The sequence below is a fragment of the Sturnus vulgaris genome, chromosome 2, assembly GCF_052056855.1.
Source record: "Sturnus vulgaris isolate bStuVul1 chromosome 2, bStuVul1.hap1, whole genome shotgun sequence".
Taxonomy (NCBI): domain Eukaryota; kingdom Metazoa; phylum Chordata; class Aves; order Passeriformes; family Sturnidae; genus Sturnus; species Sturnus vulgaris.
In genome coordinates, this window is record NC_142244.1 from 93,350,185 (window position 1) to 93,471,147 (window position 120,963).

The 120,963-nt window shown below is 38.3% G+C and overlaps 4 protein-coding genes across 14 annotated transcripts in view; 2 read left to right on the plus strand and 2 right to left on the minus strand.

The window, feature by feature from the left end:
* Positions 1-4,755, plus strand: part of ATP4B (ATPase H+/K+ transporting subunit beta) — a 6,101-nt gene extending 1,346 nt beyond the window's left edge. The window contains exons 2-7 of the mRNA XM_088160131.1: positions 165-293; positions 1,448-1,561; positions 2,353-2,552; positions 3,719-3,775; positions 4,328-4,420; positions 4,594-4,755. Of these exons, the coding sequence (XP_088016257.1) occupies positions 165-293; positions 1,448-1,561; positions 2,353-2,552; positions 3,719-3,775; positions 4,328-4,420; positions 4,594-4,755 (755 nt within the window). The remainder of the gene's footprint in view (positions 1-164; positions 294-1,447; positions 1,562-2,352; positions 2,553-3,718; positions 3,776-4,327; positions 4,421-4,593) is intronic.
* A 9,530-nt stretch (positions 4,756-14,285) lies between these two features.
* TFDP1 (transcription factor Dp-1) lies at positions 14,286-54,608 on the minus strand. 9 transcript variants are annotated; one of them, XM_088160128.1, is made up of 12 exons: positions 54,477-54,608; positions 52,930-53,011; positions 40,155-40,221; positions 29,657-29,763; positions 26,858-26,979; positions 25,279-25,444; positions 24,940-25,083; positions 20,322-20,390; positions 18,844-18,995; positions 18,114-18,280; positions 17,483-17,564; positions 14,286-15,342 (listed from the first exon to the last, which is right to left on the minus strand). In XM_088160128.1, the coding sequence occupies exons 2-12, from the start codon at positions 52,939-52,941 to the stop codon at positions 15,195-15,197; spliced, it is 1,236 nt and encodes a 411-aa protein (XP_088016254.1). In that variant the 5' UTR covers positions 52,942-53,011; positions 54,477-54,608; the 3' UTR covers positions 14,286-15,194. The 9 variants fall into 9 exon arrangements, with proteins under 9 accessions (XP_088016254.1, XP_014740618.1, XP_088016253.1 ...); XM_014885132.2 differs by having other exon boundaries at positions 24,940-25,086; XM_088160127.1 differs by having other exon boundaries at positions 52,930-53,041; positions 54,477-54,597.
* A 4,706-nt stretch (positions 54,609-59,314) lies between these two features.
* SLC9D1 (solute carrier family 9 member D1) lies at positions 59,315-92,901 on the minus strand. The gene is made up of 13 exons (XM_014885121.2): positions 92,715-92,901; positions 89,643-90,186; positions 84,991-85,170; positions 83,164-83,355; positions 82,260-82,388; positions 79,298-79,390; positions 77,940-78,126; positions 76,902-77,019; positions 76,111-76,306; positions 69,828-69,978; positions 63,472-63,551; positions 62,816-62,965; positions 59,315-61,161 (listed from the first exon to the last, which is right to left on the minus strand). The coding sequence occupies exons 2-13, from the start codon at positions 90,087-90,089 to the stop codon at positions 61,048-61,050; spliced, it is 2,037 nt and encodes a 678-aa protein (XP_014740607.1). The 5' UTR covers positions 90,090-90,186; positions 92,715-92,901; the 3' UTR covers positions 59,315-61,047.
* A 144-nt stretch (positions 92,902-93,045) lies between these two features.
* On the plus strand, positions 93,046-117,859 carry DCUN1D2 (defective in cullin neddylation 1 domain containing 2). 3 transcript variants are annotated; one of them, XM_088160132.1, is made up of 7 exons: positions 93,052-93,186; positions 95,578-95,794; positions 98,846-99,014; positions 101,421-101,551; positions 112,615-112,697; positions 113,908-114,004; positions 114,658-117,859. In XM_088160132.1, the coding sequence occupies exons 1-7, from the start codon at positions 93,184-93,186 to the stop codon at positions 114,735-114,737; spliced, it is 780 nt and encodes a 259-aa protein (XP_088016258.1). In that variant the 5' UTR covers positions 93,052-93,183; the 3' UTR covers positions 114,738-117,859. The 3 variants fall into 3 exon arrangements, with proteins under 3 accessions (XP_088016259.1, XP_088016258.1, XP_014740608.1); XM_014885122.2 differs by lacking the exon at positions 93,052-93,186 and adding an exon at positions 93,306-93,634; XM_088160133.1 differs by lacking the exons at positions 112,615-112,697; positions 113,908-114,004; positions 114,658-117,859 and adding an exon at positions 110,634-112,598 and having other exon boundaries at positions 93,046-93,186.
* Positions 117,860-120,963: the final 3,104 nt, after the last annotated feature.

A 120,963-nucleotide genomic window follows, 5' to 3' on the forward strand; every position in this document is an offset into this window, starting at 1 on the left:
GTAGAGACAATGCTCCAAAGCACCTGTCCCTTTACAAGGAGAACTTCCATGGGGACAAGGGTGGAAAGGAGACAGCTGCTGCTGCCAGGATCATCATGGCTGCAGAGAGAGCACTGCACAGTCTTGCTCAAAATTTGCAATTCTGCCCTTGTTCTTTCCCACAGTGTGGATCAGCCTCTATTACCTGGCTTTCTACGTGGTGATGTCAGGGCTGTTCGCGCTCTCCATTTATTGTTTAATGAGGACAATTAATCCCTACGAGCCGGATTACCAAGACCAGCTGAAATCCCCAGGTACTGCCAGGGTCCCATAGCAGCTGCGTGGGGCTGGGCTGGGCTGAGAGGCATTGGGAGAACCCAGGGCTGAGGGGAGACCAACGTGGAATAAATCAGGTCAATTTTGCCCAGACAATCCCCGCAAAGTTTAACCTCTGAAAGTTAAACACTTTCAGGTTTAAAAAAAAATCCGGCACATTTATTTACATATTGATATATTAATATACTTTTATATCCATATATTTATGAAAATAGAATATGAACAATTAATGTATATATATATTAATTTATTTCATCTTGCTATTGGGATATCAGTGTCTGCCTGTAGCAGGTCACCTTCTCTCCCCATGGGCAGGGGTCAGTCCCTGGGAAAGTCCTAGGTTCTACTCCAAACCCCCAAGCACCACAAAGGGCTTTCGGGTGCCCAGCAAGGTGTAGAAGTGATGGGCTGAGCAGCCTGGGGTGGGTATTTCCATACTTGCCAGCACCATGGGAAGTCCCTGGTAAAGCAGGAATACCTGACCAGCAGGATGTGCTGCTCCAGTAGTCAAGGAAGTAAAAATAAGACAAAGATATGGGATTAGGAATACAGATTTGTATGAGATGCTCAGAGACCATCAGTGCACTGCTAAAACTCCACACCCCAATGGCTGCTTTCCACAGCGAGAGGGAAAAAAATAGCCCTAAAAATTATTCCATCAGATGCTTTTGTATTTTGAAGCTTCTGCTGCCAGTATTCAGCAAGTTTGGTGTTTGCTGGGAAAATAATTCCTGTGACATATTATGTGTGGCTTTTTCAAAAGCTGTTTCTTATGCTGCCATATGATCTCTTGCTTTAACCCAATGTGACTGTTACTGCTGACAAGTCCTGGGGAAATCCAGTGCAATTGCTGGGATGATTTTACAAGCTGTTCTTGTAACAGCATGGATATATGTGAAAAGAAAATAATTCAGCAGCAGCACAGGCTTTAGGGTTTTGGATGAACAGCTCATAGCTGAGGTGATTTCTGTTAACATGGTTAACGTGGTTAAATCTTCCCCAAAAAGGCTGGAGGGTCTTCTACATTTACAATGAGTCTTGATGCAGGATAATTGCTACTGTCAATTTAAATAAACAAATCTGTGCCTGGCACCTCTCCTGTGCTTTGTCTTCTCCTTTCCTCCTGGTGAAGGTGTAACCATACGACCCGATGTTTATGGGGATAGAGGACTACGAATTTATTACAATGTATCTGACAACAAGACCTGGGAAGGTTTAGTGACAACTCTTCACACTTTTCTGACAGGTAAAAATGAAATTCTTGTGTAATACTGAAAAAAGGTGCTGCCTTATCTCCCACACTAGGTCTGAGGACCTTAAGTCAGTGCTTCCATTTTACATTTGTCCTTCTCAAATCACAGATTTTGAGTGGAAAGTGCATCTTCTGAAAGGGATGAGCAAATCACCTCATGAATCTATAAATCAAACGTATGTACACATCTATAAAAATCCAGGCTCTGCTTCAGGGTTTTTACTTCCTTTAATCCTAAACATCCTTACTAAAATAGACCAATAGAAAGTCTGAAGGAAAAGGGAGGACAAAAGGTCTTCAAAATTAGTCTCATCTAAATTAATCTAATTAATTTGTCTATGACTACAAACATCAAAGTGCCATAATAAATCGCATAAAGCACGGTGTCTTCAGGGAATAAAGTCAAAGTAGGTTATGTGCTCCATTTGCCTGTTCATGTCTTAGCATATTTATATTCCTATTGAGCCCTAATATTATAATTCTTCATGTTTCTCACACACATATTGAGAAAAATTGTATTTGAAATTGACTTTATATGGAGCTATCAACACATGCTGCCAGTCTTAATTCAATCTCTTTTCTTTTGCTTTGCTTGGATATTAAAAAACCACAGCAAAACTGAACCAAACCCCTCTACAGTTTAAACTTCCCTTGTTCCATCTAATCCCAGCTTCACTTGAAGTACAGTCTCCCATGACAGAATCTCCAGCCTGATGTTGGGATGTATAATTTGCATATGAAAAGCTTCAGAGGGGATTTTTTTCTTTCTTCCTTCACACATCTAGCATATACACCAGCTGCTCAGCATCTGAACATCAACTGCACCAACAATACATACTTCATCCAGGACACCTTTGATGGCCCGAATAAAACAAAACTATCCTGCAAATTTACCTCAGACATGCTTCAAAACTGCTCTGGCATCACAGACCCAACTTTCGGATACCCAGAAGGAAAACCCTGTTTTATTATAAAAATGAACAGGGTAAGTACAAGTTCAAGGTGCTGAGCAGAAAAAAATAAGAGTAGCTTGAGTCTCCACTGGGGACCTGCTGTGTTTCTGCTGCCATGGGTTCTAAACTCTGCTTTCTACTGGGAATCAAAAATCATGTGTCAGACAGAGCTCTAGAGTTACCAGGGAAATCCTGAGACTTTCTCAGCATTCTTATGAAAGCAACATAGGGCAGTGACCTCTGAACTGACTCTCTACAGCTTAGTTTAGTTTAGTTTGTGCCTCTGTAGGGCTCTCATCCCACAAACTAGCACCAGAAGTTTCCTCCTGCAATACCACAGCCCAGTGCCTTCAGCTGAAGCACCAGGATGTGACATTAAACTGATGTGGTTTCAGAGACGTAGTATCTTATTTCTTCAGGCAGCAACGAAAATCTTCAGAAGAACCTATAAAACCAAAATTCAAACTTGGTGGATATTTTTTCTCAGGGAAAACCACCATCACATTTTTGGAGATGAATAAAGGAAATTTTCAATGTTTTAATTTTTTTTCAGGATGTAGACAAAGGCATAAACACTTTATATTTTTTGGGAGGTACAATTCTGAGCCTTCTGATTCAGTTTTGGTAGAAAGCGAAGAGCTCAAATTCCCCTCCAGTTTCTGATAACCACTGACACCACTGCATTTTTTGTTTGGCTTTCACCTTAGGCATTTCCAAAATTGAAATTTAAGCAAGAGAGGAGCTGTGCCCCTGATTCTGGCTGGTGAAACAAACTTTTTCCGAAAATACCTTCTTTAGCAAGACTGGGTGCCATCTGCAGCAGGGAAAACATGTGGATAGTGACCAGGGGGCTTCACCTCCTTTCACTGTTGCCTCTACAGGATGCAACACCAATAGTTTTGTAAGATCAAACCAACCCAAGGGTTTTTCTGCCAAAACCAAGGTCTTCGAAGAAAGATAAGATCAAAAGAAGGGGTATTCAGCTTTTCTTTACTGACACACAATTAACAACTTTAAGAGACACCTGGTAACGCCTGAATATCCAGCCACAACAGTTTTTCCCCTACAAAAAGGAGATTATTTGTTTGAGTCTTATACAAGAACATATTAAGCATCCTTTGAAGCTCAGCTCTCAATTGATTGCCCAGTTTTATCTCAAAACAATTTCCAAGATGACCAAATGTGTTTTCTTTTTCAGATTATCAAGTTTTACCCCGGCAAGGGCACTGCACCAAGGGTGAACTGCACATACGTGGTAAGGGTATGAGGCTGAGGTCTCACACATTTCAAGCACTGCAGCTTTGAGAGCAAGAAAGTGCAGTGGTGACCAGAAAAAACACCCTAGCTGAAAATCATAAAAAATCCCTTAACTGAAAATCAGATCCCAAATACTTGGAATAGTCTCAGTTCTGCGCAAGTTCTTACACCAGCTGACATGCTAAGGAAAAAATCTCCAAGTTTGCTTTATTTTAAATCACCTGAAAATTTTCATTTTCGGGCTGCAGAGAACGTTTGCTGTTTGCTTTCAGCTCCCTGCAGTGACATTCACACCTCAGTGCAGCTCCCCCAGGCTCTCAGCAGGTCTGACTCAGTGAATTCCCAGCTGCTACCAAAGGACACTTGCCTGCTTTTCTTGGCAATAGCGACAGCGGGAGATTCCCACTTTTATTTGAAAAATAAGACTGATGCTAAACAGCCTGCTGAAGTTGAGCTTTAACACACACTTAGCAGCCCTACAACGCTTGCCTCGGGCTGGTCGATGGTTTCCTCACCAACAGAGCATCTTCTTCTCTTGTTTTATAAACAGAGTGAGGAGTCTCGCCCATTGGAGGTGGACTACTACCCCGTGAATGGCACCTTCAACCTGCACTACTTCCCCTACTACGGGAAAAAGGCTCAGGTGGGTGCCTCTGTATTTCACTTTTCTTTCTCTTTATGTAAGGTGAAACATATGGAGCATCTTTGCAATCCTATGAGCACTGGAGAGGCTATTTTCAACACCTCATTTTTTAAACTGGTAGTGTAAAATTTAAATATTTTCTTTTAATTTTTTTTTTTAATTTCTCCTCCTAGCCCAGCTACAGCAATCCCTTAGTAGCTGTGAAATTTCTCAACATTACGAGGAATGTAGAACTTAAAATAGTGTGCAAAATCATTGGAGCTGGAATTACCTATGATAATGTTTATGATCCGTATGAAGGAAAAGTGGAATTTAAACTGAAAATAGAAGACTGAGCAGCAACAGAGACACTTCTGAAAAATGTATGAAGAGTAAACTTAACTATTATCACATTCATCTATATTTATTTTCTCACTATGCTTCCCATATAAATTACAGTGCAAAGAGACATTTTCTACTGCAGGCTGGCCTATAAAGCTAAAAATCAAGATCCTACTCTCAGTGTGTAAAGATGAAGATTATGTCAATGTACATAGCTTAATATTTCATGGCTACAGGATGCTGCTGCCTTCATGCAAATATTTGTACAAAACAAGTTTCCCCCAAAAGGGTGCAGCTATGCCTTCAAAGAACATAAGTACAGACTCAAATGATCATTTTCAATCATTTTTCAAACCATAATAAATAATTGATGTATGATACTGAATCTTGGTTATTGAGAAATCAGATAGCTTGAAAAGGAAATCAATCCTCTGAAACACTAGCGAGTAATTAAATTTTCAATCTCTCTTGTATAGGACGTATAAAAATGTATTAAAATTATCTCTACCCCAATGCATTGGCTTTTTGCACTAGTCGGCTGAGTTAGATTTTTTTAGTTGACAAATCAATGGCTTCAAAAGAAGTGAACTTGAAATCTGTCCTCTAGCACACAGACTTCACTGTACCACTTACCTCTATGTATATAACCTAATAAAAATGACTAGTAAGACTGTAACATCCAGTTACCTCCAGGAAACTGTTCATTTAACATGAGGCTGCAATTTGTTTGGGGTTTTTGTTTGTTTGCTGTTTTGTTGTTGTTTTGTGTTTGTTGTTTTTGTGATGGTTTTATTTGCTTTATCCAGTAGAACAGCCCCATAATGCAATGATGAGTTTTGGGTTACTTGGAGTAATCTGGAAGATGCTGAAATAACACTAAATCTTTAAGTGAATCTAAACTTTAAAAAGTCTGACTGTATCGCATATAATACAAAGAGACAGGATTGTTGTGTGTGTATAGTAAGTTTATGTTACCTGAAGTCCAGGATGTTCCAGCCAGAAAATAAACGCTGCATACAAAAAAAAGAACTTCAAGAGCAGAATAATTTTACACCTTCACTGCCTGGACATTTCAGAAAACGAGAAGATGTAACAGATCACCTCCTGTCCTACAGCAACATTCAGCCCGCCAGCTTGTAGACAGAATCCAGTTGGAGGGGAATATTTCATCTTCAAAGCCACAAATTATATTTGAGCCTTTCTTAGAAAAATTCTGCATTTCAAAAACAGTAAGAAAAAGCTTCTCATAGAAAAATTTTTTTCCCCAGGCCCTTCCTGTTTCAATTTTTACAGAGAGGCTTTGCCTTTCTTCTAAGACACAATGAAAATCAATTTTATATCCTTTTTAGAACACAAGCCTCTCCCTGTGCATCTTTCCAAAATAACATGGAAAACAATAAAATACTTTTGATAACAAAATATTAACTCGTGTTCAAGATTGTTTAAATGATGTCTACAAACAGAACATCTAAATACTTCCAAGAAAACCCAGAACTCTTCCCTTTGTGCTCTAGCAAGGGCAGACTCTCTGCTTGACTGTATTTGCTATCTCCACCTTGCACCAGGCTGGGCAATGCAGTGGCACAAGCTCACACTCCAGTCAGCCCCACAACCATAGCACAGGAATATGCTGAACAAACTCCCTATGGATTGTGTGCCTGCAAAGCTACAGATTCAGAACTACAGCCTAGACCAGCTTCACAGAAAGACCTGTGATGGGATAAAGAGAAGCATCCCTGCGTTGACCAAATGATGACGTGTTCTGACATCAAAAAAGGACCCACCAAGTCTGATTCTTTACCTACAAAGATTGCCATCCTGAAGTTAAATGTTTCTTGAACTTCTAGCCATCTGAGATTATTCTCTTTATTGAAATCAGAAATAGTAACAACAAAGAGCAAGGTTTGTGGCTAGTGTAGTTGAAGTAGAAAAGTATAGTTAATATTAGCCTGCCCAAACCCCCAATGCAAGTACACTTAAATAGCAGAATGCCCATCATGCAAATACTTTGAAATACTAATTACTGCATGGCACAGCCATGACTCTACATACAAGCATGTCATCTAGTGAGCACAGCTGCACTTCGGAGGCATACAAATGAGAAAAGTTACAAGATGCAGACCAAAATAAACACATGGGAAGGAAAACAGGCAGGGCATCTTGCCCAAGGCCCAAGAAGCATGACTGGCAAAAGCTAAGCAAGCTAAAAAGCAGCTGAGTCCAGGGCAAGGAGGCCAAGAAGCAGGAAACACCAGCAACGAGAAGGAAGAAATGAAGAGAGGTATTTCCTCTAAGAGATCTCCAGCCTCATCACATTCACCCTGGAGACCGAGAGGACCTCGGCCACCAGTGCCAGCTGTACAGCAGCAGCTGCAAGTGACTGTGTAGTCACAGCTAACTTGGAGAGACTTACAGGCATTATAGACTAACTGTTGTATACACACAGCAATAATTATTACTATGCAGGAGCTAACATTAGCACAAAGTGTGGTAAGGAATTAATTTAAAAGCCTTGTTTTCAAATTTGAAACCAGACACATTTATCAGTATTTTGAGCACTTTCACTGCAAGAGTCCAATTCCTTGAGAGAGAGATACACACACATTCAAGAACATATATAAATACATACATATGTGTATCTAGGTATATCTAATCATATACATTGATTATATATAAATTCAGCTGTAATCGTAGCAGTATTTGATTAGACGAAACAATAAAAATACCCCATCAGGCTACATGGGAAAGTGAAGCAGCAGATTTAAGAATGAATTGCAAGCAAATGCAAATTCCTGACTTTAGTTAGATGCAGATCAGCTGGATGGGGATGGTGGTTAGTCCATGCCTCTGGAGCAGCAGAGGGGCCAGGAAGGCAATATCAGACCACACAGTGGCTCTCAGTGCCAGATTCTGCCTTTTTTTCCTACCAGCTCTGCAACAGCAAGATTAGCCAGGAGAAAAGGCATGGAGAAGGCAAAATAGGCCATGAAACTTATACATTAACACCATGAATTTTTATAACCAATAAATTTTAGTTTCCAGACTCATCTGCTAAAGGTGTTAAATAAAACTATTTAAGATCAGTGCAAAGAGAACAGAAACAGCAGTAGCTCTGAGATGCACTTTCCACCTCTTTATCAATATTCATGGCAGAGGCAAATTACTGAAATGCAAAGTCCTAATGACTGTTATTAAAATAATACAATGGAAAAAACCACTGAATACAAGCACCTTGATGCTTAAAGGACTTTGTGCTATGGTATGAGACTATAGTAAGTTCAAAGCCTCCTCTACCTTTCAGAATTGCCAAGCACTAGATATTAATAATTGAGTCTTTGCTTAATGGTCTCATATGATATCATTGCTACTGCACTTGGGAATTCCTCCCACCATTTCACAGAGCTGTTTTTAATCTCCTACCTGTAATAAAAGTCAAGCAGAAATTGATTCTGCAACAAATAAAGCTGTCTAACCATGTGCTACTTTCAGTAATTGGATGTAAAGTAACAGCTACATCAATAGTGCTTGCAGAAATTATTTTCTGCTGTGCACTTAAGCTCCCTTCACAAACTTCATTTCTTTCAGGCACAAAACCTAAAGCTCAAACAAGATTATTTTGTTTAAAGTAAAATAAATATGTGCGTGAAAGAACAGGTGCCCTTTTCTTCAATTTGATTTGAAAGACTCTTCTCACTGGGGACATAGATGTTTCACTTTTCTTCCAATTATTTTTACCAGAGTGATAACAATGGATGCGCCAAATTTCTCATTATTTTAAGAGCAGAAATTGGGCTGAAAATTCTCTTTTTAGGATCCTGCTACACCTCTGAGAAAGAACTAAATTCTGGAGAAACACTTGGGATAACACCATTCATTAATGTGTATATTTATTTGCAGACCTACTATTACCAGGGTGGGAATGTCATCATTCCAGCAAAAATATGTTCCAGGGGTTTATTACTATCATCAACTAGGTAACTCTTTTCAATTACTCTGATTTCAAGTTCCAGTTCTTAAATCTTTTATCAACTTTTTCCCAGATACTGATGAGCCTGTTGAAATGGTATCTTTTGTGTGACCTGACACAAATCCACCAATTTCTCCATTTTCCTCCTTTTTATTAAACAAGCCAAAATAAGACCTCCTTAAGTCTCAAAGTAATAGATCTTGACCTTAGGAATCAAATAATTGGGGGAAGGGCTTTTTTTCTGAGGGTTTCCTTATTTTTCCAACATCCTTTTGAAATGATGATGCTAACAAGTCTGCAGCTGCTCATTACTGGTCTCACTGAATCTATCTAGATGTAACACCATTTTCCAATCCTTTATTAGTTTTTACCTACACATCCAAATTCAGATTAGCAAGTTCCTCACAAAAAAGTGTAGGAGACATATGGAGTTAAAATCTACCTTAACACCCTGGATCATTTTTAGGATCCCAAATTTCCAGCACAGTCTTTCCTCCTGTAAGTATACCTTGAATTATTTCTTCACAAGATGTGCAGTTTAACCATAACATTTTTGGACATGACCTGCTTGTCAAACAATTCACATTAAGCTCTCCTCTTCATTGTTTACTTATTTTCTAACCAGTACTACTACTGAGTACTTTTAAATTTTCTTCTGGGTTATTGAAGAAATTGTCAAACAGAAGTACAATCTTACTTGATGAACTGTTCAGTCAGTGATAATGCCATGGGATGATGGCATTCAGCAGTAAATAGTTCATAACCTCTTAGCATACAATCTGGAGATATTGTAAAACATATTTTAAATCAGAATGCAATGAAATAAAAATGGTTTAAATATGCTGAAGCATAGCCATTGTTTCCTTAAGCAGCTAAACATTTGCAATCTCCTCCCGTATTCATTTTATAAGACCTATTCTGTACTTTGTAATTAACAATTAATCTTCCAGGCTTCTAATTTTCTTCTAGCTGTTTCTTTCAACAGTTTTTCTAATGCATATTTCAGGGCTGATCTCAAGCTGTCTAGACCACAGACATTCGGACAGGGCTTCCTCACATCTTTGACACTTTCTACTTTTTCACACTTCAAAAACTGGCACTCTAGCACTATTTTAATGTGTAAGAACTAATTCTAAAGTTCATTAAAAATCAGCATCAGAAGTTGCCCAACATTAATCAATGGAGTTGCTTGTTTTAAGAATATGTGCTTCATATTCTGCTTTATTTTTAATAACTTCTCTCAAGTTTACATCAATAAAGAACAGCAATCTTGCCTGAAGTCTGCAATGCTGCTGTCTTTTTAACATGCTACAATGCAGATGCTCTGACCAGGTAAGGCTGATGAAACTTCCCTATTTATAGCAATGTACCATGATGTGTACATGGCAACATGATAAACGAAGATCAAAATTTTCAGCCTAGGTTTGGATTCCAACATGTGAAAACATCCAAAAATTTAAAAAAAAAAGTCATGGCAGAACAAAGTACTTGTAATGGCATTACATGGGTGACTTTCAATTAACACCAGCCTCTCCTCTTTATTCTCTTCCATATCAGAATATTCCGTCTTTACCACAGCTAAGCTGTTCATCAATAATCATCATGATTTTCTCCAATTGTTGTTTCACAAAATGCTGATGTTTACTGGAAGTGAGGACAGCGGGTTCCAACTGAGGGAGAGGCAGATGGTGCTAGGTCAGAATCATCATCACGCCAGACAGGAATTTCCAGTGTAACCAAATGCTTGAAGTCAGAAACACCCATGCACTGCTGCTTGTTACCCTTCTTTATCCTGCTCTTAGCATCAGTTTGCTTCTTAGAAACTTCATCTTGAAGACAGTCTTCACTTCTACCCGCTCATTTAACCACTCCTTCCATCAGTTTGGTACCTTTTGACAGCTTCTGATGATGAGCTTACCTTCCATTCATTTTCTGACGAGTCTGGCAAGCCAGATGACCTACTTGATAGTCTGTTCCCAACAATGACATCTTCTAACATGTTTTTTCTTTCCTTTCCCTCTCTTTTATGGAACCCATATGGTAATTCAAGCTGGAAGGCATCTCACGTTGTCTCCTGTCCAGTCTCTGCTCAAAGCATGCTCAGCAGTGAGGTCAGATTCTCCATTGCTTAGGGCTTTTCTCCTGTCTGGTCTTGAAAATCCTAAGGATCGAGTCAGCACAACCTCTCTTGGCAGCCTGTTCCACAGCTTGACCATCCCAAGTTGTTGCTCATATTCATCTGGAAACTCTCCCATTTCAGCCTGTGTGTGCTGTCTCTCCATCCTCTCATCACACACCACTGTGCACTGGCTCCTTCCTGCAGCACTGCAAGGCTGCCCTTAGGTCTCCTGAGACTGCTTCTTCTCCAGGCTGAACAAGTCAGCCTCTCCTCATACAGCAGCTGGCCCAGCCCACTGAGCTCTTTTGTAACCCACCAGAATCCATGGAAGCTCAAGGATAAACCAAAGGTCAGGAAAAACCCTGGAAAAGTCTTAAATCCTAAATTTAAAAAATAACGACACAAAAAGGCTGCTCTCAGTGTGCTGGCTCATTTTTGCTTTTCCTGATAAATTAATGACAATTAAGGCTTTAACAAATAGTAGCCTCATCTTTCTGGAAGTAGACAGAGCTGAGAAGTGGTGACAAGTTGTTAACTCAATGTAGTCATAAAGACAAATGGCCTACCACCCTTCTCCTAAGCAGCCAAGAGAAAGGAAATCCTTACAGTAAACAATTATCTATCTGGGAAAAACTATATGCTGTCCTTTGTACTGGTGATCATTCCAATAGTGTTATAATATGTTGGTTGGGTTAGCTTTTTTTTTTAATTAACTTTTGCCCTTTCTATATTAAAGCAGCATCCCATTTCCAGATTTCTCATTAATATGAAGATTTTACAACCTATGTATTCACTGATTAAGAAATGAGATTTGTCACACTACATCCTTTCATTAAAGATTCATCCTTTCATTCAAATAAATAAATGGGCACCGGTCAAGGGTCATTACTCTATCAGCTACATTTATTTTTTTTTCTCTGCAACACCTGCCACCTTTCATTGAAGGAAGGTAAAAAAAATTCCAAAAACTTAAGTTTCTGAAGTCGTAATTGATTCTCTTTGGTTAAGACAAATTCCTACGGGAAAAGCAACACAGATTATTTGTGAAACAGTTCAAGAAATCCTTAACTAGTTACACATGTCAAAATACAGTCTTTCAAAGCTCAGTAACACTTCAGAAAGTGAAAAAGATGCACACTGCTCCCAGGATTTATCTGCAGGACCATTTCAGAGGCATAAATACACACTTTGTGATTCTTTCTCTTTTCTTCTCATCACAAAAAAGTGCTGGCTAAGTAAAGGAATTAAAAGTACATTCCTTTCCTGCCACGTTTTACCCCAAATTGAGCCCTTATAGCAATTGTCATTCCCTTTACCATCATTTAATCTTCCTTAAACCGAATTACAGTTTTTATCTCCTTACAGTATTTTCTCCCACAGATTCCCTAAACAATTTCCTGTCACAATTTCCTGTTACGTTCTCTTTGTGCTCTTAATCTTAATTTTCCATCTGTACATGTGCAACCACTTTTTTCAGATTGGAACCATACAGTTTAAAGTTATCTTTCACTTTCCAGTTCCTTTCATGCTACGCCTGACATTATTAGATATGTATTTCTCTACCTTTCTTTTTTAAAAATAAGTTTCTTCTACTGTTCTTTTTTGTAGTCTTTGACTAGTCTCCTTTTTTCCTCATTCTTTCCAACTTACACCTTCTTCTCTTTTTATGTTCCTCTGCAAAGACCCTGCTATAATCTGTTCTTTCTTTACTGCTTCCCTCCACCTACTTCTTCACACTTCCTCTCATCTCAACCTGACCCCTCACCATTGGTCTCTATTGTCTTTTTTTTCTCCTCTTTCACCTGAATACTGTAACCAAGTGACCGCTTGAAATCAAGCAACTATTTTAAAAGTCTATAGACTTTCTTTTGTTATTGATCCCTGCCTTTACTAGAAAGCTCTCCCAAAACAAAGGTTATACAGAATCATAGAATTGTTTAGAAGAAAATCTTTTAAGATCATCAAGTTCAGCCACAAATATAATAAAGAAGAATTTCTCCAAAACCACTCCAATATTTAAATTATCAAATTCCAGTTCAGATTCATCACTAAGCGAAAGAAAAGAGAAAAATAACATCTTAAAAATATTTGTTTTGTCACATTTTCACTCCCACCGCAACCTTGTCTTGTCTAAGGACTATTCTGCCAGTAAGAACCAAAAGAAAACTGTCTGATTCTTTCAGCTTTCCTTCCCTAACATCCCTCTACTCACTCTTTGCAGGTAAATCTTGGATCACATACTGGAGAATGCAAGGGAAAACTGGAATAATAGAAGTTCCTCTGCAAACTGAACTGTCATTCAACATCAAAGACAATTTGAATCAAGCGTCTCACCCACAACAAGAGCCCTGTGTTTAGCACTAGCACTGCCGACAACAGCCTCGTCACTGAGAGGCAAACATTCCATTAGCCTCCTCTCCCCCAGATTTTTCCCCAGTCCCACACCAAGTAATTTGCCTGGCTCACTCATGTTACAAGGTCTGATACAATTTGAAAACCTTCAGTGTGTATCAGCTGTTCTACGTTTGTCACCCATATCTCCACCTTCCCACAGCTGATTTGTCTATGCATAATCCCTTCACATAAAAAAAAAAACAAACACGTTACACACTTCACATTTACAACAGGGTTTAAGTGCATCCAGGAGTCCTTACCACAGCCAGCACACTTATTAAAACTTTTCAGGGACTCCCTGGACTTTGTGGAAGTATCAAATCCTGACTGTGACAGTAGCCTGCAGTGATTGAGACAGTTCAATACGCGCTTACAGGTAAGAGCAGAGGCTGTGATTTAACAAAATGGTTTAATGAGGAAGTATAAGGGAAAAAGATTTTTTTGATGACATAGGAATATATGATAGAAAGCTAGGACTGAGGAATATGGGATGAAAAGTTAGGACATTAGGCATGGGATTTTAAACAAAAGTTAGATTGAAGTACTAAGATTGACCTGTCAAGCTGAGGAGCAACAAGGACGAAATAAGGAGGTGTGCAAGAGGAGGTATGTTATTGGCTTTTGCATTATAAGTTATCAAGAGCTCTAAGGGCAAATTACTAAATCAAAGCAAAAACTCTGGGCCCTCTGTAGCACAGATGCAGCATCCCAAGACAGCTAATTCTAGTCTTGTGACAAGAAGTGAAATGTTCTAAAATAATCCTAGAATTAGAAAAACCACAGAGCTTGTTAAAAATGCCCATGCGCGTTTTATTAATAAAAACTAACAGTGCCAAGGTTAAACAAGTCAAACAATTATAGTCTCTTTATATTTCATAAAATATTACAGAAAAGTTTATTTGTGTTTCAATAAAAAGACTACTGTCTTAGAATAGGCAGCTGACAGTATTTGTGCAGTTAATTGTTTGTGAATAAATTTAAAAAGACTACCACCTGCCCTGAAATTCTTTTTATAAAAATGAACTATTAAAAATGATTGACAAATTTTGAGTTAAAAAACTTAAAACATTCTCTATATTTAATTTCAACTTTATAATAGATTACAGGAAGATGCTTATGAAACAAATACAAACATTTGTTTCAGTACATGTCTTTATATGATAGACTTATAAGTATGTAAACAACTATATAATAAAAAGTTTCCAAAGACTGCCTGTAAGAAATCAGGCAAATTTTACCATAAGCAATAAATCATTCCAAACCTTCAAGACATTTTATATAGCTGCACCAACTGGCAGTAAACATTTGCCAAAAACTTTGTAATTCATATGTCCCAACATACAGTGAAAAGTATATAAACTTGATGGAATCATAACGTTAGCTATAATTTAAGGGAAAATAAGTTCACAACAACATTCCTGGAATTTAACATGTAAAAAAGTAGGATGTATCTTTCTTGTTTGGTTCTTTGGACACTGCATGATTAACAAAAAACACTACTACATTAGCTCACTATCCCTCAAAAAGTGGCATAATCAAAATACACTCCAAATAAATTGCCATTCAGTGTATTCATTTTCCACAGAAGGATAGTATTTTATTTCTCAATGTGTCTACATTTTCTTTAGCAAACTTTGAAAGAACATTTGGGGCAAAATTCTTTTTCCTTCAAGTAAAAAAGAAATCCCAAACAAAAAAACAACCAACAAACCAAAAACCCCTAAAACAAGAGTAAATAAAGGCTCTGCATTAACACACTGGTATCAAAAACACACATCCACACCACATTTAAAAATATCCTACATAAAACAATCCTCGCTTGCTTATCAGAGGTGCAATTTCTAAACTCAGAACTGCTTACCAATATTCTCCTTGGGGGATGGGGCAAAGTAATTTGAGACACTTCTCCCTAGAACAATTTATTCCTGAAGCCTGCTGAATTTTAACAAAAAATAGTCTACAAGCAAAGGGCATCAGTCGTCATCATCATTTTCATTAAAATCATCGTCATCATCATCGTCATCCCCAACATAAGAAACTGGTGTTTCGACTCTGGAGCCACTGTACTGAGATCCATTGGAACTTGTAGCCAACATCCCATCTCCACCATTGGAAAAGTCACTGAAAAAGGAAAAGAAAAGCCAGTTGGCACTGCTTCATGATTTCTCCCATGTCTAGTCCATTCCTTTAATGAAGCTGTCACTGCCATTTTATAAACTGTCTTTAGTGTATGTCCAAACTGTCTCCAAAATGCTGAAACAGTCTCAAGTAAATTTGAAGTGGTTCTTATTAGGTTTCTTCCTTTAGTTTTAATATAAAGTTTTAAATCTTTTCACGGGCACTTTATAAATATGCTTTTCAGGTTTCTTCTAAAGTACATTTAGTGCTAAGGCCAGAAAGCTAAGCTCTTTGGTATTTTTGGGTAGCACTGGACACCTGCAAGTGAAATCGTCTTAGAATCACTAATCTTGATTCAAAAACCTGGAAAACTGAGGAACTATTAGCTTTTCCTTAACTCCTTGGTATTACATAGTAAACTGTCATGTGCTGTATTTTTAATTTAAAACTGTTTTCTTCTCATTGTGCAGTATTTTATTTTAATAGAGCCAGAAAATTCCTGCCTCCATTATTACTTGCTGCTTTGCCAATCTATTTAATTGTTGACTTTCTAAATAGTTTGGTAAACTATTAACCTTGGCCACAAACTTGTGACAAAATTTTTTTTTTAAATCACAAAAATAGTATCTCCCTTGAAAGACATTAATAATTTAAAAATTGCTTTCAAAAATACATTTGTTAGTAATTTTCAAATGCTAATCCAGCTAATGCACGTATTCAATCATGCACATTTGTTGCTGTATGGAGCCAATTCAATGGTCTATCATCACACAGAATGAAACTGCAGGGGTACACCCTATAAGCTCACAGGAAAAACATCCAGTAAGACACTTTCAAGAATTTCTTCGGTTCTGCACACTTATTCAGCAGCAAGATACTAAGATATCTGTCTAGCTGTAGTCAGGTGACTTACAACAGGTCTGCAATAATCATCTGCAAAAGCAGTTTCAAAAGCAAAGAAAACAAAACAAAACACAAAAGAGAGATCATTCTTGTCCTTTTGTAAACTTTGAAAGTACAAACCCAAAATCCGTTCTCCCGTCTTTTTGATAAAAACGGAACTGAATTTCAGAACCTGAGTATCCTAGTAAGTAAGGCAAAGAAAGTGGGATGAAGGTATTGGTAGCAGCATCTTCAGATTTCAGCAAACTTTCTTTAGAGACCTTGTTAAATAAACATACAGCCTTTATTTGCCTTGGCAGCACAACTTGTATTGCCATGAATATTCATATATATCCTATAATTAGACATAATTTGTCACTGCCCATTTCCAAACTCCTAAGAAATGGAAATGCTAGAAGTTCTTGTACTCTCACCAAGATAATGAACCCCAGTCAGCCTCTGGTTTTCTACTGGTCTCTGGCTAACAGTGGCCTATTCAAATTCCAAAGTCTTAAAAACACATGGTGCTCTTTTTCACTACCCCATGCTCATTACCACAGAAGGAAACTTACTGAAAACAGCGATCTTAGGTACTGTTTAGCATCTCTAAAGATATTTTGGCAGAATTCTCACTCAAGCTTCAGTTCCCTTGCACAAAACATGCAGAACTTAATTCAAGCATTTGTTACGAATGTCAAACGTTTCAATGATCATAGCATCAAGTTAGAAAAGACCTCAGAATCCAATTGCTGAATATTTGACTCATTTTACAACCCTGTAAAATGAGCTCACAGAAGGACATCTTTTTGATTAATACATCAATAAGAAACTAGTGAGTAACAAAGCTGAACACTAGTTATGGTTTATCACTACCAGCTTCTGACTGCTGTTTAAAACCCAAAGATCAATTTTTTTTTTAAAGTTAGACACTAATGATCAAGGAATAATCTTTCCAATACTGTATCTTTAGAGAAGTATCTGTTTTCTTGTCACCAAGTCCAAACTAGATAAAAAACCCCAAGCAAACAAACAAAAAACACATTCAAGAATAACACCACTTTTAACACCTTTCCACTACACAGGAAAAGCTTTCCTTAATGACACTGCTAAGAAGCACAACAGAAGTGATGTCTGAGAATAAACTTAAAACACATATCCATAGCACTTTTAATCAAAACAGAACTTGTTTCATGAAGCATTTAATATCCAAATTTCTTTGATGACCACAGATGATAAAAACCAATTGAAAATTTCATCTCACCTGGCTGAAAATCTTGTGCCGTTTGATGCAGAACCTGATGAAGATGTGACATATACACTGCTGATTGATCCCTGAGCCATTTCTGTAAAACAAACAACATGCATTTCAGGAATACTTCCGAACACACTCACCTAATTCAGTGGAAACGCTTAATCCTCTGAAGTCCAGAAAAGGAGTCTTGCAGCCCAAACAACAAAACATATTTATGTACTACATCCAAAACAGCGTAATTTTAGAAAAGGCTAGTGCAAACAACAACAAAATTTCAAAATACATTTTAAAAACCCATTTGTTTTGAAGTGAGCAAGACAGACTACTTCAGTATCCATCATATGCTTGCACTTACTTCCTTTTGCCTTTCCAAGTGAATCAAGCATACATACTGTTCTCTTAAAAGAATTACACACTGCCAAGATCTCCTTGTGTGGCTTGATGCAGAATGGTTTGCAAAGAGCAACAGTCCATTCTTTATTAATCACTATATTTGGCCCCTAAGGTACACTAAAAAGCAGATAACTTTAAGAACTTCACAGAAATCTTTACCACAAACCAGTGGAAATTATCTGATCTAACGTTCATGTTTTTCCTATATTAAGGAGGAAAAAAGTCAACTCTTTTTGGAGTAACTAACCTGTCACATATGGTTCCAGAGCTTTAGGAACCAAACTCCTTGCAATTTTTAGGTCCTCTGCTGAACAGCTTCCAGATTCTAGCCCACAAGCCATTCCCATTCGTTTTAGTACTTCTATATCATCATGAATTTCAAAAGTATTGTCAAAATTAAATAGATATTCAAACCTGGAGAGGAAAAAATGTCTCAATTAACTTCAATGACTTTAACTACCTTTCAATTTTCAGGAATTGCAGCATTTCAAAAGCTTTACACAGTTAGGTGTGTTGGTGATACATCACACTAAGCAATCGAATTTTTAAAAATCGAAGATTTATGTATTTGCTCTTGACTGCTTACATTCAGTTTTTATTTAGCTGATGAAAACTACAGCTTTTTGAATCAAAAGTGGAGAACAGCAGTCCTGAAAGTGAAACCCATTTTCAATTCCGCTGGCTGCATTTCATGGTGTTAAAGCCAAAGGAAAACACTGCTTGGTTAAGTATGACATAAAATGTCAAGAGAGATGCCTAGCATCTCTAGATAGCAAGTCTTAAATAAGTTATCAAATGTGAATCAATTAGACTATTTATTAAAGGGGTATATAAAACAGCTGTCTGAAGTGCATGTTCTCAATATACAAAAGGCACAAGTAAATTAAGTTTGTATTTAATCTTCAACATATCTACATGAACGTTTATATGAACTCAGAGCTCTACCAAAAGCCAGATGGAAAACTTTGTCAGCTTACTTGTCATTTGAAATACTGCAGTCGATCACTGTCTTCTTGCTGGTGTTCACAATGATAAATGGCAAATGGATGACAGAATTGGAAGGTGGAGGTCGGTTTGCCTGCTGCTCTGCTTGACGGTTTCGCTGGACGAGGTTCTTAAAGGCAATTTGCTAGAAAAAGCAACAGCAATATCAAAGTATGAATGAAGCTTTTAGGATCATGTTAACAAAATTCCTAAGGATTCCAGCAAAGGTTGCAGCAAGCAAATGCAGAAAAGGACAGAGTGTTTACATATTCCTGCATGCTAAGATGCAAGAAGAGTCACAGATGATACTATTAAAAGAGACAACATAGTAAACCTTTACTGACAAAAAAAACCACATTCTACTAACTACAACAGGACAGATCCCAGGCAGAATGGGGAGAAAACAATGACTTGAAAAATAAATTTTCACATAACATCATATTTCCTCTCCATTTACTCTTCCCTACTAGCTACTGCACTCCAAAAAATACGCCCAAACGTTAATACTGAAATGAATTATATGCTAAAAGAGTTAATGTGTGGGATTTGAATATCTGGCATTAGGTTTCTGAATTACCCATTTAAGATTAGTGACTTTAACATCTTACCAAAATTGCTTTGGAATGCAAAATTGCAATGGAATGTTCCCATGTTAAAAAGTAGCAATTTGAATAATTAAAAGCCATAGAAACTCAAGTTATAAATCATATAGTAAGCTACTAAACAAAGAAAGTATTTTTCTGGTCTTGAAATCAAATGAAATAAACAAGAATTAAGACCAAAATCCAAAGCCACCACAGAGACTGATAAAAATCAGGCAGCTGTCCCATAGCTGTCTGTACTTTCTTTCTGCATCCCTGAGATTTTCATTACTACTGTGGAGGGAACACAAGCTGCTCAGGAATACATTCTATGGACCAGCAGCACAGTGACTTGGGAAATAGACTATTGCTTCCCCAAGTGCAGTAAGGGAAATCTGGGAAGGAGTTCAGCCACTGTTTCACAGTGGTCCAGCCACTTACACACCAGTGACAGCAAGTCTCCAGAGGCACAACGCAGGGCACTATGACAGACTTCTACAGCCACCTAATTTTATCTATGGATGCCAGCACAGAAGAAAATTCTAGATACCTGTATCTAGTTCAGTTCCTGAACTGAACTGGAAAATTCAGACGGTATAGTATGAAATACTTCTCCTGTCAGCATAAACCCTGCTTAAACATACTTGAAACTGCAAAAAAATTCATCATAACTGACTGAAGATTGATGGCATCTCCAATAGCAACGGCCAACAGCATGGTCACAGCTAAACTAGAGTGTTAAATAAAGTATTAAATAAAGCTGCATACACCTTATCCTGAAATTCACCTCTAGTCTTCCTAGAAGTTTCCCATCCCTCAGACTGGGATAAAATAAGAGGAATACAGACATAAGTTACCTTGCCCTATAGACAAGAGTACCTTGACTGTACCTGTAGAATGAGTTCTTGTAGCTGAGACTGTTTTTGCTTTATTCTTTCAATTCTTCTCTGTTTCTCCACCTTAAGACAGATAAAAAAGACTGGTCAGTTTGTTGGTTTCAAGTAGCATTTTATGCCAACATTTTCTCCCTTTAAAATAATTTCAATACAAGAGAACTGGAGGTAGAAGATACAGCAATCAACCATTAAGGTTCTACACATAATTTAGGGACTTAGCTGTCAAGACACAACAGTACTACCTATGGAAACTAACAAAAAGCAGAATTAGAACCCTGGGGAATAAAATACAACAACCTGTGAAGAAGATAAAAACATTTTTGCAAACAGAAGTCATGCCTCAAAGGGTTACTGGAATTCTCTTGAAGAGGCCAAGATAGACAAGAAGGATCTATTTGATGTGGAGTCTATTGATATTGCAGATATTGGAAAAGATCCATCAAAGATGGTTAAAGACACAAAGCTGCTACTGAGCCCAAGGTTAAGGCCTCACAGTATTTAATATGTACTAAATAATTACAAAAAAGCTAAGAGACAAAAAGCTAGAAAATACACATCTTTCTTAGTGGAAGAAGCTCCCCAGCAGATTCCCACAGGGATTAAACAGACAGACTGTTATTCCAACGATAGACAATCAGATTAAGGTGACAAGGTGACAGAATCTGCTGGCAATGCCGGGTTACCTGGCACAGTAAAAAGAGAATCTGACATAAAGCAAACTCAAAGTGTCTTGTATCATTTCGTGATTACATCACCTAAATTATTTCTGGTAAATAAAGTGTGGTATGTGTGAGAAAACAATCTAATCCATGCAGACTTTAGAAATAAAATTACATTCAGTAGAGATCTAAAATTACATCATCTGCAAAAACCATCAGCTCAGTATTCCGTGACAGCCAAAAATTGAATTATTAGGCAAGAAACAGGGTACCAAACAGGAATTACCACTACATTACTCTATGAAGCAGAAAGTTTACATCTTGAATTCTGTAGGTCTGATGGTCCTATTTCAAGACAAGCATACGAAAGAGCAATCAAAAAAGAAAAAAAGAGAAATCAGAAGAGAAAAGAAAGAGCATCAATGATACAGAACAGACTCTATGCAAGAGAATAATGAATAAATTAAGACTGTACTGAAAGGCAAATGAAATAATGGGTGAGAACATGAGAGGGCCCTATAGAACAATGAACAGGATGGAGAAAGTGAATAAGGAATGACTAGGTCACCATGACTTCCAATTAAAAAATATTCAGCGGATATCAACTAAATATAGTACATTCAAAACCAAACAAAAAATATTTCAAAAGAAGCTTCTCATGCACCTGAAACTCAATGCCACAAATGACTCAATGTTAAAAGCAAACTTTGAAAAAAAGAGTAAAAATTTGTGGAAGAAATATTGAGGGCTATTAAATAGGAAGGCATTGTATCTGCCTCAGTTATGCCTGAGCCACAAGTTACAGAAGAAAACATTACAAAATACCTTCTCTAATCACAGAACAGATAAGGTTGGAAGGGACCACTGGAGGTTATCTATTCCAACCTCCCTGCTCAGGATGTGTCCCCCAAGCACATAACTCAGGATTGTGTCCAGACGGCTTTTGAGTATCTCCAGGGAAAGAGTCTCCAGAATCTCTCTGGACAACCTACTCCAGTGCTCAGTCACTCACACATTAAAAAAGTTCTTTCTCATGTTCAGATGAACTCCCTGTGCATCAATTTCTGCCCACTGCCTCTTGTCCCGTTGCTTGGCACTGCTGAGCAGAGCCTGGCTCCATCCCCTCACACCTCCTGTCAGGTACCGATGGACAGCCATGAAATCCCTCTCAGCAATCCAGGTGTGCCTCACCGGGGCTGAGCACAGGGGCAGGACCACCCCCCTTGACCTTCTGGCAATGCTCTTTCTGATGCACACCAGGACACTATTGGCTTCTTGGCCACAAAGACACTGCTGGCTCATGGACAGACAGCTTGTTGTCCACCAGGACTCCCAGGTCCTTCTCCACAGAGCTGCTTCCCAGCAGGATGTCCCCAACCTGTACAGGTGCATGGCGTTATTCTTCCTGCATCTGCCTTTGCTGAATTTCATACATTCCTTTTCTGCCCATCTCTCCAACCTCTGCTGAGGTCCTTCTGAAGGGCTGCACAGCACTCTGGGTATCAGCCACTCTTCCCAGCTTTGTGTTGTCACTGAACTTGCTGAGGAGGCATCTGCCCCTTCAAACAAGTTAAACCATACTGGACTCAGCACTGACCCATGGGGGACACCACGATCAACCAGAATATGTTCACTGATCACCTACTAATCACAGCCCTCTGACACTGCTATTCATCCAGTTCTCAATCACCTCACCATCCACTCACCCAGGCCACACTCCCTGGGCTTGCCTATGAGGATATAGTGGGAAAGAGTGTCAAGAGCCTTGAAGTCCAGGTAGGCAACATCCACTGCTCTCCCCTCCTCTACCCAGTCTGTCGTGCCATCAAAGAAGGCCATCAGACTGCTTAAGCGCAATTTGCCTTTGATGAATCCACACTGACTATTCCTGACCACTTTCCTGTCCTCCACGTATTTTGGGAGCACCTCCCATGATAGATCACCTCATCAGATTCCCAGAGATTATGAGACTGACAGGCCTGTAGTTCCCCAGGTCTTACTCTTCCTCCTTCCTAAGTAACCACTACTGTCAGCCAAGATCCTGAATAGACAGATTGCTGATCCTGAAAAAAATTTATTTTCTTAGATCTTTAAAATGTGCAACTAGCAAAGAAATGACTCAAGTTAAAAATTCACATGAATGAAGTTTACTGTTTGGTTTTGGTGAAACCAAACAAACATTCCCAACCCCCCAAGTGTACGCAGTTGAAAAATCAGAAGACGCAAAAAGGCCTGATGTTATACTAAAAAAAAAAAAAAATTTAAAGGGTAGGATCAAGTCTTACAATTCAGCATTAGAAAGTAAGCCAAATAACTGCCTCCCTCCAAAAAATTTAAAACTCACTTGAGATATTTTTCTATCTCATACACATAAACTACACTGCCTTACTTACCTTATTAATTGCCCCACACATTGTATTTTTGCATTATCAGGCCGTATTTTACCAAATCTAACATTCTAATTTACACACAAAGGGCAAGTTCAAGAATATTTAAAACAACATGTAGTTGATGAAGAAGTCCTCAAATCCCTATGTTCCTTATAAACTCTTTGGCTTGATTTTCAATAGTGTAAGGATGAATCTAAACAGTATCAGATGGAATAGCAAAATAAACTTTATTAGATGTGACAATTTTACAAATTACACATTAGCTTTCAGAAACTCACTGTATTACACTCGTGGCTTAATTATTCAATGGTTAACAGAACTCCTTCCTCCTCTTGTGACAGTCAATTAACAAGTTCTCACTTTATTTTAATCAGAAAATACCACTGTTCTCATCTTAAATGCATGAACGTTCACCACACATTATTACATTCTAAGTAGCTTTTTTTAGCTTAAGTACTAGTATTATCCTACTCTTCTTTAGGACATTATCAGTCATCACATCAAATCCAGCTGGATGAACCACATTTCTTTTTTTTTTGCTGCAACACTGTTGGCAGTGCCATACTTCGTGAGACAGATCCAAGGAGATCTACTTTTAAAATCCCTCCAGTTAGCTGGTTCCCTGTTCAGCACACAGCACTGTCACTTGGAACCACTTCACCTTCCATACTCACCCTCTATTAATTATGCCCCAATTATCACTCTCTCAACTAGTAATTTTCACTTGGGATGATATTCAAATAAATCTCAGTCCATTATTAGACACCCTGTACTTACTTTATCTAGATAGCAATTACACTATTAAATGAAAAATAAGTTATCAGTATCGAACAAAAATTAGAATGATCCCTTGGTAAATCAGGCTCCAAAACACTTCTGTTCCATTTCACCCCTCACTCTGGCACCTTCTACACTGAATTTTTTTGTCCTGCTGAAGGAAATTTAGACATTGAGAATAAATACGTCTCATTCTGTTCTGATGAAGTGAATTTACTTCAGTAAACCTCAGTAACTTTATTTTTCTGCAAATCTCAGGATAGTAAAAAAATCCTGTCAGAACTTATGAATCTCTTTCCGTATAAAGCATTTCACTTCTTCCCCAAGACATGCAATAATAAAGTCTGACATACTCCCATAAGAGAATTGTCACATAAAGCTAAGACCTGCAGCAGTGGAGATGTATATGTACTGACCTATATGCAACATCTATCATCACAGAGCTGTTGTCTGTTTGGCATCTGGAGAAAACAAATCTTCCCTCTCTGAGTACCACTACTGCAATCTTGGACATCACATTAATTTTTTACTACCTTCCACTAAGAACCACTTCTCATGTACTGCAAAAGCAGTATTTTTGACATAGAAGAATTAAACAAAGACACATTTGAACAATCTAGAAGCTGAAGAGTGTGTGTTCAGTATGTAAGAATTAAAGAGTCAAAGGATCATACTATTCTATGTTGCTAGCTCAGAAGATTATAGGCATGTATTGCATCAGAACATATTAAAGCTGTAAACATTTACTCAAACACAAAGCCATTGTGAACTTCGAAATGCACACACCTCCAAATTCTGACATTCCTGAGCCGAGTTAGTAGGTAGACCAATCCATTTGATTTCCTTTTTCTCCTTAGAGATAATGTTCATGGCCATAAGGACATTTAAGGCATCATAGACACGTCGTCTAATATTCTTCTGGTCATAAGCCTGCTGTAGACATAGTGCATTAATCAAAAATATACCTGTATCAAAAATATTTGAAAATAAACATATTACAGCAAATGGGTTAACTCAGTTAATATCTGAACGGTTTCATTTAGCAGTAGGAAAAACAGAAAAATCTCAAAAGAAATTTCTCTTCCCCCATTCAGTTCACATGTAATTGACTTCCCATATACTTACTGATTCATTTGGTGAAATGTGATTATCAGTGGTAGTGAATTCTGCAACCAACTCGTCTGCCACCTCATTGTATGAGGTGGTTCCTTTTCTTTGTACCTTCTCACAAACCTTCATAGAGAAATGACGTAAACCCTTGCCATTCTTCTCGCCTTTTTTGTTCCGCTTCCTAAATATATGTATAATATATATTTTAAGAAGATTTAAACTTTGGAATATTTGATGTCTCTTTTTCAAATACAGGCACACTGGTGTAAAAAACCCAAGCCTTCCCTTTTCTTCTGCTTCTTATCCCTTCCCAACCTTCTCTCCTACATTTTTTTCCTTACAATTTACAATATCTATAAACAATTCTAGTCTCTTGATGCTGAAACATCAATATAAATTTATTCTTTTGCCGACTTTGCTAGCTCCAGTAGAATCACAAAATCACAGAATAGTTTGGGTTGGAAGCAATCTTTAAAGATCATCTAGTCAAATCCCCCTGCACTGAGACAGGGTATTTTCAACTCAGTGAGGTTGCCCAAAGCTCTATCCAACCTGGCCTGAAATATTTCCAGTCGCAGGCAATAAATTAACAACAGGGATATTCCTTGAAGAAGTCAATAAGAAAACCTTCCAAACTTCAAGACAAGAAGAGATACGGGGATAAATACTAAAACATGGAAACTGAATCAGAGGAGAGAATTTTTTTATCCTTTTTATTTTTAATTTTTATTTTTAATTTAAAGTAGCACATAGAGCAGTTTCGATGCAATGTGATACTGATTGAACAGACAAAGTCTGGTATTAGCTGAACTCACTAAGCATTACACTATTACTATAATACAGATTTGAAGTTATGCAGCATATAAAATTGCTATTATAACTTGAAAGTTACAAGATACAAGCAGTTTAACAAAGTTTTCTGCTTTGCAAAGTTTTTTAATAAAAACTTCCTTGTAACTAGAGAAAAAATACAAGTATCAACAAAATTAGTTTCAGCAAGGGGAAGTCTCAATTCTTACTTCTCATTTCACTGTATAATTCCAAAGCAGAAATCTATTTATGTGTTACAGGCCACTGATAATAAATTTAGTCTTAGAGCAACTGCATTTAACAAGATGCCCTTAAAAACAAGCTCGCATGGAAAAACCACACCAAAAGAATGCATTCCTTGTATTTAATACTTTTCCTCAAAAAGGACTACATTCTTATTTCAAATGACACTCTGGGATACCCTTGTTCAATCAGATATATACTGTATTTTTCTGAAAATACACCAGCATAAGAGAAATCCCAGCATCAAGTCAGAAAAATTTCTTTGTCCTTTTAGGAGCTAAATTCTCTAAACGTTAGTAATGTCAGAATATCTACCAGAGGTTACAGAAAATATTCTGCATTCTTTTACAAGAAATGAAGAGGTACTCATTATTGTGTCACTACTCCCTATTTTAGTACAACAGACTTCAGTGGTGAAGTGCCCTTGATAAAAAGGAAAATACTTTCCCACACTGCTAGCCTGAGGGAGTACATACTATCACAACATCTAAAACAAAAGTTCCAACACTTATTAATCCTTTCTAGCTTTCATTTTGCTCACCCAGCAGACCAAGGTGAAGAATCTCCAGTCTGGTTCTGTGATGCAAAATGTGTGTTAGGTGTGTGTGGACTTCCTACCAGGATAGTATTTTGCCCTGAAGGTCTCTGAGGTGTACCGATAACCTACAGTAAAGACAAAATAATTTGGAAAATAATTAGAATTCCAAGACATTTGTAAGTGACAATTCAAATGATGCATTATCCAAACACTAGTACTTTACATACTTCTTTTAGATGCATCTAATTTATAAACATTAGCATAAAAAAACTTCTGACAATAGGGTGTGCTCTAACTATATTAACTAAGTTATGAGCATTTATATTTTAACCTCCTTAAATCAGGTTTTCATGCTTGCTGGATTTCTTAACACTGTTCAACACTAACTTAGATAAGATCAAAGTAAACACATAACTCTCTCTCTCTCCCTCCAAGGAAAATGGGAGGAAACAAGGAGGAAAAAAACCCCCTACCCTACCAAATTATGTATAAGGATGCTGCAATAAATTACAGTTAAAATATCAATCTAAGAAAATCTGAAAATCAGTAAAATCAGAGAGAAAACGCATAGCTTTTGCAAGAACCCTCTCCTGGTGTCAGTCTCTTTCACTAGAATCAAAACTCTAACTGTGTTACAGGTGAAAAAGAATAAGGGCAAACTTTCCTCACCACTGCAGTGAGTGACACCAAACTAGGCAAACCCATTCCATTACAAACACGTTAAGAGCACACACTTGGCTAAGCACAGTCTTCCAGCCTCCATGTAACTGTCCTGAAGATGTGTTAATTTAATCGTAAATAATAATAATATATACATTAGGACATAGAACTGTGCCCTGCTACCTCTGAGACTAGCTAAATAAAGAACCCACTTCTGCAGGTCGTGTTTTTTATCTCTGAATTGTTTTAAATGTAATTTTCTAGAAAATATGGAAAAAAAATGATACCATATAGATTACTCTTTTGTAGAAAGATAAGCCTACTTTTTTGGGGTACATTTAGCTCCCAGTGGAAACAGCTGGTTGCATCTCTGACATGAGGTAAATGAAAAAAACATCAAACAAAACTAAACCCATAACCACTCACAAGCCTGCCATATTTTCCTGCAGCTATATTCTGTCTGAGCAGCAAAACTTAATTTTTCTTCCTTGGGCAAGGTTCAACAGTTTAGTCTCAGAGTAAAATACAAAAACTGAAAATAAAACATTTCATGTGTGAAAGTTACATAGACAGTGCCAAAGGTAGTCTAGTGCTGTTGGATGTCTGTGATTTCAGCTTTCTGGAAAGACAAAACAACTGTATTTTTTTCCAAATATTCTCTTTATATTATGCTACCTCTCTCAGCGGTTAACATATAAATTTGTTACATCCACTTCTGACAGCTAGAATATCTTAGGTACTCCTTTCCAGCAGCTATGTACCACACTTGAAATGTTTCTGTCTCTTATGAACAGCCAAATTATCTCCTCTACTGCTTTTCATAAACAAAACTTCTGATTGTAGGAAATTGAATGAGGGTGGGGAGTGCTGGCACAGGACACATGTGAACCCACTCACTTTCTCCCCATTAAAAATATGCTATCAGTTCTCACACCAACTGGTCTGGCTCACTGAATGTCTCCAAAGAGTGTGAAAACCACTCATGTGCTATTCGAGTAAGCAGGCTCTATGGAGTACTGAAGAAAGCTGTTAGCTAGTGTCTATTCCCTAGGATGCAGTGGCAGAAGACTGCAAGAGATGATTTAACACCTTGCTTGCAGAGAGTCCTACACTCTAATTCCCTACCTTACTAATTGCATGAGCAGCCCCACCGAGGTACCATATCTAGAATTTGTATCACTCTGCAGTAAGATGAAAGCCTAACTAGTAAGGGGGCAGGGGGTGAAGAGGAAAGGAATTACAGCTGGAGAAAAAACAAACTAGCAGCAGCAAACCCTGAACCTCTACTGCCCTCAGGAGAGTCCTGAAATACTCAACACTACAAAAGAAAAAATTAAGTGTGCACAAATTCACAGGCTCATTTCTAGAGTGGGACAGAGAAGTGTGATTAGCACCTCCTCTACATTCAAAATCTACTCTACTGCTTTCATATCAAGAAGAAACCCAAATATAAGACACTAGTTCAGATGCTTACATGTTACAGTTACTTTCCAGACGACTGAGACCAATTCTACTCAGACCACTGAATTTTACTTTTGATTACTGCAAGAATTACTATAACCAAGGTATTACCTATTGCATTATAAGATTCTTTGAAACATCTAATTTCATATATCTCACACGAAGCTCAAATTAAGTATTTCAGCAAAAGAATATTTAAATTAAGCACTAAAATATAGTTATGCTTTCAATTTTATTCCACCTAGCTCAAATCTCCATAAAAACGTGTTTATAGACTTTATTTACATTTTCCCATTGCCAGATTTCAGGGCAGAATCTGAAAGAGACACTGATTTTAAACGGTAAGACTAACAAAAGATAAAGCCACCTGAACAGTAAGGTAACTTCATGTTTATTTGAGTCATCTTTTAACTTCTTTATGCAATACATATTTTTTTAACCTAAGTCTATTAAAATTAGAAACAAAATTAGATTATCTACCCATGACGAGTGATACAGACTACCAGGCTCCATCAGATTTGCAGTATGTGTAAACAATAGGACAAGCAATAAAAACAAGTAAATAAGAAACCAAACAAGCAAAATACACAAACAAAAACCCCAAGACAAACAAAAACCCCAACCCCCCCCCACATCTTACAAACAAAGAAACAAACAAAAAACACCCTACAGTCTCCTTACCACTTGTTGTGCAATGTTGACATTAGACTGTCCGAACGTTTTTGGCAGGAGCTGTTTTCCAATTGTATTTACTGTAGAAGGATGAACAGCCAATAGAGAAACAACCCCTAAAACAAATACAAGTAGAGAGCTTCAGGTCAGCACATTGTATTATTTTAGCAACTAGTCTCATCTATACTACCAACGCACATTAATGGAAACTGAAGCCCTGAAACACATAGTCTCAACATAAATTAGCATTTACACCTTTGAAGCAAAAAAAGAAATTAAGATTCACAGTGTTCTCTCAAACTTTCTTCTATATAACCTTACAGGTCAGAGTTTTAATATGAGTATGTTTTAATCCCTTGTATTCCAATTTTTCCCTTAAAGCAGAGTAACAGACGCAACTGACATTTGTCAAAAAGAACAATCCTCTCATCTTCTACCCTTATCCTTTGTGGCTATTGAAATGTTTTTCAGTCCCACCTGACAAACATGCCCAATGCCATAGCATATGGCACAGCCTTCTGAGATATGCTGATCTACAGGAGATAAAATTTGGCTGGAACAGGCCTTTCCAAGAGAATATTCCAAACTTTCCTTTAAGTGTCCCCTCCCAGCTGAAGGCAGGGACTTAAAGAACAAAAATCCTCCAGAATCCATTATTTCAGAAAAATACATACAACTCAGCAGACCGACCCTGCAGGAAAGGTTGTTCTCTCTCTCCCTGTTCATAACCTATACACAATCAGAACTGGTAGACAAAGCAAGTCTTAAGCCATGTAAAAGATGAATCAACTGCAAAAATAACAACCCAGGTATCCATTCACAGTTTGATGTTCCATGATATAGTTTAGAGGAAAGAACCCTAAACCCACCAATTCAAAAAACACAAGAAACTCCCTAACCAACAACAAAACAGAGAAAGAAAAAAGAAGCAACAAAGACTGACTGCAGTAAGAAAATAATGAACAAACCAGTCTTAAAATACTGTAGACTTTTTTTTGCCAAATCAACCGTCAAGTGGTTGTCAGCTTTAGCAATTTTTTCTCTGAGATGACTTTTAAAGAGGCCAATGGGGTCAGAAGGACTTGGTACAACTCTCATTCCTTTCTTTTTTTCTCATTGTCCAATACAGATGCAATAAATAAGCATTTTTACAAGGGTTGTATCTGAAGGGCTGTAACTGGTCTTGATGCCTATCACTCCTCTTTACACATTCAGGAAGTCTACAGGAAGCTGAGGACAATTCAAATCTTCTTTAAGCCCTTGCTTTCCAGAAGGTTCTTATTTCCCAGCTGCTATTACTACACCATGTCGAAGTGATAGCTTCACATAAGAATCTACTCTCAGTAATCAATCAATTCCCAAATAGGATGCAGCAGCTCATCCTTCTTCCACTATTAACCAGCCTCGCAGTGCACTTTCAGAAAGTCAGCAGCTATCCAGTTTGTAATATAAGTCTGTTATACCTTCCTGTCCCTTCAAGCACACTCATCACTATGATGACCTGAATTGTGTTTGTTCTTCCTCTCTGCAGAATACAATAAATCAATATAAACTACTCTGGCCAGTAATGCTTATGTAGCTTCTTCTCAGCTTCCTGGAGGTTTTTTTTTTTAAACTGTTCCTCACTGCTTTAAAAAAAAACAGTGCAATCTGAAGATGGTATTTCTAGTATAAAAGAGGAGTTGTAACTGCTTTCCAAAGTTAAGACACCTCATCTATTTGATCACCTTTTCAGAATCACAGAATATTCTGAGAGTTGGAAGGGACTCACAAGGATCATCAATTTCAACTCTTGAGTGAATGACCCACACAGGGATAAAACCTCCAATCTTGGCATTATGAGCAATGCGCTTTAAGCAACTTTCCCTCACCTCTGAGGGTCATTGTTGCCCATGCTTTCTAATTCTCCTGCTCTTTCTTCTGCAAATGACAGGCATCCACACAGTATTCATGACTAAGGAATGCAGTATGTTATATATGTCTCTATAGATTGCTTACTATTTTATTCCCTATTCCTTTCCAAGTAATTCTCAAAATTCAATGTGCTTATTCCCCACCAAACATTGATTATTTTCATTAATATAACCTACAACGACTTCAAGATCTTTCTTAAGTGCTAAAAGCTCACTTGGGAAACTCATTGTACCAAGTTCAGTGTGTTCACCAATTATTAACTCATGGGAGGACCATCCCATTCTATCACATCTTAGCTTAACAGGCTGATTAAGGACCTCGATAATCAAATTTTTTATTATTATTTTTAAGAAATCCAAGGACATCGCTCTGATTAGATAAACCTTATCCACATTGGCTGTTGACTCTTTCAAAGCATGACTTTGAAAAGAAGTAACTGCAGACCCTCCCTTCTCCTCTCCCTCTAGAAAAGCCCTGTTGAAGGCCATTATCACATCTGTACACACATGCACTGCTTCTCAACCGAGCTGCCACAGAAATCTGACTTATTCATCTGAGCCCTTCACAAATTATGCAGGCTCTTTTTCCCTCTGGTACTATACCAATTATACACATACTGAGTTACAAGAGTGGAAGTACCATTGTTAGCTGCTTTAAGAATTCAAAGGTAGACAGTTTTCTGACAATGAGTGCTGCCCATTCATGTTATGAGTTTTTTCCTACAACAACCTCCACATATTACCTCCGAAGGACAACTTCATAAAGAACAATACTCCCATGAGATGCCCTACTCTTCAGATTCACTCAAGAGACTTAATTATTCTGCTATGTTTAAAAATAAAGTAATTCTTTATGCTATCATGTTGTTTATTAAAAAATTTTATGCAGTCAATGAAGACAAAAATGTTGCGCCAATGTAAGTTAACACAAGAGTAGGGGCTGGGGTCAGTGGTTAGGAAGAGATGCTCAGGCAAGCATCAGGAGGCCTGGGCAGACAAGTTGTGTGTGACCCAAAGGTGCTCCCCTACTCTGACTAAGACTTGAACACATCCTGGGCTGCATTTGGAAGCCTGCAACAATACAAGATTATTTCCTTTCTGCTGTCCTTACACTTTCCCTGGATGAGTCTGCTCAGTTTTAGGGCCCATGATGCAAGGGAGGCAATAGCAAAGAGGAGAGAGTGCAGCAGGAAGACACCAGTGTGCCTTGGCTACCAGCATGTATCCTGCACAAGGAGAAGCTCAGGAAGCTTGGTGTGTGCAGCCTCTGGAAGAGAAGGTTAAGGTGGAGCAAGGGCTGTTATCTGCAGAAATCACTGCCTTCAGTTATTTAAAGAGAAGTTATAGAGATGACAGCAGACATGACAAAAGGGAAAGAGGGAACAGTCACAAGTTGTTTCATGGCAAATTCCAACCAGGAAAATATGCCAAAGGCAGTGCACAGCAACTGGCTGCATAGGAGGTTCCTTGGTGATACAAAGCAAAATTCAAGATCTGAAGGCTCTGTATGTCAAAGCTGACCCTGCTTTGAAGGCAAGGTTTATTAGATGGCCTCCAGCATTCCTGTTATTAATAATTTTATTTTCTGAACAGAAGTAGCTATCTTGCAACTAAAACATCCATGTGAAGGGAAGAGCACACACTATATTTCTTTAAATTTTGTACTTACACTAACATTTCCTATAGTGCTGTGCCAGAGGTAATTCATGCAACTGAACCAACCCGGCTCTAAACAGAAACTACAAGGTTCATCTTTCTGTACAGCACAAACTGACTGGCAAGGAAACAAATGCAAGTGAAAGAATAGTAACACAAGCATCAAAGTTCAAAGCAAAGTCAAAGTGGACTTATAAAAGCTATCATACAAAATACAAAAGCATATTACTGCTCAATTATACAGAAAAAAAGATTTTTTTCAAGAGGATATTTTCAATGACTCTGTCCAAGTTCATTATATTTTCTCATTTGCCTCATATGCAAACATTTTCCTCATATTCATCTGCATTTTCAAAGGCTCATAATATGTAACAGGAGTTTTGTTTGTTAAGTACAAGCAGAAGTAATTTTATCAACCTAGATTTGCAAGTGACTGATAGCTCAGTTTCTCAAACAAATCTTACTATTAATTTCTTAATTACTATTACTCAGCAATCACTGCAATCCCAATAATCCTGTATTTTGCAGACAACACACGGTGTATATAAGAGCATGTAAAAATTAAAACCACAAGTTTCCAAACGGTTTTGCTGGCATCAACTCTTCTTCCTTTTCAAAACAAATTATTAATACTGCTAGTACTGACACATCTTTTTTTTCCCCTTAAAGAATTTGAGTACCATAGGAAAATGCCATGTAGAGCAGAAAAAACAACACATACAGAAGGATATAACTGCTACCACTACTTAGATTCTCAGTATCCCAAATGTTTGGAAACTACTTTTAGTAACTTATAAGCAATCATTAAACCTAAACGGAAGTAGTACTTCATCAGTATGATGTTCTAGAATACCTCCAAATACAAGATAATAATGAAGGTGGAATCAAGGAATAATGGCACAAAAAATTTGCAGATTCAAAGAAGCAGCACTCTAATGAAACCTATTATTTATCTGCCTACAAAAAAGTAAGTGCTCTCTTTGGTTACTGGTTAACTAGACCTTCACTTGCATATAAAAACAAACCAAAGAGTTTTACCAAAAACAAAGAATCCCTTGCAGAATTTTGACAGTTTAAAGGGCAGGTGATACAGTTAATTAAGAACATTTTTTAACTGAAGATGACACAGAGAAAAGACACAGTATGAAGGAAACGAGTGCCCTCTGCAGACAGTTAGGCAGATCTCCTGAAAAGAGAAGAACTGCTCCAGTTCTTGGAACAGTAGTGACTTTGAATTTGGTGTTCAGGTTACAGAAGATGGGCTGAGGTACTCCTTGCCTTAGAAGCAGAAATCCCATTCATTCTAGATACTCTACAATTTACTGAAGTACTCTGCCTTTATGTTTTCTTTACTTGTGAAAGAGAGCAAAGACAAGCAATTCAGTTCCCTCGTAATGCAGTCTCTAACAAGCTAAGTTCTGTCATACAAGAGGTGATGATTGTATCCTGGGACCTGATTCCTCACATGTCACTCCTGTAATGCTGCAGATGGCAACGTCTCTGTTGTGAACATCACAGATATTCTGCTATTTAGATACTTTACGTTATTTTATTAGTTAGTTATATGCTGATTTTCAGACATCACTGAATTCTTTTTTAGGATCTCTGTGTGACAACACACAGATGATTGTCTCCAGTTGTGTGCCAAGTCAAGTAAAAGCATCTCCACTTACTGAACAAGTCACACCATCGTGTGTGACAACAAACATGCAATTGTGAGCTTTTGTACAGACATCCATCTCTCCCAGTGTGTAGTACTCACTAACTGCTTACATCAACTCAGACTTCTGTGTGATTCTTACCATCCTTAGATATGAGTAGTAATAGTTCAGCTATTACAAACCAGGTTTTCCAAGTCTGTGTTGAAATAAACTGGGGTCTACTTTTAGACTTTCCAAAATTCTGTTTCTACTTTCAGAAATAGTTCTATTTCCTTAGCTTGACTTTAGACAATAATAATCGGATTTACCTCTGCTGCAGTAATAGATATGCATTTTATAACAATTTTCAAGCATGATTCTGTTTGCTGAAGCATAATTCATGGGTTCTGAAATAGATCTCTAGTTCTGCTCCAGAGGAACAATTTCAATCACTGCTAAAAATCAGGAGTATGAATTTTAAAGTAAAATTAAAAATAACTTTACACTGCAAGTTCCTTGTTATAGAAATAAAAAGAACAAATCAATCTTATAGTAAGGCAGTGTTGAAATACGAGTCTAAACACACCTTAAAATGTTACATGTTTGATTTTCAGATTTTTTAAAATCTGAAATGTAAATATAATTAGCCCATAAAATGTGAAACCTTTTTTAAAGTGTAAGTGGTTAAAGGAGCTAGAGACATACTTTATGAGCATTTTCTGGTTACATACCAATAATGCCACCTACTGGCATAAGAGAAGATCCAACTTTTCTTTCTGAGTAATTTTTAAAATAAGAGCTTAAATTTCAATACAATATTAATAGCACTGCTTACCTTTTCCCTTGCACCCATCTGAAGCAAATAATTTTTTTCATCCAAATTTCTCCACAAACGAGGGGCAGTATTAGAATTGAATAGTGTTCTATTTAATACTTAAATATCAATGCTCATCTGAATGTGACAATGACCAGAATGTGACAGCTTTCTTCAAAATATAACCTCCAGAAACAGCAAAATTTATCAGTTTCTAAAATTCACTGCCAAATACTAATAGAAAACACAAAGTCATGAGGAAGTTTTACTAGTTCAGCCCCTATTAAAAATTCTTTCTGTCCTTCCAAACCATATGTATTTGCTAACTCTCAAAATGAATTAGCCAGCTGGAAACCACCTTCCTGGTTACCAAGTAAAACAAACCTTTCACAGTCATACTGTTTTTTCAGGGCTATATAGAGTGTTACACTCCAGTAATGGATATACACAAGGGAATCAGAAAACATGGGCAAATTTACAGGCAACCTTTTCTGGAGATTGCACAAACACTGGTGGAAACACAAGCTGCCATCTAATTTCTACCACAAATAGGTTGATATCTCTTATTTCACACTAGAGATTGCTTTGAAGAAATAAATTTTTAGAGCACTTTCTAGAAAGGTATTTTATGTGCACGACTAATTTATTCAAAAATGTGTGCATTATTCATTATAAACAGACCTTTGTGGGGTTGTTGTTTGGGTTTTTGGGGCTTGTTGTGTTTTTTGTTTGGGGTTCTTTTACAAACTGTTTTCTCCTCTTAAAAGAAATAAAGTCAATCTCTGCTTTAAAACAAAAATCCTCATCGGGAGTTCATGGCTGAGACCAGTCACTCCAAAATGAGCTACTGGAAGCATGTCCCCATTTGCTGAAGTAAAAAGTTTGTCTACACTGGTAACCTGTTTCTGTCAGCAGACATTAATGAACAGTCAGGGAATGAGTGTATGGATAAGACTTGCATACAGGAATTATTTTCTAACATACTTTCTCTCTCTGATTCCAAATTTTTAGGACTTTTTGAGCAAGAGGTTGCTCAGCATAACTGTTCAGCAAGATGGTGATGTCCCTCTTCATTATTCATCTAAGAAACAACGGCAACATAACCCTACCACCAAAAGTCAAGTCTGAAAAGAATTTATCCAGTTACCATATTTCTGCCGGTGCAGATTAAAAATTTACAGCTCATCCACAGCCTATTCTGAAAGCACTGCAACAAAGCTGTTCAGACTGTGACAATTTTTGCATCATAACCTGTTTTAGCCAGAAAAGTCCATCTTTGCTTATCTTTCATTGTCATACACCTACCCCTTAGTCACATACCTTATACACTGCTGACCACGATGTTATAGAACCGTTTCAGTAACAATATCCTGCTCTTTCTCTTCAGCCCTTTCTCTTTTTTGCAAGCATGTCCTTGTGACCCAGCACACAAGTAATTTTTCTCCTCTACCATCCCCCTAAAACCTTTCTTCCTCTGACAGATGAACTCCTCCTCCTTTCACATCTGGCTAGCAACAAAAAGAAACTGAAGCAAGTAATAGATTTCTTGTTGGATTTTCATTTTCAATTCACTGAGCCTCAGAGTTGGACTTTTCCAAAACTATGATGGAATGCACCCTCTGGTACTACTAATCCAATGACTTTGAGTGCTGTAGGAGCATAAGAAGAATGAACTTCAAAAAGTAGCCAGGCTCCTGCATTCTCCCTCATGAGCCTGCCCAATTACTGTTGTCAAGGGCAGCAGATTGGGCTAAACAAACCACTCATCTGACACAGCAGGGAGATTTGATCCCATAACCACTATCAATCATGCAATGTACTCTCAATCTCTTCTTGAGAGTGCCTTGCAACTTCCAGGAAAAACTCCTTTCTTTTAAGAAATACAAATCCAAAGGAGAAGATGAAGAAGAAAAAAACAACAACAAAAAAAACCAACAAAAAACCCAAGCAAACAAAAACACCAAAAACATCTTTTAATGATGACCACCAGACAAGAACATAAAGACTTTTTTCCTAACCACCCTCAACTAAAAAGTATACCAGATACACTTCTGCTAACCTATGGAAAGCTTACTCTCTGACTGTTCTGGACTGAATCCTCTCCATCGTGTAATTAAGAGAAATTTTGCACAGATTTTAAAAAATAGCAGAAGACAGCACTTTGTTGATCTAATGGCATGCAATGCAGACAATCACTTTTAGAGAGAGTGTAGTACTTTCGTGTGTAGTTGTCAATGTCAACATTTAAAGACTGCACAAAACTCCCTAAAAATTCTAAGTGGCAAAGGAAAAATGTACTACTTTAGTGAATAAATTCTGATACATATTTGAGTACTTTAGAGACAAATATTTGCAAATTTAAGCTCTGATTAAGAATACAGAGCCTGCACATAAAACACAAACAAGCTAGAGACAAAATCCACAAGCTGATGAAGCCAAGAGAAATAGTTGTTTCTTCTCAATATTAAAAATTAGTTACTGTCTATTAACTTCACAGAACTCCCCTCAAAGCAATGAGATGCAGAAATTGACTGAGGATAGCTCAGTTTGCTGTGTTATACATTGAGAGTAGAGCTCGTCTCTCAAACTGGACAAAGTGTAGGGCAATAATAAACTATTTAATGAACTTATTTACTAATTGAATTTATTTACAAAATTCTATAAGCAATAAAATGCCCTCCAACTTGACCAGTTCTACTTAAAGAGTTATATAATAATGGAATAGTCATATTTCCGGTTCTTGCTGTCTAGACTGCACTGTTTTGACTAGATCTCCACTGACTCTCACAGGGTCTAGACGCCCATGTGGGTGTAAATCGTACCCTCCTAAAGTATCCTGAAAAAAACCCACTTTTACTGCCCACAGGATTAGGACATATGGTACAGCTGTTAAGGATCAGGTACCTACTTGCACACTTCTTTAGCTATGTTTACAGAAATACACCTCTGCCAGTTAATACGGGTCTTTAGTCAACCCGCAGTGCCCTCTCCACCAAATGCAGAACAAGACAGATTAGTGGGATACCTCCCTTTTGTAAAGTAATGTATATTTTAGACAAGGAAATTTCCAGGACAGTCTAGTGAGATGCCAATAAAATACTTGCTGTACCTAGAGGTGGTGAGAGAAGTTAAAAGGGCTTCCTGAAATTATATATATAATACTAGAGCAGTAATACTAAAGGTGTTCACCTGAACTGGACTACAGGTTAATCTGGGAGTACTGAAGTATTGCAACAATGCTTAAAGCCAGTAGGTTAGTAAACAGTAACGTTTACTTACAGACAGTAAGTAGATGATTGTCCTAATATAAATTTCACCTTACTTCATACAGCCTATCAAAGGATACCATCTGTTACACATAAGAATAAAGCAGACTGTCATTATTTGGAAGCAACAATAAAGGAAAATGGCCATTTCGCCAAAATATATTGTGAGATGCCTATGAACCAAACATGATGTTGCATAGAAAAATTACTGATCTCTCAGTACAAAAATGACTGACACTTCACTTGGGAGTCACATATACTGTTTTAAATATTTATATTCAAGAAAGTTGATGAAAGCAATCAAACAGACTCAAAGGATACAATAAAGAAAACAGAGGACAAAGAGTACATCTGATGAGCAATCTAGGAAACAGTGGCTAGTTGGCCTGACAAACTAGTAAAGACAGTTAAGATACTCAGTTGTTCTTTATAAAGAGTCGGTAAGCACGCTGGAGGAAATTATTAGTTGAATGCATAAACTGACAAGAATATACTTTACTGGAATTAGAAAAGAGTTCTACAGTCTCACTATGGAAACTGCCCTCTGGTAAGAATACATGAAATGTAGTCTTCAAATGTAGCATAATCAGTTTACAGAAGAAGTTACATGACATACCTGCCCAGAACTGCAGGTGGCTGGAACTCGGTGTCACTTCTGGCTTTTTCCCCAACTATGCTAACTGGCAAAGTGCAGCTCCTAACTCCCCAAATTCTCAGTTTTTTAGCTCGTGTATCAAATTCAAGTTTAAATTTGTATCTTGTGTTTCATTAATTTACTTAATGACATCACATTACCATACACGCACAGGCATTATCTGCAAGTCCGAAGCAGTTCTGTTCACAATATATTTTGAGATAAGCTTGCAGCAGACTGGATGCACTATCACAGTAACTGTCATAACCCATTTTAAACTTCTACCCTCCAGCTATTTTTTTTCCATTTGCTAAAACACAGTGCCCCAAAGATGTCTCACAACATCCTGGTCTTTATACTTAAACACAAGCTACACTAAGGAGATCACATATGGGACAAACCACCACTGAACTGCACCTGTAGTTTTACAACATTTTAAATCACAGCATATCTACAGTTTGCTTACTGATCATAAAACTTACGAAAAACTTCACAAAAACTGTGCTAAGAAAGCAGTTTAAAGCCAGTAAAAGGCATAACAACTAAAAATCAAGAAATGGAGAGTCTAAGAATTGTGTTCTTACCTTTTCCAGGACTTAGGTTTTGGTCTATAAACACCTTAAGCTCTCCATTGGCTTCAATTAGTCCAGCCTGTTAAAGAAAGCAATTTTTATTAAATTTACAAACACAGATAGCCTTTTATTGGTAAAGGTGAAAGGTATCTTACCAGTAGCCTCTGTTGCTACCACTCTCATTATGTCACAAATCTGCCACTTTGTATTGTTTGGGACATAGTACTTGTAAAATTTTAAGGTCTTGATTTTATAAACACCATATTCTTTAAGAGCAAGCAGAAAATCAGTTCACACTCACTTTGCTATTTGTGTCCTAAGCTCTTACAATGTATGCACTGTTTTAACAGCTGAACACCCTTCTAATCAAAACCACTGACACCTGCAACTACACCTTTTTCTCTGTAGATACTACTCACCTAATATATAAGGTAAAAAAATTACAGCAAAAATAGTACAGGTGCTGGAGAGTGCCTGGGCCATTTTAATCATGAAAAATTTAATTAATAAGAAATATCTTGAGCTTTTAAATTATTATTTTTTAAAGATCAGAACGCAAACCTAGTAAGTGAAAAAAGCTGTAAGGTGACATAAGGTTTACAAAGTCATCACCATCCTTTCAGAAACGTCACAGTAGTGATTACTTTTCAAAATACTAATAATTTTTGAATAGAGAACAAGATGCAATAATTTCTTTGTACCTGCAGATGGAACAGTTTTGAAAAAAATTAATGGAACACAGGACACACTGTTTCCATTTAGAAACAACAGCAAGAAAGTCAATACCTGTACTTAATCACAGTGTAGCATATGGTGTTCCAGAGGCTGAAGAGTCCTGAATGCATTGTGCACAGTGGCTATGTGCAGGCTACTGACAACTCTGAGCAAGACTCAAGTCATTTAGCAGCAAAGCTTCTCCCTTACAAGTCTACCTGAAGAGCCCTACTTGAGATCTGCCAGAAGTTTGGGAAAACAAGGAAGCCACTAGATGATGCTGTGGAGCCATTATTATCCAGGTGTATCAGACCAAGGATTTCTTACCAAAGACAGGTAACTTTAAGAAATAGGAAACTCTCTCTCCTCAGTGAATGGGGAGAGAAGATTGATGGAGCATAGGGGAATTCCAGCATAGGCTGGAATGCCACAGAAGACAAATTTTGCTATGGGAGGCATAAAGAGCAGAGGCCTGCAATGGCACAGCAGCAACGAGGACCTGGGCACACAGAGAAAACGTAAGTAGCAGACAGCAGAAGTGATGGATAGAATGAAAGCCTGTGGCAGTTCAGTCCTCCATTCCTCCCTCCTAAAAAGTAACACAACAGCGTAATTTTAGGGAGGCTGTAACAACTTTTCAGTTGCTTCAGAACACTGCCTGTCCTCCTTCTTGCCCACGGCAGGGATTTCTAAGATCCACTTGAACAAAGGATGGTTTTACCACACTATTCCCAGGCACCAGAACTCTTTATAAACCTCACTCTTCATCACACTTAACTACGTAATTCAGACAGGTAACAGACTACATCAGAGTCTACAGAGACTACACTTCCAAAGAAAAGGTATACTCACCAATATGAGACCACTACTGTGTACAAAGATGTTATTAGAGCTACAATATGACACCATGACATTCCAGAACGCTGGAACCCCATGGGAAAATATGAAGGAGAATTTTTGGCTAAGTGCTACCTTATACTCCCATTCTACCTAAATTTCACAACAGAAGTGCCAAACCAGGCAGGAAGGAGTCTCATTTTCATAATTTTTTTCAATACAGTACTTAATACTTTGTATTCCACAGCAGAAAGAGGCTTGTACTCAGGACACCTGCAAATTCTTTTTCCATGAGAATAAAAATTATAAATGAGATTGGAAAAGCATTTAATATATTGTGGTTTTGATCAGAAAACCACCAAGAAAATGGCTATTTTAATTTGTAATGCCTTTCTTTAAGCACATTAATTTAATAATTTTGAATTATTAAATCCATTCATTGGTTTAATATGCAAAAACAAACCTGCATTGAATGCATGTCAGTTACAATGATAGCCCAAAACCAAATATTTAAGGTGTGCTATTCAGCAAATTCAAGCATTAATGCAAATCACTATTTCAGAAATTAGAAAATTAGGCAATTCAGTAATCAACTACTTATTGGTCCCTTTCATTTTCTATTTTTTTCAAATTAAAATGTAGAATCCAGTAGAATGTTTTCTAATCATTTTAAGTAAACAAACCAACATCATAGCATCAAATAATCTCATAATCTTCAAGTCTTTCTTCTGCATAATTAAAACATATGGTGAAAAAATATTACCCAAAACAATACACAACTCCAAAAACTGTAATTTAATCCAGCATTACAAAGGCTCAAGTTGATGATATATGCCCTATACCATGCTTTTGTGTGACTGAAATTACGAAAGCCACGGAAAAACTAGAGAACATTTGGGAAAAAACACCACACTTAATCAATAAAAGAAAACAATTTGGGAAAATTCAGAGAATCAATCACTGAACAACAAGAAGAAACCCCTCAGGTACCACAATAGTAATGACCAATACAGAAGTTACAGTTTCACCACCTTTCCACCAGTGTCTTACTAAAGGTTCACTTCTAGCAGTTAAAATGGCACACAAATATTCAATTCCTTTGTAAGCATATGCCCAGAAAGACTTCAAGAAATCTCTCTGGAAAGAATACCATGAATCCCACAGCAAAACAGCACCCCCCAGCTGCTATTACTGATAGTGAAAACTCATTTCTAGAGAGAATTCTGTTATTCCAGCTCCAGTATGCTCTTCATACTTCTGGATAGACTTTTAATTCTAAGGTTAGCAAAACCTATCCCTGGTTGAAGAGACAAGTTTTGGTCAAAGAAAATTGAGAAGCAAAACTTCAACCCCATACAGAATTCTGATGTCTTTGTTCTGAAGTGGAAACACTAGACAAAACATCTTTCAGTGTGCATTTTGAGGACATTCTTGCTATTTTTCCAGCTAGGTTATTTTGGAGGAAGCACTAGGATTACTCCTCCAGGACCTACATAGCATAGTGCCCAAAAGAAAGAATGAAAATAAAGGAAAACGTGACTGTAGCTCCCATTCCTGATATTATAATCAGAGATTGACAATGAACAAAAAAAAAAAAAAAAGAAAAGAAACACAAAATACTACCAAAACCAACCACCCCCCCCCAAAAAAACCCCACACAGGAAAAAGTATTATATTTTCCCCAATGGAAAGGTAGCTTTCTGTCAGGAAGGCTTCAGACATCAAGGAAATTCTATTTTCTGATGAGAAAATACACTTAGTTTTATCAACCTACTTGTAATAAGGTATTTGGATTTTTACTATTTTCCTTTTTATTTTTTTGTATCCCACAGTTTCTTCTTATCTTCTCATGATTCTCAATCTCATCATGTGTTACATCCTTTCATGTTATCCTGGGGCTGCTTGAAATAATACTGCTCTTAATATCTGATTTTGAAAGCTTATTAAGTGTGTGCAACTTCACAATTCAGCTAAGTTTTCCTCTTCAAAGCCACCTGTTGGCTTTGTCTACTTCTCTACGGCAACAAAAAAAACTCCTGAAATCCTAAACAGCAACAGATACAGATACAGCCTTCATCCTTCACACACTGCAACAAAGCTTACAATGGTTTTAAAAAATAGCTTTTGACATCCAACACAGCAGCTAAACTATAATAACTTAATATCTTCCCACAATCACCAGAAAGGAGGATAAAGTCTACTGGATAAATTAGTAGATCTGGTAATTTGAACTGTGGAGGCTGTGGTGGAGTAGAGATCCCAACCATCACCAAGGTTTGGTCTCAGCCCATTGTTCAGAGCTCCTCAGGAAAAGAAACTGAAGGGCTACACATATAAAAAAATAAACTAACCAGCTTTGGCCTGCTATGAGATCATGGGCAGTCCTAAGGACTGGGAAGTCTATTTCTGTTTTGTTTACAAGTGAAAACTGAAAAGCACTGCAAGTGCCCACAGCCTGAAAATCAGTAAACTAGGAAGTATCTTTTTGTTGATTAACCGAAGTTAATCTGAAACAAAATTTTCTGAAGATGCAGAGAATTTCAGTTATTAAAAAATCTCTAGAGATTATGAGAGAATAATTTAGTATTTTACTAACAAGTTACTATTTGCAGTCTCTGAAGTCACGCACAGAAAATCAACATCCTTACAACAAAAATATAACTTCTTCCACAGCTTTCCAGTCTTGCAATCCAACTTGTTAATAAAAACTGGCATCAAATTACTCACTAAACCTTTAAAATAAACAGGAAAATATGCAAGGTGAATTTGGACTAAAGGACAACCTATAAAAGCAAGAAATTTATCTGACAAAAACCTAGACTGAATGAGTACATGTGCTATGTAAATCAGATTTAACCCGAGAAGCATGTTGCCCCACACTACTTCAAATAAGCATGGGGAAGAGAAGGGTGCTTTTGTGCCACAGAAATACCTCTTCTAGCCTGCTTCTAAGTAATGAGCCCATTTTAAGAACACTACCTGAAAAAGTGCTGAAAGAAGAACAAAAAGAATAGAGATATATGGAAACAGAGGTCCCTGCTACAAGGTTGTTTTTCAGAACAAAATTTTCAGTTGTTAACAGCAATTAAGCCCATAGAGCATGGAGGCACAGAACTGGGTTTGACAGAGACACAGGTGACACAAATACGAGAATGGTTAAAGAATGTGAGCCAGAATGGGGCAGTCTGAAAAAGAGACAATTTTAGGATTAGCTGGGAAAGACAAAGAACGAGCTAGAAAATCAGAAGAAAAATGGCAAAATTAGGAGCTGAGGCAGAGAAATAGTGAACCACTGAAAAAGGACAGGCAATACAACTGATGAGAACCTAAGAAAGCTTTATGGAACAATAAGATCAAATCCTGTGAGAAGAAGGGAAAAACATGGGAAGTGGGGAAATGAATACAGCCTAAACTACAACTGAAAGGGGAAATAAGCTGGGACTCAGACAGAGAAGTTCGAAATAAATTAGGAAAGAAGTAGCAACGACAGAATCAGAAAATGGAAGAATTGGGAAAGAAAAGCATTTCCACCCTGAGCTTCTCAGAGGAATTTGGTGCTATTGAGCTGATGGTTGGACTTCTCGATCTTTGGTCTTTTCCAACCATAACAATTCAGTTTCATGACCAGGATGATGCCTCTGCTGTCTACAGGCATTTGCAAAGCCTATTAGCAAACAACCACCCATCTTGTGCAAAACTGCACCTAACTCAACCCATGATAATCCCCAGTCATTTTAAAGGCAACATGTCAAAATGCTCCATGCCATGCAATTTTACTATGGGCCACTTTATTGACAAGGCAGGGTTCCTTTTTTTGTTTGCCTTATTTCAGTATCAGGAAGCAACAGAAAATAAGCAAAGTTCCAAAGTGGAACTGGAATAAAGCTCATAACCAGAAATAAACAACCTTATTTTAAGACTGCTTAAACAACCTTTGTTCTTCTTTCACCCCTATCCATATGCAAATGTCATTTATAACAAGATGATAATGAACTACTTTCGCCATTGGTTTCTCATCTCATGCAGGGACCAGAGCAAACATGCTCTGGGAATGAATTATTATGCAACTGCAAAAGATTAATTTTATGAGACATCCATTTCATTTTTTGCAATAAATTAAAAGGCAATCAAGACATTAAGTCTAAGAGGAATATTGTAGAAAAGGGAAAAAAGTTCTTAAATTTAAAACATTTGGATTTCATTTTGAAAATTAAGCCAGTGAGAACTATTCTTTACTGTATAAATAACAAAAACTTTTGAAGTTGGGCAACAGGAATGTGATCGTTCAAAATTCTCAGATATGTTGTTTTACTGTGTTTCAGGAGCCTTTTTCTGAAAAAGAGATAACCATATCACATCCTCAGTTCATAGCAGTATCTTCAAGATTAATCTGCCAACCACTCAGCAATGAGCTACACCATAGAAATGAGTTTTCCAAAGAGTGTATTTCAATTTTTAGCACCTTAACTGACAAGGCATAGTCAAAGCACTAAAATAAAGGTCTGAATACCACAGAATTGTGAAGGCAAAAAGCTAAACACAGGTGAGAAGCTCAGTCAAGTATTGATCTTCATCTGATACAGGCTCTGCTGATACTGCAGGCAAGCTGGACACTGAGTAATAAACAAAATGACACCCAAGGTCTCCTTTATTGCAGAATAAGTCAAGACCATTAGCTTCTTTGGCTGCTCTTTCTGACAAGAGCAACATATCCAGAGTTCAGCAAAAATTAAATTAAGAACTCACTTAGAAGTCAAATGGTGGTCCTGTCTAAGCAGCCAACATATCAAAAACACCTCAAGAGTCAAAAGTCATTCCATGGTGCTTCTTCTTACAGTAGCTCAATTGCTCAAGTGATACAACCCTTGCAAAATCTAAAGCTGATGTCCCCAAAACTGACCGTGAAGCTGTAAGAACAAAGCAGAATTGGAGACTCCTAGTGGTGATTATGACAAATTTCCACTTTTACCACATAAATTAATCAGAAAATAAAATCATCATTAGTATCCTCCTGGACTAAATACCCATATGTGGAGATACCAGCAGCAGCCACTTCCACAACTACGTCCTGCAACCATTCTAGGTTTGACCATAAGAGACTGTTGTTCTTCCAGCCAAACCAAGACTTTAGAGCTTGCTCACCAACATCTGAACCACAGCTGAAATCAACAAATAACATTACACAGGACCCTTCTAAAACCATTTGCCTCATCAACCTCCTTTTCAGTGTATTGCAAGGCTAGAGTGGCCCACAGTGTAACTTTCAACCAAGTCTATATAACCAATAAATGCAATACTGGAACCCTTAGCAAATGTAATGTAACACAAGACAAGCAGTCAGAAGCATTTTTGGAATATGGACCACCATCCATCTTTAAAATCAAGTTGTCTGCTACCTGAGAACTGTTTCAATACAGACAACATTTAGGAAAGATTGATCCATTCTTCTTCCCACTCCTAATTAGCCATAATAAATCTCCATTAATAGATACCCATGCAATCAAATACAAACATTAAAACAACTGATCCCCAGCATAACTTAACTTCTAAAATTTGTATTTTTGTTGAGCCTGTTGCCACCATAGTGTAGTTATTCAGGAAAATACAGCAAAATACTTATATAAAGCCACTACCATTAACAATAATAAAGTGTACACGTACAATTAATAAAGTGTAACATAGGCTGCAAGAAAATGTTTCATTTAGAAAAATAAACTGGCAAAGTGACAGGCAACTTCTGAGTTGCTATTTCCTGATTTTATAATACAAACCAACATAGGAAAAAAACAGCTCCGAGTACGTGCCTGGAATCTACAAAAGAGAACTTAAAGATCATTTTCCTGTTGCCTTCTTTGAAAAAACAAATTTAAAAAATTAGCAACATTCAAAATCCCAAACAGAGATGCCTTTTTAGATGACCTAATTTCGTAATATTATTTGATCACTAGTTTGCAAATTTCTGGACATGTCAGAACTCACTAAAGGCAAAAAGAAGTAGATCAAGCTACTGAACTAAAATGATATCAAAGAAGGTGCATGACCGCTTGAGATTCCTCAAAGACTTAACTTCTCTAGTCCGCCTCAATGAAATTTCCAGTACATAACCCAAAAATAAACATAAAAGGAGAAATGCATGCTGGTATTTTAAGAAAAGTCTGAAAAATGTTTTGAGGACCTCTCAATACTTTCTAGGGATTGAAAGTGCATCATTTAAAAAAGGTCCAAAATAAAATGTTTTTCCGACTTCCATTGGGTTCTTGCTTTTAATCTAGCCCAAATTAAATTTTTTTAGACTCACTCAACATTGATGTAGAAACATCATATGGAAGTTATTAAAAAGTACAACTTTTGTAGTGTTCTGGGAAAAAAAATTAATACAAAAGCAGAGATTTTGATTTTCCACAAAAACAGTATCCAGTAAAAAAAAAAAACAAACAAACCTATCCAGTAAAACTGTGCGAAAAAATCAGTTTGTTGTGGGTTTTTAAAATATTCTTTGTGCAAAATAAAAAAAATTACTAATATTGTAAAATAAATCTACTAGATTAAGCCACATACCTGAATGCATTCTGAATACTCAACTAAAACAAACCACCAGTAAATTCCCGCATCTGTACATCTCTTAAACAGTCACGTTAGATCAGGTGATGAACTTTTTACACTTTTTATAGTGTGTCCTCATATTTCCACATGTTCATGGGGCTTCCTTTGCAAAACTGGACATATATGTGCCATATCTGTTAGTAAGATTCATCAAAGTACCATAAAAAACTAAAGAGACACAGTAATTTTCATGCAAACTGGGGATCAAGAGAAAAATCTTTCATAAAATAATTCAAGCAAAAATTGACAGTAGAACATAGTTTTAAAAAATAAATTTAAAAATCTAATTTTAGAACAAGCAGTTCCAAAGTCAACACCACTGTCAGTTACCTATGAAACAGTAACTCAAGAACTCTCAAGAAAGGTATTTTAGTCTGTGAGAAACTCTGAAGGCTAACAGTGGTGTGTCAGTTTAAAAAGCTTTTGACATTTTTTTTTTCAACTTCAAGTTCTCTATGCACAATTTATTTTTTAAACGGCTTGAAGCAGTCCATCCACTAATGGTGAAAAACAGAAACAATCATAAAGAACAGGACTGGATAAGAATATTTCATTTACATGACTCATCTATTCTGCTAAGTGTAATTTTGGAGATCAGAAAGAACCATACCCATTCCTTTTGTCTAGCCCCTTTCTCTTCAATATTCACTGTAACACCATGCATTAGACTATCCTCCATAACAGATCCAGTTCCTGCAAGTGGTTGTATTAAGAGCACAGAAATTCAGCAGAAAATAAACTCCACTGCTCCTGCTTCTTCTCTCCTACATAACGCTGAGCCTTGGAGAAAAGATCCACAAGCTTCTCCTTCCTCATGGCTCCTTGAGAGGCCTCAACAGCTCAGCAGTGACAGAAGCAACTGAGGGGAGAAACATGGTCACCACAAGTTGGATCTTCAGCCATGCTACAGAAGCTGGTAATTTAGTGGTGGAAGGTCCATTAACCAATGCTAAAAATTACAGGTAATTCTCAACAAGTGGCCAGCAGGCACTGCCCAGTCTTACACTGGAAGCTGGAAAAAAAATTAATCTATGAAATTTGCTTTCTTGATACAGTAATTCCTTCTACTTCATTCAGTGCTGCATCCTGCCTAGTTTTAGGCATGCCAAGGATGGACAGGTGACCACTGCACACAGGGAACTGCTTTTCCCCCCTGCTATTACTCCCATGAATCCAGTCAGCAGAACAAGTAGACTGAGGACCTTGGCTGTACATGTGGCTCCTTTAGCTCCTGCCTGGAAGATGCCACATTTGTAAGTAGTGGAAGAGTTCACAGGGGACAAGGCAAACTCAGAGCGACACTGATTAACCAGAAAGAGGAATTCTGGCTAAAATGAAGTTTCTGTAGACTGCCCATTTGCAATGACCAAGAAATTTCCCACACAGTGCAAATGTAGGTGTAAAACTGTACCAAAACTACTGACCTCAACTTGTCATCCCGACTCTGAAAACCAATGCAACGATCCCACTCTCAAGTGGGATCCCACAAGTCCTCGAGATATGGCCATTGCTGTTCTGTCCACACGGATTTTTCCAGTTTCTTTAAACTTCACAAAAAGTAAAGTCTTTCTAGGAACCAAGATGTCCTGAACTGAATGTGATATACCATATCTGCCTGATTCTGTTAGAATTGCTTCTCAGTTTCACACGGTGCTCATAAACTCAAAAATGCTGTGCTTACTGCTATTACCGGATCACACTGGAAAATGAGTGCTTCTCTTTTTCGCCCTTTATCTTTACTGCACTCAGGTCCCCTACCCAAAACACGAATTGATATACCCATGCATACTTTAACCTTTACAAGCTAGTACTTCTTTTTACATTATTGTTTTTCAAGCTATCCAGCTAGAATATTGTGATTATGCACTTAAACTCGACCTGCAGGCTCTTAATTAAGGTGCTAGGTATGAATGTATCTTTTTCCTCCCACCTCATAGCTTCCTGACTACTGCTGAGGAAATCAAAGTATTTTGCATAAAATGGCAAAATATAAATTAAAAAAAAATTAAAATCAATGCTTGCCTGCTTATTTTCTCTTGGCTGTATACTCTGAAAAGCATTAGAGAGATACATCTTAAAGTAATACTTCACAGAATTTAGACCTGGACCATATAGTTCATAAACATTATTTTGCTAGCTTACCTCATCACTAACTTAGCAATTCTTTAATACTTTATAAAAACATTTCACTGTGTTTGCAGTACTTTCCATCACACTCCCCCATTTGTTCAATTATCCAGTAAAGTCTCAGTCTGCAAATCCTTACAAGTATTTGACTTTTCTAGCAGGTCTTATCAAATTATAGTTTTTATAAAGAGGCATCAGAAGAACTGGAAGGGGACCAATAGAAGGAAAAGTGCTGTCCTGCAGCAGGCAGGAAGAAGCATAAAGTAGGAGCATGTTCTGTTGTGGTGCAGCGGCTCCACACCTTCCCCTTCTGCAGGGCTCCCTGCTCCACTGTCACCTCTGCACACTGGCCCCAGCAGCACAGGACCCCAGGGGGATGCACAGCACGCCTGCACTCCCAGGCTGGAGCACTCCGGACATGCCTGGCCATGGAAATGCCACCTGAAGCCCGGACTTAGGACTGTAGCAGCACAGCCCTTCCCACAGTTTAGCCATCTCAGCTCTGCTGAGAAAAAGGGAAGGAAGGGGCAGGAGCAATCATAAGCTATGCCATCTTCTTCACCACTACATCTCACAGACAGTTAGAGCACTTGATGGGTGACATGGCAGAACCACAGGCCATTAATCAGAGTAATATTTTTACATCAGCATGTTTAAATTTACAGCAACACAAGTTCTCAGAGACTCAGTGGCCAGAAATGCAGTGATACTGTCTGTATCATGCCGAATTCCATTATTCTTCTTGAAAAAGAACTTGGGACTTGGAACAAAAATATGGAAATAAATCTCTTTCCTTCTGAAAATTGAAGTAAGTGTTATACCAATTAACATCTCTATGTTATAGCATTAAACCACAATTCATAGGGCCCATATTCAGACCTAGAAATTTAACATTTCCCAACATCACTACGCATTTTAGGTGTCGTGTAATGGTGGGTACAAAAAGGTAAGCAGTTCATATTTCTTCCCTGAGGCAAGTTTGAAGTATATGGAGATGATTTTAAGAACAGGTTAGACAATATTCAGTTTTCATACCCTTTCTAGCTAGCCAGTTCCAGTGCTCAAGTACACTTAAAATTTTACCTAAAACCTGACCCAGATTTTAATTTTTCCAAATTCAGTTTATTACTTCTTTAATAAAAATACTGAAAGCAATTTCTTTGCTTATCTGTAGCACCTTCTCTCATTTCTTAAGTTTACTATGAGGTAACTTATTCCTTCCTTTCTTTCTTATCTACTCTGCTAGAATAAACTAGATCTTTCAAAAATAAGGTTTGTTCTTGAATGTCTTATTCTTACTTAGAGCTAGCAGGACATTCATCTGTATTTCCAGGTGCCAGCAACTCTTCTCTTAGTTGATCTCTCTCCCAAAAGCTAGTATCATACAAATGTACTTTGGTATCTCAATTACTTTGAACTGTTTCAATTTCAGCTAGTCTAGCACTCCACTTTCGTTTTCTTCCCGCCTATATGTATGGCCTATCATTCCCTGAACTCTGCTATCTGTAATGTACTTGGCCACCCTTATCTCTTCCAGGCAAGCTTTGAGTGACTACGTATGTCTGGTTGCTTCTCCACGCATTAAGATGTTTTTCAGTTGAACTACTGAAAATTACATACGAGATTAATTTTTTTAAACCAATCACTCTTTCATGGAAATTCCTGCTATTTGAAAGGCGCAACATTCCACATTAGGTTGCAACCTGCTGTTTAAGCAGTGAGTTGTAACACTTTTCTTTAGCTTGCATACTGTTGTTTTTTGGGGTTTGGGGTTTTTTTGAAGGGGAGGTGTATTCTAATTTGAATACAGACTAGCATATTGTCTCATTTTCAATAAGAAAACATGAAATCCCCATTATATTAGGTATGAACAATGACTGACATCTTAAAGGCAGAATAAATTGAATTTTTTTAAATAAGGGAAAAAAAGGGGGGAAGAGCAAACGTGCTTCATGAGGCAGGTCACAGAATCAATGATGCAAACCTTAACAACAGCAGTAATGGAAATCTATGGTGAGAGTTCCCAAAGCCTGTTTTTACAGACACTAACGAGCATCTTTTGGTAGACAGAGATAAACAATGAACACATATGGAGAATGAACGATGTTCCCTCAAATGTCTGATGCCTTCTTGAACTCAAGAAAGGCAATGTTAGTTGACAACAGTAGTCAACAACAGCCCCACCAACTAAACAACACTTGCTGGGTTTTTTTCAATCCAATCCAAACCCAAGCTGTTTTAGTGTTCAATATGAATGCACATAATGACAACGGCCCAAGTGCTGTTATTAGCATAGGGAATTCTCAAGATTAATCACTCTGAAAAAATGGCAGCAGACCTGACGCTGGTTACGCTGCCTACAGGAAAACAGCCTAGGCTTGATGCACAGTATAGATAAAGTTTCATATATTCATTAATGCCAGCTACCATAAAGCATGACCCCATTTGCTTTTGTTAATAAAAACATTCTATGCTCCCACGTTTTATGTGCTACAAATATACTTACATCTTTTGCCATGTTACCAAAGACTAAAAACCAGTCGTCTTAAAATCTTGATGGCTGCAGGACACAGGGACAATGTTATTTTCTGGAAAGCAGAAAGCAAAGACAGCACCAGCTATAAAAAAATGAAAGGAGGGAAAGTTTTTACCATTGAAATTATTGACTACTACCAAGTACAATTTAGGTTTCTTTTTGAAAAAAAACACGTTTTTAAAGAGGGAAAAGTTTCCCATCACCACCTTTTCGTCCCTCGAGCCCCACGCACACGTGTGGGGGGCACTCCTTTTCCTTGGGCGGGGGTGAGCTGTGCCCCGGCAGAGAGAGCCCTTCCCCCAGCCCGTGCCCGATCCCACGCGAGGCCGGTCCCTGTCCAGCTGCGCCCCTTCCAGCACCGAGCGCAGGGCGCGGGCAGCGATCACGGCCTCCTCCTCCTCCCCACCCCCATTTCCAGCAGCAGGCACAAGTAGGCCCCAGGGGCAGCTCCCCCCGGCGCCTTCCAGCCCCGCTTTTCTCCTCCTCCTCGCAGGCGGACGGGCCGCGGCCGCACCGGGCGGCACAGACCGGCGGCCGCCCCAGCGCCTCGGGCACCCCGCGCCCGCCCGCGCCCCCCGACCGGGGCCTCACCGCCCGGGCAGAGCCCTGAGCCCCGCGCCGCCTCCCCCCGGCAGCGAGGGGCCGCGCTAATCGCCTCGGCGGCGGCGGCGGGGGCGCGGGCAAGGGGGGACGCGCCCGGCGGCACCGCCGGCGGCCGCGGGGGGAAGGGGCGGCGGGCGGAGTGCGGGTCCGCGCCGTCCCCATCCCCATCGTGCTCGACCCGCCGCCGGCGGCGCCCCCCGCCGCCGTCCCACGCAGCCCCCGGTGCTCCCATCCTCGGGCGCGGGCTGCCCGCACCTGAGCGGCCGAAGGCAGAGAGAGCCGGCTCCATCCCCCGCCGCCGCCCCGAGACAGGGACCCGGAGCGCGGAGCGGGAGCACCCCCCGCCCGCCGCCGCCGCGCTGCTGCCGCCGCTTCTGCTGCTGCCGCTGCGGAGGCGCCCGACTGCACATGTGCGGCGGCTGCGCGGGCCTGGCGGGAGGGGGCAGGGGCGGGGGGAGGCGGCGGGACACCGACATCGGCAGCCCGGGAACAGGGGAGGGAAGCAAGGAGGGAGGAGAGGGCACCGGCAGGGACCGCCTTTCCCCCCCCCTCCGCGCTCCGGGGGAGGGGGTGCAGGGAGAAGAGGCGGCGGGGGAACAGGGTCTCCCCTGGCGGGCTGTCACTTCCCAGCGCGCCTCTGCCCCCGCCGGCCGCCAGCCCGCCGGGCTCTCTCTCGGCCGGCCGGCCGCCCCCGCACGCCGCGGCCCCGCACACCTGCCCAGCGCCGCTGCCGCCGAGGGGCTGCCCGCGGGAACGGGGGCGATGCGGGTATACGAGCGGGGACGAGCCAGCGCAGCGATCCCCCTCCTCCCACGGACCCTGCGCGTGCGATCCCGCGCACTCTTTCCCTGTCTCTTCTTTTTCTCTTTTTTAAAAAATAAAATTATAAAAAAAAAAAAAAAATTGAAACTTACACTTTTGTGCGTCCCCCTGACGCTGCGCGCTGACGTCACGGGCGCGGCGCGCCTCGCACGGGCACACGCGGAGCGGCCAAGCCAACCCGCCCGCCCGCCGCTCCAAGGCGCGGAGGGAGCCGGGGATGGAGCATGCGCGGGATTTTCGCGCCTTCTTCCGACTCCCCGCCCGCCCCGCGGTGCCGAGCGGTGCCCGCGGGCGCGGCCGCGCTGCCGGCGCGGAGCGGGACCCGGACCCGGCGGGGCAGGGCTGTGTGGTTTCGTTGCCACAACATCCTGCTGCCGGTGCTTCCTCATCGCGTTCTGTCCGGCCGTTACTCGAGCAAAGTTTCGCTTGCAGCGATCGTTGCTAAAATTAGGGATTTTGTGGTAATCCAAGCGAAAGTTTTCCTTCGGGCGGTTGCAGCTCTTAAATTTGCGCCCAAAACTAAAGCACCTCGGGGCTGTGCAGCCTCTGCGTGCAATGACGACCGCAGGAACAGAGCATGTTAGCGAGGGTTGTGTTGATGTAATTACATCATTGTCCTGTAAGTTTTGGGGAAAAAACCAACCAAAACCTGCAGCGTTGCTGGGGGCTACAAAGGCAGAGCAGTTATAGCGGAAACTGCAGGAAAGCAAGGAAAGCTCAAGAGTCGTGTTGCTCGTAGGGGTGGATGCAAGGCTGTTTGATGGGGAGGAAGCTGTACACGGTTCTGTACGCAAGACCAAGTCTGCGCGGTACTAGGTTGCTCATAACGCAATGAAGAGGGAAGCAGTAAGTCTCGTTCTTTCGCTAAAAGCACGCTGCTTCCTGGGAAAGAAAACTAGCTGGGAATAGAACACACGACCACAAAGCCACTACATTGCAGCAGCAGACAAATCCAGCAGAGAGAATGCTGAAGAATGCATTTCACGAGTCGACGAGATTCGCATTCACTTTTACACGTCTATTATTTTTTTCTTAAGACATCGAATTGTTGTGCTTTACAGTAATAATGAAACACCACGTTCATTTTGCTGATAAATAGCAATCTTCGGCGTTTTTAATTAACAATAGTCCCCCACGTGCTGCTCTAGTATTATTTCTCCATTTCTTCATTCCTCTTGATTAAGCTTGACCGCAGTGGACATCGAAGAAAGGTGATAATGAAAATGTGTTTGTAATTTTGTAACTTTTCAGAAAGCTGCAAAAATGTTCACACACAAAGCCTATGAGCCAGCTGCAGGAAAAAATGCTTCCTGAAAGACATCTCCAGTTGATAGTGCTGCTCTCCACCCTCCAGGTCATATATACTGTGCCTGAGGGTTCAAACCGTCTATGTATCTCACGTCCCTACCCACCCACATCCCGCTCCTTTGTTTTACATTAATTCTTGTAGGAAAAACACTTTGCGAGTCAACAGAACAAGCACAAACAAGAAGGAGTGTCCTAGTTCGCTAGAATTTATTTTGATACATACTAGTTGCTCAAACACGCCCAACTCCTGGGTAGTGTTTTTTTTCTTTAGCCGAGGGTTGTTCACAACTAATTTGAAGTATTTGCACCAGTGAAAAAAACCTTCAACACTCCTCTAATCTCTAAGCACACCTTTTTCAGGTATTTTCGATCTTTAGGGTTTTGTTTGTGTTCGTAGTGGTGGAAGGCTATTCCACTTCACAGTTTTCTGGGGAGTGCTTCTCCCTTTTAAGGGTGCACGAAAAGCAGAGCGGATCTTAACTATAAACAGCACCAGCGCGGCAGGACTGCATGGCAGATGCGAGGAAATTGCCTCAAGAGGTCACCTGGTCTATAGGCAGAAAGCGTCAACAGATGCCAGAGGAAATACATGTGAACAGGGAGCCAGGCAAGCTGACCACCTTGTCAGCATCTGGCCTCGCTGGGAAGTACCGTCTCCCAATTCTCAAATTTCTACTCCATTTTAGGAAACAAAACATACAGTTTGGTACCATAACTTCGAAAATGTTGCTACTCTCTGATCTAGGTCTTGTCCCACAAGGCAGGATCAGTTATCCCTAAGTCACTCTTGTCACACCCTTGTCCAGTTTGTTGTCTCCAGCAAGCAGAAGGTTTTCCTAGTCCCACTTCCTTAAAGCGGCAATAAGTCCAGCTCTGTTGGTAATTACTCAACAGAGGCGGTGGGAGAACGCAAGGAGCAAATCTCCCGGGCTACTGAGTGGAATTGGTAGAAGCATGCCTTTCCCTTCTGCCTTTAGGGGCTGAGTGGGCTACACTCTCCAAGCCCTAAGGACATCTTGCTGTTCTTCCTTCTCCCTGCAGTAGTTGTGTTGGCTCCCTGTCGCCAGGTTATCAACACTGGATGTCTGACACTTTGCTGCTCCTTACAAGATATTTCATTTCCCACAAAATAATAACGCTGTTAGTGTGGCTTGCCTCTTGTCATTCAGGGATCCCTTTCCTCCACCTTTGGCACTGCCCACATGCTGGAACACTGCCAGGACTGGTTACAGAGCAGAACTATGGATTCCTTCCCTAGACTAACCCCAGGAGTGCTTTTGCGGTTAGATTGTTCCTGGGTTTGTTCCAACAGGCAAGACCACACTAGATTTCTCACCCCTTCCATCAAGCATCATCGTGCAGCAATAGTCTATCATTCAAGGCACCCCCACATCTTTCTGCCTGCAAAGCTAAGGATGTCCAATCATAAACCAAGCACAAGGCTTTGTGAGGATGCTTTTCCTCATATTTGAGAATTATAGGAAGTAGAAATTCTTACAGCTTTTAAAAGGCTATGAAGTCCCATGGACTTAGTTCACCATCACCACATTCTCAGTCACAATTTCAGAAAACCACCTCACAGCTCCCACAAATACTTTCCTACTGACAAACTGAAGCCACCCTCTCTGTACGGGATAAGCCACAAGTAGGGTGGTTGTGGATCCATATATACCAATCTGACCCCAGGGCCACACCATCAGCTTTTAAACTACTTCAGTTCCTTTATCTTCGGTTCCTTTTATCTGAACTATCAAGGATAGCAATTAAGGGGTAACACACAAGAACTCAAATTTTCAGAAAGGCATGCCAAAAAAGCACAGCTAAATCCACCTACGAAATAAATCAACCAACCCCCCCCCCCCCCCCCAAAAAAAATCAACCCCAAAATAGGTTAGCTGAATGAGCTGCAAGTCAAGCACAGAGCAGACCTTCTTTTTCACTCCCTTAGGTTCAGCTTAACCACAGGAATATCCTCTCATCACTTAATGAGGTTTCTGCTCTCTGTCAGCTTTTCTGTATTCAAATGATGCTGATCATTAGTTAATGAATGAGATAGAACCACTGTCCAACAAGCTGGAACAAGAATTTCCAGAAAAAGACCTTTTGTTTTTTAAGGAACCTTCAACAAATCAGCAGCTTTTCCTTTCAGGGCTTCTGGAACTCTGCTTTAATTTTATCTGCTTGACATAGAAAGAGAATATTCCATGGTACAAGCATAAGGTTTCCAAAAAGCTGCAATTATATCTAAGTGGGCTGGTTATGCAATATTCTCCCCATTTTCCATACAGGAATGAGTGATCATTCAGGAATAAGTTCTGTTGTTTCTGTCCTAAGATCCTATCATGAGACCTACCCCATTTGGATGTAGAATTATGCACGGAGCCATTATTTGCATTGCAGGAAACGTTTCCAGTATCTCAATATACCTCCAGATTTCTATGAGGCAATCTCAAATGTCTGACTGTAAACAAATTTACCACATGTCTGTTAAGATTACTAATATTGAACCAGGCAATCCAAGTCTGTGTCAGCAGAGGCACAGAACACTGGCACTCACACGAGGCTATTTCTATTCCCCCAGTTCTCCTAAAGCCTAGCCAAGTTGTCCTGGTTTTGGCCAGGACAGAGCTTTTTTCACAGTAGGCATGAGGAGGTGGAACCTGGAGTGATGTGGGCATGTGTGTACCTCATTATTCTATACCATCCTACCTTATTGCCAGAGGCAGGGAAAAGGGGCTCCTTCTCTTACTTCCAGGAAGAAAGGTGGTCCCTTTGTCTGTGTCAGAGTAGGGAACTGTTGTTGTCTAGGGGTCCTCTTTGTACACTTTTGTTATTAATATTGTTGCTGTTACTGTTTGTTTTCTTATCTCATTGCTGTTTCCAGTAAGTGGTGCTTATCTCAACCCACAATCTTTGCCTTTTGTGCTTCCAACTGGGGGGAGAGGGCAAACAACTCACAGTATGGTTTTGGTGAGAGAGCTAAATTGGGGAATACCATTCCTAAACAGTAACAAAATTTATTTGGGAGAGAACTGAGAGAGATGAGGCAACCAATAAGGTATCTAGATGCTCGCTTTCCTTTTTTGAACATGGTACCAAAGAGCTTTTCACCCACATCTTTTAAAAGAGATTCAGGAAAATATTTTCTTTCTTTCAGGAGACACAAGTCATGAGTATTTCATGGTCTCCTTCCTAATTTTTAAAGAGTTTTCTAGAGAACTACAACTACCCACAGCAATTGACTTAGCTAAGTTTTACTCATCACAGGTGCAGTACAATTATATAATTGCTTCAAGGGCTAAGTGACATAATGGAAACCATACAGAGGGGTCTCTACCATGACCTGTCATACATTTTCCCCCGTGAAATAGGTGGCAAACTACATGTGAAGTAAGTATCTTTCAAACCAAAATGAAGCATTCAGGAGAGATGCTTGTATTTGATGCAAAAACCATGAGCTAGGCCAGTGGTATAGTGGATAGAACAGTTAAGAAACAAACTATTTCGATGAGGTACCTTGAAAAGAGTAAAAGGTCTGATCTAGTAGACTGTATGTGGAACTATAAAACTTGAGCTGCTCCTCTGTTTTGAATAAAAATATTGAAATACACCAACAAATCAGTTTTGAGTTTCTTTTCTGATATAGATTAATTTTATTAAAAAATATTTTATTTATAGGGCAGCTTTTTGCTCTGCATTTGTCTGTTCTGGAACAACTTTTGAAACTATTTGAGGAGAGTTGGAATTGCCGTACATTCCTCCAACCTTTATGAAGCCTTAGTGCCTGGAGGGAAAGCCCTGAATCCAGTGAGCAAGAACTCAAATATGGTGATTTCTACCCTGTCCCATCAGTACATACACACTCTAGACTAATCCAAGTTTCATTTGGACAAGCCCAGCAGATGACAGAGAAAACACAGAAGAAACTGAGGCTGCTATGGGAGAAAGAGGTATAGAGCAAAAAATCCATCCAAAGCTTTGTTTTGCTACTAGGAGGACAATTTTCATTTTAATTGGCAGTTTAAACCTGATAACATGCATTTTTCTAACCATTTTTGTGGGTATCAATGTTATTTCAGATGACACTGCAATACTGACCTGAAGTGTTAACGTATCTTAAATAGTACTGGTTTTAGCAGATAAACCTCAAGATGATTCTTAAATGCTTTGTCACAGAGTAGACTACAGCTTACTACAGTAAGCTTTCTCTAGGACACTTAAAGAATGGGCTTTTACACAACCTATCTCACTACATACAACATATTAAAGAAAAACCACATTAAGATCACATTCAAAACATTCTTTTCTAAAATATCACGGTATTTTAAAAAGACTAACAATTTATTCAATGTAAATGTAACTTAAAAGGTCATGGGGTTGCAAATACACATCCAGTCTGCCGTTTCCAGTTTCCTGCAAGTTAATTTACTCAAAATAATTTCAAGTCTAGAATAGTGTCAACTAAGATCCAACCTCCAAGTTTACAGAAGTGCTATTTTTCACATCTAATTGAAATTACACTTCCCAGTTTCACTACATTTCTTTTTGATTTAAAAGAAAACACCCCTGAAAACCATTACTGTAGCAGCAGTTAGCAACAAGGATGGATAACAATTGTCAGTCTGCTAACATAAGTTATGCCCTTTTTTACTGTCAATTTTTAGTCAAATATGTAAATAAATACAAGAGCTAGCACAAAATATACCACTATAAGAAAATACATTATATGCTGCAATTTGGAATAAAACATCATGCAGTACTGGCTGCATGATTTGGAAAATGTAACTGCTTGGAACTGACACTGAACTGTTTAACCTTTTCTTTGTGTAGAAGATCACTCTTTTATTCACCACTAGAAACTTGTTTTGTAATTAATTTTATACTGCTATATTAAAATCCTAAATGTGAAAATGACTCAAGTCATTTAGTGAAAGAAGATACCATAGGCACCATAATATATATATATATTTTTTTTTCCTTTCTGAACAAAATCTGGTGATGAACCAGCATTAACAGGATGAAAATTAAAAGGCACATTCAGGCAACAAAAATAATCAACAGTTTGCATGATGCTGTATTTTAAAAAAATAATTTATGTTCTGAGTAACAGATTGGATCAGAAACAAATATCCTAGTAGATTCCTATCTGTCAAAGTAAATTTTGTAAAAGGTGTGCAATTCAAATGATGCAATTATTATTTAGTATTGAATTTTGTTTTGTTTTAAGGTCAGTATAAGGCTTATAACCAAGTGTCTACTCAACAGGTCTTGTTTTCTTAGTGCATAGAAATACAATGAGCAATGAAGATGTTTTCCTAGAAAGAGGACATATTCTTCTATTTGTGCAAATCTTGATCAAGTACTTGAGCGTCTTTCAGGTCTCGGAACACATTTCATAATTGCAGCTCTCCACAGGGCAGGGGCAAGTAAAAGGCTTAGAGTAGTCACACTCAGTATAAGAAGATAGACCTGTAAAAGGCAAATAAAAGCCATTACTTCTCTTGGTTACATGGTAGTACAAAGAAGTATCTAGAAGTTTGAGGAGATTAAACACTTCTAGACCATGTTTTCAAGAGGCTTCACCTGTCTTCCTAAGCAATTTTGCGTATTGCTACAAAAGCAAAAAAAGTGCATGCTCAAATCATCTAATTACCTGTTTACCTGCTGTGAAGATACAATTGCAAAAGCATCATTATGATGTTAAAGAAGAACAGTTGTTTTTATGTGAAGTGATCAATTTTGACAGTATTTGTTAAAAAAATCAAAGGCCAATTATTTTTACTTTATTTAAAATACAAAATGAAAATCCCCAAACGAACATACCAAACCAAAAAGACCCCCAACCAATTAAACAAATTTAAAAAAACCCCACCACCCTTCTAACTATTCTGGTTTAACGATATAATGGCAAAGTTCACTGCTAGTTCACTTATCAACAGAAAAAAGCAAAAAAAAAATCCCTTTAAGTCATATTGTACATCTTCTGAAAAAAAAAAAGATCCTAACTACATAGTCTGAATAAATACTAGAAAACAGTGGCAGGAAGTAATTTTGAGGTCTCAAGCAGAAGAATGAGTTTAGGAAATTTCAGAGGTACAGAAACCTATACAGTAGATAATCATGTGAGAGCAGAAAAGAATGAAAGCCTAACAGCCTCCAAGCTCAGTGGGTGGGCCCCTAAACTGGTTCTGTGATCACGTATCTTGAAACTCTATGTAAACATGCAATATTTGTAACTCTTAATTATATGAAGGAGTGAACGTGAAAGTGAATTACCTTTACCTACAAGTGAACAGCATTGTGTAAGTTTTTCACATGTACTTTATTTGGAATTGGTTCCAACACTATGCAGTCCACTTGCTCAAGTAATGAAAACCTCAGAGCACCAGGAGACCATTTTTTGTGTGTAGAAGCACAGAGGATAAAGCAGCTAGTACTAGAAAGTGAGGTCAATTGCTGTATCTCTATAACCATAATTTACTTAATTTCATAAATTGGACTTCACCTTCCAAAAAAGAAAAACTAACACTCTCACAGGTTCAGTATAAAGCTAAGTTTAAGGCTTCTTTCCGGGGGACTTTTTTCATAACTACAGAAAACATTGGCTGTTTCTTCTGTGGAGGATTTAAAATGAAGAAGCTTTACAGGTTAAAGTGATTACAAGTTTATTTGCTTGCTTAAATGTTAAGGCAATTCTCACAGTATCTGCTCTCTAGTTCTTATTTTCTGGTATTTCCTTCTTCAAATTCTATATCCTCTCTGTATTGCACACTCCCATACCTCTTTCAATAGCTGTATCAAGATTTTAAAAGCAAGCATTTCTCAGTCTTTGTGATTTGGGTGCTATCTGCAATTCACATAATTAAGTTGTGAGAGAAGTTAAGGTAAAGCATTTATAAAGCTATTTAAAATATTAAAGTACAATATGAAACAAGTAAAAACCAGCACTAAGAACCAGGTCAGGGACATACCAGTTTCCATTTCTATGGGTTGATTCTACTCTTTTACAGTTGAGAGGTGTCACAAAATTTAGTGTATTAGTATTTCAAATACTGGGATTCTGTATTACAGTATAAGTTATTCAGGTGCAAAAAATGAAGTTAGTAACCACTGAACAGCTTACCTCCCGAGATATGATCCCTGCTCTGCGTGCTCTACTTCCCAGAACAAAAGAGAATTCACTGACTTGTGCCAGTCCTGCTGAGACAATCCACTTGATATATTGGCTGGTCTTTGGAAGAATCAAAGAAAGGACAAGCACTGCCAAGACAAACTTTAAAAACAGGGATTTTTGAGTTATTGTGGGTTTGCTTTGTTTGTTTAAATAAAGTGCAATAAATAAAATAGTACTATCTCTGTAAGAGATATAGCATCAAATAGAATAATTCTGGACATAACATAAAATAATGGACTTCCAAGTGTGTCTTCTGTATTAATGTCAAAAGAGACAAATGTACATTGCACAGTAAAAAACTAGCATCTTCTTTACTATAATAAAACACTTGATAAACTGTCACAAATCCCAAGCTAGAGAAACAAATGCTTTGCCACGTGCAACTTACTTTTAACATTAAATAATTTTCTTTTTAAATATCTGAAGAATATTGTATCAAACTATATTCTAATCAGTAAGATTCTTCCAAATACATATTGACAGTAATATTCTCTGTTATATCAAATATTCAGTTCTTGCATAGAATTTTCTTCAGGGCATGCAGCACAAAGATTACTTAGATTATTGAATATTAAAGTATTTTTTTAAAGTGTAGAAGAAAATACCTTCATTATGACGACAGACAATGTAAGGAATAGCAAGACTGTGAGTTCATATATTACAAATGTGGGAAAAACATGAAGTCCTAGAAGGAAAGAAAACAATATTGCACAGTTTGAGGACAGTATCTTACTATGGTAATTTTCTGGGTTAATAATATATTTAATTGTAAGACAGTATTCTCAAAACCAATCAAACAAAAAGCCTTAAGTTACCTACCAACCACTTGCCCACTAAAGCCCTAACTACCTACTTGATCACAACAGCATTTCCCCCAATATCCCCCTTTTCTCCTTTAGGGAGGTTTAGCACAGGCAGTATTCCCAGCTGAATGAAGTTGCATATGACTGACGCACAAGCACTTTAATTTCTAAAGCCTTCTGTCATCCACACCAGTCAACAATACAAAATCTGAACTGAAACACACATCTAATGAAAGCTATACAAATCCTGCAAGAAAATAATTCCATTGTTATGCACAGTCATTGTAATATTTTGCTGGTCATTTAACTTTTTTTATGATATGGTAATGGACTATCACAGTGCAAGGAACATGATATTCAGTATTTGCACAGACTATAGCTACAACAGAAATCCAAACTCTTTTCATTCTATGACCCTCACTTCAAAACACTGAAAGTCACCTGAAGTCACTTAGACTACAATCAGGTAAGGCCATAAACCCTTGAGCATGGTCTAACAATTAAGGAATTACAGAAAAACCCATTGCTATGATGTTGATGGGGTTTCTCTTGTTGGAGTGGATTGTCTTTGGGGCTTTTTGCAATATTTGGTAATTTTAACTTGGTAATTATAATAAAGAAAGGTAACAAGAAACTCAAAGAACTCAGAAATATAAAACTAAATCTTGCAAATATTAAACATAAGAAAAAGAAATACTTGTTGGAGAAGTCCTAGAGTCCTCGAAGAATAATCTTACAACTAAGTCCATTTTTATTTCCTGAACTATGAGGAACTTGTGCAGGCAAACGTAACTGTGTATCTTCAGAAGCTCGTTCCTTTTTCAGAAAAGCTTCTAAAAAGTGAAATCAAAATAGTGGTGGTGTTCCTGACAAATTCATAATAGTTGGCATTTCTCCAACTCAGTTATTTCTGATGAAAGACAAGAATTTAGCTTTCTAAAGCATAAGGCATGTAAATCAATGCTGTAAATAACGTTCTATTTTAATGCATGACAGGGCTCCACTAATTTTCCTTCCCTGTAGTGTTGCAGATCCACATGAGCTGTAGAGAACCAAGAGCTGTCATCTCTTCCAGACTTACAGTATCTTCACAGGGTTTTGTCTGTATGCACATTCAACTGCTCATGGAAACCTTCAATTACATCAGAGATCTTTACTCAAGTGCCACCCAGACAACATGCACACACACCCTGTTTTATTTCTTAATTTCCTTCCAACTAGTGAAGCACAAATGCAAAAGACTATCAAAATAAGAGGAGAGACAGCAGAATAAGAGATGAAAACCACACCAAAAAAAGAAATCCACATATATGCCCAGATGCATGTGGAAGGGCAAGTAGCTTCTCTGTTTTCACAGTTTATCACGTGCACAGTGCTCCTTCACCTTTAGGCCGACCTCAGAAAACACATGAAAAGCAATTAGAGAAATACAACCCATAGCAATGGCATGTTTGATAAGAGGGACAATTCTGCCAGATCTAGAACTGAAGGTTTCCAAGGGAGGCTATAAATAAAGCCTAGTGCTGTCATCACTACTGGTGGCACTACGTGTTCAGTTCTGGAGCACACAGGCAGTCTGAAGTCCATTTGAACAGCTGCCCAGTGTGGAGATTATTGCCATATTCCAAAGAGTTGAAGCACAAATTACAGCAGATTTCTATGACAATCCTTTGGAGGAGAGTGTCTGCAAGGTGAAAACAAGCCTAAACCTGTCACATACACTATTCTGAGCAGACAAATCAACATCCCAGAAACCAGACATTTTTTGAAGGAAATAAATCCCATCATAAGGTATTTTTATGGTCAGTACAGACCTTTGCCCCATTCCCAGATGAAAACCCAGGATAAGGCCAGAAGTGCTATCAGACTCCTATACAAGCACATGACGCCTTCCTGACAACACAAACACCATGAGAAAGATTAATTTCATAGGCAGAAGGTGCATGAATATGGCAAATAATTGCAACGGTTTTGATCAGACTTTGACTAAGCTCCAGAGTAACTTTGAAATCATTCTTTAACATGGAAGAAACACTTCAAATTACTCCAAAACTTCAGCAGTGTCATTGGCACATGTCACATTGGCCAGGAGTCAGCAGCTAGGATAACACTTAGGTACACTTTTACAGAGCTGACCACAAGCTACCAGACTTCAGCTGAAAGCAGTGTTCACAAAGAGCTGGAAGAGAGGCCTTGGGGTGCATCACTGTCAAGCCAAAAAGCACAGTTCAGTCACAGAAGTTGGTATGTATTCTGTGGACAATTACAGGCAAGACTTTGTACGATCTTTTTAAAAGTATTTTTTTCTTAACAAATAAACTCCCTCTTTCCTCCATCAGACAGATTATGCCAGTCTGCCAAATAACTTTTAAACAGCATGTAAAGATCCAAACATCTTGACCACATCATGGTTAGATCAAATATCAAAAAAAGCTAACTTGGAGATCCTTGATGGCAAACAAGAGTACAAAAATCAGAACTCTGCGGGTAAAACTGGAGCCAGTAGAATTAATTCTGACACATCCTCAAGACAGAACATCACTCAGAAAAATCAAGTTAGCTATGCATTGAGATGCTTTGCCTACTAAAGAGTTTTCATGAACCCAGGATCACAGCCAGCAAATGCAATAAATGCTACAGCCCTGGCTAGATCATTAAGCAGTAGAGGGGAAACCCAATCTTCTTAATCTTTCTGCAAAGGGGAAAGTCCTTTTGGTTCTGTTGTCAGTTCTGAGAGCATAAAGCCTGCAAATGTCATTGTGCTCCATGCAGAAAAACAAAGCACTAGAGCTGGATAGATAAGGAGAAGGCAATGCATGCTACCTAACAAATTCGACTTGGGATCTTCCTTTGATTTCTCAGATTCAACAGAAATGTTAAGAGGCTTATTGGACAATCCTTGTGTGCATGTTTGTTCTGGATAGTGGTGGTGCTGGCAGTATCAGCATCACCCATCTTCTCAAGAAAAAGACTGAGCTGTTAAAGAGTTTTCAGCCTCTTGCATTCAAGGTTCAACAGCGACCAGAGGAGTTACCCAGAAGGGAAACGGGGAACCTGGCGGGTGGGTACATCTGTACAGCCAGAGAACACACAACTTGTCAGTCAGTGGAAGTAATGTGTTACCCCACCAGGGGCAGAGAGGGTCCTGATGCCCAGTTTCAAAACTCTACACTCCACATGTAGACTAAAGAAAAAATAGAGCTTTTTTAAAACAGTCAAACAGTCTATGCAAAGATGTCTTCCATCTTTCCAGAAAGCAATCAAAACAAAATCAAATGATGCATGGGTAAAGATCTGTGTACTAGGTACAAAAACAGAAATGAGAAAGTAAGTGCCCAAAATGTAGATTGGTCAAGGTGTTCTCTCAAAACTACCAGAGAGGACAGAGACTTACAGAAACTCTCTAACCTCAGCAGGTGGCATAAAAAATGCCAGGAACCTTGAAGAACACCCAGAGGCCTAAATGAATGTAGAGATAGAGAGTAACTCAAAGTGCAGCTGTTAATGCCTAACTGCAAAGGTGCACTATTCCCACAAATGCACCCAAGCGCAAATTTGAAAGCAGTACCATTGCACAGGTCAAGGTAAGGGCAGGTCCACTGCTATGGATATTACATGAACAAGTACAGCTCAGCTTTTAGGCACCAGAAGGATTTTTGTAGTAAGAACAGAAAAGCAGGCATTTAAGACAAGCAAAACAGGAATGAACTTTTCCAAATTACATACTTACAGTATGAACTTTTCAATTAAGATTTTTATTTTCCATTTGTGCCTTTATTCTAAAGGAACCAGAAATTATATTACTGCAGTGGTGTTCCTCAGGATCTCAAGTGTTTCTGCTCTCTATAAGGTGCTTGCTGCATATAGTAACAAACAAACCTTCTCTTTAGGCAGGGGGAAGAATCTTTCCCTGTGGCTTTTACACAATTTCACACAGTAAATCTCTACATATTTGTATATACATACAATTTGCATGTGTATATATGTAAGTAGAGAGCAAGCAAAAAGTCTTTAAAAAGAAATCTAGTAAGAAGAAAAATTAAGGAATACTTTTGGTGCTACTCAGGTTTTCTTGCAGCATCCCATTACTCCTTTTAAATCCTACCTCCTTGCCACCCCACAGAATTTCCTGTTAAGCACAAAATTTCAAAGTAACTGAAAGTAAAGGGGGGGGGGGTAATTTTCATCTGGGGAGGAAGGAGATTTTGTTTGAGGGTGGGGGTTTTTTAGGGTTTTGAGTCTTCTTTGTTGTTGGTTTTGGTTGGGTTTTTGCTGCTGTTTGGTTGGGTTTTTTTAACAGCAAGCATTATCACAATTTGTCAAATGTCTATAACATAGTTCTGATTTTTTAGCTAATTTTCTTCTAAGGCAGGAATACCCATTTTCTGTAAAATCACACCAATTTGTTAGGCAATTTTCTTTTCTCCTCTTCTTGCAATTATAATGGCAACATTCGTTAAAAAGATTTTATTTTAAAATTCTGTAGAAGAACGACTAAAATAATTTCCTTAGAGTACAATGTAGGCTGTATGGAGTGCTGCTAGCATGCCAACTGAGGTCTTGCTATTTTCTGTTACTCTAGTAAAGTCTTATCTCTAGTCTTAATTTATGCAGCCACAAGAGTGTAGGACAGTATTTTTGTTCAGTGCCTTGTAAAATTAACTTTGGGCTTATAATCACTTGTCATGCTTTGTATCACTGATGACACTATCCATTCCATCACCATCTTTACTGAAACACATAAACAACTTACATCTGTGAGCATTTAGCAATTACTCATTCAAGCTTGCCAGTTATACAGGCCCAAGTTTCATCAGAGCTCACCACTTTCCTCCCATTATCAAAAAATAAGTTATTCAAATAAACATATTTATTACTAAGTAATCTGACTCATCACCAGATGCTATTATCATGGGCTGGATTGAAAAAAATAATAAAATTAGAACTGGCAAGCATAGCTATTTCGTTTTTGTTTTGACAGCCATCAGTTTTAGTTTCTGTTATGAAACAATGAGTATCGAACAGGTACATAAGGAAAAACATTAAAATTATGCTGATAATGGCACTTTACTGTTATCTGAATAAATATATGGAGATAAAAAGAACAATAAAAAAACCCAGCAGAATAAAAACCAAGGGTGGTGTTGGAAAAATCCAAGCCCAAACCCTAAGACTTTCTGAGTAAACATGGGTTGAAGGAGGTTGGATTGGTGCACCACGCCACATTCAAACCTCCTCTGAGACACGGCAATGTCACCAACATAAGGACATGTCTCTCCTGTACAATCCACAGGGAGAGGGAAGTGCTTTCACAGGGCCTGTCTCCTCCCCACTGTAGCCCAGCACCCCAATAATGTGTTCCAGTTTCCTTTAGACAAAGAATTTTGGGGCATGCACAGACAGCTAGAGAACGTAGCAGTGCAAAAGGAAGTTACTGATTTACTGTAAGCATTCTGACTTAACTCCTTTTGGATATCAGGCATAATGAGATACTCCCTCATCTTATACCTCAATGCTGCATTTCAGTTGGCATTCAAGTAGTGTCAGAGATACATCTTCTTTCAATTATTTTTTCCCTGCACTGAGAACACACAGATCATACCCTCCCAAGTAAATTTCTAAAGAAACAAGCTATAAAAAATTATGATGACATTCTGCTTCTATAGAAAACCAAATCACAAAAATCTGAAATCTATCAATTGACTCAAAATAGTAGTACAATTTTAGTATAAATTAAAAATACAGCTGCTGGGAAGACAAAAGAACATTCAAAAAAAGCCCCAACAAATCAACAACCAAACCAAGGCCTCTTTATCTTAAAATATTTAGTTACGTGTTTTAAATAGGATGATTTCAGAACTAACATTGAAAAACTGACATTAAACCAAGTCTTGGGAATACAGCACCAAAATGGCTTCTGAAACTGAACGTTACATTTAAAAGTAGTAGCAAAGGCAAACCAATGTTGTGGTCAATTAACAATACAGTATTTTAACAAAATAAAATCTATTTCCTCCCTCACATTATAGACAGCATTTTTTTCTCCTCACACACATTGTAAACAATATTTTTATATATTATATATAGTATAGATTTAGTAGTATTTAATATTACATATAAATATCAAATATTTTAAAGTAAAATTTATTGAAAGTTACCTATAGATGCAAAGAAAATGATGGCAAGAAAGTCACGTATTGGTTCAATACAGCACATAATCTCCTCAGTAACCATGTGACCCTGAGAAGAGATCAGAGCTCCGGCTAAGAAGCATCCCAGCTCCATTGAAACATCCAACAGCTCTGTGATCTGTAAAGGAGTAATAGAGAATCTACTGCTGAGTGACTTGATACACCATTTCACAGCGAAACTATAAAACTTTACATTATACCAAATGCAGGAAATTACTATGTCTTTATGCAAGTTCAACAGCAAACAGAATTGAGTGTATGTATTTCAATGTTCTGCAGTATTGTATTCATACAGAAGGCTCACAAACTTAGGTTCTCCCTTTATGCTACTTCCTTTCCCACAAAAACAGAAATAAATTTCTTAATCTACATTGCAATACTTTGTGTGACCCTTAAGGACAGAATCTGATTTCACATGTCAGAGAGAGACTATGACAGCTTTGGAGTAAGGATTACATAATACATTGAGGCTGTGAAATAAAGCAGTAAGAACAAGCTATTTCCCAGCTGTCAAACAAGAGAGAAGAAATGAAAATCTAAGCTTATATTTGGGCGAAGAGTCTCAATCTAGCAGAAGTCCCTGGCATAAATTATGTTTTATTTATTTGGTGTGGTAAATTTGGTGTGTAAATGTGCCTGTGTGCTTTACTGAATAGGGATTCATTTAAGTGTGTAAAGTAAACTGCTGAAATGAAGCACAATGACTGCTTCAAAGAATTCAGACTGCTCCATTCTTTTTTAATATTTTAAAATGCAGTACTAGAAGAAGAGATGAAACATGTAAAGCAACTAAATAAAACACAAAGCAACTGCTTAAGGCAATGCTTGGAACACTAAAAAAAAAAGCAAACTGCACTTATAATGTATGGTATGGTATAAAGTATGTTTTAAAATAATTACTTCAAAATCACACAGCTGTAGATGGTCATCTTGCTGAGAAAGGACGATGTTATTAATATTAATAGAACATTTAAAACCAACAACTTATTTTTATTCTAATTTAAATTAAGCAAAAATACACTATAGTACATTCATGGACACCATTCATCGTGTCTTGAATGGTGTTTTACTGTAAGATATCCAACAAAAACTCAGGCAACATGAAACTAATGGAGTGCAAAAGACACAATAAACAAGTCTCCAGACTATGCATAAAGATGCCACCTAAAAATAACCCTAAGACCTTTGCAGATTGAAGTAATAATATCTGAATGCTCATCACCTAACTGCATTTGTGACAACACTCTGTAATTTATTGCAAGATATTTAAGATAATAAATTTGTTCTGTCAACTAATATAATTAGTTGATCATGCAAAGCAAACAATGTAATGTTATTCTCATTTTAAAACAAAAGGAATTTCAGTGCTTTTTAGAACAATTCGAAATTGTAAGAGGGAAGAAGCCAATATATACATGAAGGACTTTAAAATCACCAAGAGATGAATAAAATTAAGGAAACAGTTATGAATAGGAAACAGTTACGTTCTCAATCATACATTAGTTGTTTTAGAAGTCACAGCCTCTTGTGGATGATTAAGATCCAATAAAACCTATTCGAATAAAGTTGGAATTATTTTTACTACTCAGCTATAATCTTCCCACACTTAAGTGCCATCAGCTAAAACGGAGCTCCACATCAAAACTTTTACAGCTAATATTTTAAACATTCTCTCGGACAGGATTAGGTTACCATAAAGGAAGAGATGCAGCATATCTTGTACCAGAATTGCATGTTGTGAGAATCACTCTTCAAGCAAGGAGCAATTTGAGTGTGAAAGAAACATGTTTGTTCAAAAAGCATCAGACATAACTGGAGCAAACTGCATGTCTAACTGGGAATTTGGTCCCAGTCCCACAGCATATAAACTGAATTACATTTCTTCAGTTTATGGCAAGCCAAGTAGGAGCTCAGGGGCCTGGTAAAAAAATAGGCAAGTTTTACTATTTCTTGTCTAGTCTCTGGGTACTACACAGCTTCAGCTCGACAAAATCCATAGGTGACTCTACATACAGAAAAGTGTAAAGTGTATCAGAGAGCAAGAAAAGAACCAAAAATTACATCATCTGCTTAACACTCTCTCCCCTCCTCAAATCTGTTCTTCAGATTTACAGAACCAGCTAGGTTGGAAAAGACCTTTGAGATCATCAAGTCCAAACTTTTATATGTAGCTTTCTACAGAAATTCCTTTTACAATGCCCATCTTTGTTGCCAGTTGTCCCACAGTATTACCTACAAGTGGACACATTTCCTCAGCTAAAACTGTAGCATCAGGATTTATTACATGTAACGTATGGGCACATCTGCACACATACACTGGAGAGGACTTGTTTTACTGGCAGGAAGGCATTCGCAGCAGAGTTTTTTACGCAAGCAAAACCTTTGAAATTACTGAGTATCTAGTATTCTCTCTCTGCTTGCATTACTTCTAATGTTCAGCCTTTACCAAATAGGGCTTTAGCCATTACTAACTCCTGGGCTTTGCACTGTCCTCTTCTCAACTCTTACGTTGCAGAAAGCTTTTTCAGTCAAAATTACATGAAAAATTTTGTCAATTCGCATGTTTTCCTCAGCACAACTTAAGTTTTCAGTTGTATTCAAGGGTCCCATTTTATTCCAATTCAGAAAGGATTGCTTTGCTTTCACTAGAATATTGGATTTTTATGTTCAAATGTTCTACCACATCAATAAATAAAGAAATAAACATTACTGCTATAACATGTTCTGGGCGAATCTCAACCATCTGTTCAGCAGTAGTTTTGCTTATATTCTCTAATGATGTCTATCTTATTGCTACTCATTAATCATCACAGAAGCGTAATGAATATGGTAAGCCAGTAAAATTAAATAAAATTTTGGTGGAAATAAAGGTATTAGAATTTCAGGCTTTGGTAACTTAAATCTGCTCAAGAGTAAAGAGGTGAATTTTAAGCTTGCATTTCAAGAAAGTGAAGCTGTAACGGAAATTGAAACAATTTTAAGTGAACCTTGTAAGAACTCTATCTCAACTGTATTTTATGAAATGATTAACTGAAATATTTGAGATTACAGTTCTTCTTTAATCTTCTTTTAATTGATAGAACAGAGTTCATAATCAGGTTATAAGCCATTGAGAAGTAGTTCTGGCAATTAAAGAACAATATTCTGATAATAGTAATGATATCCATACGACACTGCAGAAAAGCCTCATACATTTGCATATGTAAAGTACTGCAATAACATCACTGTATTTTCTTTTCAGTATATAAAGCAAACTGGCAATTTGCTTCCACCATTCCAGGTCAACCATGAGGTAGTGAAACTAGAAGCCACTTTTCCCCCATGTATATGCACAGTCCTATAAACATGCAAATGTAACTGCTGTCCTTCTTGTCAGGTTAGGTTTTATATTTTTCCATTTCCCTTATAACATTCCACAGTTTTAGTTTTAAAAATTGATAAAACTGACTACAGTTGTTCTGCAGGTTTCTGATACAGCACTTTATTATCAGGACGGTGTTTAAAACAATTTTCCTTGTAATGTTTCCATACATACAGAACATGAAAAAGCAACACTACACCAGTGAATGCTAAGGCTAGCATACTCTTCAGCTCATCCTGGTAAATATCTTGACTTAAAACTACCAGTTTGGCCATTGATCCTGAATGGTCACGTTTAAAACCGTAAGTTAGATTTGTTCCTTATGTTGCAATTCAGGAGAAAAGTTCACCAATTCAAACAAACAAACAAACAAACCCCTACCTGCATAACTCGGAGCTTGAAAAGGAGCTGCTGAAAGTACAATAATGTTCTACTGAACCTTTGTTACCGAAGACAAGGTACATGATTCAAAGATGCACAACGTTGTCTCAGTGTCACCTATACTATGACAGGATTGGCACTTGACACAATTCCCACCTCCCAGACCTGATCTGCCTAACTAGTTGAAGGATAAAAGCGAGGGGAAGGTTCAATTATTTCTGAGAATACTGGGAACAGAAAGGGTATCTTAAGCTCCAAGTCTTACTAAAATATCCACAGGTAACAAGCTGCAGTGTTATCCAAGTGACTCAGATTCAGAAATGCTCAAAAGTCACAGCCATACTCAACGCTCCTCAACTGACATGATAATCCTTATATGAAAAATGCTTACTCGCACTGCAGTATAGGAACTTCTGTCTTATCTTCCCTCCTATTCTCCCATACAGAATTTGCCCTTATCGTCAGGGAAATGGCAATTCTTGTTTAACTAATCATCTGAGATTTTTCAAATACAGGAACCAAGCAAAATAAATAAAGTCTACATATAATGAGCGCTACACGTGCTGGTGTTACACATTAATCCAAATACAGAAAAAACTTAGCTGGACCCCAGAAATCCAGCCAACACTGAAGTACATAATAACGAACTATATGCATGAGGCAGGAACACCATATCATTCCTAGTCTCTTTTTCATGTATTGGAAAGGATGTGTCCTGCAGAGTAACTCACAACGCTAGACACCGAGTTAAATTATTTTATTTAAAAATGTATCTCAAATTTTCTAAAGGGAGCCACAGAGTTGTCTTTGGTTAAGGATGTTAAAATAGGCACTCTCTTATTGCTCTTCTACAGATTCAAAAGCTTTTTTTAGAATTACACCGGTACAGAAAATTCTGTGTTTGCAGATTAGTTATACAACCTCTTTCAATATTTAGGCTTGGCTTTCCAAGGAGAAAGATCTTTGCAGAATCCATGACAGTTTAATTATTTTTCTACCTGGCACCCAAAAACCTTAATTTAACCTTTCCAAAGATATGCAACATTTTTTTCAGCTTAGATTGCAATCACTCATCCTATGTTTGTATTCCTGACAAAGTACAGCATCTATACGAATTGAGATCGGTTTTCCAGATTTGTTTGTTCACCTATTCAACTCAACAAGCAAACACTTTTTTACTTTTTGTGTGTGTGTGTGTTCAAACTATAACTTGTACCATTACTATAATGAATCTGTAAGTGTCAGCAAATATCAAGCCTCTCAACTGATTCACTGAAGTTACCCACAGTATCCTTTGTGCTATTCCCTTTGATAAATTATTCATCGACTTTAAAAGGGAAGAATTTTGAAAACGCTGAAGAAGCCTTCTGGGTTTGCAGTATAAATCCAAAAAACTCAAACATACTCTCCCCTCCACGTTTGTGTACAAACATGTATTGTCTAAAGTCACACAGACAAATTCCTTGTATATTTGAAATGCAATTTGGGTACGAGAAGCTCAATTCTATGTAGGCCATGGTTTTAATTAAAGTAAAATTGCTTCTAGATACCATAATATTTTACACAACTTCAGTGGTTGCTGGTTTTTATTAAAGTTTTCTACAAGTGTACTGTTTGCTTGTTAGAAAGGAAAAAGGTGAAAACAGTCCTGTTTCTTATCTTATTAGAGGACACATTTGAAATATGAATAGCTGTTTAGAGCAATGGCATTTTTAACTTACATAGCAGAAGTCACTAACTAAAGCTATAGTCACACTACATAGCTTATTTTTAACCTTCTTCCTGAAGAAGGTCAGCTTTTCCTGTTGGACTGTAGTAATTAACCAAACACCCCTAGAAAACAGGCACAGGAACTTTTTGGCTTAATTATTCTCGGGGGATGTAACAATCTGCACATTCAGGATAACGGAGTGTTAAACCCACAACATTATCAAGCAACTGTCACATTCTGCTCTCCAGCTGTACAGTTTTTCAGAAGGCTGAAAAGTGAGATAGAAACAAAAATGGAGAATTCAGGGGAACATGAACCACACCCAAAAGGGTTAATCAAAATCTATAAACTTTAAGGCATTTCTCTACTTTCTTAACTTCATCCCAAAATGTGTCTCTCACACAGAAAGAAAATTATAATAAAAACCATGTTGAGAATTTGCTATTGAGAAGAAACTTGCGAGCAAATGTCATTATCAGTATCTCAAAACCCACCCTGAATGATTTTGAAATGCATGAAGTAGCCCACAATTAAAACTCAGATCATGATTCCTAAACTGGCTATATTAAAAGCTAACAGCACAATTTCAGCTGACTCACAAACTGTATCTCTTCTTACTCATCTGTGCTATAACACAGGAATCATCTGCACATTTGGGGGTTGTTTTAAAACAATTTAAAACCAAATAATTACAGAGGCACGTGTATATGCAATAACACTAAGTGTGATGGCTTTTGTGATACTGATGAAGTAAACTACCACATGTATTACAATGCTTTATCAATTTAAAAGATTACCGTTAACATAAGGAAGGTGAATGCAGTTATTCCTAGAATGAGGATTTCTTTATTCCCTTTGCTTTCTGTGTGCAACTTGCGGTAATATGGTCCTATGAGATAAGTCTTTATAACAAGACATAGAAGAAAAACAGCAGCCAGAGAAAACAGAATTTGGCCAATCAGTATCAATATTCTCAGAATTTCCTTGAAAATGCTGGAAGAGAACAAACAAAAAGTTTCTTTCAATTGCTCTCATACTTCCCAACCAGTTCCCCATAAATGAAAATACCTAATTCCTTAAATGCTCAAAACTGAATAGCTACAAGAAGGTATTTAGATACACTAGTAAACAAGATTAAGACTAAATCTGCAGAGTACCCAGAAACGTCTTTTACAGTATAGAATTTACTTCCATGTTGACTCAAAGAGTTTCATTTATTATCTCCAAGGTAAGCCATTAGGCACAATAATACTACTGCTTAGCCTTTGACAACAACATGCCCTGTGGGAATAAAGTAAGTGAAGAAATTAACTTATTTTTTTACAGTAACAAACTTTTCACTAAAAATTTTATTTACCACACAGGACTAAAGCAGCAATAGGAAAGAGATTATTTTCATACAACTACTTTTGTATGACTACTACAGGTTTCTACTTCACGACAAGTAGGAATAGTAAAGGAAATCTCACTGAACAGAATACCATTTTCCATGAAGTGACATTGCCAATATGAATGTGAAAGCACTACAGTTAATCTTCATACTAATTGCAAGGGATAGGGGGAAGATCCATACAATGATTTCTCTTACCTGGAATATGTGCTCACTCCTGCTTGAATAAGTGTAGGCATGACAGCTATAAATAAACCAAGTTGCACATCCTGCATCACCAACATGCCAAGCAGTACGCTGCTGTAGTCAATATCCCCTGCACACCAGCAAATTAGTCATGGAAACAGTCATCAGAAACTATCAGAATGCTTACAAACACTCAGAAATCTAGAAAAGGCTCAATCAAATGGAAACCCAATATAGCTCATAATGGGCTGAAGGTCATTCAAAGTAGTCTAGGGACTTTTTTCCCCACTAGTAGGTAAATTTAAATGTTTCCATAAGACATATTAAAATACAAACAAAATATTCATTTGGAACTTCTGTTACACAATAAAATCATAGACTTTGCTTAGCAGTTATGCACTGCATTTAGTGAATTTAGTGAAATCCCTCTACTGAGAGTATACAGGCTTTATTCTAAAGACACACATTCGAGCCAGCATGTGTAAAATATACACCTTGAATTTTGGCACTAGAATGAATATTCTAGAGGGTGAGGAGTACTTTAACACAATTTGTATGAGGGAGATTTAAGTGGAAGAAAGCACAATGTCAAAACTTCCAAAAGGAAACATTTAGAAGTATTTGAGAAGCTAGAAATATGGCCCTTGAAAGTTCTTATTCGAAGAGCTGTTAGCTATAAAAGACCATCTAAACTGGTTTCTGTTTCCTGAAGAAGGATGTGAATTTTTTAAATTAGCCATTCTGCCCTGATGACAGGTAGCAGTGGGCTAATCTGATAACTTTTTAAGAAGTTCAAGGATTCCAGATAGTCAGTAAAGTCAGTTCTCAATGGAGAGCACTGGTTGTACTCCACTGTCTTTGCCCAAAGAGGACTGGCTACGTACAAATCAAGCACACTTCCTAGCAAGAATACACACAACACTGGCCAATGTTAAACATAATGATTGTTTGTAAACCAGGCTTAACTAGCTTCTCTTATAATATTACAAAGTCAAGTTCTTTGCAATTTTATTAGATACTACAGTAACCCATACTTAAAGTCATATTTACCTTCTTTATCTCCTCGGACACTACCTGCAAGAAATCTGGACACCAGTGGTGTGCTTGACAAAGACAAACAAGTGGAAATGAAGACGCTCTGTGTTGGTCTAATTTGGAGCAAGTGTCCCCATAGTAAACCAAAGGCAATCATCAGAACTGTCATGTAGCAGGGTCCTTGCAAAGAGATTTTCCACACCTTGGGAAGAAACCAAGTTCTTATGACACTTTCCTCACTGATTAGTCACAAAGTTTTTCATTACAAATAAGCATTTAAAGATGTGTGATTTGGGGCTGTAGTACTGGGGGACAGAGTAATGGACTGTCACACTGTATCACCTAAAACTCCCAACTTACTACACTGAGTAAACACCCTACCCCAAAAGACTTCCTACGAGAAACCAGGTGAATTTTCTAAAGCTCACGACAAATTAAGGGCCAAATGGTTCAGTATGGGTTCAAAGACACTAGAATTATCAAATGAAAGACCAGTTATTTGATGTGATTCTCAGATGGGGAAAAATGGATGTGGCAAAGGCAATCACCAATACCAGTAACCTGCTCCAAACACAAGCACAAGTGCACAAGCAATTCTAAAGCTGCAATTTACCTACTACAGTTTAAGAACCCTTGAATTACTGATTTTTATCTTGGACTTTAGATGGATTAGAAATAGCACATTAAGCTAAAAGGTTCTTAAATTGCAATGTATTTCAATTAAAGCTTTTCTAGTATCATAAACTTACAATCATCAGTTTAGGAATAGATTACACAGTGCAATTCTTTATATATATATACAGTCTTCACATATTTGTAACCATACTTTCCACTATTCTAGCTAGTTTATAACTTTTTCTTTACAAATTAAGACTAAAAGAAACTTGTATTTTTTGCTGAATTCTGATGCCCATATCATTTAATATTCCAGACTGTGTTAACATACTTGCTTAATCATTTTATTAGCCAGTAGAGTATGTATTATCAATTCAGTATGCAGTACTTAAACCTTCTGATTCTTTTTGTAACAGGAATGGCAAAAATCACTGACACTCCATAACAGCAACTGCACATTACTGCATGTTAAAATAAAGCAGAGATGGGACTGTCAAACTGTGAGAGATTTTTCTAGTAATCAAACTGTTTTACTAAAATAGGGAGTAGATGTAGGGTTTTTTGAGACACTGAATAAATAATGCATTCTGTTCTTTCCAAAGTGCAGAAGCAAATGTCACATTTGTCTTTTCAAAAATGTACAAAGCTACACCAGTGTATTGTAGGAAGTGTGTAAAAATATAAAATATAACTGAAATCTGCAATTCCAGGAATTAGCAATTAAATCCCTTAACACAGAGATATTATAAAAAAAATACCTTTCTTAATCTTTCAGGAGAAAATTCCAGACCAACTAGAAATAGAGTGAAGAATACACCAAACTCTCCTAGTGTCTCCACCTGTACAATAGACTTTGGGGGGAAAAAACATCAGTGCACAGTAGTCAACTTATAATACAAAATTATAAGTACACTACAAAACAAATTGATTCTCGTTATGTTTCCATAGGTAGTTCATTTGCTGCTCATATATCACAAGTTCCCAGAGCACTTTTGGAATGCAATTAGTTTCCCATCACCTGACTGATAGTAAGTGATAATCTGGTGGGAGAGTGCTGGTGACCCAATGTTCACATGTGCATTGATCTTGGTAAGTGTTCAGGAATTATGTCTGATCCAGGGTAGTCTGGCTGGCAACTGCAGATTGAGATGGAGACTCAACTCTTAGTGGGAGCCTGCAGCATGTCAGTGAACTACCAACCTTTGGGATAACCAAGGGCACGAAGGTGAAGAAGGCAGAGAACCTTGTCAATGGTCAGACTGGGAAGTTTCCTTAACAGTAAGCTTCGAAAAAAAATAGGTTATGTAGGCATATACTATTAAATCTCCAAGGCTTGCATTCCAGAAGCTACTTCTTGCTAGTTATATTGGTATAATCTTTCTGCTAGACTGTGGTTGCTGTTCTCTTCTCCATCCAACAGGCTCCACACAACCATCTCTCAGACTAGTACAATTACCAGCCTTTGTGCTACAGAGAGTACAGATCAAACAGCAAGAAAAGTGGCTGTCTTCCTCATCACAAGAGAAAAATGGGGATACTTCTGGCTGGCAATGGACATACCCTCACAGTTCAGTCCGGGGTCAGTTCTGTTCAATAGATACATACATCTATCAATGATCAGAATGGAGGAGGTGAACACACCACTCCCAAGTTTGCTGGTGATAGCAGACTGGGAGGTGATGTTGACTTTTTTGAGGGACAAGATGCCTTGCAGAGGGATATAGATACACTGGAGCATTAGGCAATGATTAATGGGAGGAAATTATTTAGCAATTCAACATGCTGGATTCTGATCCCCTTAGGATGGGGTAATGCTAGGCACAAGTATGGATTAGTAGGGCAGCCCTGCAGAAAGGGATCTGGGGATGCTGGTGGACAGCAGGCTCAGTGTGAGAGACCAGAGGGCAAACCCTGTCCTGGGGTGCATCAAACAGAGCATCACCAGTCACTCAAAATTATCTTGCTGTATTCAGTGTTGAATGGCCTCAGGCCTCCCCTGAAGCACTGTTCTGGGCAGTTCTGGGCCCCACCACGAAGGAAGATGTGAAGGTCCTTGAACGCATCCAGAAGAGGACAAAACTGGTGGAAAGCTGTCCTGTGAGGAACAGCTAAGAACTCTGGGTTTTCCTAGCTTGGAGAAAAGCAGGATGAGGGGCAACCTCATCATTCTCTACAGCTTCGTGAGGAGGGAAAGTGGAGAGGGAGGTGCTGAGCTCTTCTCATGGGTATGCACTGACAGGATGAGTTGGATTGGTTCAAAGCTGCCCCAGGACAGGTTCAGACTGGACATCAGGAAGCATTTCTTCACTGAGAGAGTGGTCAAACCTTGGAACAGGCTTCCTAAAGAGCTGACTGATGCCCCAAGCTTGCCAGTGTTTCAGAGGCATTTAGACAACACCCTTAAAAATATGCTTTAACTTTCAGTCAGCCCTGAAGTGTCAGGCAGTTGATGGGAATAGTCTATTCTATTTTTAAAATCTAATATTTATTTTCTATGTATTTACTGGTCAGAGTAGAAGAAAACAAGGTTTATCATCAATTACAGAAGCAGGGATGAAAACCATCTTTTCTGCCAGATTAGAATCTGCCTGCCTTCTCAGTTCCTCAGATATTCAACTCTTTTAGGAAATGGAGAAGAGACCAAACACAAGAGACTCAGCCAACATGAGTATTATTCAGGTGAATAATGTTTAATCACAACTCCACAAGAAAAAGGCAAGTCACTTAAACTGTCCTAATGAAACTTTTCTCTTATCTGTTCTTACTACATCATCTTCTTCAATGTAAGTCTCTTGAAAATTCATTGTTGGGTCTTTCTCATGCTAAGCTTACAAACTTGTTCTCAGTCTAAGGGGTCAAACTTTCCAGTTATTCTCAACCCAGAAATTATGTACAAAACAGAGGCTGAGATTATTTAATCTCTTCCAGTACAAGATCAACGAAATCCTACAATTTCTACTAATCCCTACTTTTGAGCCCAATAGAAGCCACGTAGGAGCAGATGTTGCAAAGACAGTAAGTTCCAAGTGGTTTCATGTATATCAGTGCAATAGACACATGCAACTTCAGCAGACATTACTGTGCAGCCCTAGCATGTGTTCTGTTTTGCCTGCTGGCTAAACAATCTGTTAATGCACACCAGAGCACTAATCAAAACATGTCCAGTCAAACACAGCTCACGGTTTTGCAGGAGTCGGTAATCAGGATCCACGTGATGGAGCTAAAAAAGTTCAAAAGACTTCAGGAATGTGTGCAGGGTACTGGGAAAAGAAGAGGGGGACTAGGGTGGATGAAAGCACTATTAGGCCAAGCTATGCTCCTTGGGGAACTATTTGTTTTAAATGCTTCCTTCACTGTCAACACTGACTTTTTGCAAGTTTCTGTATATTTTATGTCATTTAAATAATTTGGCTTCAAATTGTGATGCTTTATGATTAAAATAAAAAAGAAAGAAAGAAAAAAAAACTGACATAAAACTTCCACAACACACAACCTTCAGTTTTCACTTTCAACAACTGTCATAATTTTATAGGAGAAAAAAAGATTGAATACAAAATGATTCAAAGACATAAAATTTGAAGCCCTCCTCTTGTAAAGCTTCAGGTTCGGGGGTATCTTTTTTTTTAAATACATTTGAGGTTGGCTATACCATATTCTTTTAAAACTACTTTTAGAGATTTCAACAAATTAAATCAGTCAAGAAGTAACTTGCACACTTACCTTGATACTATTTAGTCCTGAGGGTCCTAAGAGTACTCCACAGATGATATATCCAAACATGGTTGGCAATCCTATTGTTGTGCACAGCCAGCCACATGGCAAAGATAACATTCCTATTGTCACAATATCCTAAAGAGGTAAGATTTACAAAGGCATTAATATGAAGGACACATACATTTGGGATGAAATTGAAGGCTATTATCTTTCAAAAGACAAACAGCACCGTAAAATTAAATGGAGACTACTTCCCGTAAAAAAAGAAAACTTCTGTAAATTAACCTCAGTGATGTTGCAGGTGTAAGAACAGCAGTTTTTCAGATGAAGCAGATGAGGTACTGACCTTAAGTAACTGGAGGACTTTAAATCAGTTTATAAATATTTAAAATATATTATAGAAAGTAGGCAATATCCTGGGAGGAATGACACCTTGCATTAAAACAAGATGGTGAAACAGAACTGTTTTGGGTTTTATAATTAAAACAAAATCTCAATCCAGTTATTCTATATGAAGTATAAATACAATCAAAACTCTACTATGTCTATGTATTTTCCAGTATTCCTTTTTTCATCACAAGGCACAAACAGATAAATTTTCTCTACTGACTACATGCAAGTGGCTTATTAAGCACAGCAGCAGATTTAACACTTTATAGTCTGAGAGAAGGGACAGTGCCCCAAAGGTGCAACAAGAGAAGCTGAATAAAAACAGAGAGGATTCACGTGGCATCATGATCAGTCTTGTGAAGACAAACCTGAGTCACCATAGATGGGGGAGTCATGAATGCTGGGGTAACTTCAGAGACAAATGCTGAAACTATACTCACTACAACCAAGTAGTACTGACTGGCAAACTAGTGGGATTAAATCCAAAAGTGAATGACAAGAATGTCTCTAAAATTATTACCTTTATGAAATGATGATCAGCACGAGGAATGGTTGAATCTCTAGGTTTAGTAAGGATATACTGATTGTTCTGAGAATCAATAAGCATACTAAGACCTAAGTCATCTTCTACTTCTCTTTTTGAAGCATTTCTTTTGGAGTTGGCTTCATCTTCTTCCACCCTTAAAACTGCTTCAAAGTTTACACCTCTTACCTTTAAGAAAAAGAAAACAAATAATCAAACAAAAAAGGGGAGTCAATTAAGCATATCATAAAAAGGGAAAGACTATTAGCTGTGTTTGAAGTTTCTACAGAACTTGTTGACACCAACTAAAAATACTGCAGGTTTCTTCTCTAAAAATCTTTCCATCTCTTTATCAAAACTTGATGTCTTTAAGTAATATTGACGTCTTTAAAAGTAACATCTTACCTTGAACAGAACCAACTGGAGATTACAGAGAGATAGTAATTTTACAAAAATCTGAACTAAAGACTGCACTTCAAGGCAAGAAAAAGTCACTATCCTGTAAATTTGAAGGAAAGATTGACAAGATTATAAGAACTGTTTCTACTCAGTTATTTTCAGGATTTTATTTCTCAGAACAGCAATTCTTGAATGCAGGTTGTAGAGCATTTTTTTTTTTAATTTTTACCTGCTACACTTCACTATTTGGCTATATTTTAATAGAAGCTTGTGTACCTTTATCAGAATATTGATTATGGTATTAAAGCTTCTCTATTCTAAAATTCCACTGTTTCTTGCAATGATGGAGAAGCACACAGTGCTCCAGGTTGCTCGTGATGATTGCTTTTCTTTCACGGATGGAGCTACAAGCAGAAGAGCGGGGAGACGCCGGGAGAGCGCGGCGCTGGCAGCTCCCGGAGCATCAGGAGAGCGCGGGCCGGGCCCGGGCAGGGCTGCTGTACCCCGGCGGGGCAGGAGAGGGCGCTCCCGCCGGCCCCGCCCCGCCCGCCGCCAGGTGCGGCTCCCACGGGGAACGGCCCGGCCGCTCCCACCTGCTGGGCACGAAATAAAAAAGCTGCTTTCGCCTCCTCTCGATTCGAGCACAACTACCAAAAAAAAACCTAACAAAACAACACGCGGCTTGGCTCTCTGCTACAGAGAAACTGGTTTTGCCTCCTCAGCGGAATTCAAGAGCTATGCTCACCTCGGGAGTCAACCTGGAAATCAACAAAAACCTCCAAGAGCAGAAGCCAAATTAACTACAACCCCTGTTTATGCAAACAGGGCCAATTTAGGGAGTCTGTCTGAGGATGGCAAAATGGGACACTAAAATAAACTGACGTATTCCTGGCTCCAGGGACATAGCCTTACCAGAAGGATACTGTCCCATCACGCAACATAAAAACAAGGATCAGTGCAGGTAGGCCAAGGTACAAAACACAGAGGAAGTCAGACGTGGAAGAAGGCAACATGACAATCACATTTCAGGTCTTTCCTTAGAACAATATATCTTTTCCCAGACTGTGAAAACCAACTGCAAGGATTCTTGTTCTCCCATAACCTTCTCAAGAAAATGAAGAAGTGGGGAGAGTGCTTAACATGGTAACTCCATATATATCCTGCCAAGTCCAACCATCACAGTCCCCACCACCACAGAGATGCCGTATCTCTCACGGGCTGTATCAGTGACATGGACGACTCTGGTCCCTGTGAAAGCAGCAGTTGCAGGAAAGATTTTCAAACCAAAACCACAGAAATCACTCGCAAAAGGGAGCAATTGCTCCTGTTATATAACAACTATATAACAAAGGAGAAACACAGTGCAAACACCAACTATAAATAAATGCACTCCAATGAAATGACTGAGTCTAAAGCATCACTTACAGATTTGTTGTCATCAAAGGCGTGCTCTTCTATTTCCTCTTCCAATCTATCAGCTGCCTTCCTGACATCTTCCAGAATTTCATCAAGCATCGACAGGCTTTTGTTTTGGTGCTGCATGTTCTTAAGGGCTTCAACCTGGTGTTTTTCTGCTGCTAAGAGTTCAACATATTCCATTTCTTCCTGTTGAATTTTACAACATACAGATGAAGTGTTGGCAGGCCTTTGAGCAGAAAAATCATTTGACAAATGTGTGCTTCTTTTGACACAAAACATTTTATCAGTGGAATTGCAAAAGCAATATAGACGTCATGAAGGTATTTAAAGATTGCTTTTTCTTGTGCCAATTTTCATCGGGTAAGTAGGCAAGAAAAACAATAACCAAACAAAATATCCACCAATTGTCTTTTCTATTACAGTAAACAGTAGACCTGCCTCAAGGTTGTGATCCAGAAAATACAAAAAAAGGATTTACTTTGAAAAACTCTAGGAAACATTTCAGAGCCAAATAAAGTTTAGAACTTCGTGCTTTTGAAGGGAAGCATAATACCTCGAAAGCATAGCTATACTACCTACAACAAACAAACAAATTAGATGTAAAGCACAACGAATCTTAACTTTACAAGCCCTTTTATAAACATAGGAAGAGGTCTGTTTATGGTTTTCAAAAATTACAGTAACTGTGGAAACGGAAAGAAAAGAGCTAGGGGAGAGATGAGCAGCCAATCACTCTAGCCAAGCTTCTGGTTCATGTTTCCCAAAAAACACTTTTCCTATCAGAATTAAAACTTTTCCCCTTATTTCAGTTTGGGCCTCTTATCAACTTGCATTGACACCTTCTGAAATTACTAGGTTTCTGAAGGAGAAAGAGAAAATATGCTATTATGGTATGAAAATATTTCAGTAAGTTCCCTGATAAAGTTTTGATGTCTCATTTTTCTTTGGATCTTTCAGGTTCAAAAACAGAGCTAAAAAGCTTAATTTACTCACAACTGGGCCTAACACCTTTTACATAGCTACCATGACAGTAACCAAACAATACTCTGTGTACTGACAGAGAACAACTTGAGGGTTTTGGGGAAAAAAGATTCTTTCCTTTTCACGCCTGTATTCTTTTAAAGATTGTTGAAGAACAGCTATGAATTAGGAAACATACACAAGGCAGCGTTCCTTCTTTTCAGTTATATTCAGGATGCTGAGAATACTTGGATGAGAGAGACACTTCTGCTCTTTTAGAAAGCCAATATTATTAAAAAGGAAAAAAACAGGCAAAAAATTTGCAAGCCATCTGTAGGTCTGACTTAACTCCCAGAAAACAAGTTTCTGTCTCCAAATGCCCTGCCCCTGCCACGCCTAGTTAGAAATCAGAGAACACAGGTCTCCTACAGGCTGTGTGTTTTATCTGCCTACCCTCCACAGACATCTTCAATAACCCAAGCTCATAAAATGGTCCTAAATGCCTATGCTTAAATAACGGGAGTGCCTCCTCCTCTACACATTTGCAGATGAACATTTTTCCCCTTGGAACCTGCAAGAACATGCACATAATTTAATAAATTCCTTGATGCCAAGACAAGAATATGTTCAGTACAACCAGCAACTGTAGCCGAACCCTTTTAAAATCCTGACAGTCGGATGAATGCCTCTGATTGTGATGAAACCACAGCATTGGTGTCTGTTGAACTATCTGTTATACCCTAATGGTGAAAGTTACCCAGATCTCAAAATAACTGGAGCTGGGAAGAAAGTAACTATTAATGTGTTTGGCCCAATCTCAACAATTAGTTGTTATGCAATATATAAGTAGGAGACACAGTCACTCTCATACAGCCTCAAGGAAAAGCATTTCCTATCTGTTGCTCTCTGCTAGCAGACATTGCTCAAAAGATGTAAGAAACAGCCCCCATATGAGCTGCAGATTCTCTGCTAATTCAGCAACAACTTAGATCCTCTCAAAAATGGAAGAGGTTTTGGGTGCAAGGAGCCCATCTCAGTCCTTTCCATTGGCCAAGACAAACAGGCTGAACAGAGCTAGAGGCAAACTACATAAAAAATAATTCTCTAATTTCAAAGAAGTTAACCTTCTCTGAATGGCAAGGTAAAAAAGCTTTGAAAAAGTAGGAGTTTAGCTGCAAATTCATTCAATTAATGGAGATAAATGCTTTCGTAGTCTATCAAAGTGGCACCTGTTTCCACTAAGAGACAAGTGTGATAGCAGTAAACTGGGACAACCACAGGTAGTGGCACCCATAAAAAGCACGAATTAATTCAAACCACCTGCCACACGCTAAGCAGGAGTGCATCACAGTACAAACACTGTTCTGCAACTCAGGCTGGGATTGGAGACTCTTGATCACCAGGTACATACCAAGCAACCTCTTAAGCAAAGTAATACAGATAAGGATTGTGCACTTAACAGGAACACCTAAAAACACATGAGCAAAATGAAGTAAGACTTTGCAGCAATGCTGATTCAGAATGCAGTGTTGCTGTTGCCCTCTACTATTTAATCAGAGATGACAAAAGCACATGCAGAAGAAGTTGCATCTTCGCAATACTTGCAAGTTATTTTTTTCCACCCGTGTCTGATGAGAAGGCATCCAAGAAATTAGAAGCTAATTAAAAACTAGGTAAGATTTTGTTGCTTTTTCCTGAACTTCCAAAGACGAAGTTCAGTTTCCTGGGGCAAAAGAAGGCAGAAATAATCTTCAGTGCTTCTTTCTTACTTCTCCCTGCCCCACACCATGAATTACATCTTTTCACAGCAGCAGAACCAGGAAGAAATGCATTAGATACATATACATATCCCAGCACTAATCACTTCCAAGCACTTCAACTCAACAGAAATACAGGGAAGAGTCCAGCACCCCTTACAGTTATTTGTATTTTCCATTCATTCACTGTTTAAAATGTAGATATTCAATGAGTATACCAACAAAATAATCATTACAGTAAAATGAAACTGGGACAAAGTTGGACCTAATGCATGCCCTATGAAGTAAGAACAAGTAAAAAAAAATGCATCCCATGAAATGTTCATCTTTTTGACATGCATTTTTCCATAATCTTTGCTTCTCTTTATACAATAATTATAAGGTTAGAACCACAAATATTCTGTTTAAACAACTACACGCATGACATAAGATGGAAGGTGCAAACGATTGCTCACTCAAGTAAATATTTTGACAATAGAAAAAAAGCCTGCACAATCCACTTCCGCAAAAGTAAGTTTTTGACAGGACACACCTCTAAAACACGTAATTGTACACAAAGGCCTTGTTCTAGGAGAAGCACCATTCTCAAGTTCAAGGATAAATTGCTTCATTATTTTACAGTAACATTACCAAGAATTAGGTAAATGGGAAAGAAGGTTCTGGACAGCCTCACTGCTGCTATTTTACAAGCTCTGAGAAAGAAAAAAGGTGGAAAATCAAGTAAAGCTCATGACAACTTGACAATTTCTATGACATTTCTATACAGCAGAGGCTGGCACTACCATAAAGTATCAATATACAAGTCATATAAACTCATTGGAATACATCTCGACCCAAACTACTCTATTCAAATTTGTTGTAATTCAGTCTTCATTTCCACTGCACAGAATCGCTCTAGTCTGCCAAGTTTACATCCTAATTTCTAATTCCACCAGCCTATCTTGGCACAATTCACTGGACACCTTTCCCACACATAATTTCTTTCCATTTTTACCTGTCAAGATCTGCACATTTTTTACCACAAAAGCCCTTCAGAGACTCTCACGACTCAAATGCTAAATGCCAATTATATTTCTGTTCCTTCCCTTGCTCCCTTGTGCAAGGGGAGCCTCTCCTTTTGGAAGTCAGAAAACAAAGAAAATTCTTAATATATTTCTCCAGTGGCTGAGGAATAGAGAAAGGGAAAGAGCAATTTAAATACCAAATACATTAAATTATATTTTCTCTCAATGGGAGACTTTCAGTACACAGTCTGAGCATTATCAAGTCCAGAAGACAGTGGCAGATTGTGCTCAACCTAATGGGACATGGGAACTCAGACTTTCCATGAAGTATTTGTGTTCAACTGTTACTCATCTGTGTTTTTTTCCTGGCAAAGTTATTTTGGCTGATTCTTTCTTGGAAGCACTGCTTTCCAAACCTGCACTTCTTAGGCTAGGAGTGCAATACTGAGTTTAAAAAATCTAGTCACCTACTGTTTTGCACGTCCATTTTACCTATATCTATACAAACATAGAAATGAAAGGCAGCAAGTCATTCTCTTTTAACTGTGGACTTTGGTTGAGCAATTCTCATTTAAAATGGATTTCACCATTTGATGGCATTATTTCCACTCAGCTAGTGCCACTGACTTGTCTAGTGCAACTGTGCTATGTGCACTCCTTCACTTTTATTCCCCTCCCTTTAACATTCTGTTTGCCACAGGTCTTATAATTATGCTTAGCTTTGAGATAAGAGCTAATGACGGCTAATAAGTTTTAAGCTCTACACCAGAATTACTTGTAAATTTACTAATGAAAACAAATACTACATTAAACAGTAAACATTGCAAGTTTTATGTAGATATCCTTTTTTATTAAAACAGGCTGAAACTGTGCCATAGTAAAATTAAAACTGCAAGTAGAATATGAATACTCTAGTAACAAACAAGAGCAAACCAACCTTAATTGCAGCTTCTCTCAAGGCCTCCAGTCTCTGTCTACTGCTTTCTTTCATGTTTACAACATCTTTGTAATCACCCTGTAGAGCTCTCTGGAGGCCATGGATTGCCTGAAAGACTGAGTTTTCACTTTCATTTAGTTCCTTCTGGAAAATTTCAAAGGTGTGCACCTGGAAAAGTTTCTCTTCATCAGACAGTCCTGCATCCTTCTCAACTGCTCTTATGGCATTTTTTAATTTGTTGAGAACAACGTTCTTTTGGCGCAGAAGACCAGACAGTTTTCTGCAGCTCTCCAACACCCACTGCTTCCTCTGAGTGATAACAGCTCCCTTCCCCCGGTGCAGCTTTATTGCATGCTTCACTACATCTTCACGTTCTGCAGGGTTTGCTAACGGGCCACAAGGCAGCGAAACCAACGTCCACAGGGAAATAAATCCAGTCGCCTTCATTCTTCACTTTATATTGCTCTTAGGAGAAACTGATAATCCACAGCTGGCTCAAAGCTTTCTGCTACATGGTTCCTGCATCTCCAGTATGAGCACCAGGCTGCAAGATAATACCCATCAGTTATCAAACACGGTAATGTTGGGCGATTAGATCAAACAAACGCAGAAAATAAACCCAAGGCTGCCTCCTGCACTACAAGCCTTAGCAGAACACATCTTCTTCACTCAACATTTATGAAAACCAAGAAACAGTCTGAGGTTACTGATAGATTTTTGTTTTCCCTTTGATTATCTCCTAGATAACATTTTGTTTTAAAAGCACTGACTCGAAAGCTTATTCACTTCATATGGTCACTTCTCACATGAAAGAAAATCCTTAAAATATCAGGCCATGATGTCATAGGCTGCGTTTCAACCCAACACTCGAACTCATTATTCTTAGCTATCAGTAAATCTCCTATCCTAAAACATTGTATCATAAAAATTTCTTATTCATAAAGTCTTAGAAGCATTAACAAACTCAACTACACACATTCAACGTAACACAATAATAATAAAACTTAACTGAATCAGATTACATTATAAATCATAACCGTGGAAGAAAGAACACCAAAAGTTCCTGGATTTATGAGTGCTACTGGTTTGGATCAAAGACCTCCTTCATCTGAAAGGTTGCGAGGCCTTGAGGTACTTTATTTCAAAACCTATTAGGGATCTTCAAGATTTTAAAATAAACTATAAAAACACTAAATCAATTCATTCATAAGTTCATTTCCCAGCAACTGCCTGAAGATCTATACTTAAACTGCTGTATTTAATTTTAACACAAAGCAGGATAGAATTTAAAAACTAATTTCCTTCCCACAGAACCTAGAAGGAACCACTGACATTATTGCACATAATAAGTTACATTTTCTTTTAAAAAAATTCAAAGAAATATAAAAACCCTCACATCACAAAGCTACACACAGCAATATATAAAATTTTGTACGTTGCATTCTAAAAACTCATATCACACACATGTTAATAGATCAGCAATACAGCAAGTATTTCCTTATAAATTTAGTTAGTCTTGATCACTGGGCCAGCAGCCTTAATCAGGAACCAACACATGGACACAGTCATCTGGAAGCAGTCTGCCTAACAGAGAACCTGCTTTTCCTACAAGGCAGTAGCAGTCACAATCCCAGATGTCCAAACCAGCCATCATCAATACATAGCACGAGCTCTGAGCAACCTGGTCTAGAAGATGTCCCTGCCCACGGCAGAGGGGTTGGAGCCATTGGTCTTTACAGTCCCTTCCAACCCAGGGCATTCTGTGATTCCATGGGAAGGGAACATGGCAAGCATAGTCATGTGCTACCTTCATTTTCTAAATGCCCTCTCATCTCCGTTTCAGAGAGAAATAAGCAAATCGGTCTGTGGGTTGGTATATATCTTTTTTCAATGCATGAAATGCAAGCCAAAGTATTTAGTTACTAATAGTTGACTGTGGGCTAGGGTTTAACAACACAGGGAGCAAAAACATTTAAAAATAAGAACTGAAAGTGCAATCAAAGTAGCAAAAGCATATCACATCAGTCTTATACCAATAAAATAATAAAGTACAAACATTTTGGAACTTCGATAAAGCTTACTAATTTTAAGGAATTAGGAAAATAATAATCCCCACCCACCTGGCAAAGTTCTAGAGTGAAATTTAAGGAAATATTTATTCATATATACAAACTAATGCTCTCCCTGTTTAGTAGGCTTGGGGCAGAGATTTTGCTAAATATGTATTACAACCTATTTCTGCAAGAAAAAGGGAAAAGAAAACACCCAGTGTATACCCAAGGTGAGTAAAAGACTCTACTACATGCCTCATGTGGTACATCAAACCACATTAACTAAATTTTGAGCAGAGATTTACACCAGGAAAGTTCACTCACTGTTGAACTGTGCAAACTTAGCACTGTGGTTCACACATGGGACAGTTTTGTTTCAGTGCTTTTTACTCGGCTAGCAAAATCTGTTTAGAGGAGCGACACCTGAGGCAATGCTCAAAAGCTCTTAATGGAATAAAGATCTCACGTACCAAAATACATGATGCGATGCTGAGCGGAAAAAAAAAAAAAAAAAAGGAAAAAAAACCTAACACTCGTCTGCATTCACCACGACTAAGTATCACATAGGAGGGAACTACTGTCGCCTGGAGTCCTTATTTAAGCAGCGTTTGCTTCCGGCTGGATTGCAGCTCATCTTCCCCCTTTTCCCTTCCGGAACACAACACTGTAGCACCTGATTTCATCAAGCTGATAATCCGGGACCCTGCCTCCAGACCCCTCTTGCGGCTCCATCCGCATCCGCGGGCTCGCCTCCACTCGCTCCGTTTGGCAGCCCCAGCTCCTCCCCGGGAGCCGCAGGGCAGGCGGGGCCGTGCCCGCCCGGTACGACCACACCTGAGCGCGACGGCAGCGCCCGCCGCCGCTCCGTGGGGCAGGCCGGGCGGACGGCGGGGCACGGGGCGAGAACAGGAGGAGAAGAGTGGAGCGGGGGGGCGACCGGCCTGGCTCCCTCTCCCTCATGGCGGCGGAGGGACGGGGGAAAAGAGGCCGCCCCCCCGGCGCTCTCGGCAGCGACGCTCACCTGAGGGACGGAGGAAGGCCCGCAGCACCGGGGCGGGAAGGGCGGGATCGCAGGGCGGCGAGCACGGGTGTAAGTGGGCGGCGGCCGCTGGCGGAGGGCACCGAGCAGCCCCGTCCTTGCGGCCGCCCCTCGCCCCGCGCCGGTGCCCGAGCGCCGGGGCGGCGCCTTGGAGCGCAGCCGGGCGGGACCTAAGCTCCGAGCGCCGCCTCGCGGCGGGAAACGTCACCGCGGCTTCTCGCCGCACGCCGGGAGTTGTAGTTGGAGCCGCGGCCCCGCAGCTGCTCCAGCGCCGCGGCCGCCGCCGCTCCCCCCCGGGCAGTGCCGCGGGCTCCGCACCGCGACCCCGCGCTCCGCCTCTGCGGCCCGGGCCCGGAGCGCTCCCCGGCGGGAGGCGGCGCGGGCGGGCCCGTGCGCGCCTGCGCGGGAGGCGGCGCCGGGCGGTGAAGTTGGTGGGAGCGCCGGTGATAAAATGGTAGGTTGTGCGAACCGGGGGGGAGGGGAGGCGGTGAAACTGTGGAGGGGGAGCCTCCTACAACCCCTAGGCACCCCCCGGCCTGGCGAGCCGAGCGTCCCCGCACTTCTCGCCGCGCCGAGTCCCGTTGTCCTGCCTGCGGAGGCGCCAGGCGGGGGGGACGAGCGGCGCGGGGACACGGGGACGCGCACCCCCCGTGCGGAGTCGCTCTCCCGCCGCCTCCTCCGCCGGGCCAGGAGCGGGGAAGGTCACCGGGGGCGGCGGGGGAAGGGAGGGGGCCGGGCCCCGCCGCGGGTATTTCGAGCGCAGGCAGCCGGCGCAGCGCGTACCTTTCCCTTTTTTGGGATTGGGGCTGGCGGGGCAGGTTACGGGAGCTGCGAGTCCCCGCTCCCACCGGCCCCTTCCCCGCCGCGGGACGCGGCAGGTGCAGCCTGAGGCGGTGGGAAAGGTGTGGTACAAATCCCCTTGCAGGCTTGGGGTGACGAGGTCGGCCGGGGCTGTTTTGGGAAGGAAGGGTTTTCCCGGTGCCTCTGCAGCAGCTTCAGCGCTCCCCTGGGGTGTGCGGTGCGGTGTCACTAGCGCTGGGAGAGGGCTCCGGGAAGGTGACTGAGCTGTGGCTGGATGCGAGGTGCGCGTCCTTGCCGGGGTGCCATCGGCGGGGGTCACGCTGGGGACAGGAGGGACAGGAGCTGCAGAGCCGCCCCGGCCCCGGGAAGGTGCGCGGTGCCGCTGCCGCCGCAGGCACCGGCCGCGGACGGGCGGTAGGAGCCGTGCTACGTGGCAGGGTAGTGGGCTGGGGAGTCCTGTGGGTTTCTTACCGCTTCAAGTAATTCAGTGCTTCATTTCGCTAGAAATGAAGCTAGAAAATATCCGTAAATACCTGGCGTTAGCTGGACTTGAAAGAGGACATGGGGTTTGCTTTGGCGTTGTTGGCGGAGTTCTCTGTTTTGAATTGATTATCGCTAAGTTTGTTGCCCAGAAGAAGTTTATGTAACTGAGGAAGATGTAGGTGCAGAGACTCCCTTAGCTAAACCTTCATGAAAATTTGGAGGCAGGCTGGAGCTTGCTGCCAAATGATGTTTGATTATTTCCTTACCAGGCTATGTTGTATTTTGCACGTTTTTCCTCCCACTGTACACATATCTTATATAAAAAGAAATCTGGCACGCTTCTTCTTATATTTAATTGAAAAATCTTGTGGGAAAGACCAAACTCCTTATCTTGTTTACATGATGTGTTTCTTGTCTCAGCACCATCTATAGTCAAGATGTCCATATGGGTACAAGAGATAAAAAATAAACTGATAGTCTCTTGTTTACTGCTCACTGGATCAGGATTCAGTTCTCTTTGAAGAGACCCATTATACATTTTCCATTATACCTGATGATTTAAACTTTAGTGGGGAATTTATACAAATTTCTCATCTTAATTGTTAGCTCAGAATACGTGTTAGGTATGGTTTAGTAAAATTGGGAAGTACAGAGTACAGTGAAAAACAGTTTGATTTAAGCTATCTCCTTCTGTTTCCAACTTCATGTAAAGAACAATGTTGAAATACATTACTAGCAAATTTTTTTCCCTGTAAAATGTCCATTCTTACCTCTTGGGTATTCCAGAAGTTTAGGGATATTGTCTCAATATGGTTGCTGCAACTGAGAGAAACATCATATTAGTTCCTGTAGACCTGCAACAGGCTTTTTTGTTGTTTAATGTGTTAGTAGTATAAACGTATTTTTCGAAGTTTAATTAACGTTTTAGATCACATTTACAGCAATCTTATAGTTTCATTGTAACATTCAGCCTCGTCCAATATGTCCATTTCTTCTATTTTATTTTTGCCTCATGTCTTCTGTTGGTAATGTTTTATAACATAATTAAATGAGAAACGTTTCTGCCTTTTTGAGCTGATGACTTAAAGTGATTAAGCTTTGCACTGTTAATTGTTGCTGAGAAAATATTAGGAAAATTCTGGGGTATTTTTTCTCCATGTATGGAGGACTTATACAGAATTTGAGAATCTGTAAGTTGCACCTTTTTAATTTCTTTTTTTTACAACCACTAGGCATATCTTTCAGAAGATAACCATATTGTAATATGACGAAACTTGTGTTTACTGCTGTTACAGAACAGAAAAAACGTCAGCATATGTGAGCAATAAAGCAGAAATACAAGTTTGTTACTGACAGAATATGTGCTGCTAAATATGTATATATAGATGCTGTCATTTCAATTTGCAGAAGAAAATGCTGTCTATTTAACTGCAGAAGAACAAGGAAAGTTGTCATCAACAAGAAAACTAAAACCTTTAAAAGATAGGCATTAGTAGTAGAATGCTGAAACAAACTTCTGGATTAGCTTCATTGGCTTTCCTGCTTCTTTTGCATCCCAAAGCATAAACTGAAATCGTCCCAGAAGGACAAGGTCCGCCAGTTTATGGCATTTACCCAGGCTGGTGAAAGGACTGCTATATACTGCTTAACACAGAATGAATGGAAACTAGAAGTGGCAACAGACAACTACTTCCAGAATCCAGACTTGTACTACAAAGAATCCATGAAAAATTCAGTAGACAAGAAGAAATTAGAACAACTGTATAATCGATACAAAGGTAAGGTTTCGTTTTCTGGGGAGTTTTTGGTTAGTGGGCTTGGGCTTTTTGTTGTGGATTTTATTCTGTTTTTTTCTGAATTATGTTGTGTGAGGAGTTTTTCTGCTTTTCCCTCTACCATTTTTAAGGAGTTTTAAGTTAATCGTGCTAGCTTTTGCTTCTCACTATATGTTTATAGTAATAAGATAAGAATGGAAAAAGGTTTTAAATGCTCTTAATGATTTGTACTCAACTTCTGTAGAGATTTCCCTAACCTTTAGAAGTAGGAAATTAAACTTATAGTGAGGAAAACGTGCCAGCTGTCAAACATGGTAGCAAAGTTTATTATGCAACTTACATGGGTTTTTTGCCCGTAGCTGCTCTTAAATGTGTATGATGGTCTTTCCATGGCAAAATAATGCATATTGTTCTTATGCTAATATTTGGGGAAACTAATTCTGTTCAGAGACAGTAATATTTCTCTACATTAAAGTCAAAAATGTTTCAGATAACATAACATTACAGCTAGGAGTGTGGCAAAACAGTCAGATAAGAAAGCAAAAACTAGAAACATTTAATTCCTTAATGCTGCTGTATTACAGCAAAAGTGATGTGCCGTTTCAGAGAGTCTTGGAGGGAAAACCACAGGAAAGTGGATCAAAAGCAGAGTTTCTTCTTTTCCAAGTTTCGTTTTACATCATTGTTAAAAAGAACGGCAAGATATAGGCATCTAAATATAAGAATGTATGTGATCCAGGTGACAGTGCTTGTTGCATTGTGGCCATGTGACATGGGTGTGCATTGCTCATGTTGGAGCAGTGCAGGCTGGAATCATTGCTAGCTCCCGTTGAAATCAATACATCTCATGTTTGAAAACATGAACTCTTAACCACTACTCAACTATGATTTCGTGTATTTTTCTAAGTGAAATATATGGTATGCTTTGTGTACACTTTGTCCTTTTTTTATGTTACTGTTTCCACCATTTTTGTTCTTCTTTACATAATCTGTTCTATTTTAAGTGGGGATTCTTTAATACTTCATTATTGTGTGGTAATGAATTATGTAGGGACCATTAAATAGGCACCAGTGCTATAGCATTTCTTTGTGGAAACAAAAACTCAGAGACAAGACTCGGAGAACATGTCTTTGTTTTATGTGTGCCTATGTGTATATTTTTATATATATATGTATATATTTTTATATAGCATATACATAATATGTATAACATATATACATATAAAAATATATATTTTTAAAATGTATATAGCATATACATATATCTGTATCTTTTATTTGCTCCTTGAATGTCAATCTTGGAGATTGCTGGGTCAAAAATATATATTCAAATTCATAAATGCTGTTAAGAATATCTAAAATGGAAGAATATTATCACAAAGATTATCACGAATGTTATTTATTGTTTACAGAATTCAAGCAGTGGCAAACTGCACCATCTGACTTTTGTGAAAGCAAATCTAGCCAGTTTACATCAATGTTTTAGTTAGCAGCACACCTTTGCACTTCTAGTACTTAAACACTGAAGCTGTAAACGTTAAAAACTTTCACAAGATTTGACAGAAGTCTATAAAAGTTTTGGTTAAGCACCTTTCCTTGATTCATATCTGGCTTAAACCTGAGTAACTGGCCTCTCAACAGTAAGGGATTCCTTTGTTCTGCAAGGCCTGTAGGATAGTGCACTATACTGAAAATCTGAAATGTCTTTTTCTATGCTGTTTTTTCTTAGTTTTCCTACCTGTTTATCCAGCAACTCTGTCAAAACAGCAATTGCAATTTTGTTACTACTTGCCTGGATGGTGTGAAATATGATAGGCGTGAAAAGTCCTTGTTGAAATCCACCAGAATTTTTCTACTCATTTCAAGACAGTGCGCATCTTGCTTTCTGTTCTTCAGTTACTCCTCAGACACTCGGGAAATATGTTTTGCATGTCTTAGAACTAGCTGAATAGATATATTTACTTGTTATTTGGGATCAAAGGTCCCTGAATTATACCATGGGTGTAATTCTTGGTTTAATAGACGTAAGTCTGTTTGCCAAATTAACTTCCTCTCTCGAATTTACGATTTCTTTCACTGTAGCATTGGCTGGAAAAATAAAAGAGCTCTTAGCTCAAGAATTAAAATTCAAAAGATTTTTTTATAGCCAGCATACATAGCCCAGCTTATGATATTGAAATGTCTTCCTATCAAAAGCTGGGAAACACGGTTTTGTGGTTTGTAAAGTCTCAAGCTTTAAAAACTAGAGGTATGGGTTTATTTTCTTTTGTTTTCAATTGTTTTTTTTCTTCTCCAGTTATCTAAGTTTACATGCAGGGGCTTGTTTGTTTGGGGGCTTTTTTGGGAGAGAATTTTGTTACAAAATTATTATAGGCATTAACTGACATTCAAAAAGGTACTACTGAGGAAATACTATGTTTCATGTGTACTAAATTGTATTAATTAGCTGAAAAGGATGTTATGCTAAGGCATTGTTTGAACAATGGTTTGGTGATTTCCCTGACTTATAATTAAACCCCCAAAACATTTAAATGTGCTCTTTAAGTAGATATAGTGGATACCCATATTTCACTATCCAGAAAAAAAATCTGAGGTCTAATGTGGTAGGTGTGTTTTGGTTGGACTTGATTTGGAGTTGTTTACCTTTTAAGTTTAATACATGCTGACCAATATAAATATATTTCTCTACACGCTGACCAATATAAATACGTTGAACATTTTGATGTGTTTATTACTCTCACTGTTTCTAAATGTAGGCAGCATCTCCTGAGTTAATTAAAATCTTTTATAGATAGTTGTGGAGGGAAACAAAATTATTTAGTTTATGTTAGCAGATAAGTTCAGGAAAAGTTGCAAACCAATTTCTCTACAAGTTTATAGAATACTTAATCTGTTTACTGATTCTTTTCTAAAAATATCTAGACTTCAAGTGAAAACATTTGTGAAGGTTATGAAAAAATGAGTACCTGTATTTATGCAGCACATCAGAGCTGTCAGATGATTAATATGTTTTGTAAATAATTATAGTTCTTCTCTTTGTATTTTGAATTGCAGACCCACAAGATGAAAATAAAATTGGCATTGATGGGATTCAGCAGTTCTGTGATGATTTAAGCCTGGACCCAGCCAGTATCAGTGTTCTGGTTGTGGCATGGAAATTCAGGGCAGCTACTCAGTGTGAATTCAGTAAAAAGGAATTTATTGATGGCATGACAGAGTTGGGGTAAGTATCAGTTTCTGTATGTTTTATAATGTAAGGCCTGAACCATGTTTCTGTTCAAAACATTTTCAGTTAAATTGTGTGAAGCTTAAAGCTGTTGAGGCTAGTGGCCAAGCTTAACAGGTGCAAAATGCCTGTAGTGTCTTGTCTTCCTTGAATTGGTGCTTTACTGCAAAGCCTTAATGACCACAGTAGGGGGGAAGCTAAACAATTTTTACCTGTACAGCAGGGGAGCCAAATGGATTCATGTATCTTTTTATGTAGTTCATAGCAAGCATATGCATATTTGTGTTAAGGATTTGAGTTGGACCTACTGCTGTTAAAAACTGAAAGTCACCAGAGATATATGAAGGGAAAAAAATGTCAGTGTTGAAGCAGAGAAGGAATAGGAAAACAGAAAAATGCGTTCAAATCTTGCCCTTTTCCTTGCCACCAGCAAATGGGTCTATCTTTCTTTTTGTCCATTTTACCGCCTATACTTTCCTCTCTTTTATACTAGATACTTCATATGTACAAAATATGCATGAGGAATTGAAATAAAAATGAGGAATATTGGTAGTAGAAAAGATAGGTGCAACTGTGATGTAACTGATAAAAGTTTCCTTCCTGGATTATGGAGCTATTCTGGATAATAAACTTTGAACATCTTCTTACCAATAAAGTCAAGCCTTTATCATCATAAAATAATACTTTGTGTATAACTTTTCCTTGCAAGAGGAACAGCATTTCTAATATTTAGAGATGTCTAATGACTCTTTTTAACAGTTTGCATTAAATGGGTGATTAAGTACAGTTACTTGTTCTTGGTTTTTTGTAGCTAAACAATTTCATTTGATCTTAGATTGGCACCTTATCAATACATTTCTAAGACCAACTTTTAGGAAATGTGGTTGTTTCTTTAGCAGAGATTGTGGCAGTATGATGTTACTGACCTCAGTTATTGATTTCTTTTAAGTTTTCCTTTTTTAGCAAATTGTGATGAAATAACTGTGGATACAATCTGAAGTTCATTGCTTTATTTTGTCCCATTGGGTAGCTCTGGGTAGAAATTACAAGAATAATTACGATTTTCTAACCATGGACAGAAATGAAATGCTGATGCTATTATAGTAAAGCTTGCCAGCATTTTTTTTTTCCATAAAAGTGATTAAAAAGGTTTTGCTAGACCACCTGTTCTTGGAACAACAACTGTTCCTGGGAGCATAGTATGGATATGCCTGCTTGCCACAGTACTTACTGAGAATGATTTTTGTTACATACCTGGAGGCACAGTGTCTCTAGTTTTTAGCAATGAACACAACGGAGCAGTGGAGTGGAAAGAAGTTCCCTGAGGTTTAGATCACATAGCATCTTTAGGATGCATGTGGGAAGGTATATTTATTGACTAGATCAAGTCCCAGTGAAACTGAGCTTCTCAGTTGAAGACTGTTGGCAGAATTCTTCTTTTCCACGAGGTACCTGCTGCAGGCCAGAAAGGTACTTATTTTTATCTGTACCATGCAAGACAGTTAAAACTGCATTTGTGTTGTTACAGTTACCTATCCTTTAATAGAATTTTTTCTTGAGTCTTTAGAATAAATGCAAACATTTAACTATGCAGAACTTTCAAATACACAGTGTTAGTTGTGATAGCTGCTTCTTTTGAAACCCATTTGCTTCACTTTGAGTTTCTAGGTACAATTCAATGTATTGGTCGTGTCCTGTAAACCTTGAATATTCATTTGATGCCTTGTGGCAGAAACACTTGCCTGATGTTTTCACTGAAAATGCTTTGGTGGTATTATTATGGATGTGTGTGTTAGAATTTCAGTAATTTGATCCTGTCTTAGCTTGTGCCAGTCTTTAAAGTTTGCCAGCCTTCAGGCTATCATTCAAGACTCATTTTGTTCCTTGGTTTTATTCTCAAGTGTTCTATCATGTTCTATGCCTACGAATAATAGTTCATTTAAATGGAAAGTTCTCAAATGTTAAGATGAACTGCAAAAACGTGTGAAGCTCTTCATTCAGGAGAGCAGGGAATAAGCAATGTCTATCCAGATTAAGCAAAACATCACACACTTGTGTCACAACATCTGTCTCAGGGGAAGGAATAACCAAGTTCAGTGAGGTTTGGGTATTCTTTAAGAACAGAATAGCATCTGTTCAGAAATTCATGAAGAGATAGAAAAGAAGTTAAATCACTGAATCTTGTTCATTCTGTACCTAATGGATGCCTGTATACAATGTTCCATTAAAATTCTTTAGTAAAGGCACATGAACATTTATGTTTTCAGAATGCTATCCAACAAGATAATCTGTTTTGTCTTAAACACAGTTTTGTTTTGCTCTTAAACTAAACCATAAAAAAGGTGGGGGGCAAGTAGGGGGAAATTTTAAATATATGCAAATAATGTAATCTCTTTTAAACAGATGTGACACCACAGAAAAGCTAAAAGCTCTATTGCCAAGACTGGAACAAGAGCTAAAGGATCCAGCAAAGTTCAAAGATTTTTATCAGTTTACTTTTAACTTTGCTAAAAATCCTGGACAAAAAGGTCTAGGTAAGTAGAAAAAAATGAGAAAATGTCAGTAGTCAGTGAAGTCTTCCAGATGTTTCCAGAACTACAATATTCTCATTAGCGATTATATACTAAATTCATTATTGATTTTTCACTGATTTCTCTTTCCATCTTCTTTATTTAATCTCTTCTTGATGTCCCCTTGGTACAGATAATTTAATGGGGTTCTCTGCCAATATTGACATTCTCTCACCTCTTGTCAAAAGAAGTTCCTGAAGTTCTTTGAGACTTGTTGATTTATTTATTTGTTTTTTAATAATGAGCTAGTGAGCTCTGTGTGTTAAGAACTACTGAAACATGATGTCCATATCAGCTCAGGAAGAGGGAGAAAACTGGGCAAAAGTTACTGTTCATAATTTTTAGTTTAAGTCAGTTTTTATGTAAAGTTTAGAAAAAGGGTATTATAGACTCGGTTTAAAACTAGTGAATAAAAATAGGCAGGGTTTATATCGCCTTAAACTAATATTCTTCATAAAATTTGAGATTTATTCCAATTTATGCCTTATATTGCTGGAGTAAAACGGATACATCATTCAAATTCCGTTCTTTTTCTTCAAATCAAAAGTCTCTGGTTTGTGAATAGATGAAAAAAATAGTAAGATGAAGTCCACTCTTTTAAAATTTCTATCTGCTTTCAGAAGATACTGTGTAGAGTTAAAGTTTTGTATATAGGATAGCACTGTACCATCATCCCTGTTATTTGTACTGTGTGTGAGAGGAAGTGGTTTGTTGGGTTTTTTGAGGGTTTTTTTTTGTTTGTTTGTTTTCTTTAGCATAGTCACTTTAAACCTGTGTCTAAGTTACTTGGAAAGTTGATAAATATTTTTCTCAAGAACTGTTGGGAGAGCAGAATATCAATGTAGACCTCAACGAGATGTGCCTGTTCCACATTCTTTACTTTGAAAAATCTCATCTTTCCTGGTGTCTTTTTTTTTTTTTATATTTAGCCTGTGGACAATTTTCAGGACAATGTTTATATTTTTCTTCATTTTTTTCAACAGTTTCATGTTTCATTTCGTCTGTCGCTCTCTCATGGCTCACAGGCCACTTTTATTGACACAAAAATGAAGAACTCCTGTAGTAGGCTCTGTGAGGTTGGTTAGTATTCTAGTCACTTAGCTAGCCTTCGTTAACAAAGCTTAGTACTTTCAAATTGCAGGAAAGGTAATTCAGTTACAGCTGAGGTTGGAATTTATGAGATACCTACAGAAGTATCATATGTAGCTTCTTGTTTTAATTGGGTTATTCCAATATGAAACTCATGAACTTGGGCAGTACATTTCTAAAGCTTTTCACCTACGCCTGTAGGAAGAGTGGAGGAGGAGGGGAGGCAGCCCAACCCAGATTTGGAACTGAATGTACTGTTTATTTGACATGAAGAGGAAGCTGACTTGTTTTCCATTACTCCTTTTTATTCAGTATTGGGGGTCTTTTCATTTGCAAGTCTGTCTTCTCTGTTGTGTAAGATATTTTATTGCCAGAAAGTACCAAAGTTGCTTCTTGTACTAAGAGTTGAACTATTAGCAGGAGAAAGTAAGAAGAGCAAAAACTGAAGTGAAACTTAAACTATGAAATGAATTAATGGGAACTGCTCCTGATTTCAGTTTTCAGGAATTTTAGTAATTTCATTAATACTTACAGTCTCTTAATTTCTAGTACTTAGTTCTTGCATGACAGTATATTGGTGGCATTTTTCAGCATACCTTTTCTGGTTTTGCTAAGATGATTCTAGATAGTAAAGAAATATAAGCAGATGCTACTTTTCTTACTTTAGTGGAGATGCATCATATTTCTTGGATCACCATAGGTTGAATAGAAAGACTTTGGAGTAAATATATGGACTAATGTGGCAGTTTTGAGTGATTGAGGCCAGTGATAGCTTACCCAAATAAAAAAATTAGCGCTGTATAGGTTTGGAGTTGGAATCTTTTTACAGAGATTATCCATCATAGTGGAGCAAAGAAGTGAAGGAAAAGAAGTAAGTTTACGGGTAGGTGTTTGTAACAAACACAGAATGAAGCAGTATGTTGTAACCAAGGAAGAAAATCCTACCACTTACTTTTCTGGAGGGCCTGTATGAGCTGAGAAGTCTAGTTGCTTCAGCTACATTTAATACAGGTTTAGGTTGTTTGGGTTTTTTTTATTATTTCACATCCTCTTCTCTGTATACATTCATGTATTTTCTCCTGGAATGAGAAACTGTCCATCTTTGCTCCCTGTCTCCAGGATTGTTTTGTTTTTGTGTCCAATGACTGTGTGCCCTATTGTCAAGGAGATGTGGAAATTTATATCAGCCATGTACAAAGTCTGTTTCTGTCTTACTCAGTTTGGAGCCTTTACTTGATTAAGTCCAGATAGTCAAACAGAATGAGTAATTAGATTTGTTACCATCTGAGTTGGTAGAAATCTCTGCCTAGCTCTGTCTAGGCCATCTTACCATGATGACCTCTCCTTCTTCTGCACATGCACATTAGATGACCTTCAGTCAATATAGGATGCTGCTTAGCTCCTGCCCAAACTGCTTGCCCTAAAGTCTTTCTGGTAAATTGTAACTTGGAGGAGACTGAGAGGTCTATAAGTTTATGTCAAGTAAAGGATAAAAATGAATGGTTTGAATTAATGAAGTGGAAATAATATAGGAATTCTTTCCTAAGTTTCAGTTGCAGAATATTTTAATGTGATTTTTCTAGGGTCTGAAATATTCAGTGCTTTTTCTTATTAGACTGGGAGCTTAAATCATTAAGTCTGGTAATTGTACTCATTGGTTAGGGGACTGATCTGTAGACTGAAAAATACTGTTTGATTTTTGAATATATACATGACCTATAAATGTGCCTATTTGAAAACTAAGCAAGTTTGACATAGCCAGTGACAAATGAGGAATTCATATTCTTAGCAGATTGTTAATAGAAACCTTTTATAAAAGAAGACGTCATTAAACTCCTTCTGCTAGGTCCTTCAGGCTAAGGGCTAGGGCATCTTATTCTTTAACAGAAATAACTCCTGACACCAGAGCTTAGCAGAAGCACATCTGTGATGAGCAGACTGACTTACACAATTATTTTTCATGGTTTTTTCTTGTTTCTTATCTTAGCATATTGAAACCATAAAAAATGAGTGAAATATCTTTAAAACATTCAAGTAGCAATGCTTTGGTTATGAGTCATGTTCATTGCTCCATCATTTTAGATTGCTTTTTAAGTCTGTATCTGCCATTTTAAGAAGTGATATGCAACAGTTATTACTTTATTTACTGTCCCCTCTCCTCTGAAAAACACCATTAAATTGTGATTTGTGGGTTCTTTTTTAATATGCCAGGTGGTCTTTACATTTAAAATATAGATAAATAGTTATATAGTGTATTCCCTTGTGCTAGACAGGATCAACATCTACCAAAACCAATTCTTGCTCACGCTTTTCTAGCCAAATGTTCTGTGGTATACTACAGTATATACTAAATTGCCTTTTCAGTTTCAATAGGTACTGAAAAGAGTTGAGGTCTGATTTGTACTGGTCCTCTGGCTGGACCAATTTGAGACCTGTTGCCTTCAAAAAATAGAACCTTAAATTTTTGATGGTAGGTTTCATACATCTTTGTCCATGTTTGCTTACACCTATTAGATTTTTTTTTTTCTTTTTCTAGCGTATAACTTAATTCTCTGTTTCTGAATTGTCCAGTTCAATACTTTAACCAGCCCAAGTAAATATGCAGACATTTCCTTAGAGTAACAGTTTCTTACATAGTTGGTGATATGTTTGTGTCTTCACTTAGACTCTGGACTGAGTATAACCAACTACCCTGATAAATTTTAATCTTCTAGTTCTCTGATACTGGAATTTTGTCTTGCAACTCTCATTTCCTTTTGCAATCGAATTGATCTAATTTTCTCTTGTCATGTAGTACCCAAACAGATGCCAGATGCCTTCAGTGCGTCTTAGATATTTTACATCTTGTTTTGCATGCTCTTGAGTTTGTTTAAGTTTGATACTGTCTGCAGTTTGCAGTCTGTTTTACTTTTTGGTTTCTGAAGCACTGCAATGTACACAGTTAGGTCTGGTCTTTTCGATCTGATATTTCTGCAGTTGATTACTCCCACTAGCACTGTGACTTTGCACTTCTCTTTAATGAAATCTTCCTTACTTACTTCCAAGTGATTTTCCAGTTTGTCCAAATAATTTTGAATCCTAATTCTTTCTTCTGTAATGTTAAACTTTTTTCAGGTTTTGTCCATGTTGCAAATTTAACGGAGGTTTTCTTTCTCGTGTCATCTGAGTTACTTAAGTATTGGGCAGTGTTAGATACAGGACTGACCCTCTTGGATGAGTTACATTCTCCCAGTTTGGCAGGGAACGCCTGAGGTTCTTCCAGAAATTCTTTGACCTTTATGAAGTTTCAAACATGGTAGGAAGCAGTTTGAGATTGCTTCAGCATACGTAGGTGAATTTCTCTATATCTGGCTTCACTTTGGGCAGCAGTGCTTGGAGACTGAATTTCTAAAAGTTTTTTTCTGAAATAACTGTCAGTTTTCATTAAATCTTTTTGCTTGGAGCATAGCTTGGGAAAAAATATCTCCATGTGTCCCAGACTTTCTGGAGTTATTATCAGCAGGACACACTATCTTTTATCACACCAGCTGCCATTTGTAAGATGAGGAGTGGGAAGGCACAGGAGCCCTTCTTAGAAGATTTTTGGTGATAGAAGAATTTTGATGATACACAACACAGCTGTCTTCATAATTCAGAGAGGATTTTGCGCCAGGAAAGTGGTCTTGGAGGGTAGGAGTATTTAGTTTTGTGGTTTATTTATTTTTGGAAAAGCCTGTCTTCCCTTGCTTTTTAATTTCTTCTTCTTCTCCAATTCCCCTCAAAACCAATGCAAGAAATTCTGCCATTATGTAATTGGATGGGAAGAATCCTCTCCAGTAAACTAAGTTACATCTGTTCTGTCATTCCCTAAAATAGACACAGAATTCAGTACACCGATACTCATTCCTAGAAATAGGACTGCTTTTTATAGGAGTCTCTTTTCCACAGTTCATGTGGTGGCAGTAGGGAATTTTTTATTTCTCTTTGTATCTGCAGGACTTCTGTCGCTATAGTGTCATCCAACTCGAATGTTTGCATTTACTTTTATTAGCTCAGTATTACCAAGTACAATGCTCCAGTCTGGATAAATGCTGTTTAAAGAAGGAGTAGCAGCCCCCAGGGTGATATCTTGTGCAAGGAGTGGGATGCAGGAGGCAAAAGCTCAGTGCATAAGATCTGCCATGATGATCTTGGAGCAGAAAGTGATGTTCTGATTGATGTTACTCATTACCTAACTGTCGAGTGTCTTTCAAAAACATCTGAATAGATTTGATCATTATCAAAGAAAATGGATGCTTATAACTCTTAAGACTGACTCTTAAATGGTGGACAGAATTAAGGAAAAAAACCCAGCGAAGTTTCAACAAAGCAGTGCCATCTCAATAACTGCATGTTGGACCTGGAGTACAAAATAGTTAGATACAGTAAATTTGATTTGCATTTTGTGTTTATATTTTGATTATGTATTTATCAAGTTATCTGGTTTGTCAGGAAAATTTATAAGGAATTATTATGGATAACTGTGATTCTGTCTTTAATCTGCTTTCTCATGTTCGTACTACTGTTCATAGTACAATGAATCTTTAGTTTTTGCATGGTGCAGATTTGGAGAAGTTTATCTTGCCTTCTGCTCCCAAGTTTCAGCTTTTCTACTGCAGTCTGAGTGAAATTTTGTATCCTAGCTCTTGTTGGTAAGTGTATTAAAGAATAGAATTATAGGTCTTTTGTCACATTGTCTGCAGAGCAGTTCAGATTTCTAAGGGCACATTCAAGCTCAAAACAAGGCCTTAGCTCTATCTCCTTTTTTTTTTTTTTTTTTTTTTTAATTTTTCCATTTTTTGAACCTGGTACTTGCTGTGATTCTCTTGCTGGGTCTCCCTTTGAGCCCCAAAAAGACATGCTCGGAGTTTGTTACAGTTTGTTTCAGCCCCAGGGAGGAGCTGAATGCATTCTTTCATGGTCTTCACCTTCCAACATGGAAACAAAAAGCCGATTTGGTCCTTCATCACTTCTTTGTGATCCCTTCGTCTGCTTACTGGCTCAAAAGGTTGTGCTTCCTTCTCTCTGCCAGTTGCCTGGGATCAAGCAAGAGATGAAAGATGAGGAGGGCATTCAGACTTGAATCAAATATTACCTCAAGACCAGAAGAATGACTATCTTTGCATCCGGTATGTGGACTTCAAGGAGGTTTCCTCTCCTATAAGCAGATGAGTATAATGTACGCTTTTTAATTGAAGCAACATCAACTTTGGCTTTTACCATGGCAGTATCTCAAGATTCTTTGAAGAGATCTTTAGACATTAGGGAAGGATATTTTTTCTTTCTATTTTGTTTTCTTTTTTTACTCCTGCCCTCCCCCCAGCCATATCAAGTTATCAAGATATCCTCCCCTTTCAATGAAGAATTAGATTCATAGGGAATTTGTAGGAGCGAGTGCATGGAAGAAGTTGAGTGAGGTCTATAAATGAATTTTACATTTCTTTTGAATGAGGTCTGTGAATGCTGTATTTGTGTTTCACTGACCTTGGTTTGTGTGTATGGTTCTTGCTGTATTTTTGTTCACATTTTCCATGTTGAAAATGCCAGCAGTTTAAGAGAAACTTGGTATAGAAGAGGTGCTTTGATTAGTAAAAGTGTGGTATAACTGCCAGTTCTACTAATGCCTCATTGATTCTTTTACTCATGTTTGGACCTTGTTTGGGAAATGTATATCCAGTCAACTTTAAGTCATCTGTTGTAGTTTATCTGAATAGTATGTGGAGAGATTTGTAGAGGCAAAAGGATTTTTGAACTGGCTACGATCAGGTTCATTAGGTTGCACTCAAACTGGTGTTCAGACAGCCATCTCCTAAGTCTAACTTGCATTCCAAAGCAGTTCCTCTGTTTTTCTGCTTAAGGTGATTAACAGGATAAATGTGAAAGGTTCTGCATGGAATCAGGCTGCTTCAGCGTGGCAGATGCTGAGACAGAGCCAATGAGCACAGCCAGACCTTGCTGGATTCCTGCAGAGCTCCTCTGAAATCCATGTGCTGTACTTTAGCATTCCTTCTGTCCGCCACAGGCACTTAAGCCTGATGCTATACATTATCTGTCCACTCACACAGGGGAAGGTCTTTGCAGGGATGAGTAGATCCAGCTCAGCTAGATCCTGAGTTTACCCATGATTTGTATCACCCTACTTACTTGTTTTTTTCCCTTCTGCCTATCTTCTGTGGAGGAGCTTCCTGTTGCAACTACAGGCTATTTTGCTGTAAGCTTTAGGCAATTCAATTAAGTGTTTTTAGGTTTAATCCTCATGGTATATTCTTGTTATTTTGCTGATTAAAAAAGAAGAAACTAATTCTTGTGTCTGTGTTCTTAGCAATTTGTAGGCAAAGAAGACTCTTAAAAATCATTCAGAAATTAAGAAACAAGGAATTTATTAACTCACTGAATCTTCCAAGTATTCACTTGATGCTTATTGGTCAGGCAGCTATAATAGTCCTGTTGTTGAGACAGATTGACACCAGTTTCCATTGTTCTTACCTGTGCATCAGTTTCAACACAGTATTGAAAAGTTGTATTAGTAAACCAGGTGAATTAGTGGTAATATTCTATCCATTTCAAACATGGGTGCAGAACAGGTCTTGTTGGTAGGGCAGACTGCAAGCTAGAAAGCTCTGTTTGGCAGAGGATGGCTCATGGATGCTGCAGTCCTGGAGGGCAGTTTTGGAACAGCTGGTTTAAATTAACTGTTTCATATTCCTCAAAAATCCTGCTCTCTAGCCAATTCCTTGCTATCTGTTGATTCCTCTTTTTGTTGTCACGCTTCCTTGATTTCTAGGATGCAATGACTTCATTGCCCTGGTCCAAAATAATAGCATGAGGAACTTAATTTGATTCTTATCTTTTTCATGCCACAATCTAATAATGATTTTTTTCTTTCTGAACAAGATCCGTATTTGATGAGATCTTTAAAGTAGATACAGGTGGTATTTCTCCTTCTGCATTAATTGTGCTCTTTGATATCACTTCAAGCTTTCTGTTGAATCAGGATAGAAGAGCCTGAGGTTTTTTTAAAAGCAAGTTTAGAATGATGTTTTAATGTTTGAGGATAGTTCATACTGCATGCAAAATGCTATTTCTGATTGAGAAAAACTGGTTAAGTGTCTGCATGACATACAACTCTCACTAAATAATGACTGAAAATATTTTTGGGTTGAAAGGAAAACTCAAACTGTATAATGTACAGTATATGATGTATTTTTATGATGTTCTTGAACCATTTAGCAATTTTATGCTTTGGTTATGAGAATGAAGTCCCTTCTAAATTGATCCTTCTCTAGGTGTTTTCAGAGATCCATCCATCTGTCTTTTTCTGTTTATAAAACTTACATTATTGGTCTGTAATGTGGGTAGCATATTTTTTGTATAAAAAACCCAGCATATTCTATCGTTGTGGTTTGATTCTTATTGTAATGCTGCTTTTGTAGCTATACAGCACTGAAGAGGTATTCCTAGGACTGTCTGAGGAATTTTTGTCTTGCAAAAGCATCTTCCTGTAGGGATGCAGAACTCTGATGGCATAAGGGCTTTTCTCTCTTTTTAATATCTATCAGTGCAGCACTAATTATAGCACATCCACAGCATTATTGTTTATTGATACTACTGTCAGCATGCTAATGTAGAATTCGAACTCTGTAACTAGGTCTTCCCTTTAAAGCAGAAAAATGCTCTTTTTTGTCCTCCAGTGCTAAATTTTTCAACCTAGGTAGGGAATTATCTTCAAACAGAAGTGTAAGCATATCCTCTGAGATTGTGGCAAACCCGAAGGCCTAGTTTTCTCATGTACTTTAAGACTGCATAAACTGGCACCACTACCAGAAGTGATAGTCCCATCTAGTCCTTGTGTTCAAATAACACTTGTGTTAGTTGATGGCTTTGTGGGATTACAGTGAACCAGATGAAAAAGATTGGAATTTTTTTTTTCCCCCTTTAGCAAATATTACCAAGATAAGAACTTTCCTCCTTGTGACTATTGGGAAGAACAGCTCCAGTGTGGACCTGTTTCATCCACTACAGAGCAACATCCTGAGTGGGATAGACTTGCCATATTTTCATATGTTATACCAAATAATTTCTGTGTCTTTGTGCAGAATTCATTGGCAGACACGTGTACACAGTGTCCCTCTTAACAACTTATGTGAAGTGTCAACTTAAGACAGTATTTCACATGCATTGTGTTAAATACAATTTTGCAATAATTGAGTTCACCTTAACATAGTACTGACTTCAACAAAAACCAAGAAAGTGTTTTTTCTTCTTTCCCTTTTACCTCTTCTTTTGAGGCACCTTTAATCATCTTTGTTTCCCTAACTGTACTTTCTTCCATTTTCCAAGGAATATTTTCATCAGAAGTATAAACTTTTCAACTATGAAGGTGTTATTTCTTCAAAGTCTGCTTTGTTTGTTATGACATGATAGGTTTGCAAGGTCTGCTTGGAGAGGTTGAGGCGTCATAAAGAAGCCTGAGTGAATGGGATCAAAAGCCAGTTACGTCACAGGGAAGTTTAGAAACTGTTAAGATTTTCTTAAGTTTCTCCTTTTTCATTCTTTTTGCTTTTCATTTGGGGTAACAGATAAGAATAATTAATCTGCATATCTAAGCAGGAAGTAATGCTATTCATTACTCTCTTCTGCTTTTTTTTTGTGAACGATGAACATCATGGCATAGACAGGAAGAACTGAAGGAAGTTTGTTAAAGCATAATTCAAGTTCTGTACTGAAGAGCACTGATCATAATAGGACAAACACTGGCAGCACTGTCCCTGCATAGATAGGTAGAGGCATATTGCATTTCTCTACATTTTAACTGCTGCACTTCATCCAGGCCTCAGCCCTGTCTGAAACAGGGACTCTAGAGCCATGGCTGTGTTAAAATCTGGAACATCTCTTCCAGATGAAGCTCGAGTTCAGGTGACAGTGTGTCCTTTGGTTTGTAGTATGATATGTACAACTTCAAAAAACATTCTTCCTTCTTGTAGGTGCAGGTCAAGCTTCTGGTTTATGTGCTATTACAATACTTTCTCTTAAGCTTCATGTTCTGTTTACACTTCCTTTATACTGAAAGCACAAGCTGAAATATTTCTGTGGTTCGAGAAGGGCTGTGCCTTATTTTATGGTTGCCAGTAATAATCATGTGTTGTTACCTGTGGAAGCAAGCACCAAAGCCATTAGGTATTGTGAGCTGCTGAGGATGAAAACAAGCCTTCAAGGAAACATCCTTTCTACCCTTAAGCTGCATCCAATGTTGCTTCTGCCTTTCTGCTGGAGTATGTGGCAGTGCTGCATCTTCCTTGAACCCTGCTCTCAGATCTCTGGTCATGATGCAGAATAAGGGCTGATTTCTTGGACTTGTATTTTCAGTACTGAGTGTAGATTTCTGTCTATTGCATGATGCCAGAAGAGAATTATTGCTGTAAGGGGTTCTGTAGAATCATAATACCACAGACAAATGACGTTTTTCATCCATTTATGTCCTTAAGTTCCCTTCAAAGTCAAGTGTGTACAAAATGTGATTAAATTAAGAGGGCTTGACATCTGTGGATTTAAATGTTTGTTTCTATCAATATTTGCTATGTGCATGTGTAAATATATTTTTCTTTTTTGATTTGCAGAGATATTAAGTATTCTGTTTCTGTAGATTGAATGTAGCTTTAATCTGGCACTGGTGACAAAAATATATTAGCTTTATTGACTTTGTTCAATATAAAACTTAGACTATTACTGCTTGTCTTCTGCCTTTTGGGTCAGGGAGAGTAGAAAACAATTCCTGATAGTTTTTTTAGTAATTTTAAAAGAGTGTTACTTATTTGTATCATAATATACTAGATGTAGCATTAATTGTTTAACCAGAAGGGCTTTATTGCTTGTAATGTGCTGCAGTATTTACAAGTTACAAGTTGCTTTATCTCTTGCAGATCTAGAAATGGCGATTGCATACTGGAATTTAGTCTTGTCAGGAAGGTTTAAATTTTTAGATCTTTGGAATAAATTTTTGTTGGTAAGTACTTCAATATACTTTATTCCTTACTGCCTGTCTTATTCCACAGTAGTCTGGCTTCTTTTGTCTGTGTGCTTCCAATAAGAAAAAGATGGAATATCTCTATACTTCAAACTTTTTACTTCTTGAAAACTGATACAAAATAGTCTCAAATCAAGCCAAATTAAATCTTCTCTTTATGATTTTGTAACTTAGAAGAATACAAAAAGATGCAGCAAAGTGATAGTGTTCTGCTTGCTTAATCCTGTATCCTCCTGCTTAGCAAAGTATCTACATGATCGTAGATGGAACTGGTGCTGCTGATTCTCAAGACAGCTGTGATTATTGTCAACCACATATTTTATCATGCTCTGCCTTTTGTAGTACTAATGCATAAATTTGGTCTTTTTAAATCAGTCATACCAGAACTTAGCATTGAGACTTTCCATTTTCAACCAAATTTCTTGGCTGAGTAATTGCATTGATTAATTTTTTAGCTAATAGTTGTGAACTTATTCAGTTTTGTTATTACTAGTGCAATTCTGTGGGCAGTGGAGTAAAGATGTATAAATTAAAACTTAGAAATTCAAAGATATTCTTGTAAAAGACCTGATTCGCTCATCCATGTTTCTACATTTGCATGTCTATATTATTACAAAAATGAAGTTAGATAATAAATAATTATCTTAATTTTCTTCATTTTGTCTTTTTATCTGTAGTTTAGGAAAAATAAAGTCTTTCTGTATTTTTGACCCCCAGTGCTTAATAGGGAAGATGTACACATTTTGAAATACTTTTCTGTAGTTTTTTTCTAACTTTTTTGGCAGTATATTTATTTGAATCACTGAATAATATACCAGTTTCATCAAGAGGGCTTCTGAAAACATTTCATGTTTTAATTGCCTTAATACACTTTTAAGACATCCAAATTCAGATCTATGGATGTAACTGAAGAAAAATCTGCAAGTTACGACCTGGTATTAAAGTGTGTTACTTTAGAAGAAATATCTAACTTGAATGTTTAGTTGAGAAGAAATACTTAAAATATTTCAACCTAAGAAAGAAGCAAGCTGAAACACTTTCAGATGGGTTTTTTGGTTATTAGTTTTTTAAGATAAAGAAGGTGAAGAAATGTTTGTAATAGGTGTATTTCTGTATATGTCAATATAAAATACCACTGTGGAATTTGAAAGTACTTTGGACTGAACAGTATTGTTATTCCTCTGTACAGGAACATCATAAAAGATCAATTCCAAAAGATACTTGGAATCTTTTGTTAGATTTTGGAAATATGATTGCAGATGATATGTCCAACTATGATGAAGAAGGTAAGCAGTACCTGAATATCTTCAAAAATTGGTACAGCAGAACTAAAATACTGCTATAAATGAATACAAGAACATGTTGTTACCTCGTGTCCTAATTTGCTTACCCTTAAAGTTTCAGCTGCCAATAATGTCATACTTAGTGCCAAAACAGTAGTGATAAGAAGGGTAACTGGTTTGCTGTAATTTGAAAACAGAAGCAAAGATACAGTCACACTATGATAGAGCACATTATTCGAATGTGTTGTGCTACAGACCTCTGAGTGAAACAACGTTTTGTACAAAATTTTTGCTACCCTAAATACAGTTCACTTTCTGTTACTAATTTTGTCTTGGAATGTGTGCAGAAATAAGTCCTAAGATATGAATGGCTATAATAAGAATGCCGTGGTTTTGCTATCAACTAGTGTTTGTATTTGTAGTGTGGAGTTCTATGTTTTAAATATATTTTGTTTGTCTTAAGAGCTGTTGCTGCAAGAAGAGATTCAAATGTGGAATTTATTAGTTAGGTGGTTTTTTTTCAAGTATTTTATCATGTTGTGCCTGTTAAAGCTAGACTAGGCCAGAAATGTCAAGATGAACTTCTAACCCTTTGTATTTATAGACTACAGCTGATAGTGGTAGGCTAATTTCTCAATTGCTTGATTTCTCTGTAGGAGCATGGCCTGTTCTAATAGATGACTTTGTGGAATATGCACGACCAGTAGTCACAGGAGGAAAACATAAAACTTCCTAACCCCAGAGCTGTTGATATGGACTAAATGAACTGCACTGGGTAATGAAGATTTGTTAGCTGATAACTGCACGTTGGTGCTGGTTTCAGTGGTCATGATGACATTCTGCAGACAAAACTGAAATTCCTCCTTTCTGCCTAAAGAAAATGATGACTGATGTGTGGACACTTCAAACTCAGAAGATCCAAGCTGTTTGTAGGCTATTGGCTTCAATTATTGTACTGGTTGTATCATATAGGATGTAGATTTTGCATGATTTTATACTTTGGAGAAGTTTAACTAGAGGCCATTTTATTAAAGTTTTGACAGCACAGCATGCCATTCAGTTCATAATCCAAAGTGAACACCAGCAGTTACATAAATAAAAATGTATTATATTGTACTTATATTAAAAGCAGTATTTGTGTTATATAAATTAAATCCATAAATAAAACTTGTGCAGTATATGTTGTATTTTTATAAAACTTAGTTCTGTGGATCTGTCTTAATACAGAATTGTAAAAAAACCCAAACAAATGAACATAGGCCTTTTTTTTTGTTTGTTTTTAACTTATTGCCAAAATTTTAAATTTGCATTTTCACATCCTAGATGTCTACAGTGATTACATCCAACCTTTTGCTTTCTCCCAATGAGTTTTTCTTCCTCATTTTTCTTCTTGAAGTGCTTGGACATGTAACAATAGCATTGCTGAGGACAGGCTGCTGCTCTATGCTGTGTTGCAAATCCAGCTTTTTTAGTAACCATTTTAAAGTTGATATTAAACAACCAAAGATGCTTTTATAATTCATGTTAAATTATGATAATTTAGTTAGTGTCCAATTACGTGTTTTATTTATTTTTAATCAGTAACTGGTGGACTATGGATTTTATTTGTAGCTTGAAACATATCATAAATTCTAGCTAAATGCAACATGGTTGTAAATTCATTTCCTGGCACTTCTCATGGAAAAGAGATGTGAATAAGCCCAAAGACTTAACTAGTTTGCTTCCATGGTGGAGAAATAGTTAGGGATAAGGAGACTTTATATTAATAAGTCTTCATGCCTGTGGATGTATTGTGCATTCAGTTGTATTTATTTAAGGGGAGGAAAAAGCAAATTAATACAGCTTCAGCGATCTCAAAGCTGGTGAAATTGGACCAGTTTTCATCAGATCTGAATTTGTTCACTCACTTCTTTCTCCCCTTTTGCTAGCTAGTGATTATGAAAAGCATAGAGGTGTCAGTCTTTTGTTTCTCATCAGTGTCTTCCGATGTCTAAGCACAAAAAACTTTTACCAGAAACTATTCAGCATGTCTTCACACAGGGCTCTTGCAAATGCTACCTCATCAAAGTGAGTTTGTCATAGCCACTGTAAAAGTTTGTTAAAATGAAGAATTGCTAAAGAATATGTACAGCTATGATCAATATATTTTCTGTATTTAAAGCTGAATAGATGCAAGAATTTTGGAGAAAATAGTGCATTAAGTTATATAGTTTATATCTGTTTGGGTCATTGAAGTGTTGCATGACAGCAGACTATTTTATTTGGTAATTGCCAGGGTATAAAAGCTTACAATATTCTTTTAAGCTCTAACATTTAGAGTTTCATACAAGCAGTCAGCTTTCATTATGTCAACACAACCTGCAAGGACAAGTGTCCATGCTGCATACAGAGACTGCCTTCATTCTTCCACTTGATAGAATTTCAGTTGTGCATGATGTTGAAAAAGCAGGACGAGGGAAAATTTGAACAAATTAGTGATTTTTCCTCCTACTAAGAGCCTAGCGAGCAAGTGACAAATGCCCTGTGAGTGATTTGTTATGAATATCTGTCTTTTTGTTGTGAGTGCCAGCCCTGGCCAAGCAGCCGCCAGGTGTCAGCGTCTGAGCCCGGTGCTCGTGTGCAGAGTTACCCACTGAGGTTATGCCGAATTATTGCTTTCTGACCTCGTCTTTTTAGAAGGGCATTTGTAACTCCAAGTATACTACAGAAGTCACCAGAGAGCTAGAAGGAGCTATGCTCTTTTTACTGCATTTGATTTATCTATGCCTCCTCCCCAAAACAAGCCATTTCTATATCTGTCCTGCAGGCTTTGCAGAATGTGTAACATCTTACAGCATCAAGTGCATTTACCTATTCAGAAGCAGTGGAATGCTTGTTACTCACACAATTGCCACTTAAAATGTATAGATAAAACATAACTGACCAGAAGTAGCTTAATCTATTGATATGTGATGTAACTGAACTTTCATAGCACTAGAGCTTGTGAAACATTTGCTCATGATGAGAGCTCCATCAAATCATTCTGATGAACCTTCTACCTTTTAAAATAAATAGGAGCATAAAAAATGCATGAGGGTTGAAGTTATTTTTCCCTGTTAATCGGAGCAAGAAGGAAGGTTCCTAGCCCAGGATTCAGTGTGTGTGCATATATATATGTACATATAAATACACACACACGTTTACTCTTAAACCTCATTCCTGGGGGGGATCTTTCGTGGGTGACAGCTTCCAGCAGAGCAGGACTGGGCAAAAATAGTACAAAGATGGTAGTTGATCCTTGTCAGCCAGCTTTTATGTTTGCTCGGCTTTTCCTTTTTCTTCTGTTCTTCCTGATCTTCTACCTGTTTTAAACCACATGTGATTTTTACATTTCCATACATAATAGCATGAAGTAACACCTTAACACTTGAAGTCATTAAAAATGCAAATAAGCTGCTTTCAACTTACAAGTTTCTTATATATTTTAATAATTTGCTGCTGTCCATAGTTCCATTTTACAGGGTACTCTGACTTCCATTATAAGTAAGCTGATACAGTGGTAACACCTAGGCTGCTCAATTTATAATCCTAAATGGTACAGATGTCTTCAAGTTGTTCAGTGCGTACAGTATTACTTCACAGATACGCTGTATGTATTTTTAAACTTGGTGCCAAGTTGTTTGGTTTGAAACTGAGCCACAGTATTTGTACTTGCCAATTCTAAATTTAAATGTGATTTATCATGTGTGTCATGCCAAGGAGAGCAAACCTGCAGGCATCTGCTCATTCAATGCACCTGGAAGATTTGCTGCTGAGTAAGCTGTACGTGTGTGTATATTTTTTGGCAATGGAAAAAGGAATAAATGGACTGTCAAAGGATTGAAGTCAGTCATGTGAGATGTCTGTATGGTTCTCGTCAGTTTTCTGCTTTGGAAGTCTTGGTCTAGTGGGAGGTTTTTGTTGTTTTCTGGTTCATTTATTAGGTGGTTGTGTTAGTACTCTATCAGCCAGAAGAGGGCAAGGATGTAACTCATTAATTTTTAAATTGCATTAATAAATGTTTGGTTTCATCATCTGTGTCACTGTTAAGCTTTTAAGAGGCTTGACATGCTTAGCTGCAGAACTGTATTCACTGCATGTATCTGCCGGTCACCAGGCTCTCTGCAATCTGTGTCATTAGTTTGTACTGGCAATGGGAGCTCTAATTGCAGGGAAGTGTTGTGCAGTCCTGCCTCTGAGCTCTGTAGGAGAAGCAGCATGCTTAAAAATCTGTGCAAAGGCCTTCAGAGGTGTGCATTCACCTATCATTAATTCTCTTCTGAAAGTTTAAGTCAAATAAGTTCTGCTCTTATCTTCACCTAGCTGCCATCCTTCTCCAGTGCTTTCACCAACCATGGGCTGCTTTGGTGTTGCACAAGTCTTGTGTTTCTTTTCCTGTGACAGAGAAACTGCAGATGTTGATACTTGAACCATGGCAAGCCTTTTTCCTTTCAAGTGTCAGCACCAGTAACTTCCCTCAGCTGATGCCAACCAGCATCTCGCTCACCAAAACCCACAGCCCTTCTGAAAAAGTGTAATGCTTTTGCAACCATAAACCTGTTCAGCAAAACATGTTTTCTGGTCTTTTCATTATCTACAGTGTGCTGGGTAGAACTAGATGACACACCTCTAGAATTAACTTTTGTTTTGAACTTTTTACAGAGGGCTCTGCAACTGCAGCTTCCTCTACAACCACATGCAGAAAATACTGTATTTCAGACAGATGGGTGCAATGTTCACTTCTTAATAGGAAGGGCTGGGGAAATTTAGGGGCATTCACATTTTGACTGAGTATTGGGATACTTCCTCTTGTTGAATATACTTGACCAGTTCCCATGGGGGGGGGTTTGAGTCTCTTTTTCCAAGCAGTGAACTGCAAGCCCTATAGGTTTCATGTCATGACCTCAGCTTTCTGCCAAGACAGTAAGGAACTCCATCCTGTGCTGTTAAAGGATTCTTTTTCCTTCAAGGCAGTGGTACAAATCTGCGAGGAAACAATTCATCTCCATTGTTAAAGAATTGAGTAAAACCAGTTTCTTTTTTTCCTGGATCTCTATGAGTGTGAGGAATGATCCTGATGCTCGAGTAAAATCCTTCACTCCAAGAGTTATAAAAATGCAGCTCTGACAGAAGTCTGGCACTCATCTGGTATCAGCCTTACTTTTCCAGGATATGGCTCTGTGTCCTTCGGATGGGTGGACTTGGAATCAAGAGCATTTCTCTGCCAAGTGTCTCTGAATGGCAAAGGATCACTCACCCACTCATGGGGAAAGCATTTGGGGTGTAGAACTCTTTTAACTTACAAAGGGCTTGTGTGGACACAGTGTCAGTCCAGCTCCATTTGCCATTCATTGATTCAGAGCAGAGCTCAGCACCTGCAGCGTGCAGGGGCTCTGTCCTGGGCTGGAGCCATCCATGCACATCCCTCTGCTGGAGGAGGCACAGCAGCCACGTTGGCCAAAGGCTGCTTTCATGTTCTCACCTCGGGTTTCAAATGTAGTTGAGCTGAAACAACAGTGTGTTGTCACCAACACAGACATGTCCTGCCTTCCCATTCCTTTTTTATGGATTCTCCCCATCTGAAAGCTGTCATATGTACACTAATGAAAAGACACCAAAGATACATTTTAATATGATTTGCCAAATAGTTTTGCAAGTTCCACTCAGTTTTTTTTTCCCTATTGTGACTAGTTACCCGTCTTCATGGAATTACTGTCTTTTATCTCTGTTTAAGACATGTAGGTATGATATTTTACGAACAATTGTCTCCTTTGTGAGGAGTAGGGGTAGTTTAGTGTATCTAGTCTACCTCTGCCCAGAAAGCTCTCAGTAGCTGGAAGAATCACATGAAAAGGAGATAATGTGTAATTTAAAAATTAAATAAAAATGTCTTTCACTGCATGTTCTGTTTTGCAGTGAAGTTGAAAAGAGAGTTGAAAAATAGAACTTCTCTGAAATTTTCTCTGGGTTTTTATTATAGCCTTATTCCTAATTTGGGCTTTGTTCCAAGCAGCCGAGTGTGTTGCAACAGAGTGAAGTCAATGGGAGGCAAAAGGGCAGTGCAACTGCCAGCCACATTCAGAAGAAAAAGATAAATGAAAAACTAAGAATAGCTTTGCCCATTTTCAGGGAGGAACCTTCCATCTGATGAGTCCCTTACTAGCTCTCCACAGTGCCTCAGCAGGTGATTCCTCCTGTCCTTGCTTTGCAAGTTCAAATTCCCACGTGCCTCCAAACCGTGATGCTATGCAGGAATAGAGAACAGGTGTGTGCCACAGAGGGGTGGATGGACCTGTAACAGAGACATCAACGTCAGTGCTTCTGCCTGCTGTGTTCTGTAAGCTGCCCTGGCCTTGGTTTTCCATTTTTAGTGTTTGTTTTCAGACACGTGGAACGTGAGGTACCGTGCAGGGCAGGGGTGACTCTAAGATTACCTCTGTGTTGCGTAAATGCCCTCATTGTGGCGGATGATGCTTGCTCCCCCTGCCCCACACCAGGGAGTGGGGCTGGCATCCACCAGCAAATGGCAAGTGGTGATACTTGTCCCTGCATATCCTCTTCTGGTCCCTAAGGCACAATTTTGTCCTCCTTTTCTCCTTTTTTTTTCTTTTATTTTTCTTTACTTTTCCAGTATGTCTTACTTTCTAGCAATGAAAACACACTCTCAGTGTCCTTCTCAGCATTTTTGTTAACCAGTCTCAATCTTTAAAACAAGAGTGCACTAACAGAAGCTACTTTCACCATTTGGGCACTTTATTTCTTCTAATGTAGATCAGGCATGGCAGAGTTGCTGTGTGTCCTGAAAATCCATTAAGTACAGAGATATTTCTACATAGATCAATAACTCAGACTGTGATTAATTTATTGCTTATTAACTTGTTGCTTTGGATGCTAGGATGATGCATCCCTTACAACGCTGGCCTTTTCCATCTGAATAGCAATCA

Excerpts from the sequence above, each read along its gene's own strand:
- TFDP1 (XM_014885132.2), bottom strand. Across the intron at positions 25,445-26,857 it reads TCTTCACCTTGGTCTGCTGG|GAAGCGGAACAAAAAAGGCG; the intron begins GTGAGCAAAATG and ends ACATATATTTAG. Across the intron at positions 25,087-25,278 it reads ACATTTCACCAAATGAATCA|CAGGCTTATGACCAGAAGAA; the intron begins GTAAGTATATGG and ends CTATGTCTACAG.
- SLC9D1 (XM_014885121.2), bottom strand. The coding sequence starts at position 90,089 with ATGAAGGCGACTGGATTTATTTCCCTGTGGACGTTGGTTTCGCTGCCT. Across the intron at positions 77,020-77,939 it reads TGTCCGAGGAGATAAAGAAG|GGGATATTGACTACAGCAGC; the intron begins GTAAATATGACT and ends GCTGGTGTGCAG. Across the intron at positions 62,966-63,471 it reads TGTCTGTCGTCATAATGAAG|TTTGTCTTGGCAGTGCTTGT; the intron begins GTATTTTCTTCT and ends CTGTTTTTAAAG.
- DCUN1D2 (XM_088160132.1), top strand. Across the intron at positions 99,015-101,420 it reads GATGGCATGACAGAGTTGGG|ATGTGACACCACAGAAAAGC; the intron begins GTAAGTATCAGT and ends TCTTTTAAACAG. Across the intron at positions 112,698-113,907 it reads TTTGGAATAAATTTTTGTTG|GAACATCATAAAAGATCAAT; the intron begins GTAAGTACTTCA and ends TCCTCTGTACAG.